The following is a 144179-nucleotide window of genomic DNA, read 5'->3' as shown; positions in this document are numbered from 1 at the left end:
AATACTGGGATTGAACCCAGTGGGGCTCTACCACTGAGCTATAGCCCCTGTTTTTATTTTCTATTTTAAGACAAGATCTCATTAAGGTGCCAAGGCTGGCCTTGAACTTGTGATCCTCCTACCTCAGCCTACCTAGTAGCTGAGATCATAGGCATGGACCATCACCCTTCCTGGCTTGTAGGGCTTAAATAAGTGACATGATCCCCCCACCTCCCCTCCCCCCACTGCTCCAAAGGACTCAGAAGTAAGCATGGTTCGTCCTTTTAGGCAAAGCCTTAAAAGTCTCAATAGAAAGGAGAAGGCCTTCTACAGGTTCTTCTTCTCACAGAAAGAGCAAATGACACTTAGATGCTCAAACTAATGTTTAGCGTCGATTATCTCATTTTATCCCCACAATGAGCTTATAAAGTATTTCCCATTATTGTTTCTCTCTGTGCCTCAATTTCCTCATCTGTAAATTGGGGATAATAATACCTACCCCATAATCTTGTAGGAACCAACAAATAAATAGTAACTACTACAGAGTGAACTCTCAGAAAATGTTAGTATTTGTTATGGTGGAAACTCTGGGCAGAGAGGTCAAGTAATTTGGCCAAGACTACATAGCCATAAAATGAGGCTAAGGGTCCAGCCCAGGGACTGACTCCAGGCACGCCCCGTAGTGCCTCAGCTGCCCAGCTGCTCTACTCCAAAAAGAATTGCAGAGGAACAGGGAGCAGTGGCTGAGTTTCTAGAGAGAAGGCAGGGGTCTATGGTTTGTGTGGACGGGGGGTTCTCACAGTGTGTTCCTAGCACAACATCCGTGGCATTTCCCAGGAACTTGTTGGACATACATGTCTGTGGACCCCATCCTGGATCTCCTGAAGTGGCAACTCTGCAGTGAAATCAGGTGACTCTGAGGCACACTGGTCACTGGAAGCCGTGGTGTGGACTTTCAGCTCTCCTTTCCTCTGGTCCCCTGAGGCTCCACATGAACACGGCTCCCACGTTCTTCCACCATGACATTCTTCATCCACCCCTCACTCACGTTGGTGACAGATGTTTCAAAGGACTTGGCACAAGGCCGACTGCAGAGGTGGAGAGGCAGCCAGGGCCTAGCCAACCCTTTGAGGCCAGGGAAGCTGTGCAGGAAGTAGGTGCCCTCTGAGCTGTGGTCTCCGTCAGGGTTGGCGTAACACCCTGCTGGAGGCCTGGACTTTGGTACCTGGGTCAGGATGCTGGCTGGCAAAGGCCTGAGTGTATCACTGTCACCTGATAAGTGAGCAAGCAGGAGGTGCCAAACTCCAGTCCAGAAGACTGAGGTGGCAGTGCCTGGCTGAGGCAGGGCTGGGGAGTCAGTCCAGCCCTGGGGTCAACTGAAGCCCTTGTGTTTCTGATCATTTTCTTCTGGACACTCTTTTCCTGGGACACAGACTGCTGAAGAGGCAGAAAGGCATCGTGCAGACTGCTCCCTAGAAACAATGTCTGGGTTCTGACCAGCTCCACCCCTTGGTGGTATTTTGTCCTTTAGCAAATTACTTAACTTCTTTGCTTCAGTTTCCTTCAATCATCTGTAATAGGAGGATGAAAATAAGATGGCTACCCTGAGATCTGTGAGAATTTAAAGAACCAATACAGGCAAATGAGTGGTGCCGGTTCGGGGACTGTGTTGGATCAATGGTGGTACTGCTTACAATCATGCTCCTCACAGCTCTCTGAAGTTGCAGGCTGAGTCGGGTAGAAACATCACGGAATGTTAAGTTGCTAAAGAAAGTTGTTTAGTCGTTTCCATTAACATCCATGGGCCACAGCTTCCCCTTCCTTTTTCTTGAGGAAATTCTATTATTTTTAAACTATCTTTATGAAACCACAGGGTTGTTTGCTCACATTGTTGCTACCTGCCCCCTCCCCCTGTTTCTAAAGCTAGAGTGGCCTTGGCCCACCTCAGCCCACCCACCCCCATGGGTGTCCTCCCAAAGGGCAGATTCACTTGATTACTTTCTCATTATTCTCTCTGGCCCTTAAACTCCACTTTTGGCAGAGAAGGGAGAAGGAGGAGGAGAGGCAGTAACCACCCCCCAAATCCAGGAGCCAAATCTATGCTTTCCATCTCAGAAAACCATGGACTCTGTAGAATGCAGCCATAAGGCCCAAACTTGGTTCCCATGTCCTGATGCTGTCTTTTCAGAGGACTGCTTCCTAGGAGGGAATGTCAGTGGAGACAGGCCCCAGAAGGACCCACTGACCTCCTGATGCTCCCCAACACAACAGCACTTGTATCTGTCCTTGATACAAAGTGGGCTCAAGTGATCTCTTCTCAGCACTTCTAGGTAAGGGCTCGAGGTTTCCTCTGAATGGGACAGACACACGTGAGGCACCTTTCAGGACAATGTTTGGACATAAACGTAAAAGCTCACCTTCTCTCGAAGGTGACTGAAACAGCCATACCGCCTACCTCCAAATACAATCTGAGACCAGATCACCAGCCATGTTGGTCCCCCAAGGCTGGGGAAGAAGGGCGAAGGCAGGGGGACAGGCTGCAGAAGCTTCACTGACAGGTGGGCAAAGCCAAAGAGAGTTCCCCCATCTGGAGCCTGAACCAAGGAACAAATCCCCAGAGGACGGTGTGACGACAGGGAGCGCAAGCTCAGGGGCCCTGGGGAGTGCTGCTGGGAAGCAGAGAAGGGTCTCCTAGAAATCTGGGGATTTTTTTTTAGGAAGTCAATGACTATTAACTGGAAAGCTAACTTTAAGGAAAGAACAAATAGAATAGAGACTTTTATCCCAGAAATGTTAAATCCTTTTATTTCCCATGAATCCAAGTTGATGTTTAGTCATATTGAACTACAACAGATCCTTGCAGACTTTTTGAGTTACTGTGAACCAGAGTATTGGCCAAAAAGAAGGTGTTTTAGGCAACCTCTCCACTGAAGCAGTTTTTACCCATATCCAAAAGATTAACCATTCTTCTGATGTCCCCAAAGCCACCCATTATGACTAAAATGATGCACATGTTACATGCAATTTCAATTCTGACTCATGTACAGAGATAGAAAGTCAGAGGAAGTAATCCTTTATCAAAAGCAAGTTGAAGGATGTATGGGTTATATTTCAGTTTGATGATCTTGGAAAATACCCAAGGCAAAGTCTAGCAGTTGCCAGCCAGACTGAGCCAGAGTGGATGCACTCCAAGCCCCTACCTCTGCTTTCTCAGGTGCTACATGAAACTAGCAATGAATCACCATGTGATGGAGTGATTGAGTCTTGTTTGCAGGAGTCATCTTTCTCCAAACTAGCCAGAGGAGAAGAGTTTGTGTCCAAACATATGTCAACTCTTTTCAAGGACTGTAGTGAGAGTTACTGGTAGTATGCTTGTTCAGGGCTCAAAAGTTTCCGCTAAGTGGAACACTGAGTGTCATTATTACATAACCTGACAACTCAACAGCTACTCACAATGAGCAATGTCGTGAGAACCAGGCTTGAATGGGGAAGAGCTGTGAGCCAACCAGTCACAGAAGGCAAAGGTCTCCTTTGCCCTACAAGAACAGTCATAGGTGGAGATCCTGCCAGTCTGCTTTGACCTTCAGGAATCAGCTATGCCATGTGCCCTCTTGCAATTTTTGTTGGTGCATATTAATTATGCAGAAGAGTGGGTTTCACTGTGGCATAGTCACACATGCGTATGACATAATTTGATCCATTTTACTTCCCAGTACTTCCCTTGCCTTCCCATGCCCCCTCCCACTGGTCCCCTTCCTTTAGTGGCCTCCCTTTGACTTTTAAGGCAAACACCCCCTTTTTTTGTTTGTTTGTTTGTTTGTTTAGATTCCACACATGAGAGAAAACACACAGTACATTCCTTTCTGAGTCTGGCTTATCAGCCTAACACGATGCTCTTCAGTTCCATCCATTTTCCTGCAAAAGACAGATTTCATTGTTTATGACTGAATAAGACTCCATTGTATATGTGCCACATTTTCTTTATCCATTCACCTCTTGACAGGCACCAGGGCTGGTTCAGAACTTGGCTGTTGTGAATGATGCTGTGATAAACATGGGTACACATATATCTCTAAAGTATGCCAGCTTTAATTCTTTTGGATACATACTGAGGAAGAGTATATAAACTATGCCATATTTAAGTTCAGATCATTAAGAGGTCTTATTACTGGTGGGCTGGGACTTCAGTAGACGTAAAAGAGGGGGAAGGGAGGAGAAGGAAGAAAACTGAGTCACTAACAGAAAATAATGCATTTTACATCTCTGGGTATGGGTTGTCTAACTTCTTTGTATTAGTCAGCTCTCTATGACTATAATAAATACTTAAGACAATCAACTTAAAACTTGACAATCAATTTGAGCTCATAGAGGTTCCAGTTTCTGATTGATTGGTTCCACAGCACATCAGGGTGGGAGAACATGGTAGAGCCAAACTGCTCATCTAATTGCCAAGAAGCAAAAGATAGAGAGTGGGAGTGGGGAGCTGGGGTCCCACTCTCTCCTTCAAAAGTACAACCCCAGCAACTTAAAGATCTCTCACTAATCCTCGCCTCTTAAAATTTCCTCCATTTCCCAATACCTCACTTTCTGGGGGATGTCAAATGAGAGCACTTTGTGTAGGACTCCCTGATCCTACACATAGAGTCGTTCTTCACCTACTTTCTTGAGCATGAACCTCTTCCCCTGGAATAATGATACCAAAGGAACTCCCAAAGCTCCTCCCATGGCAGGACAGCTAGAGAGAGGACCTGATCCCTACAGCCTCAGAGGCCACCAGGGAAGAACCCACCATGGTACCACAGGAAAATGACTTACACATCTAGAATTTTATTATATTTTAATACTTGTTTCTAGTTGAAAGGAAAACCGAGCCTACAACAGCACTATTACTTAGTTTGGGTGGTGGCCTTGAACTTGAACCACCAGACCTCTTCAGGGAGCTGTTTTGATGGACAGTCCAGCTGCTGCCCTTCTGAATCCCCATCATGTTCATGCTGAGGCCACACTTCCTATAGGCTGCTCCAGGTGCTGATGAACTGTGGAGGGATTATTAAGGCAGGGACATTCCTGTAAGTTTGTCCCCCCCCTTCCAATAGGTGACTTTGGTTTGAGGACATCCTATCAGGTTGGCAACGGTGCTGCAGCCCAAGGTTCTTCCTAACCTCTCTCTCCTCCCTGGCTCTTCAGGCCTGCATCATGGTCTGGAGTCCTCCCCACCTCCTAGTGTTCCAGCCCCCTTTGTCCTTCACAGGCCTTGACCCCAGTAAATCTCTCACACATCTAATCCTTCCACAGATCTCGGAGCACCTGACGTACGTAGCACAATCATTGACAGTTACATGTTGCTATCATCAACAATAACACATTTATTTAATTCTCTGTGGAGGGTTCTGTATCAAGGATGAGGGTCAGAGAAAGGTTTGAAGACATACAGGTCAGGGAGCCTTTCACTGGCTGGGTACCCGAGACCCACAGATACAGTGGGGACACACAAATGTATGTGTGTAGTGGATGGTGACATAGAGTGCATTTCTTACTTTATCACCACCAAGGAATTATGAAAGCTGCTGAACTAGACCATGTTCTTCTCAAAACTGGGACAGTGTCCTTTTCCAGGTCTGTATCCACAGTGCCTGCCTATACATAGGATCTCGACAGACATAGTTGATGTGGTGGGTGCCAGGTAAGAAAGAGAGCCGGTCACCTCACAGGTGAGGGGAAGCCCGAGTTAGGCCTTACAAAAGGGTCAGACTTGGAGAAGTGGGGAAGAAGGGAAAGAGCCAAGGCCCACAGGGCATAATATGAGCAGAATCAAATGTCAGATAGCTCAGGCCGCACGAGGGAGAGCGAGCGCATGGCTAGATGGGCTTAACACCTGTCCACATTGGAAGAAACAAAGGAACGAGAGCTTGACCAGAGGTGAATGTCAAAACGACCAGAAAACTTCTCTAAGCACAATTTTCCTGTAAAGACAAGGTGGTAAGCCAATAATAATGATAAAACTGTACCCTGCACTTGCAGGCATCCTTCAAAGGTCTTGAAGCATGTTAAAAGGCTGTAGTTTGCATCGTCTCAGAAATTCTGTGAAGCAGGTACAGGGAAGTAGCAGCATCTCCATTTCATGGCAGGGGTGGTTAACCCAAGTCCATTTTGGCTTCCTCTTCTGGGTGAATGCTCCTTGTTTATGTATACAGAGCGTCCAGTTCTCAGTCTGTGGAACTCTGTAGATGCCTGTCTTTTCCAAGCAGCTAACGTGACTGGGTTTAAACCACTCTTCCACCTCATGTCTTGGTAAGGTGGACTGGTAATGTCTTCTTTCAGTGTTATAGATTTTTCTCACTGGCGTCTAAAATGAAATCTTTGTCTAAAGGTAACAGAGCCAAATGAGACATGGATCTTCAAGTGAATTTTTAGGTTATCAATCTACTGAAATCTTCTGGCTTGGAATTCCACTGATTTTTCTCTGTGCCAATATGGCATGACACATAATCGCAGATGCTGACTGGTAAATCTCGCGAAAGAAAAACAGAGGACCTGCAAACACCCCCAGTCCTAGCTATTGCCTTTGGCTCTTCACAGTCTGTGTGGCAGACAGTGTCTCCTTCCCAAGAGCTTCGAGAAGACCATTTTACCTACTCAGAGGGAAGATCAGGGTTTTCCTGATATGCCCAGAACTAGGTTGAATGGCTGCCTAAACTTTGACCCCTTCAGCATTAGCTGAGCTTGCCACACAATACCTGGTCATACTATACCTCTCTAAGCTTTCAAGGCCAATCAATATTCCTCCCATTGATAAGACTCATGTGAATTAAGTTCACAAGTGGAATGACATCATGCTCACCCGTGACATGGACTTTTCTGACCCACATTGGCCAGGCCTAATATGTAAAAAGGATATGTACCAGAAAAAGCATGCACCCTGTGGTCCATGGTTTTTAGTTGTTAACACAAATACATGTTCAAAAAGTACCTACCAACTTTAATTTTTTTTTGGTACTGGGGATTGAACCCAGGAACACTCTACCACTCTACCACTATGCCCAGCCCTTTTTATTTTTTATTAATTTTGAGACAGATTCTTGCTAAGTTTCTGAGGTTGGCTTCAAACTTGTGATCCTCCTGCCTCAGCCTCCCACGTCACTGGAATTCCAGGTGTGTGACACTGTACCTGGAAGCATTTACCAACTTGGATTTAATTGAAACTGCTTATAGGACACAGCAGCAAGCTTAAAGCTTCTCCTTCCAAAATAGGTCAAAGTCATTACAGAGAGAGACAGACAGACAGACAGACAGAAGACACTGGCCTACAGGGATGGTCCTGCAATAGTTGGACACTAAAGGCTGCTTCCTTTCCTCTTCTAGCTCACCCTTGGCTGTGAACCTCCTTCTACCCATGGTAACACTCTCTGGAATTGAATCAGCTTACACACTAGCCTTCTGGTGGAGGTGGGTCACATTCTCAGGGAGACTCCTGAAGATGACCTCAGAGTCACGCTCTCTCTTTGCACATCTACAGTGGCTGGCAGGAGAAGAAGCAGAAAAACCAGCTAATATCTCTAAAATCTAAGGCTGATCTTAGAGATAGTCCCAAAGACCATGGGACCCTCGGATACTTAGATGGGGAGGGCAATGGTCAGGTGCAGCAGGACAGGGCCTGTGGCCACGCATGGATGATAGCACAGTGCCTCCCTTCCTCTAGCTCTCTCATCGCCTCCCCACAAGTGTCCCAAGACCCAGACATACTGAACTACCTGCATCTTCTTCAGTGTCTGTTGGTTCTCACCCTTGACTTTCGCACCTGCGATTTTTCTCTTTCTACAATGCTCATCCCAATTCTGACTTCTAGCTGCTTTTCTTGGACCAGCTTGGTATCCATCCTTCCTGTAAATCCTGCTCCTCCTCGCCAGACTGTGCTCTTGTAGTTCCTCCTCTACCCTCACATGTCACATCTAGTACTGTCACACTGACTCACTTGGCTGTCCCCAGGACAATGATGACAACAGAAACAGATGCCCTCTATTAAGCACTCACCACGTCCCAGGTACTATACCCTATTAATTCTCATGTCATCTTTGGGAAGTAGGACTCTCATTTCCATTTGTAGATATGGAAAATGAAACTTGGCGTTTGCACATGTTTGTGCAGAGAAGGGGCAGAGGGAAAGTCTAGTCTGTGGTTCTTACCACTGCCTCCTGCAGCCTCCCACAAGCTATACACCCCAAAGGCGGCAGCCACACCTTCAACTGAATCCCTTGTCTACTATAGTGCCTAGCATGTGGGGGCTGCTAGTAGGTACACAACAATGTGTTTGATAAATCAATAAGTGGATGGCCATGAAGCCATCCCAACCAGATTTAACCTAGTCACAATAATCTCTGTATCTCTTTCTTGGTCCTAAATGTCCATCTGAGAAGATTAGTTTAGCCTGAAGTAAAAAGACAATTCAAGGCAACTGCAAGAGAATATTCCATACCTTGGCTGTAACTATAGTAGGCATGATTAGACCAGACTGAATTACTGGGTGAAATAGCTACATAAACAGGTCAAACATCCATTGAAAAAATGGACGTAGATAAATTGCATTTTTCCCAAGTAACAACCCCCCACCCAAGGGCTTAACAGAGTTGCCCATTCCACTAGGTTTGTTTGGACAAATAGCTTGGCCTTGTTTGTACCATAAACAAGCGGTCCCAGTCTGAGCTAAGCAGGGATCGCAGCAAAGCAGGTCTGGACTTAGGACAAGTAGGAAGCAGTCTCTCTGCTGAGGTAAGAGGAAAGAACAGGATGCTTTTGATGAAAATGTTAAACCTGAGAAGAGGCTATTAACCCGTCCCTGGCCACAAGCTTTTGGAGTAGAATCTGGACTACATGCTGCCAATTCGGAGTTCTCCTTGCCTCCCAAGCAGTGGTTCTCACGTTAGAGGACAGACTCCAAGGAACCAGAATCTTCTCTAAGCTTTCTTCCTATTTCCTTTTGGGAAGAAAATACATAGCAATCTCAGAGGCTGCCAGTTGCCAAAGGCCTGTCTTTTCTTTCATACTTCCCTATCAGCAGGCACTTCCCTAGATTATTGTGGCGTTAGATGTATTTCATGTTGTCTAGTCAGAGTTGGGCCTAAGGTATCTGTGGCCATGATCTTTGCTAGACATTAAACTTTTCTTGATGTTCTACTCTAATGCCCCCAAATTTGTCACTGAATCTCTCTTGGGTTCTTCTGTGTTAAATTATGATTATCTTATATTTGGGCTCCAGGATTATAGGCAACAATAAAACTCCAAGCTTAGAGTTGCTTAGGTAGTTGGCAGATGGGTCTCTAGAGAACAGATCTTAGCAAAAGACTGAAATCATCATTGAAATATAGCATGTGCCAGGCAGAGTGCAAGGGAGCTAAGGATATAGACTCAGAAGACATTTCTCTACCCACAAGGGGCTATGTATAGTCTACTAGAGAGGTCTATGTTTTTCAGGTAGGAATTCCAAACCAGAATACATCCAACCATGAGGTTACCTATTTGGGGGATTGAATTGCTGCTGTGGGGTTTGGATGCACATACTTTATTAAAACAGGTTAACCTAAAATTTTTAGGAAAATCATAAGGCAATTATTACTATTATTATTTGTGGCTCATAAGGCAATTATTGAGATGTAGAATAAATACACCAGGTAAGCCCGTCTACTTACTAGAAAGTTTTCTCCTTAGAAGTAGAGTTGGTGGCCTGGAATCTATGGATACACCTAATGTAGAGTAACACCCTAAAAATCTATGATAGTGGCAATTTCACATGATTGGATATGAATCTGGAGACCCAGTTTTCAACTACTACCAAAAAGTAATCTTGCGGAATTTTGGTGACCTGTTTACATTTTTAATATTTTTTGTTTTGAAATGGGGTTATATCTAATTTAGCTGTCTCACTCGGTGGTATAAATGTTCAAATGAGATAATGAAAATTGAAAATGTAGACACTGTCTCTTTCTCGTATTCAACGCACAGAGCCCCTGGGCCGGGAGAGGGAAGTGATGAGAAGAAGATGTTTTGCTCTGCTGAACTGCTGTAAAGAAGAGGAAGAAGAGATTACTCAGGGGTTTTTTACTCACAATCCCCCTACATCTGACTCTCAGTAGACCACTAGTCTTGGTTACAATAGGAGCAGGCTTTTGTTTTATTTTTTCCCTTCCAGAATCCCATAGCATGTTTCCCTGCTTCTGCCTGGAACATCCAACCCTTATTAAGAATCTACCTCAAGAAAGACATTGGGCTTCAAAGATGAAAAAGGCATATCTCAAGGGAAATTGCAGAAAGCAGACCACCAACCCCTTAGAAGATGTTTCAGGAAGAAAAAGTTCACGCCAAAGACCAAGGAGGCAAGGGGAATCTTTATTAGTTAACTATATCAGGATGGACATTAATTCAGAAACACGAGAAGGCAAGTTTGAACAAAGGCTGAATAATTATTCTAATCACCTGACAAGATGCTTCAGGCCTCCTTCCTCAGAGTCAAACAACAGACCACCCACAAGAATGGAGCTCCTTGCCTGCTCTGGATATGCTCTCACAGATGTGGGGTTTTATATGTTCTGATTTTCAAGGGATTTTAGGGAGATAATAATCAAGATTGTGATAAAATATACAGGAAAATGAAATTACAGAGAGAACTCTGGAAAATAACAGAAACAATAGGCAACAGAAGGGCAATTTGTAATGCCAGAAGGATGGCAGATCATGGCACAGACTCAAGAAATAAGGTGTGTATTCACTTTGCAGCAATTATGTTACTAAACACTATGGTGTCAAAGTAACCTAAAGAAAAGATTTTACAAGTCTAACGCTTGGGTGCATCTGAGATTTTAGTGGACAGATGATGAAACTCAAATCTTTATAACATTTCATTGTAATTTGACCCAAGAGTAAGTCTGATAATATTGGCTATTGAATGGGGGAAGACTTATCCTTGTCCTTCTTCTGCAACCTCTTTTAGCTCTTGACGCCATGGCATCCTCGAGCACCAAGCAGGAGCTGGCTTCTTTGGTGAGAACTGTGGCCCAAACCTAACCCTGCCTAATATACACCATCCACATTTGGGTTCTGGATTCCATTGCTTCATGCCCCTGCTTTCCACTGAGGAAGAAAATTGAGCCAACTGCACTAAAGCCTCCCATGGAAGAAGAAAAAGAGCTAGTCACTAGGCAGGGAAGGACCCAGGGAGCTGAAAAAAGACCCAGGAAAGCCAAAGGAAGAGGGAGATTCAAAATGGAGATGGTGAACTACTTAGCCAGATGCTGAAGGCAGGCCTCGGAGAACTAAGAAGGATGAGGTTTGCTGTTAGAATTGGTGAGTTGCACAGTGAGATGAGAAGAGACAGAGCCCAGTATATGGAGGAAAAAGATAGACAAGAAGTGGAGAGGGTGGTAGTAAGGTCAGCTGGGTATCTGAAGTTCTGCTAAACACAGGCACGTATAATCTCCTCACAAGGGTCATTTTAAGTAGGAGTGTTATTTTCCCATTTTACAGAGGAGCAAGTTACAGCACAAACTGGACAATAAATTACATAAATTACTTCACAGCATTGTATCACTGGAACTGATAAAGCTCTATCAGCTCTGTTCTTGACGGCTGTTATTAAGCCTCTCTTTCTTTTCAGAGGTTCATTTCAGAGGATGAATATAGTTTATCTTTGTTTCATGAGGAGAACGAGGTGTGAGGGAGCCTTCCACCCACTCTTTTTCCTATTATACAAGGAAGAAAAAGGGATATTGTGTGAGCAGATGGAAGACAGCTGAGGAGATGGAGGTTGAAGATACAAAAGATGAGTTCTAATTGATGGGATAAAATCTCCCAAGGAACAGAAAGGACTCTCATTACAAACAAGGCAGGGGAAATTAACTTGCAACCCAAGAAAAGGAAGAAAATGGTCACTGGGTTTGATGACTAGGAAATAATTATGTCTATAATAACTTTAAAACTTAGATTTCACACGGGAAGTCAGTTGCTAACAAAGAGTCAGTTATTCCTTTCATGAGCTTATGCAGCCTGTCAAGTTGAGTCAACAACTGCATTGCTGTCATTTCTAATTTTCTAGAAGCTGATTAAATAAATAAAACAATTTATCCAACTCTATTATGTAAAATATCCATGGTGCGCCATTCACAAGAGGGATTAGTCATCTGTTATAAACCAGGGTTCTTTAATTTCAAGGGTCAGAATCTTAACTTGAACTAGTTTAGGTAAAAACTAAAAGCACAGACACAACCCAGGAAGGATGCAGGGTCACCAGTCCTGGGAGAACTGGTGATGGACAGAAACAAATAATAAAAGCCTACTTCGTAAGCATTGCCACTCTTTTGCATATGGGGAAGTGAAGTACACAAGTATTAGAAAACTGACTCATGTATCTGGAATCAGAGCTGATAATAGACATAGACCCTTTCCTCAGTTTCAGTGCCAAATTGTTATGGCTTCTGTGTTAAAAATTGGATTTGACTTTAGGTGTGATTATTGCCGTTCTCCAGTTTCCTTCTTTGTAGACAGAAAGAACTATGTCACAAGAAGCTCATACTTCTGAGCACATCCTCAAGAGAACCTGTGGGCATATCTTCAAGATTCAGCTTCCCCTTTCTTTACATACAGCAGTAGGAAGATACTCAGGCCAGGAAGCCTCTGCTCGCCGCGGGTGTATCTTCACCTGGGTGATTCATGGTGACCTCAGTGAGAACCCCACCTGCAGAGTCATAGTGAGTGGGCTGAGCAGGAGGAAACGTCCGCTCCACCTGAGCCCTAACCTGCTTCTGCACTTTCAGCTCATCTTTCATGGTCAACATGAAGTGAGTGCTGGCTTCCTCTAATGCCCCAAGGAGAATTTAGACACTTCGACATTCTAAAACATAAGCATCATAGGTTCAATTGTTCTCTCTCATCTTGAAGTATTTTAAAGGTATGGCCGTAGTTCATACAACTGAAGCACATTTCTCTCCTCATTAATGAAATCTGAAAAAGTAATTACTGAATGCTTAGGAGTAAATCAGAAGGTATATTATAGGAAGAGGTCTTGGAAATGTGTACATGAAAGGAAGGAAATGTGGACTTAAACAATAATATTCATATCTAATGTTGTGTGCAGATTTCAGTCAGGAATATCGAAAATGTTCATTGTTGAGAAAAACGTACAAGGGAACTTACTATCAATCTTCAGAATAAGAAGTACAACACCAAACATGTTCTTCAATGAGCAGAACTGCTTTAAGGACTAAAAATAGTCCTCGTGGATATTTTTCAAGTGTTCCCTTGCTCTCTTCTTGCCCACTGGTTTAACTCCGGCTCACTAGAAGCCTACTTTGTGTCCAGGCCTCTGCTAGATGCCGCTTTTACCTCATCTGGGCCTCACTTCATCTCCAGAGAACTGTCACCATTCTCATTTTGCAGACTTGAGGGATTAAAAGCCTTACTAAGATCACATCAGAGGAGACTGGAGCTGGCTTCTGGCATTCCAGGCCAGCTCTTTCCTGACACCATGGGCTGTGTTCCTTCCACTGCATCCATCTATGATCAGCATCGACATTTAGAGATGGGGTTGGGTCTGGGAAGAAAAATGTTATTTCTCTGTTAATTCTAATTTCATGAACTAAAAATTAAGTACTTTGCACAGAAGGAATAGAGAATAAAGCAAACCTCCTGCTCCTTCCATATTGGTGTGTCTGTGCACGTGTGTATGTTTGACTTTTGCAGTGTAAGCAAGATCACTGCATTCTGAAAGGTAAGACGCAGCAGGTTTCAATTGCAGGGTCTGTAGCTGTGGGTTGGCTCCCTGCCCTAGGAATTTTATTTGCTCACTGAAAGCCCTAAATAGCATGTTTGAAGGCAGCTGTGTTTTGGAGAAGCTCTGTGTGCTGGTGATCCCAGAGGGTCATGTAGCCATGTGCAACCTAAAGATAAAGGTCTCTTCTGCACAGCCTGCCCTGATCAGCAGGCTACTTGCCAGCTCTCTCTGAAATATCCTTTTCCCCAGTGGAGTGTTCTTTCAAGGTTTATTATGGTAGGATAGAAACCCATTGGTATTTTTAATCAAGTAGAAGTATCAAGTAAATTATTAAAGAGCAAAATAAAAATCGATCATCTCTAAACACATTGCCCAAAATAATAGAGCTAAGTTCATTTTTGTGTGTTCCCTTCCTGGGGACATCAGTGTCTTTAGAGTCCATCACTCAGGTCTCTTCTGGCCAGTGAGGTTTCTAAGAGTTGGAGTGCAGACCTGGCCCTTTCTCTTGCTGACTGTAGCCCTCCATGGTGTCATTGCTTGGTGCATTTGTCCTTTTATGCTCTCCTGAATGATGTTGGGATGTTGAGAGAAACACGTGAAGAACAAAGCACTTGTGCTAAGGAAGAAGCATTTCTCTCTAGCCTCAGCTCTCCCCAGTCATTTCTGGTACAAAAGGAAGAGCCCAGGGTCTGCTTCCTGATGGTGCATTTTCTGTTTCATCCCTTGTTCATGTTCTCCCTCCTTCCCTCTCCACCCGGATCCTTTCACCTGGACAGGATTCCTAATGTCGTGAGGATATTAAGACGGAAAGCATGACATCTGAGTGCTCTGACCACCTCAGAGGAAGGCTCCTGGGGGTTTTCTGGTTCTCTGACGACTAATTTCTTCTTTAAGAGTCGACTGTTCGTCTGTCAGGCAAATCAGCACCTCTGCAGCGCACTCACCACCCGTGAGTCTTTGGGAGGTGGGAGATGAATTAGGTGTTTTTCTCAAGATTCAAGCTGAGAATTTGGACTGATTCCTTGTTGGAACCAGTCCAGGGAGTGTTGTCCCAGCACAAGGAGGAGAGGGGTCCTAGTGGGGGTGGGGACGGGGCAGAGCAGGAGAGCCTAGCAGGGCTTTCAAGGCCTTCTGTGAACCTGCCCCAATTATTTTCTCCAGCCTTGCCCCCTACCACCCCCTGACACATGTGTAACCTCTTCTAAGGTAAATTGATTTTCTTTCTATTCCCAGTCAACGGGGCTCACTTCACAATGGTCTGGGAGCCTGCCGCGAGCACCATGTGTCCCCTCTGGTAGGGAGAACATGCTATCCTTTAAGATCCAGTCCTAGGCCCACCTTTATGCAGCTCAACTTTTCCCATTCCTCCCCCTGTCCTCTGAACACCCGTAGCACTTGCCTCTCGTCAGGCAAGAGTTCATTTCCACCCTGAAAACACATCAGCACTGAAATCAGATATGATGTTCTTGATAAAAATTAGCAGACTTTGAAAAAGTATCATGTGCGCGTGCAGGTCTCGGTGAAAAGGCCGAACAGAGTTGGCATGTCTGAGCAGGCTGGAGAAGAGGTGGCATATACGGAGAGAGTAACTGGAGAGAAGAGATGAGAATGAAATGTCACCTTCCAGTCCTGATCACATATCTTAGAGAAGCCCATTTTCACTGATTTTCTTAAATTCTGATTGGCTCTCACTCTATTTGGCATTTATCCTGCAGCTGTTAGTGTTGTTGAAACTTGCCAAGACCTCACAAGCTCTAATTCAATATTTTAAAGACATTTTTTTTTTTCAATTTAGAGAAACTTACACCCAAGATGCTGGAATGGCCACTGCTGTCAGTCAGCTTTCCATTACTATAACAAACTGCCTCAGACACTCAACTTAAAAATTAAAGGGTTTCTTTTGGCTCATGGTTTCCAACATCTCCATCCACAGTTTGTAGGCCTTATATCTTTGGGGCCTGTGGAGAGGCAGAATGGAGTGCATGATGGAGGCAAGCTGCTCACCTCCTGACAGCTGCGAAGCAAAGAGAAAGGCAGAAGAGGGCCCAGGGTTCCAATATCCACTGGAAGGTCACCCCCCACACACCATGACCTAAGATCTCTCACAAGACTCTTCAAGATTTCCACTGCCTTTCAATAGTGCTAAGCTGAGGACCAAGCCCTGAAATATAAATGGAGCTATGGAAGAGTGTTGTAGAATAGTTTCCAAATGTATCCAATAATAAAAGCCACTGCTAGTTCTGGGGTTGTAGCTCAGTGGTAGAGCACTCACCTAGCGCATATGAGGTACTAGGTTTGATCCATAGCACCACATAAAAATGAAAATAAATAAAACAAGGCACTGTGTCCATCTACAGCTAAAAAAATGTGTTTTTTAAAAAGCTACTGTTAATTACAGATTTCAGAGTCATTCTCCTGAAGAAACTGATTCTGTGGTTCTAGGGGGTCTTAGAAAATTGTTTTATAGGGGATTCTATTTTAAGGCAAATTTGGGGAAATTTAGGAAAATTTGCAATTAACAAAGGAGGAATGAAAATACTCAAGATTACTTGTACCATAAAAGGAAAAAACAGCACAGCTGATTAGATAAATCAACACATTAAATCTACTTTGGCAACATTGCAGATAAATACAATAAAAATAAATTAATTCAAAATATTCTGCCCATTTATCAAGATGTTTCCAGCAAATGGGAGCCTATGAGTGAAAAGTGGACATAGTTAATTGCAATTATACAGAAAAATGCATTGTATTACTTTTTCAGCCCATAATTAGGCTCTGGAAAAAGGTAAAATTAAAAACATGCAATGTTTAAAATTAATCAAAATTATTTTAAAGATAATCTGGAATTCAAATATTAAATTCTGCCTAGAGATATTACAAATTACTTTCTTTCCCTTCCCTATTCTTGAAAAATAAGTATTTTATTTTTCTTCCAAACTAGAGTGCAATTTTGCTTTTCAATTTTATCTTGAAAAATGGAACTATAACTATTGATGGTCTTAAGGCCAAAATGTTTCAAAACTTGCATTTTAATGCTCTATCTCACAAATAACATCATGAAGATTGTATTGCTTACTTGTGATATCTTTTTTTAAAGTTTAAACTGAAAGAATGCACATAAAAGCCCTAACTCCACCTACAGAAGATGCTCAAGAAATTGAAACATGCCACTTCATAAATCACCATCATCATTATCAACATCCTCCTCACGGTTAGGCTTGATTGAATGCCCCCTTCCCACCAGGAACAATGCTAAGTGCTGTGTGGGATGTGGAGATGAAATAAGGCACATTTCTCACCCTATCAGGACACACTAACTATAATGCTAGAATGTGATAAACCATATTATAGAAGTTCACAAAGTGAAGAGCTTCTTGGGGAGGCTCTGCTAGGAGGAAAGACTCAGTGGAGGAAGTGCCTTTTGAGCTGGTCTGCAAAAACTTTCTATAAAATTGCTTTATTTTCCACAGCTACTGACCCACCTCCCAGGGGCATCGTTGTTACTCCTTTTAATTATTTGGTGATGTGAGATAATTAATGCTTAATGTTTTCCTGTGGAACAGCTTTCCCGATGAGTTCAATTCCACTGACTGAGTCATTTAAGTGTAACTAAATGAAAGTTGTATAATGGAAGAAAACTGCAATGGCCCGTCATACCAGTTGACCTTGAATATCCACTCACACGGATTCTTTAAAAATTTATAAATTGACAGCCTTTAATATCACATTATCTCCCATGCGAAATGAAGAGAAGAAATTACTTGATCCATATAGTAATCTTCACAGCTCACGCCTCAAGCCAGGATAATGACTGAATAACTAAGGCAAAGTAAATTTTCCTCAATTATCCAGGTAAATGCTTAACTTTGTAGAACCATTATATGGTTCTGACACAGACATATAAATAACAGAGGGAAGGAGAAATTTTTAGGCAATTTTACATTTTAAATGTTAAATAAATGGTTCTGAATGTAGGTACTGCAGGGAGTATCCTAATAACACTTTGATATTCTAAAATAGAAAATAATCTTTAGCAAAATGTTCTCCATTTCCTTCACATCTCTACTTCTTTTTCAAAAGGCTGTATATTATTACATTCTCTTCAGATTTTGAAGTCTAGGGACTGAATGGAAGAATTGCAAAATCCATACATCATCGCAGATAGTTTTCTTGCTCCACATATTCTCTATCAAAGTACAGAATGAATTGGGAAAAACTATGAAAAGTATGAATTATTATGCCACGGATCAAAAGCATCTTGATAAATGTACCATTTTAAATGAAAAATTCAAGTTCAAAGTTCTATGCACATGTAAGAACCAAATGATTCTAACAAGGTTATGAAAAAGCTCCCTACCGTTGTCCTTAAAAATGACTGCTTCCACCTCTTAGTCAATTATTTTGATATTTACTTCTGTTCTAAAAGCATGCATTATTGTTCCTTGTTTTAACTTTTCACATTTTAGGCATTACTGACTTCCTGCAACGGAAGCTAAGGAATTGTTCTTTTTCCTTTCTCCTGACCGATGACCTCCAATAGACACCTAAAATCCTTTCTATATTATATGAGGATTTATAAGATTATATAAATGCTTTTCACAGATGAACCTTTCCTGCAGAGCTGTTTCCAAAATTTTTTTTTCTCTAAGTGTTTCTGTTATGGAATTTGTATCTTTCCCAAATTTACAGTTAAATTTAATATAAATTATATATTAAACTCCTACTCTTCAAGAGGATAATATTTGGAGTTGGGTCATTGGGAGGTAATTAGGTCAAGAGGCAGAGCCCCCACACCTGGGATTTGTGCACTTATAAGAGGCCCAAGAGAGACCATTTCCTCTGCCATATGAAGACACAGCAAGAAGATGCCGAAGAATTTTCACTATTCATTAGCCACCAGGCTTACGGTATTTTGTTTTAGCAGCCCAACTAAGACAGTGCTTTTCAGTAGTTCTACTAACTCTTCCCAATTCTCTAAATGACTCCTCAAGCTGGCTGGGACTCCGCTGAACACTAGGTACTTCCTTCACCTCTTTCCTGTGTTGGACTTCCTATTTCCTGTATCCCACGGCTTCCTCTTTTTTGATTTTCTCCCTTGCTTTGATAGAGCAAAATGTCCTTTCATGAGATATGGTCCACATCAGGTAAAATTCTTGAGGTCTTACCTGTTTGACAATGTCACTGTCCCTGACATTTGATGATAGTTTGGTTGAACACAGAGTTCTTGGTTAGACATAATCTTCCTTCAGAGTTTGGGAGAGGTTGCTCCACTGTCTTTCAATTTCCTGTGTGAATGTTGAGAAGTCTGAAACTGTTCTGATTCCTGACATTTCGGTATATTTTAATATTTTTCCTGACTCCAAAATTAGTCTGTGATCTTGTCTTTGATTCCAGTGTTCTCAAATTTTACAGTCATGTACCTACCACAGGGTCAGTCATTCTTTATCCACTGTGCTGGCATTTAGGCAAGGACACTTTTAATTTAGGAACTTATGTCCAACTCTAGAAAGATGTTTTGAAAGACACCCATTCCCTCACCCGTTTTCTCTTTCTAGTTTAAGTACAGTGGGCCTCCTGGATTGGTCCTTTATGGATAATTTCTTCTACTTTATCTTCTAATTCTTCTATTGAGATTTTAAATTTCTGCTTTCATAGCTCAAGAAATCTTTTTTTTGTCATTGTTATTGTTCTTGACAGATTCCTTTATTATAGTTCCACATCTGATCTTCCATCCTTAAAAAAAATACCCACAACACTTTCCTGTTGTTTTATGGGTTTCTGAGTAAAAGCAATTGCACATGTCAAATGAATGTATTATCATCATCCAAATTTAATTATTTTTAACTTGCTGTGATTGCTTTGTGCTTGCACATATGTTATTTTAAGGTCCTTGAGTGCCTTGCTTCATAGAAGATGGAATCTCTAAGACTTTCAAATCTTCCCATGACCTAAGGTAAAGTATTTTATGTAAGTACTCAAAAATACCTGTCTATTTGATTACAGTACAACATCATTGTTTATTTCAAACACAGAATACCAGAAAGTATCAGGTAAACTAAAATTAGAAGTCATGTGGTATGGATTGTTAAAACAAGTCTGAATTAGACCTAGAGTGTATGTTCCCTGTACCTAAGGAAGCTTTTCCTCCTGTCTCTGAAAATCATGTTCATCTTTGAAAGTCCACCTGAAATATATTTCCACCTTTAGAAATCTTTCCTGATAATTTTCTAAAACAAAAAATAATTTCCTTTTCCTTTAAAATTAATTTCCTTTAAAATTTTGACGTCCACTATTTATATCTTTGATACATTTATTTCGTATGTCTGATGTATCTCATTTCTCCTAGTGCAATGGCTTTCAAATTACTTTGAGTCCAACTCACATGGTGACAGATATTATACACTGCAACCCAGTTGCTTGTACATATATAATATTCTCCCCCCAACACCCTTTCCCTCTGAAATAAGAGTACCAGGAAAAAAATACTTCCCCTTCCTGACACATAATTTAATGTTTTTAAAATGATGGGTTTTACCTTTTATTAATTTTTGGTATTGGGGATTTAACCCCAGGATCACTTTACCACTGAACTACACCCCAGTCCTTTTTATGTTTTAAGAGAGGGCCTCACTAAGTTGTTGAGGTTGCCCTGGAACTTGGGATCCTCCTGCCTCAATCTCCTGAGTGGCTATATGACAGGCATGTGCCACTGTGTCCAGAGTCCTTTTCATTTTAAAAAGTGCTGCTAGACTCCCTTTAAACTAATCTCTTGACCCTCAGGTTAAAAACAATTGCTCTAGTGCAGAGCTTCTTAATCTGGGATCAATGGAGCCCATGAACTTGAACTTGGCTGAAAAAACAGTTACATCTTTATCTTCATTAACCTCTACTGAAATTTAGGGTTTCACTTTATTATGAATGTAGATAACAAACTGTGGTAGTACTAGCAGTACTACTATAATTTGTTTCCAATAGAAATAGCAGATATTTTCATTTCACTTTAAGCATATTGTAGATATCCTGAAATATATTTTATATGCATCACTACTTTGAAATAATTGAAGTTATCAGACTTGATACTGGACTCTGTTATTTATGCATTCATAAAAAAAGCACAATTACTATATTACAGATTTGCTTTGAAAAATTTTAATAACTATATTTCAATATAATTGGTTTTCTACTTTTATAAACATTCTGGGAAGAAATCCTCAGGCTTTGCTAAACCACTAAAAGGGTACAGTCTGGAAGATCGAAACATTGAAAATTTCTTGGAGGGAAATATTTGACTTAGTACCTCACATACAAGAAAGTCTCAATAAATATCCATTGAACACTTTTATTTCTCCAAGTTATATAAGAGCAACTGGAACCCAGAAAAATCCAGTCAGACACAAATCAAACAGTGTTGTGCTAAAAAGTGAAATTGGCAATTTGTGAGGAAGTGACACCTGACTAGTGGGTTGAAACTAGTCAGTAGCATATACTTGCCCCAACTTAAGGGCTTGCTGTTCCTAGGAATTTAAGTTATAAAGCAGATTCTAGTTCAGTATGATTAGACAAATCAAACGAATAGTTAAGTTAAAAAATAATTTCTTGGGGGCCCTGTAATGAAAAAAAATCACTATGTTACATATAAAACACATGACCTTTCTCATAAGGAATTTATACCCTGCTCGGGGAAACAGAACATAAACAAATTAAGTGAAAATAGTATCAGAAGGGCATAGATATTTCAGGACATGGCAAGCAATGTGTTCTGATGAGAAGGTTGAGTCGTGAAAGGAAAAAATGGTGGCTAATGCTTGAACCATCAGCTGGGTTGAAGGATGGAAGGCTTTGGGTGCCAGGCCAAGGGGGCAGGACTTTATTCCACCGATGTTTAAGATACACAGGAGATTTCTGCATCAAAGCAAGGACAAGATAAAGGTAATATGTGAGGAAGCTTTATCTGAAACCACTGTACAGAGGGCCCAAGGTTAAAAGGATATAACAATTAGAGCCCCCATATGTTTTCTTCAATTGCTACCCTTCTCTCCCTATTTGGAATTTTATATTTGTAAATTCTTGAGAGGAATGTCCACCAGAAACTTAATACTGTGTTTCTAAAATCAAACTAATCTTCTTTCCTGCAAACCAAGTGCTATATGGTTTAAGGTTCATGTGTTGGAAATTAATCCCTGGTGAAACAATATTGAAGTATGGGACCTTTGAATGGGTGATTGCAAAAGTGGGTTCCTGATAAGAGTATGAGTTTGGCCTCCCTCTTTTCCCCTCCCTCCCTCCATGTAATTTCTTCTACCATGTTATGACACAGCAAGGGAATGTACCCCTCAACCTCAGGCTTCAGAGCCTCTAGAACCATAAAAAATAAATTAATTTATAAAAATACCCAGTCTTAGGTATTGTCACAGTAACACAAAATGAACCAAGATACCTGGAATTCTGGACTTTGTTATTCATGTAAGGATATATGTCTCAAAATTGGACCATCTTTGATTTTTCCTTTGCCATCACTCATAGGCGATCATTCCTTTTGTCTAGTTGATTCCAACTAAATTTGGGCATCTTCAAAACACTTGCATGCTAACCCCATGAGAGAAGATTAGATTTTGGATTACTAAATACAATGTAAACAGAAATGTACAATGTAAATAGAAATGTACAAGACTTCTGTGAAGTCTCTGACCTTAAGGGACTATGTTCACAGCCTGGCAAGGTAATTTAGACTGCTTTAAGAAAGGGAGTATCTATTCTATAGACATACTTACATAGCATAGAGAAAAAATGAGGTGGGGAAAAATAGAAAAGTTCTATTTATACTATATTTATGTGTAGTCAAAAATTTTAGTGCTGTCATATTTCCCCTTTTTGTCTATTAATCTATTCTCAATTCCATGACATTCCCACCACCCCTACTGATTTCCAGGATATTTCTGTTCTAACTGGCTTTTGCTTTGGAAACATCTCGTGTCACTGGGCAACAGCTATTTCTAAGATCCTTCTTATATTCATACTATCTCAGTACTTTGTAATTTTGAACAGAACAGATAATTTTTCAACTACACCAAAATATGCCAAACCTTGCTTAATAAATACCACCACCTTACCCATGAAAGGGTTCTTTCTGGGGGGTTTCTTAACTGTGATTTGTATATGAGATGAAGGATAAAGGAGATGGCCAGAAGGTATTGGCTCCTTCTGTGAGATCTGCTTGTTCTTTTTCACCATCAGAAAACGAGTTTCTGATCTTTATCAGGAAGAGATTTGAGCTGCCCAGAGTTTCTGTGTAGTTAACCTTTTAAGGAATGGGAGGACTCATGTTCATTATGCAGGTGAGTTCTTTGTGAACACCAGAATAGTCCAAGGATCTGCAGGAACATGAATTATCATGTGTGTGGTCAGTGGTTGAAGATTTTATTGATTTGAGAGATTCCATTATGGCAGAGTCTCTCTACCTTGGCACTTTTGGCTTTGGGGATCAAATGTTTTTTTTGTCATTGTGGATAATTGCCTAATTGTCTCCACCCACTAGATGCCAGAGACACTGCCCAGGTGAGACAATCAAAACTTTTCAGACACTACTAGTGTCTGAAGCCTGGAGGACACACTGCCCCAAGTTGAGGATCATTGTAGAACAGTTAAGAGGTGGTAGATTGTGGTTACTTAGCCTCAGTCTGGAAGATTATGCACGTTTTGATTTTTCTACATTCTTTCTTGCCATTCTTTGGCATGTGTTTTACTTGTATGGTGGTATTTCTCTATATCTATTGAAATATAACACAATTTTTCTCTTTATTTTTTCCTACACATTTACCATCCATGTAGAAAAAATATATTTTTCTACCAGTTTTGAAATGGAACTTCTCTTATTCTCACTATGTGAGGTCTTAGAACAAGGAAAAATGAAAACAATAGAAAGCTAGGTGAAGAAACTAATTTACAGGGGAGTTTTATTTTATGCAGGTAAAGTTGCAAGTGAAGGTAGAATAAGTGATATGTTCAGGAATTACTTGAAAAGAAGTGGAATATAGACCTGGGAACCAACAGCAGAGTTGAGAACTGACATTATAAAGTACCAAAGAGAAAAATGAAAAAGTTTATAGGACTGAAGGATTAAGCCTTAACATGAAACCATGAACATGAAACTAGCAAAAAGGAAAAAAAAGGTTATTTACTGATTGAAATAGAGCTAAAATTGAAAGGCAACCTTAACACAAGGGTGTTAATAAAGCTCCATTTGCAAACAGCAACAAATTCCTCTAATTACAGAAAAAAATGAAGAAAGGAGGAAATAAATAAATGAAAATTTATCTATTAGTTGTATGATCCAAAAGATCATTGCAGGGACTTGGTGGAAGAGAAGGGAGTAGGCTATTCAAAATGGGTCAAACACCTGAAAGTACTGGGGAAAATATAGGGTAAATGCTTCAGGTCATTGGTCTGGGCAAAGATTTTTTTCTTTAAAGATATAACCCTAAAAGCACTAGCAACAAAAGCAAAAATTGACAAATAGAATTACATCAAGCTAAATAGCTTCTGTACAGCAAAAGAAACAATCAACAGAGTTGATTAAGAGACAACCTACAGAATGGGAAAAAATATTTGCAAACTATTTATCTGTCAAGGGATTAATTTCTAGAACATATAAAGAGCTCAAACGATGCAACAGCAAAAACAAAATCCCCAAGTAATTCAATTAAAAATGTGCAAAAGACCTGGATAGACATTTCTCAAAAAAGGATATACAACTGTACAACAAGTATATGAAAAAAATGCTCAATATAATGAATCATCAGGGAAATGCAAACCAAAACTACAATAATTCACACTCTAACTCCGGTTAAAATGACTATTATCAAAAAAATGAAAAATACGGGTGAGGATCTAGAGAAAGGGAACCTCTAATACACTGTTGGTAGGAAAATAGTGTGTGGCTTCCTTAAAAACTTGAAATAAACTACTATATGATTCAGCAATCCCCTACTGATCATATATCCAAAGGAATTGAAATCAGTATGTTGAAGAAACATTCGAATTTGCAGGATTATTGCAGCTCTATTCATGATGGCCAAGACAGAGAATCAATGTAGGTGTCTATCAGCAGATAAGTGGATAAAGAAAATGTAATACACACACACACACACACACACACAATGGAGTGTCACTCAGCCACACAAAAGAATGAAATTCTATCATCTACAGCAACATCAGTGGACCTGGAGGACATTATGTTAAGTGAAATAAGTCAGGCACAGACAGACAAATACCCCATGTTCTTCTCATTTATATGTGATGAATAGCGGTTACTAGAGCCTTCGAAGGGTATGATGGAAGGAGGGATGGAGGAGGAGAATATAATCGGATTCGAGGAATTACTTGTTTTCCACAATAGGATAATCATGGTTGACAATAATTAATTGAACATTAGCTAGTAGAGAGGATTTTGAATGTTCCCAACACCAAGAAATGATAAAGTTCCAAGATGATAGATATGCTAGTTACCCCAATCTGATCATTACATGTTGTATGCATGTATTGAAATGCCATAATGTATCACGTAAATATGTACAATTACCATGTGTCAATTAAAAGTAAAAATATATATTTTTAAAAGTTGATGGGCTGAGTTTGGGATGAGGATAGGAGATGGGAGAGGAATTTTCCAGGCCTGAGATGCACATGAATTCTAATAAAACTTCTTTGGTTGTGAATTATTAAAGATTGACTGGGACTCACCTGTTCCCTATTTTGAACAGCACAGTTTCTAGAGTTGGAAGAAAAGTGTGCCCAACATGATAGCGAATGTCTAATAATTCTCATCCTTCTATTATTTCTACCTTAATGCATGTTAATGCATGTTAATCATTTGATACTGCTCTTTAGGTTAATACTTGCTTCCTACAGTGGGGACTAGAGATGGAAGGTTTTTACTGTCATATAGTAAGAATGACATCAAAGATGATTGGAACTGTTATCTAATCATTGACAGAAAAAATAGGTTAGGGTGAACTTCTCTAAAACCCAAATTACCATACTTGGTAGAATTGCTCTAGTAACCAATTGAGTTATTTCCAAGAATTACAGAGTAGGTCCAACCCTTAAGTTCCCTGGGCTACACATAAGGTTCACGAAGAAATTCCATGGCTCAAAACTATATGTTAATCTGGCATTTTAAGGAAGTTTTTTTCACGAACAAGGAACACCTCGTTAGAAATTTTTCACACTAAACATTATGGCATGTTTCAAGGCACAAATAACTGTAGCCTCTGCCTCACACCTCCAGTTTGTATCCTTCCCCCCAACTTGTCTGGAAATGACCCAGGGAGGGTAGTTCTAAGTCTTCCAACAACAAAGACGAAAAGGGAAACACACAGAGTTCTACTTGTATAAACCTAATGAAAGAAATATGTCTCAGTAACGACCAACTTTCTCCTAGTGAGAGTTTGTAAAGAGTGCCGTCGCTTCCAAAGCAGAGGCCAAGTGGTTTCTCCCTAGAGTGGAAGGTCGTGCCCCCGACTCTACGTTAGCGACCTTCCAGGAAAAGAAAGCTATGTAAGAGGCGCTGGGGAAGAGAAGCGGTCCAGATCTTGGAGTTTCGGACTCAAGGTCTAGCTTCTGAGAGCCAGGGTGGACACGCTGCAGGTTACTTACTGTGGAGCGGCGCTCACTATTTTGCCCCCGACTACAGCAGTCGGTAGGTAGACCTGACGGCCTTGGGTGAACCCCAGAATCTGGAGCGTGTGAGGGAGACTCACTCCCTTGACAGGGACAGTAGCTGCCCTTGACCCTACAGCAGCGAGCCCACAGCTCGAAACCAACGAAACGAAGACCACCCCTGCAGCCCTATCTGCCGCATCTGGCGGGAGGTAAATTTTCACCCAGGCTTGGAGGAAAAGCCAGATTCTCCACCCCGGCCAATCAGATGAGAGAAGATCTCGGCACGCCCCTTTCCATTTGCCAATCAGCATCTGACTTGGGGGCCGGCCCCTTGACTTCGGAAAACTGCCTTTTAAATTTCATTAGTGACGCTTTCTTCTGCCCCTCCCCGAGTCGTTCTAGGCTGATCACAAAAATGTGTCCCAAAGAGGAAAACCGAGTGTAACAATTCCAAAGCTGTGAGAAGCTAAACTATCGATTCCTATATTGAAATCGTCGATTCCAGGAGCGACAGGGACAGAGGGTTCTGGAAGGCCGACTACAACTCCCAGGAGGCCTTGCGCGGACTAGGGGAGAGAGTGCGAGGGGGCGGGAGCCGCGCGGCGGAAGGCCCGGCGTCACGGGACTTCCTGAACGCGCGCCAGCGAGTGGGCGAGACCTGGTGGGGGGGCGGCGACTCAGCTTTGTGTCCTGTTCCTCGGGCAGCGGGGCCGGGCCGGCTAGGAGGCGTGGCCCGCGCGGAGGCTGGTGGGGGTGCGGGCTCCGCGGGACGCGGGTGACGCGTCTCCTTCCAGCTCAGCGGAGTGTGAGGTGTCGCGGCCCCGCCAGCGATTGGCTGTTGAGCAGCGACTACGCGGCGGCCGTTGGTCGCCGGCAGCACGGAGCGCAGGCCGGGGCGGGCAGGGGGGCTATGGGGCGGCAGTGGCGGCGGCGGCGGCTGGAGAGGGCGGGCGCGGGCGAACCGTCGGCCGCAGCAGCAGCAGCGGCAGTCCCCGGAGTCCGCCTGTGAAGCGCGCCTGTTGGCGCCGCCGTGGGCCCAGCGGAGGGGACTCGAGCCGCCGCGCAGCGGCTCCCCCGGCGCCGCGGCCCTTCGCGCTCTCGCGCCCGTGCTCGCGCTGCTGCTCCGGTTCCTCCATCTTGGCCTCGGCAGTGGCGGCTGCCGGGAGGATGTGCCGCCTTCTGGCAGGGGGAAGAAGGAGGAGAAGATGAAGAAGTACCAGCGGGCCCTGGCCCTGGCCTCCTGCCTCTCCCTGTGCTCCCTGGTCTGGTGAGGAGCCGCGGCCGCGCGGAGCTCTGGTGGGGAGGGGGCGGCTCAGTCACACCCCCGGGTCACGCAGGCTCTCGGGGTGCGGGTCTCCGGAGCCCGCGGCTGGGGAGAGACCGAGGTCCGCGCCCGCCCGGCGCGGCGGGCAGCGCTGGCCGCGGAGTCTCGGAGGAGCGGAGCGGGGAGGCCCGGTGGGCGGAGCGGGCGCCTCAGGTGTGCGGAGTGGCGGATGTGCGGGGTCCCCAGGCCCGCGCGACGCGCACCGGCGTCCGCACCTGCCTTCTCCTGGCCGGTCGCACGTGGGACCGCCGCTCGGAAACTTGGGGTGCTCGCTCAGTTGGCTCGGGGCAGGCTGCGCGGACGGAGTGCGTGCGGTGGCTTTCGGCCACGGGAGGGCGAGGGCCGTGTTGCCAGCGGGAGGACGGCTTTGTCCCCGCAGCTCCGCGGCGCTCGGTACGTCTCCTACAACGAGGGGCATTCTGAGGGGCAGCCCCGGGAGCTGTGGGTCCAAGGGTGCTGCCATCAGTAGGCTTGGAAAAGTCATTCTTCTCTGAAGAAATTCTTCCAGGGACTTTTCTTTCCTTTAAAAGGGAAGTGTGACATTTATTTTGTGAGCGAAAAGGTGTTTTCTCGGTCATAGGAATTTGCTCTTTCTTATTAAAATCCCCGTAAACCAGGGTTCCTGTTTGGCTGACGGCTGCAGAGCACCAGCAGTGTTTTCACGTCTGTGGGTGCCTGGCGGAGCCCAGAGCTCGGAGGGGTAGTTGTTGCTCTCCTGAGAACAACTGCCCGAGTTTGGGTTAGAAGGATGATAGAAGTTTTAGAGAACAAAAAGGTTGACCTCATCTTTCATTTTGAACCTCTTTAATAAAGCCAGTGCCATTTTCCCTTTTTTCTATTTTTAGTATTATGTTGGATACCAAGAAGTGTCTCTAAAAGATGAATCCACTTACAAATTTTAAATTAGTGGGTGAGATACTGAAACCTTGTGCATTTCCACTTCTTTCTGGGGATTGCTTAGTTGTTTCTGCAAACGACTTTCTCCTTGATCATGCCCATCTTTAGACCAGGTTTTACTTCACCAGCACTTCCTGAAATAACTGATAAAAGTAGAGGGTACACTTTTCATTTGACTTTAATAGGCACCAGTATCACTGTTTTTTTTTTTTTTTTCCAATTCAGTGGTGGAAATGAAATCAAACATTAGAATGTGGTTCTTGAAATCATTTGTAAATTTGAAATTAGACATGTTTCTATTGTTGGGAACTGTGCTATTTAGTTTAATTTCATGCATTTTTTCCTCTTTTTTTTCATCAGGAGTAGTGAGGAGGTCATGACCTACTTGTCAGGGGAAAAGATCAGGTAGCCTAATAGTCAGATCTATTAAGTTTGTTGACTCAAAAAATGAAAAGCGTATGTTGAGGGTTCAAGTAAAGAGTGAAAAGTTTAGCTGAAGAAACACTTGGGTTAATATTTTGGGATTTGTTTGAACTGCCAATCTAAGTACATTTTAATTTTTTCTTTAGTAAAACTGTTAAAAGGCATTGAAATAGAATATTTAGGCTTGAGTTATTTGGAATGGTGATGATGAATGAATGATATTGAGTAAGAGGAGTGGTGTATGTCTGTTTCATTCTTTTCAAATCCTTTTTCCTTGGAAAATCGAAATGATATCACTGACTTAAACAGAGGTCTAACAGTCTTGCTCTGGTTTGTCATTTCCCTACATCCATATCCTCCCTAACAGAAATAGGTACCTAAATAAAACCTTTGTAAGATTAGATAAAAGTTGGTGAGCTCTTCTTAGTAGCCATTTTTATCATTCAGAAATTGTCCTCAAATTTTGTGAATAATTTCTCTTTTATAGATTGAGTGTAGTGTTGCAAGTTTATACTATAATACTCTAGTTTCTAAGGTTTCTTCTTTATCTATCACTTTTGCTGTATCTTGTTATTTTTATTTATGTCCTAATTGTATAGATCTTGTTTATGTGTCCCTTCTGCTTTTGTCTATTCATCTTAAATTGCCTCCATAGAAACATCATACTTCGGTTTCATTATTCATTCCAGTTGCTATTTTTTTTTTTTTGTATACTTGGTGTGATTCCTAATTATTAGTAGAGTATTCTAGATATAAATGCACTGAAGCTGCAGCACAGAGGAATGATAGTCAGCTGTCTCTGTGTCCAGCATGTAATGTATACTTTATACATTTTAGCATCTTTAATCTTAGTAACCCTATAAGGTAGGTATTATTAACTTCATTTTGCATTTTACAGATGAGTAAGTAGAGAGGTTAAGTAACTTGCTTAGGGTTAAGCAGCTATTACATTTTGTAGTTTAGATTTGAATCTAAGCAGCCTGACTCATAATACAGGCTCCTGATTACTGTGATCTTTTGACCATAAATCAGAAGGCCTGTGTTGAAGATATGGTGCCATCACTTACTAGATACGTGTTCTTGGACACATTACAATAACTCCTTTAAACCTTAGTTCTTATATTCTCAGAATGCCATTCATACTACACAGGGAAGGAAATGAAATAACACATATGACAGATTTTTTTGTAAAACAGAATATCTTATCTATATATTTCATTATAAAATCATTCAACAAAGACATTTTTTTCATGCTTATTGTGTGCCAAATGTTTATGAGCATTGAAAAACCTAAAGATAGATGACCAGTTGTTGTTTTTTTTTTTTTTTTTAAGTACAGAAAGTCCCATATTCCAAGATTCCTCCATTAGTTTTCTATTACTGCTGTAAGAAATTACTATAAATTTAGAGACTCAAAACAACACATACATATTATTTTACAGTTCTGGGGTCAGAAGTCCAAATTCAGTTTCACCAGGTTAAAGTTAAGTTGTTGGCAGGGCTGGCTCATTCTGGAAACTCTGAGAAGAGAATTTCTTTGACTTTTTCAGCCTCTGGAGCTGGCTGCATTCTTGTCTCTTTCCTTACACGACTTCAACCTATTGGTTCAGTCCTCATGTTTAATGACAGATGATCCACCTCTCCTTCCCTCTTATTATAATGACTCTTATGATAACATTGGATCCACCCAGACAATCCAGATTGAACTCCCCATTTCAAAAATCCTTAATTTAATGACATTTGCAAAGTCTCTTTTACTGTATTATGTATTTACTGTAAATGTATTTTATTATATGTTTAGGGATTGGGATGCAAACATCTTTGGGGGCCATTATTCATCATACCCTCTCATTCTTGGAAAGACTAGAAAGGTTTATCATGACCATGAAGAAGATAAGGATGTGATCTGTACTTTAATCAGTGGATACTCTGAGTGTGTTCCCTAGTTAGTAAAACCTTGTACACATAACTTTAATGTGCTTAATTGTTTATAAATTACATACATGTGTTAATATGACATTAGTATGTTAGCATACATGATAAACTACACAAGTTAGGTGTTTTAAGAAAGATGAGAGAGAAAATAATTTGTACCTTCTGTTAATAGTACCTTTTGTTTTCATTAAAGTTGTAACTTGTGTGTGTGGCTGGGGATTACACCTAGGGACTCACAGGTGTCAGGCAAGTGCTGTACCACTGAGCTACATCCCTAAACCCAAAGTAGAAATAATTTTTAGTGAGTGCTATGTTATTGATCTACATTCATAATGTAGATGAGGAATAACTTATATAGGCTAGGCATCTAGCCTTGTCATTTCTTGTTGGCTTATACTTGTATTATTTTATCTTTGTAACCATTGCAGAGAATTTATGAGGGTCAGTTTGGTTAAAACTAAATGATCCCTATGTCTACTTAACATGAGCGCACACAAATCATAGTATATTTTGGCATGCTACAAGTAAACCCATTAGCTTGTGAAGCTTCTACTCTTTCCTGGTGTTCCTGATGTGTGTGCAGCTGACCGTCAGACCAAGTATGAATCTTTATACTCATCTCAGTAAAGTTTAATTTTTTTTAGACTAAATGAATCTTTTCTTGCACCCTAAAGGATCATCTTGGAGAAATTCATACTTATACTAATGGCAAGAGCTTGACATTTAAACAGTTCACATTTGAAAAATATAATAGAAGTGCTTTTACAAGGACTTTAGAGATAACAAAGGAAGAATTTGTACTCTAGCTATGGTTTTATCACTATTTGTATGCCTTTGTGCAAGGGACTTCTATGAACCTTAATTCTCATCCATAAATGGTTATCAGGATGGATAGTTCAAAATGGGAGAATTTTGTTTCATGAAGAGAGAATATTCCTATTGGTATGTTATCTGGAGTGTAGCTCTGAAGAGAGATGGAAAGGAGGCCACAATTAGGTTTTGGGTTTTTTAAAAAAAATTTTTTTTAGTTGTCAATGGATCTTTATTTTATTTATTTATAATATTCGGTTCTGAGAATCGAACCCAGTGCCTCACACATGCCAGGCTAGTGCTGTACCACTGAGCTACAACCCCCGCCCTACAGTTTGGTATTGAAGGGATTTGTTTATCTTATAGATGAACTCTTGATTTTAACCTGGCAGCTGAAGTAGTTAAAATAGGAGAGGAAGAGATGAGGGACACACTGATTGTTTAATTGGATTGCTATGGAGGGTAGAATGGATTGGAAGGGACAGATTTTTGAAGGCAGGTAACTCTAACTCTAGGAAGTGGTCATACCAGGAGAGGGTTGATAGATGTTTAGATCAAGGTGTTGACCTTTCTGACCTTAGAAGTATGTTTTCTTCTGACTGCTGACTAAAGAGGTTTATTTCTTAGTTTTGATTATAGTTTGGTACCCCTTTATTCCTCAGATAATTTTGCTGGTTTCTTGTTCTTTTGTTAATATGCATACTTAGCAGAAAAATAAGAAACTAGTAGTTTTTTTTCTTGAGAGGATGAATACAAAATTTTAAAATTCTTATTCTGTCTTTAATCTGGAGAAATATTTTGCTTTTAAAAGAACCTATTTTCTTAATAAAATAATAACTGTTAAAAAGAATAAAATAACCCTTTCAAATCATTTGATGACTTTTTTATGTAGTTGGTCTCTTTCTCTTTCTTTTTTTTGAAAACTTAAATGTTGAAAGACCTTGGGGAAAGTTTATCTTTGCTCCAAGATATACATTCCAAAGAAAGCATTTGGTACTTACAAGAGATGTTGGGTCACAGATAAGGGTGTCAGATCCCTTCAGATAAGTTAGATGAAGCCAGACTGCCTTCATAGGAAACAGTCTCTGAAACACAGAACATCTTCCTGTAAAGCTTTTGCACTCTTATCCAAAAAAAAGAGTGACAGTTCTTTATAATAATCTTTGAATTATTTTTAAAAGAGCTGGATGCAGTCCACATTGCTCCTTTAGGTTATTAAACATTTGAAGATATGTTGGAATAAAAGCAGGTATAGGATTGTCAGATAATGGAAAAGAAAAAAGATTCAGTTCTTTACTTACTTTTTTTTTTTTAAATAGAGAGAATTTTTTAATATTTGTTTTTTAGTTTTTGGTAGACACAACATCTTTATTTTATTTTTATGTGGTGCTGAGGATCAAACCCAGCGCCCCACGCATGCCAGGCGAGCGCACTACCGCTTGAGCCACATCCCCAGCCCTTAACTTACTTTTGAGAATTGGTTATTTAATCTGTTGGCAGTTCATGATGCATAAATTGTTCTTTCACTTTTCTCAATTTGGGTAGAAAAATTAGTTGATGTGTATAACTAATATTTTTGTACTTATGATGCAAAGAGGAGAAACTTGTCTTCAGGTAGAAACATGTATATCCTAAACTCTTTTTAGTGGTTTATATACAACTGGAAAGAAACAAAATGATGTGTATTGAAATTTAATTATTTATATCTTTTTTTAGATTGCTCTTTAGAGCCTGTCGTATGTTGCTTGTTTTGTTCTTCAAGATAATATTTTAAAGTAATTTCAGAAAGTAAAATTGCACGTGTCACAGGGGAATTGGAAGTTGTTTTGAGTATTTGCTGTGTAAGAATGTTAATCCCATGGGATATGCTTCATAAAGACATGATTTTTTTTTTTTTTTTGAAAGAAGGTTTTGTTTTCTTTTAGGACTTTCCTCCTCTTTCTTTCCTTCCTTCGTTTTTCCTTCCTTCTTCCCTTCCCTTCTCTCTCTTTCCTGGCATTTGACCCCAGGGCCTCCCACATTTGAGCCAAGTGCTCTATCACTGAACTACATACACCTCCAGTCCCAGGACTTTATTTGCTAATTAAAACAATTTCACATTTTATGTAAAACTGATACCTAGCTTTGTTACAAAATGTTTTAGAGCATTAATATTGCTCATTGGTCCAAAGCTAATTTTGTATTGTTATATAGTGTTTGAAATATACTGAGAGGAAATATATAAAGTGCTTAGAATGATGCCTTGCTTATAGCAAGTACTGTTATATAAGGTCTTATTATTCGTTCACTCTGGGTACTTTGGCAGTTTGTTGTAGAAGTAGGATGGCTTAGGCATCAGAATTGAGAAATATGAATCCATAAATTCATATGTTATTAAATGAACTTAGACCTTTTTATACATCATTCTAAAAGATCTAATTAGGATGTTTGGGAACAATACAAAAAGCTGAATTGTATGATAGGTATTTAAAGAAAGGAAAAATTAGAGCTGGACTTGGTTTTTAAGGAAAATTATGTATGTGATTCATAAACTCTGCTTCTTTGGGAGCAGGTGTTTTGTGAGCTAAAATAAGATGTACTGGTGCTGCTAATATAAATAACAGGTATTTCTGTATGTGTGCACCTGCCTGCAGTGGGTAGATGGCACTTAATTGTCAATGAGAAAGTAAGTTCTGAATAAGAAATAATGTACTTGATGTGGGTGGGAGGAGTAGTAAGCAGACAAGCCTGAGGAAAAATGTATTTTGGATGTTATGATGGATTCTTAAGGTAAGTCATAGAACTGGGTGATCAAGATCCAGCAAGAGAAGCAGTGTTTTAACATCATTGTGCCAGAGGTATTTCAGAGAAAATTGCAGGAATGATATTTATTTATTTATTTTTTGAAATTACTTTACATTTATTGTTCTTGTATCCTGAAAACATGATGCAGTATTTTTATTGTAAAAGTTCTATAGATTTCTACACAGAAAGCGATATTTTCTACTAATATAGTTTCACTTCTTAACTTCTCGACTAGATGTCATTTATTAGTTATTGACTTTTTGATTACTTGTTCACTCTTATTATAGATATCTTCAGATTTTCAATTCCTTTTTATGTTAGTTTAAGTCAGTTTGTTTTTAGGAATTGTTATCTTCTTATTTTTTCTTTTTTTAAAAATTTATTTCTTACATACATGACAATAGTGGAGTGCATTACATTCATGATTATCCATTCACAGCACAGTTTTTTGTATGTCTGTATATAAAGTATGTTCATGCCAAATTATTATACATGAGCTCTCATTTTTTTGCATATAATTCTTAATACACCTTTATACCACCATTTATCATATCTCTGTATATAAGGCATGTTGATTTAAAAGCAGTAATTGAGATTTGTTGTAACAGGGACTTGGCAGTAGGAATGAAGAGGGTGCATCAAACAGATTTTAAGGAAGTAAATAATATTGGTTTGGTGATAGATTGGCAAGCTGGGAATGTGGTTCAATAGATATGGCATTGGGCTAGAATTCAAAAGAACTAGGTTTTAGTTTGCCTCTAACTAGCCCTTGTTCAGCACCTACTGTCATTCAACTCAGTGTCAATGGATTTTTACCGAAATTCTGTGTGTTGCATCCTATGCAGGATTCTGGTTGACAATAGAAAAAGTACTTGCTTTCTTGGAGTGTACTATAGTTGAAATACTCAATTCTAGAATCTAAAATTAGCAATTTATGAAATAAGTTTAAGAATAAAAGTCTGTTTCTTACTCGTACAACTAGAAGAATTGATAGTATTCAAAAAAGAATTGGAAGAGTTGGCAAAGGATTTGAGATGGGAAGATCTGTTAGTGGGAGGTGAGTGGAATATCCGACTGGAGACATCATAAAGACATTTACAAATGCAGGCCTGTGTGCAGGTACGATTTGGGTTGGAGTTGTCTTTATAGAGCGTATCATTTTTGAAATAGAATGTTTTACCTCTGAGATAGAACATTGAGCTTTTTCTGCAGATAATTGAAATAAAGTGCCAAGCAAAGTAAAACCCTGAAAGGAAGGAGGAAGTTGAAAAACAAAGATGGACAGAGGTTGAAGGAGGTCATTTGAATGTCATCAGTATAAAAAGGTCTTAGCTAAGGCTGAAGAGCTTGAAAACCGTGTCAAATAATCTTGTGTTCAACAAAGGGAAGTTGTTGATTGAGAGTGGAAATAAAAGGTATTTGGAGAGCTGGTAGGCATGAGTTCTCACACATTTGTATGGAAAGAAAAAGAATACTTGAATTTAAAAATGGTAAGTGGCCTCATACTTGCATATTTCAAGCTTCATACTTGTATACAGTGCTACAAGATTTGTCTTATTAACAGTCAACTTTGATTATGTCAGTCCCAGATAAGCATTTTTCAAATGCTCCCTTTTGCCTAAAGGATGAAAATTTAAACCCTGATGTTAAAGGCCTGCAGTGTGGTTCATACCTAGTTTTATAGCTGTATGTTCCACTTTTCCTTATGCAGACTTCCTGCTTTAGCCTGGCTAACCTGTTAGCCTGGTACTAATTTATTTGGAGACTGTCTTTGCAGTTTTGAATCAGAAATTAACATAGCAAAAGTGACTTAAGTTTTATAGAATAAATACACCTTACACAATTTATTGACATACACTATTTCAAGAAAATTTAGTATGTGATTATTTCTAGTAGCTTTGGTTCAAGTTGTATTTACCAGATTTTAATCGTAGGGTAAGTTATTAAAAACTGAGCATACTTCAGTGTTCAGCAAGTTCTTCCCCCAGTTTGGGTCATTGAAATTATAGGCCAATTTAGTAATCAGTCCTCTAATACAATTTGGTACATAGGGTATTTAAACTGAGAGAATCCAAGACCAAACTGGGCACAGTGGTGCACACCTGCAATCACAGTGGCTCAGGAGACTGAGACAGGAGGATCACAAGTTCAAAGCCAGCCTCAGCAACTCAGCAAGGCCATATCTCTAAATAAAATACAAAAAAGGGCTGGGAACGTGGCTCGGCGGTTGAGCACTCTCGCGTTCAATCCCTGGTACCCCCCGCCCCCCCCAAAAAAAATCCAAGACCAGTCCCACATCAGAATGAATATTAAGGATCCCTTAGAAACAAATATTAAAGAGCTTTTTTCAGCTTAACTGTATAGTTCCATGTGATTTAACTCTAGATTGCTGAGGCAGTATAATAGAATAAAAACTGAAAGGAGAAGGGGATCCTTAGTCCTCTTTCCTAGTAGCAGGTAGATAAGCAGAAGAGAAATAATTTTAAAAGAGCCCCCCAAACTGCCAGGCATGATGGCCCATACCTGTAATCCCAGTGACTTGGGAGTCTGAGGCAAGAGAATCGTAAGATCAAGTGGCCTTGGCAACTTAGCAAGAGCCTGTCTCAGATAAAAATTAAAAAGGGACAGAAATATAGCTGAGTAGAAGAGCATCCCTAGGTTTAATCCTCAGTGCAACTGTTACTAGATTAAGAATATATTCTTTAAAAAAACCAAAACATTGTAATTGAAAGAAAAAAACGTGGTTATTAAGCAAAGGCGCTGGAGGCCCAATCATCTCTTGGTCTTGCTTTATTACACATGTTTGATCAAAGTGACTTTCTGTTTTTCACCTATTTATCATAAGTCTCTTCCTATCTCTGTAGAATTACTGTAAGTTTTTTTCAAATTTCTAATCAATAATGTTCAAAAAACTATAATTTCTTTAGCTACACTTCCCTAAATTGAATGGTTGACACTGTTTCTGTATCAGGACTTAGATCTGAATTTAGACTTAAGAAGCAATACTTCATTGCCCAGTTTTGTTCCTTGACCACAAATTCTCTGATTACTAGACTCTTCTCTAAGCTGTTACAGAAGTTTTTCCAGTCCATAATCAGTAAGAGCCATGGATCACTGCTGAGAAGAGGACAGAAAATCCCTGCCTTAAAGGTGCTCAATCTTGTGTGAGAGAGAAAAACAAAGTGTATGTAGTAAGTGCTCAGATAGAGAAAGCCCAAGAGCTATGACACTTTGGAGGTGGGGCCACCAAACCACAGCTTGTTGAAATCAGGAAAGTTTGTCCCTAACCTAGTACTTGCCTTCAAAGAAAAGAATGATAAGAATTTAACCAGGTTTTGAATGGTGGGGAACTGGACTAGGGGCAGAACGTTCTTGGAAGAAGGAACAGCACGAGCCAAAGATTTGGAAGCAAAGATGTTGTGCTTTGTGTTCAAGATGCAGGTACTGATGGTTCTGCATCATTGATACATACAGTAAGGACACGGAGGGGCAGGAAATACAAACCTTAACATGGTTGCAGAAGTTTAAAGAGTTTTAAATATCATGGGGAGAGAAGCTTCAATTTTGTCAAGTATAGATGTATAAAAGTGTCTAAAAGTTCTTAAGCAGGGGAATGACAGTCTGATAATTCAGTGTTAGATTTTTGGCAGTGGTGTGAAGGATTGATTTGAAGAGATATAAGATAGGAATTAGGGAGATCTATTAGAAGGTTGCTGTAGATAAAAAGTGAGGGTTTGAGTTAAGGTGGCCATAATGAAGTTTGAGAAAAGAAATTTGAAGTAAATGAGTTGAAGAAAAAGGAGAAGTCACAGATGTTTTTCAGATTTCTAATTTGAGAACTGAATGGGTAGCAGTACCACATGGTGGGTTCAAGAATATTGGAGGAGGAGAATTGGAAAAAACAAGATTATGTGTTCAACTTTGGATTTGGTTGTCTGAGATTTTTGAAATGTCTTGGAACATGAAGAAAGAGAAATCCAACCTTTATATGAGATTTATTCATTCTCAACATGGATATAGGCTTTCAACAAAGGGTTTGAAGAAATGGATCACTCTGGAGAAGATAATAAGGGCTATCTTTAATAGCCATCAGCTAAGAACTGTGAGAGCTGCATCTCTCAAGTCGATTATAAAGGCAAGACTCAGAACAGAACCCAGGAACGTCAGAGTTTAAATAGTGAGTAGAAAGCAGCAGAGTCAGAGAGATGAAAGCAGAGGTATATTATTTGACATGCCAAAGAAGGAGGTGATTTCAAGTGGGAGCAGTAGTCAAAGGCACATTTTGCCCCACCATATACCTTTCTTCATAATCATGAGGGCATAAGTGAGATTTCATCAGGTTGAGCACTAAGTAGAAAAAGAAGAAGTCGAGCCTGTAAGTATATACTGCTCTGAAATTTGGTAAGTGAAAGTAAATAGAAGGGGTTATGGATGAAAACAACTAACATTTGAGTGCATATTCTATGTCAGGCTAAGCAGAGCACATGCATTTATTTTATTTCCTCAGAGTAACTCCATTTTACAGTGTTAGTATTGTGGCATATAGACCTTATAACTTTTCCAAGATCATACAACTAGATCAAGATCATATAAATAATAAGAGGGGGACCTGAAAATAAACCTTGAGTCTTTTGACTCTGAAGTCTATTCCTCTAGCTACTACACTATACAGCCATTATATTTATCACTTTGACTACCATAATCGTAAAGCACTACTTTGATTTTTGTACATCACTGCTCTTCCTTTGTGAGAATAGTTTTTGTAATTTTGTCTTACACTGTAAATGGCCTTCACTAATACCACCAATTCTCTAGTGAATGGATTAGTGTTGTTTTCTTAGCTTTTATCTGTTGAAAAATTATTAAGCATGAAATATAGCAATACAGAAAGATCATAGGCTTTGGAAAGAGAAAAATCTAAGTGTACAGTCAAAAACAGTGATTTGGAGCAAGTTAGTAGTTGGATACAATACCTTTATTTTGTTTATTAATTCAGAAGTTAAGTAACTTCTGAGCTTTAGTTTCCTTATTTGTAAAAGTAGACTATGCTACCTTCTGTGTGGATTCCTTCTTTTGCTGTTTTCTGTTAACCACTCTTATCTTCCTATCATCAGTACTCACTCTTCTACCCTTATCTTTGGCATTTAGTTATAACTTGGTTATATACAGTGAATGTTCTTCCAGTCAGCCTTCTGTGCGTTTATTTAGATGCGTGTTTTCTTTGGAAATAGTAATGTTTTGTTTATATGTTTTCAGTTTTACATAAATTTACAGTAGTCCTCCCTTGTCTGTGGTGATAAGTTCTAAGACTGGTAGAAGCCTGAAAAACTTCTGATAGTGCTGAACCATATAATTGAGTGACTTTTACATCTTAACTAAGAACTTATACTACTATATGGCTGCAATATTTGCAGTTTGAGATGCAACAGCATAATTAGCAAACAATTCTTTTTGCTTCACAGTTTCATAGTTAGAAGATTTTATTCTTACTGTAGATCTTAGCAAGTTAGTTTTTTTCTTTCCTTTTAAGAACTTTCACTTATTCACTTAAAAGTAGCACTTCACAGCTTCCCTTTGGCATATCCAAAATAGCACTTGGGGCCATTGTTAAGTAAACCCAAAGTTATTTGAACAGGAGCACTGAGATCCTACCACATTGGATCTGATAACTCTTAGAGCTAGTAGGGCTGGAGGAATATATATTGTGCATACTCTGCACATGGAGTGATTCTTGTCTATTCAGAACAGAGAAGAGACAGTGGTTGATTTCATCATGCTAATTCAGAATGATGAACAACAATTTATGAATTGTTTATTTCTGGAATTTTTCATTTAGTATATTCAGACCTTGGGTAACAAACCGTGGAAAGCAAATTGTTCTTAAGAAGAGATGACTGCTATGAACTGTTAATTTCATTCTTTCTCCTTTCTTCCACTTCATACATTTTTTACTTAGTTTCTAAAATAATTGTCAAACTGAATTCTAAACAGTTAATAAGGTGTCGGATGCCTTCAGAAAGGCTTGATAATTATTCATCCATCCATTCATCCATCCATTCATTCAGTAAGTTTTGCTGAGGCTGGTAGGGTACCTCTAAGGAAAGTCTTTTTGCCAATTTTCAGTTGGAAGTACTGTGTTTCAGCTGCCTATCTTTTGCGATCCTGTTATGATAGTCTAATTACAATGGTTTTTTAATCTTGATTATCTAGCAAGGTGGATCACATGCCTTTATTGTTGTTTTTCATTTAGGTATTCTTGGACCATTTTTTTTCCATATAATATACCAGTAGGCTGCTGCATGTGTTTTGACAGTGATATTTGAGATGATGAAGTACTTTGGGGAGAATTGATGGTCTCACATTTTTGTTACATCAACCCACCCATGAACATAATATATCTTTCATTTATTTGTCTTCTTTTAATAATCTTACAAGTATTAAAATTTTTGTTCATGGTTATGTATTTTCTTAGGTTAATTTCTAAATTATTTTATAGCCTTCATTGTTACTTTTTTAAAAAATATTTATTTTTTAGTTGTAGTTGGATACAATACCTTTATTTTGTTTATTATTTTTATGTGGTGCTGAGGATTGAACCCAGGGCTTCGAATGTGCCAGGCAAGCGCTCTACTGCTGAGCCACAATCCCAGCCCCATTGTTGCTAATAGTCTATTTTCTATTTGAAAATTACTGGTGAATATTGACTTTTGTTTCCTGTATCATTAAACTTAGATAATTTGCATACAGTGTAATGCCCACATGTTCATCAGAAGGTTGATCCATTTTGAAAATGCAGAGGAATGTAACCTACATGCCATCAAGATATAGAACATTTTTATCACCCAAGTATGTTCTTTTATGTCCCTTTTCCAACAATCTCCTAAAGACAGCCATTGATCTGATTTTTATCACCATGGATTAGTTTTGCCAGTTTTGGAATTGGCAAAACTACATCTAAATTAAATATGGTCTTTATTCATGCATCTGACTTCTTCTATTCATTGTAATGTTTCTGAGATTTATTCTCATTTCCTTTGCAATTAGATTTAGTTAGTTTCTTTTTATTATCAAGCAGTGATAGATTCTATGAATATACTTCAGTTTGTTTATATACTGCCTTCTCTAGTTTTTGGCTATTAGAATACGAACTGCTGGGAATATTCTTACACAAACATTTTATGGGCAGTTTTCATTTTTCTTGAGAAGTACCTAAAAGTAAATTGGAACTGCTGAGATGGATATCATATGATTTTGGGTGTAATGACCTGAGAAAAACACATTACTTATGGAAGGACTCTGGCCCAGAGTAGATAACTTTATTCTGGTCCTGGTGAAACATCAGACAATCTGCATGTTAGGACCATTACTATTTAATAAGAAAAGGGACTGTATCTTTGAAAAATGTGAGGATCACATAAAATAAGCCATGTACTATTCCAACCTAAAGGATGCTGAAGAGACACACTGGAGGAAAGAGGATTCTATTTTGTCAAATAATCCAACACAATTGGATTATTTGACAAAATCGCCATAGAAAAGGTATAATAAAATATTGTGTCAATGTAACATTTACTGAAGTTGATAACTAAAATATCATAAGTGGTATGTTTGGTTTGTTAGCTTTTTGTCACTGACCAAAATACCTGACAAGTACAGCTTAAAGGAAGTTTATTTAGGATGCATGATTTTAAGACATGGTTTTAGAAGTTCAGTCCATAGTTGGCTAGTTTCGTTGCTCTGGGTCTGAGATGAGGCAGAAAATCATGGTGGAGGAGCATGAGGAAGGAAAGCTGTTTATTCCTGGTAGCCCAGAAAGCAGGGGAGGGAGGAGAGAAACAGCCAATTCCATGTTTGGGGTACTATCCTAACTACCTAACTGACTTAAATTCCTTAGTGTATTTCTGTTCATGTCAAAGCAAAAAGCCAGTTTTGAACAAAGATAATCAACTGATGTAGTAGTCATGTACAAATAGATAGAAATCTTCTAAAAGGGGTTTTTAAATGAACCATTTATTCAGTGTTGTAGCTTAGAAGTGAAGCTTCATTTTTAAGTATATCAGACAATGGAATATTATTTAGGGCTAAATAGAAGTGAGCTGTCAAGCCACGAAAAGACATGGAAGAAGTGTAAATGTGTGATACTAAGTGAAAAATAGAATTTGAGAATACTACATGTATTTGATTCTAATCTTTTGACAATCTGGACAGTAAAAAGATTAATGGTTGTAGCACAGAGAATTTTTAGGGCAATTAAACTATTATGTATAATACTGTGATGGTAAATATATATCATTGTACATTCTTCAAATCCATAGGAATGTACACCACTAAGAGAGAACCCTGTGAACTATGGATGCTTGGGGATAATGATGTATCCATGTATGTTCATTACTTGTAATGGATATACTACTCTGGTAGGGAATATTGATCATGGGGAAGGCCACACATATGTAGGGGCAGAGGGAATCTGGGAACTGTCTTTACCTTGTATACAATTTTGCTGTGAGCCTAAAGCTGCTGCAGAAAATAGTGTATTTTAACTCAAAGCAGTCTACTTAAGTTGATTATTCTCACTGTATGTATGTTTGGTTTGTTAGCTTTTTGTCACTGTGTTCTCAGGAAAAAGTATCACCTATTTTCTTCCCTTCTCTTAAAATCCAAAAATGTTTTTCTTTTCAATGAACATTATAATGACTAATGTCTTGTGTTTACAATGTGCTGTCCACAGTTCTAAGCAATTTTAATCTGCTCATCAAATTCTCAAAACAGTTCCATGAAGAAGCCAATATTATTGTGAAGAAATAGACACACAGAAATATTTAAGAAATTGGCTAAGATTGTACAGACTGTAACTCTAGACCTTGTTCTTTTAATTCTCTTGCTAGGCCTATTAGTAAATTGTCATGATTGAATATATTTTCTTGTAATGTCAAACACCTCCTTAGGTCTTTGCCTTATCTCTATAATTATGATCCTGGTGGAAAGTGACTTAATTCAACCCTAAAGTGTGAAATTTTGGTATCCTAAATGGTACTCAAATGTGAGTTTTAAAATAAGATCTTTTGTTACAAATATTCTGTAACACCTTTCTGTATGAATGGTGAGTTCATGCCACGTTTTTGAGGAAGAATTGGTGAAAAGGATAAATATTCTCCTAGCTTCCAGATTCTTTTTCTTTTTTTAAATTTATGTGCTTGTGGCAGGGGCATGGTGTGGGGGGAGAGTAGTAATGGTAGTGGTAGTGATAGTGATGGGAGAGGAAAAAAGATGGCTGTATTTCCTCTCTGCTGTGTGCTACAGGTCAGTTCCCCACAGAAAACTCTTTATTTATTTCATATTTATTAAGCACGTTATCTTTGCAAGTATTGATTTACTTAGGGAGTGATACAGTTATTATGAATTGGTTCTTGAGGAATTTACTTTTTAAGTACAAGAAAAAATATATATGAGCAAATCACCTTAAGAATAGTAAGTTATATAGGAGTGGCCACTTATTTTGAGTCAAAGGAAGATGTCAGGGCTCACAGATTGCCATGATCTTGATGTAGTTTCTGGTGCTACTGAGCCCGACCAAGGTGTTATTTTTTTAAAAAAGATTCTTCCAGAGAAACTTGTACACATGGTAGCATTTCACTATATTAATATGTAGCTTGCTCTTTCCTTTTGTTATTTTTAGTTTTAAGGTATTCATAGTTTAAAAAATCATGGTTCTACTTATTCCATCTACCTAACTTTTTACCTATTGAGCAATCTATCCCAAGCCCATTTCCCTCCTGTCTCTGGTAACACCAGTTTTACTCTATAATTCTATAAAAACATTCTTTAGCATCCGCATGTGAGTAAGAACATATGCCATTTGTCTTTCTGTCCCTGGCTTATTTCTCTTGACGTGATGTCCTCCAGTTCCATCCATGTGCCACAAATGACAGGATTTCACCCTTTTATGGCTAAATAATATTCCACCATGTGTATGATTGTTCTTCTCTTTTTACTTTCCTCTTGCCACTGGAATTTGCAGGCATATGGTTAGTCAGTCAAGTCAGTTTTTACTATTCGTTTTCTTCAGTCTATAGTTTGGAGTCTCTTGCCAGTTGATCCAAAACAGACATGACAAAAAGAGCACAGGCATTGAGGCCTCTTTACTGGATTGTGAGCTTCTTTGGTGAAAACTTTGAAGTACAACTCCAGAGCTCCCCTTTGATTTGTAGATTGGAGTTTTATGAAGCTTGGAAGGATATGGTAGATTATTGGAGCAGGAGAGAGGGTGAAACTTTGTTTCAGATGACAGCCTGTCCTGATCATACCACAGAACCAGTGTACACATCTGGGTCTCCTTCCTCCAGTCCACAAGGGATGTCCTTTATACCATTTTGGGGCCAACCAGCTCGAGGCTAAAAAAGCAAACAGTGAACCCTCATCAGTAGATAAGTTCATTTGGGATAATTATGGAGTTTAAAACATTGCATTTGATTTATTTTTGGATTTACACCTAAAGTTTTTTTTTTTCATATTTTTAAGGCGTCATTACTGTTTTCCTGTTAAAGGATGTGTGTGTGTGTGTGTGTGTGTGTGTGTGTGTGTGTGTGTCTGCCTGCCTGTCTGACCTGTTAGGAAGCATTATAAAATTGTTAATTGTATAGCCAAAGTTCAAATGTCCTGACTAGTGTTCATTTCATTAAAAATCAGTATTAAAATGATCCACAAATTAAAAAAAAAAAAGTCAACAGTTCTAAAAGTAAAAGGTCTGGTTCTAAGCCCCCCCTACCTTTTCCCTATACAACCATGAAGCGAGGTTCCCCTTTTCCTCATTTTGTCTTTTCAACGAAACTGCTTTCATTTCCTAGCTGATTTTTTTGGTATTTACCTAAGTGCTACAGGTGATTCTATTAACTATATGCTACTATAGAGTTCTATCCTAATTTGATTTAGATAAGTACTTGCTGTTTACAGTTGAGCCAGGTAGTAGAATCTATAATCAATCATTTTTCCTTTTCTACACTTTTTTTTTTTTTTTTTACTTTTCCTGGAACTAATATTTGACTTGTTTTATTGTTTGTTTTCTATTTAATTAAAACATATAATAAAGAGTATCATCCAGTGTATATTCTAGACTTTGAAAGATCTCTCAGTAGTGCTGTCATTTACATCTTTTTAAAGCAGCAAGGCTCTTAAAGAGCTTCTGGTAGCTCCCATCTAGACTGGTTGCCTTGCATTCCTTGTTTATAGCTGTCACTCTGGGATTTCTCTTTCTAGAGCCCCCTGGGCTTTCCCTTTCTTTCTCTCTCATCTCAGTACCATATTGCTGTTATTATTGTTTCATGTAGGTCTAGTTCCCTCATATCAGAATCTTTTTGACAGTTTCTGGCTTGCTTTTTACATAAAAAGTTGCCCTTTTTATATCTTCAGTATATGGTTTTCCAAATGTTCCTTACATATAGTACCATTTTGAATTGTGTGAAATTGACATTCTTTTCAAGTAAAACAACTATCAAATACCAGCAATTTCATACAGTTCTTTGTAGTAGAAGATTTCTTGCTATTTGTTTCTTGGTATTTTATTTTTCTATTGTAAATGGAGACTCTTCTAATATCACATTTATAACTGTTGGTGATGTTTCTACTGAGAGTCTGTTAATGTATTAATTCTATATCTAGGACTTAAATTTTACATTTAGAACTTCCTTATGTAGGCAATTCTTTGGAATTTTCCACTTCTATTAACTTGTCATCTGCAATTAATGCAGGTAAACTCATTATTTGTAACTCAATAATTTTACTTTGTAACTTTTCCATTTGACATCTTCTTTATCCTTATACTATGTAATATTATATGAATATTTTTGTCTTGTTTCAGACCTATATAGGTGTGTTTTTAGGTTTCGTCACTAAATATTATATTGACTTTTAGGATTGTGTATTATGTATGTTTCCCATATTAAATGTACACATACTTTATTATTGATTTAGAGACGCTTGATGGATATATAATCAGATGTCTTTTAGTGGACTAATCATAAGACATTTTTCTTGATATGCATAGCAAACTAAGGAAATAGATTTTATTATATCAAACCAGTTTTGAATATCAGAGGTAAACTACTTAATCCAGCAGTGGTATATTTCTCCTTGGTATATTCCCAGAGACTTTTTAATTGTTTTCTGTAGAAGTTTTGCATTTTATTTCATAGGTAATGTTAACTTGCGCTATTTGTTAAATTTTTATACACTGTTCTCTATGTAAGAATAATTTGTCAGCTTTGCTTCTATGCTTTGAAACATGTTAGATAACTTTTGGAGTTATTTGTTCTTAAATATCTGGCAAAATTTAGAATAATATTGGCATCTTGAACTTTCTGAGTAGGTTAACTCTTTGACTTTCCTTCCTTGATAGGATGATAATTACCATGTACTGTTTCTGCGAAGTCTTTTTTTTAATATTTATTTTTTAGTTGTAGTTGGCACAATACCTTTATTTTATTCATTTATTTTTATGTGGTGCTGAGAATCAAACCCAGGGCTTCGCATGTGCTAGGCGAGCGCTCTACTGAGCTACAACCCCAGCCCGGAGTCTTTTCTTTTGTTCCTGTATAGGATTCAGTGGCATCTTACTTGGAATGTTGATAATGGCATCTTACAAAGAAACCAATATGATCTCATGTTTATACTTTTCTTAGGGCATTCTTCATCTTTAAATTGTTAAGTTTTTAAGGGTGTTGGAATGGGAGCCTGTTTATTACCTCAAATTTAGCCGATATAGGGACTATGTTGACTTAATTTCTTTCTCTCTCTCTCTCTCTCTCTCTCTCTCTCTCTCTCTCTTTGTTGTTGTTTTCCATGGATGTTTTCCAGGCTTCCCAGCTGGCGTGTATGTTGTAAAGAGAGTTCTTCAGCTTCATCATATTACTCTCAAGATGACAACTGTGCACTAGAAAATGAAGACATACAATTTCAGAAAAAGGTACTTTAAGTAAAGTTGACATTATAATTTGTGTACTCAGCTTTCTAAGACTGTTTCCAAACATTTAGAATAAAAGTCACTTCAAAAATACTTTGCCACAATTTTTGGTGGAAATTTATATTTTTCTTGCTTTAATATAGGGAAGTTGCTCAGGTTTTTGGATTAAGGTAGCTATGAGATTTATAGATACTTGTTGCTTGTATTTGGAATTTCATGATCATTCTTGGTCCTATAGTAAGGAGGGAAAAAAAGTGTATGTTCAGAGAACTAAAAATTAGTGCTATCTTTTTAAAAAAAATTTTTTTTAGTTGTAGGTGGACAAAATATCTTTGTTTATTAGTTTATTTTTATGTGGTACTGAGGGTTGAACCTAGTGCTTCCCACTTGTGAGGCAAGTGCTCTACCACTGAGCTACAGCCCCAGCCCTAGTGCTCTCTTTTTATTGCCCAAATACTTAAAGGGTTTCTAAAGGTACCCCAATCTTATAAATGAAAAACTGTCAGAAATGAGTATAACAAGGATAATTTGTAGTTGGCAACTGTAGTTTCTTTTCTGTAGATATGTACAGTGAATAGATAGAATCCAAAGAAACCAATATGATCTCATGTTTCACCATTTTATATGATAAAAGATGAATATTGACTATTTGCTTTTGCCTCCAACTTCAGTGTATTGTCTACAGAATATTCGTGTTTATATATCATTCTTCTCCCCAAAGGAACTGCAGTTTACTGTTTCTCATGAACATGTTCAGATTTTTTTTCTGTTTGTATAGATATACCTTTATATGTGCATACAACTAATATTTTATTTCCATTAAGTGTCACATAAATATTCTGCAAATTGACTAATATCCTCCTTCACATGTCACCTTTTCACGTTGACTTGTTCTTCTAAATGACTGCATTTTCATTCCATCACACAGATAAACCATACTCTATTAATCATTTCCTTACTAATGGGCTTCTGCATTGTTTCCCAGCTGTATGTGTGCACGCAATATGCACAGTGCTTGTGTGTGTCAACACACAGATTTACAATTACGTTTACATGCCTAGAGGTTTTTTTTTTTTTTTTTGGCTTGATAGTTGAAACAGATTTAAGTTTTTAAGTTATGTGAAATATATTTCTGGATGGAATATTTAAAATTTTGAAGACTTGCTAAATACTTCTCAAAAGAAACTATAATTTTATCCTTTTCCCCACAGTCTTATAGACTTAAGTCTAATCTCTGATGGGATATATGGAGACAAAATATAAAAATGAATTTAATCAAAGCACTGAGCTGGGCATGGTGTTGCATGCCTATAATCCTAGTGGCCGAGGAAGCTGAGGCAGGAGGATCGTGAGTTCAAAGCCAGCCTCAGAAAAGCAAGGTGCTAAGGAGTTCAGTGAGAACCCTGTCTCTAAATAAAATACATAATAGGGCTTAAGATGTGGCTCAATGGCGAGTGCCTCTGAATTTAATCCCTGGTACCAAAGGAAAGGAAAAAAAAAAAGTATATCTATATACACTGAAAAAGGTACTGAGGAGGGAAACTACTCTTTCAGCAAACATTTAGATATTTGTGCCAGATTGACTCAGGTATTTATACTCTAGAAGGTATATTTATTTATTTATTTATTTATTTTTATTTATTTTTTGACAACCAGGTTAGCATTTTATTTCTCTATTCCTGACACACTCAAATTCATAGGAAGTGAAAAGATAACAGAACAAAATCAAAATAACATACAAACACAATTCAAAAACATTTAACCATCTATTATAGTTGTTCTTTGTAAAATACACAAAGTAAACAGAAACATCTTCATATAAATTATGCTTAACAATCTGTATATACTGTAAAACAATTGTTATAATTCACACTAAGATCCTAGTGCAAGCAGTGTTCTGTGAAAGTGCAAACAAAGTTAGTGATGAACAATTGATCACCGACTTACCACCTCAACATATTTTGCATTCAGCCAAATACTTTTTATGAATTTTAAAGTAACTTGACCACATTCACCTGAGTGCTTATTTAAAGACACAAAGGTATTAGAAGTTCTAACTTGAATGTGAGTAAAAAGACAAAAAAACTATGGGTGCCTTCATTTGTCGGATATTTATCACAGTTTACTGTTTTTTACCACTAGCTGGTAGGTGTAAAGTACTTATTAAGCAATCAAATGAGGTTTTTTGTGTATTGTACATTTTAAGTGTATTGATGAGAAAGGAGATATAGGAAAGTACACAGTAAGTATGCAAACAAATAAAAGTAAGTAGAATCAAATGTATAAAGGTCAGTTTTTTGGTTTTAGCATATAGAAAGCAGTGGTCTTTATTAAGTGTTATATGAAGCAATTTTATCAGTCTTTTTTTCTTTGTTGTACTATAGGATGAAAGAGAGGGACCTACTAATGCAGAATTATTGGGAAAATTGGGTTCAAATTTGCCCATTCCTCCAGAAGAAAATAAATTAAAAGATGACTGTATTGTGGATGTACAAGTAAGCTATGTTGCTTTGATTTTTAATAATTTGCCTTTTTCAACTACTTCAGAAGATAGCATACCTCTGTTCACCATATTTGTATTGTTATTTTTTAATTTTGAAGTACCATGTAATGGAACTTAATGTTAGTTATCTGCTAATAGTACTGCTTTTGATAAAATGAAGTTTACAGATTTAATAAATATGACTAGTCTCTTTGAAGTAAAAGTTTGAATGTAATTCCTTATTTCTTCTTAGGTTCTATATTGGTTCATTATAATGTCTACAATGTCTCTTCAGGTTTTCATATATAAGATTTTTTTTCTTAACTGCTTTATTTACAACAAAAGAAAGTAATTGTGTGAACAGAGTATTTTGACACCCATATTGCCATTTATGTGGAATATGAACTAGCATAATATTCTAGAATGTATTTTTCTTTTTATCTCATTGGGTATTTCATTCCATCAAACTTTATGAAAGATTAAAAAACTGGAATGAACACACTGTAGGCCTATCAGAATTTTGAGGCAACTGGAAATCATTTAATATCAGTAATGGTTGTAGGAACAGAGGCAGAGACACGAAGGAAAAACTGTCTCTTAATTTAAAAAAATATATTTTCAGCTCAGAATTAGGAAAAATTCCTTTTTGTTAATATAGCCAGTACTCTTTAAATTTACCGGGTTATATAAAGGAGATAAAGTGAGTTTCACTTTATTTGATTTTTGAAGACATTTGCCAAAGTTTTGTGAAAAGGAGTAATTACCTGTTACCTGTAACCCTTCCAATTATATGAATGGCTTCAACAGTCTTGCCATTATTTGTTTTCCGGTGTGCTCTTGCTTAGATACTTACCAATGTTTACATCTTCTGTACCTGTGCTATACTATAGTAGAATAGTTGTTACCCACATGTGGCTGTTGAGTGCTTGGAATGTGGCTAGTTCATACTGATTTACTGAAGCATAAAATACACATTGAATTTAGGTTTAAAAAAAAACATGAACTAGCTCATTTTTTAAAAATATTGATGCATGTTGATATGATAATGCAGTGTTTGATATTAATGTAATAGTTCGTTTCTCAACAATAATTATGCAAATCATTTATATTCCTTTGTGAATTTTTCCTTGTAATTATTCAAATGATTATAGTTTATATTCTCCTGATTCTGTGCCTTGTGTTTTGTTTTTGCTCCTGTACTGACCTTCCTTTTCTTTAAGACCTATCTCTTTCAATCCTTAGTAGTTCATAGTTTCTTTTCCTTGAATTGAGTATGAATTTCTCATTTGTTGATCACTTATTGAGCATTTGAATGCAAACTGTATGCTAGATACTTTAATGCTAGATACTAGAATTGTCAGTAATCAAGTGAATATAGTCCTTACACAGGCACAGTATAGTTCAGGAAGGGGGAAAATAAATAATGGCATTTGAGATCTTTTAGATACTATGATAAAGACTCTACAGTAAACAGTGGTGGCATGGAGCAAGCTAATTTTTTTTAGGCTTGGTGGTAGGGCAAGGGGTGCTATAGAAATTTTCAAATATGATCAGGTATATTTCAGATTATGTTTTTGAGAGGTGTGTGACCTAGGGCATTTAGGACTATGAAGGAACAGCAAGAATCATGTGTAGCTTTGTACAGCCATATTGTTGTTGTATTGACAGACACTAGCTCCTAAACTGCTTGGGGACAAGTACTTTTTGTTTTACTGTTTTGTATATTTAAATATATTTCTTAGTTGTTGCTAGCATTCATTAATTATAGTAAGAGGAAATATTTGTAGGTCCTAATACACTTTGGCATTTTTTGTGTGTGAGTGTGTGTGGTGCTGGGGATTGAACCCAGGACCTTGTGCATGCAAGGCAAGCACTCTACCAACTGAGCTATATCCCCAGCCTATTATAGGCCCTAATACAAAATCGGAAGTAGGAAGGGAGAAAGAGATAAGCGCTTTATGTAAATTTATGAAAAATGTGTGTTGTTGTGCCTGTATTTTAATATAAAATATATTCTTTAGGGTTGTAATGTTGGAAGACAGGATTTTTATACAAGTGCTTTAGTGGACGGACATTCTTTTATGGTTATTTTTTAGCTTTCTGATTTGTAAACTCTTGCTCAGCAAAAGAGATAATTTGTTAATCTCAACATTTAATGTAACTGGCTTTTTAAACAGCATACAGAGTCAGGAAAGTTAAATCCACCTGTGGTTGAGACACTCCCTGCAGTTGATTTGCATGAAGATACTTCCAGTGCAGTTGGGAACAGTGAAGATGCTGAAAATATTTCCAGCTCATCTACCTCAGAAATCACTCCAGTCTCAAAGCTTGAGTAAGTCATTATAAAGAAGAAGAAGAAAAAAATCTCCTTAGTTAATTTGGAAAAATCATTTAATATTAAAAGGCAACTTGATACTCCAGTTTGAAATTTCAACTGTTTAGCAGAACTAATTTTTGATACCTGCATTTTGTGTTTGTTTTGAATGTAATTATCTTATAATGAATTTGTTTATTTGGCTGCTTAATACAGTGAAGTGGATTAGATCCCAGCCATGAAGCTCTGCCTAGTGTAGGCCAAGTGAGGTTCTACTTAGGAAACATAGTGCTTATTTGAATAAAATTCCCTATAATTATCCAAAACTTGTATCAGTTATTAGTTTCTATTTAAGAATCCCTGGCATTCCATTTATAGTTTTGTTGGTGTGTGAAGAGCTACCTTTTTGAAATTTAATATTAAATACTCAGAATATTTAAGAATAAGTGATCTTTAATTTAGAACATCAGTTATGTATTCCTTCTGACTCTTTCCAGCAGTATTCCAAAAAACAAAACAATTCTCTTTATACCATATTAAACGTTTTCTTTATTAAATCAGTTGATATTGAGGAATGTCTGATACATAGTAAGAATACATATTTCAGCTAATATCATCATCATCATCATCAGTAGCCTCACTACTAGTTTTCATTGCAGGCACTTTTTAAATACCTGTCTTCTGGCTTGGCACGGTGATGCACACCTGTAATCCCAGCAGCTAAGGCAAGAGGATTGCAAGTTCAAAGCCAGTAACTTAGCAAGGCCCTAAGCAACTTAGCAATGCCCTAAGCAACTCAGCAAGACTGTGTCACTAAATAAACTACAAAAATGGCTGGAGATATGGCTGAGTGGTTGAGTGCCCCTGGGTTTAATCCCTGGTATTTAAAAAAAAAAAAAAGTCTGTCTGCCTCAGGAATGCAAGGGACAGGCCCAGGGAGTTGTACACAGAGATGTTACAATTATTGTTTAGGGATTTTCCCCAGTAAGGCACAAGGGAACAGAAAACGAATTGAGAAATAATGACATTATTTACATAAATTATAAAATAAAGAAATTTAAATTCTTATTTCAGAAACAACTTTAGGCTAGATATTGTATTCCTGAACAGTACATTCTATTTTCCAATATATTAGCCATGACTTCAGTGAAATAGGTGAGGCAAGGGAAATATTAGGGTGTATATTTTTAAAGGGAAATTCTAAAAATGCCTCAGAACTTCAGTGATATATCTTGAGATAACAGATGATTTTGATGGTATAGATAACTAATGTTAGTAGTATTAATATACTAACAGGAAATGTTAGTAGAATTAGTATATATAACAGGCAAATTTAACTTTAAAGAGGATACATTTAGAATAAATAATTAAAAAAATTTTTTTTTGAGGTGGGTACAGGGGATTAAATTCAGGGGCACTAGGCCACTGAGCCACATCCCCAGCCCTGTTTTGTATATTTAGAGACAGGGTCTCACTGAGTTCCTTACCACCTCGCTTTTGCTGAGACTGGCTTTGAACTCTTAGGATCTTCCTGACTCAGCCTCCTGAGCTGCTGGGATTATAGGCATGTGCCACTACGCCCAGCTTAAAAATCTTATTTTTTTATAACACCAAATACTAACCTATAATGTTTTGCTAGGAACATTTATTAGTAGTTGACATTACGTGACTTAAGTGAATTCTTGAAAACACATTCTGGAGAATTGTAAAGTTATTTTTTAATTATGTTTTGGAGTTCACTGATAGGTTTTTTTCTTTTTAACTTAGCTTCATTAGGTCCACTAAATTACTAAATTGTCTTTGTTGTTTCTTATAGTGAAATAGATAAAGCTGGTACTATCCCGATAGCCAAGGCAAGTGAAACTGAGCAATCTGAAACTGACTGTGAAGTTGGTGAGGCCCTGGATGCAGATGCAACAGTGGAACAGCCTTCCTTTGTCAGTCCACCTGAAAGGTAGGTGGAAACAGTTGTTTGTCCTTGGAATGACCATAATGATGACAGTGCGGTGTCTGAATGGACTTTGGTGTATATTTAATTTGACTTTATGATTGAGAGAGAGGTGATATCTTTGTTCTTTTCTTGGTTTGAATGCAATAATTATGGCATTTCGATTGTTTAAAACTTTGTTATCCAGCTGTAATTTGTTTTATTTATTTATTTATTTTTTGGTTTCAAATAGCCTTGTTGGCCAACATATAGAAAATGTGTCATCTTCACATGGCAAAGGAAAGATAACAAAATCAGAATTTGAATCAAAAGTTTCACCAAATGAACAAGGTAGCAACGATCCAAAATCTCCATTGAGTGCTTCAGATCATTTAAAAAATGAGGTTGGTATACAACTTTCACTATCTCTTACTTTATTATAAAGTGCATTCTTGTTATTAGCTACTCTTATAATAATTTGCTAACCATATTTGTCTCAAAATTAGGGCGATAAAGTAGTTAATGACAATTGTGGAACTGACATGAACTGTGCTTCCTGAGAGCAGGTGGTTATTTCATGGTATTACTTCCAATATAATTGTGTTTTGTTTTGTTTTGCAGTTCTGGGGATTGAACTCGGGGGCATGCTACCATTGAGCCATGTCCCTGGCCCTTTTTTTTTTTTAAGCTAAGTTGCTCATGCTAGCCTCAAACTTGAAATCATCAACTCCCAGCTTCCTGATTAGCTCCGATTATAGGCTTGTGCCACCATTCCTGGTTCCAGTACAGTATTTGTATGTACATTGTTCTGTGTGTGGACTCTTTGGTTATATATAATTTAATGAGTTTTCTGCCACCATCAACTATTTGTTGCCACATACGGAAAGACTTTATTTAAGCAGTTTCTCAACTATGTAGAAGTTATGACTATTAAATTTAAGAATCTTCAGCCAGGTGTACTGGAATACGCCTGTAATCCCAACAATTTGGGAGGCTGAGGAAAGAGGACTGTAAGATTGAGACTAGCAAGATCGAGACCAGCCTCATCAACTTAGAAACTTGCCCTAAGCCCAATTTAGTAAGATCCTGTCTCAAAAATAAAAAGGGATTGGGGATGATAAACAAGTGCAGTTAAAGAACAATTCAAACTGTAGCACACCCCCCATCTGCATTCATTCCCTTTTAATTTCAGATGTTCTTTTTTCTCTTTATCTTTTCATAAATTTTCAGTGAATTTGCATTTACACCTAACTATACTTCAGGCTGAAGAGTTTCAGTTTTAGGACCACTGATAAACACTTTAAGCATAGTCTTAGGAATATAAAAACGATTTAATAACAAACAGCTATATACACATTATTCAATTTAAAAAAAAAAGTCACAAATTGTATACCCTTCTCTCCTCATCAGATAGAACCATTATCTTCAATTTGTTGGATTTTTGAAATTTTATTTTAGAGCTTTCTAGTTAGCCATAAACAGTACATACTATTAATTTGGCATATTTTGAAATATGAATTCTTGCCTTAAGTAGCATTTTATTCAACATTATTCTTGATATTCATTGCTTTCAGTACTTTTTTACAGCTATTCTACTACTATAATTTGTCCATTCTTCATTTAATGCATATTTGAATTGTTTCTAATCACTTCAGCATTCTGATAGATTTCCCATGATTCGACAGACAAGCCATGACTTCCCACACAATAACTCACTTTTTTTCTCCATCAGATGGGTATAATTTATGTATTTCTGGTTTTCATTTGCATTCAGTTATTATTGCTCTGATTATATTTTTCTTGCTGAATTTATTGCTTTTATTGTGTTCCCTCGTATTGATTTGTAAGCATTCTTAGGAGTTGGCAGTAATCCTTTGTTGGCTAAATGTGTTGCACATACTTCTCTCAGTCTTTGGCTTATTATTTTCATATAATTTATGGTCTTAAGATGTTTTAAATTCTTAAATTTTTAATCTAGTCAAATGTGTCAGCTTTTTAAAACTGCATTCTGTATTTGTTAATCTTTTTACCACCCTGAGTCATAAAGATATTTTTTCTACTTTTAAATTGTGAAATAGTTTTTTAAATATTTAGATTTTTAAATCTAAGTGTAAATTTTTGAATAGAAAGTGCTTGTTATGAATTTTGTAGAAACTATATATAATCCATCTAAAATTAGTTTCCTTTAATAAATGTTTTTTAATTTAGATTTTAACATATATGCACTATAGGTAGAAATTTATTAATTTCTACACTTTGTGTATGGGTAATGTTTGCTCAGGATATATTACAGTTTTTATAAAACAACCTATGCTTATATCACTAACATGTGAAGGAAAATCTCTTGTGGTGTTGTGGTACATAGATAGAAAAGATTACAGTTCTTTTAAGAGAAATTCAACTTTTAAATAAATTGAAACTTTTCTATTAATGTTATTCATTACAAAGTTAGACTTTTGACAGAAACATTTGTTTTTACTTTTATTATTTATTAATCTAGTCTTTGAAGGTTGAAGTCTGTTTATTTTTTGGTATTTCTTACAGAGTGCTGATATTATAAAACCAGGAGAAACTGACCCTACATCTGTAGCAAATCCCAAAGATCCAGAAGATATACCAACATTTGATGAATGGAAGAAGAAAGTTATGGAAGTAGAAAAAGAAAAAAGTAAGGAAGCACTGATATTCTTTTATTAATTTTTTTAAATTTAATTGAGTGGTTTACATAGCTTTTCTCTTTTTTAATTGACAAAACAAAACTGATTTTAGAAAACATTGTAAAAGAGAAATTTACAAAATTGCTGCTACCATGCCATTTACTATTATAAACAGTTTTAGTCTTAATTAAAAGCCATTTGTGTAAATTATTGCCTGAGGATCAATAAGGAAAACAGCAGTGATTTTCATCTCAGTTTTCAAGAGGAAAATTGAGGCATAGAAAGTTCAGAGTCAGAAAACTTTAAACCATGTATGCAAAGTATTACTTTTACTTTTTTCCTCCTCACTTTTGTAGATTGAATCTCAGTTAAAAATTGTTACAGAAAGATAACATTCATCCTTAGGTAGAATAATATATATGCCAAAAGCTTTTATTGTAATGGACATACTTCATTTTCTGACTTACAGTATTTAGGTATAAATCAAGTAACACTTGCATTTTTGTAGTTACTTTGTTTACTGGTATTGTTTTAAAGCTATTGGGGTATTTTAAAGCTATTTTGAATTTCTTACAGATTTTTAAAATATTATTTTAAGCATTAAAACCCTGTCCTTCTCTAGAAGACAGTCTGTTGCTTTTGAGATCATTGTATTGCTGGGGGTGTTTTCAATTATAATCATCATATATTTCTAATAAGGTTTGTCTGTAGGTCAGTCATTGCATCCATCTTCCAATGGAGGGCCACATGCCACCAAAAAAGTCCAGAAAAATCGAAATAATTATGCCTCAGTAGAATGTGGTGCCAAAATTTTGGCAGCTAATCCAGAAGCCAAGGTACTTAAGAATAAATTTTCTTTTTTATAAGTATAAAAGACTACTCACTTTATTAATAAAATATAGGCATTAGTATGCTGGGGACTATTTGGGAGACTGAAGCAGGAGGATTGTGAGTTCAAAGCCAGCCTCAGCAATTTAGTGAGGCACTTAGCAACTCAGCAAGACCCTAACTCTAAATAAAATATAAAAAAGGACTGGGGTTGTGGCTCAGTGGTTAAGCACCCCTGAGTTCAATCCTGAGTATGAAAAAGAAATTTTAAAAGAAAATAGCTAATAGAAATTTATTTTCTTTACAGTAATAGACATTGAATTTTAAAATGGGTTGTTTCAAAGATAATTTAACTGTAGTCTTAACTAGTAGATTTTAGCCCCTTTTATGTTTTTCCTTCTCAAGTGTATGTTTCAGTCTTACGTATATTGTAAGATCTAAAAATACAGAAGCACTTAGACCACTTCAGAATTGAAATACTTTTTAAAAATTATTTTTCCATAAGTAATAGATTCCATTTCCTTGTTTTGAAATAGAGTACATCTGCTATTCTCATAGAAAACATGGACCTTTATATGTTGAATCCTTGCAGCACTAAAATTTGGTAAGGAATACAAAATTTTTAAAAGTACATTCTATATATGTTAATCTTTTATATCAAAGTTTAGATTGACTTATAATCATTTAATAAGTATTTATGATTAATGTTGGTACCATGCAAAATTGAGGACAAAATGCCTTTCCTTTTAAGGAGGTAAAAGAAAACCAGTGACAGATTTTGTTAAACAGTTATGAAATGATATAAAATGTATTGCTGAAAGGGTATTAGAAGATGTATAACTGCAAGGGAGCTTCTTAGAAAAGGAAGGATTCATAGGAAATGGCAGGTGAAGGAGTCACAGTGCTTTAAAAGTAGCATATTTTTTCTTAGTATTCTCTGTCTATGTAGTCACAATCTTCAGGGTTTGAGAAGTGTCTCCTTAAGTTAAATATATACACACACACAATTAATTAGTTCATTCATTCTAGTAGATCAGAATTATGGTGGCGATTTTCCTCAAGTAGGAAAATGAGCCTTACTCAGAAAGTCAAGGGTTGTTTTTGTTTCACATGGAAAATAAAGATAAAAAAGCTAGAAAAAAACAGGGTGGGGGACAGCTCTCATTAAAATAGAAGGAAGATCAGTAGAGGAAGGGGACAGGGGAAGAGGAGAGAAAGCTGGGAGGTACTAGAGAACAAAATTGACCAAATTTTTATATATATATATTGTGTGTGCGAATATGTAACATTGACTCCCACTATTATATAAAATTATAATACATCAATAGTCTTTTTTATGGTTTGAGTGGTATTTAACTGGGCCTCACTTATTGGATATTTGTGATGTTTATGATCTTTTTGCAAGTATTAGTAAGCTCGTGCATGCACTATCTTAATAATTGTTTGAAAATTTGGGAAGATTTTTAAACTGATTTAAAAGAAATAAGACTTTATTTTCTTTCCTTTTGTGCTATTTTTGGTAAATTATATTTTTTGTATAAATTTGTTTTCTATTTTCAAAGTTTTGAAAGTTGTTTTCAGAATTCTCTTATTATTTAAAATCGCTTCTGTATTAGAGATTTTTTGTGTTTAAAAAAATTCCTAATTTTTTTTAATGCCACCTCCTTTAATCTCCATAGAAATGTATCTGTTTTGGCTTTATCAATTCACTTCATTATATCTTTGTTCTCTCTTTCATGAATTTCTGCATAAAACTTTCATTTCTCTACATTGTTTAAGTTTAGTCTGTTGAACTTCAATTTTTTAAAAAAATTTCTAATGTACATATTTAAAGTTATAAATTTTCTTAATTTTATCCTAAATTTTGATTCATGGTGTTTTATGAAGCTACTTGTTAATATTCAGCTCTGTAAATTTAATGTAATCTTTTAAAACTGAGTCATAAATAGTTAAGTATAATTGAAATTAAGTTTAGCTTATTGATTTTATACAAAGTTCTACTAATTTATACTGTATTCTCTGTTTCTAAGAAAACATGAAAGATGAGGCAGAAAGATATTGAAAGGCATTTTAAAATCAATTTTAATGCAGAGTAATTAGTTTTATATTAGTATTTTACATACTTTGAAGCAGTTACATACAAATTTTAGAATTCTTATGTGTTCCAAGTGAATCAGCATTGTATACTTGGTGATGTGTTTATCTGAAAGCTTATTTTATCTGATATTAATGTAAGTTATGTCTTCTTAGAGATGAGGAACATTGTATATTAAAAAAAAAAACAAAAGGAGTAAAGGGCAATTAGCTTTTTGTTTTCTTCTCAATACTCATAGATTTATTTTTCCAAAGTAAATAATAAAACCTTTAGTTCTTCCCTTCATCATGTGATTGGTGCTGTAGAAAATGTTCAGGTTTTGGAACCAAAATATATAGTTTGTTAAAGCAAATTAGAATACTAAGTGTCACAAGCATTTCTCTTCCCCAAGCACCATGCTACATACAGTTGTATTCTATGCACGTAGAGTCATACTTGTACTTTTTTCCTAAGTGGCAATACTTATGGCATCTTTCCATGTCAAACAATCAATCTCTAGCATCATTCTTTTTTATAATTTCTCCCTCTCAAACCATCTTTCCCTATAACAGTTATAGGCCAGGCTTCTGTTAGTGTAATTTATAGCTGGTCTTATTGGATACTGGCTATTTCTTTGTCTGGGTGGACCATCATTTATGTTAATTTATGTTATCAATGAAGCCATCCTGTGATATTGTGGTGCTGTGGGAAAGTCAGGTTTGGGAGTCAGATAGATTAACTGACACCCCCACCCCCACCACCATTGCTTTTATACACTGCATTTTGATGAAGCAAAATGTAAATATAAGGGCAGACATCCTTCTTAACCTATTAGGTTTCATCTTCCCAGATCTGGAACACATAAAAATTCAAGTTGAGCAACAAATATGCCACCTATGATAACTTAGGTAAATAATTAGAGCACTTGGAAATATATGTATTGTACTACATATGTATACAAGAAAATATATAAGAGTATGTAAGCTCTAGGTTATGATTTCCAACCTATTTTAAAGTACCTGTGTCAATTTCATTGACATATTCACAGAATTGAAAATTAATGCATTAAGATTTTAAGAGGGTATTGCTTTGATACTTTTAAGACAATATATGTCAAATTATCCTCTAAACTAGTCAGTTTATACAATCACTCACAATTCTTAGTGAAGTCATTCTTTCTCTGGCAATGTGCTTTGTCATTAAAAAAATATCTTTTCTTAAAAAATATGATGGGACAGAGTCAATATTTTATTTTTATAGTTTTTTTTTTTCCTCACTACTGATATTCTTTGTGAAAGAGGCATTCCCTTACAGATAACTTGAATTATAAATCCTCCTCCTCCGTTAAGGTATAGTAATTTTTAATGGATATCTAGTTTATACAAAATGTTATGCCATGTTTAATATGAACTAATATTTTAACCATTTAAATAATTGTCTTGTTCTTTTTGAAGGTTTGTTATTGAACTTTGTGAGCCAATTCAAGTAAAACAGCTTGATATCGCAAATTATGAATTATTTTCTTCTACTCCTAAAGACTTTTTGGTTTCTATCAGCGACAGGTAAGTTCTAGAGCTGGTTTCTATAGGGTCTGTGTTGGATCTTTGGAGTAAGAATTTTAAAATGGGTCACTTTTGACTTCAGTCATTTTGGTTTTAATGTCAGTTTGTAATAATAGTTGTAGACTTTTCTTAATCACTTTCCTTTTATTAGCTCATATATAGTTACATCACAGCCAAATTATTCCCTTATAAAGTTAGGAAACAGAATTAGGGGAGTTTTGAATAGCTTGCCCAGGCCACATGACTTGTTAATTGGAAAACCAAGATGAAAACCTAGGATTATGTGACTTTTTAAAGTCTTTACTTTTAATCATTATGCTCCATTGCTTTCAAACATTTCTTTAAAAGTTTTTAGAAAGTATGTTTCATTTCATATCATGAGGTATATTTTTTGTGAAGAATATTTTTAAACCTTTTATATGTGGGGTTGGGGGTGAATACTGGGGATCGAACCCAGGTCCTTGTACGTTCTAGGCCAATGCCTCATTGTGTTTCCCAGGCTGGCCTTGGACTTTTTGGTCCTCTTGCCTCAACTTCCCAGGTAGCTGAGATTACAGGTATGTTACATTGTACCCAGCTGAAACCTTTTTTATACTTGTATGATTGAAAGAAGGAGCATAATATAAAGAATTTGGAAAAGAATGGCATTCCCTCATAAGCAGAGATAACCATTGTTAGCATTTTTTACATTCTTTTCAGTCTTTCCTATGCATTTATTTATTCTACTAGAAAATATATTTACTTATTACTTCTTATATCCTGAGAATACCTTTTCTTTTAAACATACCATTTTTAATGAACACTAGTATTTCCCCCTCAGTGGAGGTAGTATTCCATAAATACATTTGAGTGCCCATGATATGTCAGGTAAGATGCTATCATTTATTCTTCTGTCATTGATCATTAAAGATTTTTCATGGCATTTCTTCTCTTACCTTACAGTCAGCATTGCGTGTGTACAGTTTTTGAAATCAGTCCTCAAAACTTTTTGAGAATTCCATGTGTTTTTCTGTTCTTAACCTTGCTCACATCACTTCCTTTTCTCTAAGCTGCAGTTTTATTATATGTCAGATGGATATATCTAGCTCTTACAAAGTATGTTCTTTCTAAAGGTGAGAAAAGAGAAATCATTATTTTGAGGGGGGGTAGAGCACTTGCTTCACACCATGAGCTTCCATCCTCAGCACCACATAAAAAATAAATAAAGGTATTATGTCCATCTACACAATAAAAAATAAAAATAAATAAAAAATAAAAATAAAAATAAATGCTTTTATACTTTTTATGTTAGATTTCCTTTAAAAGGTTAAGCTATGTGGAGCTGGGTCTGTAGCTCAGTGGCAGAGCACTTGCAGAGCATGTGTGAGGCACTGGGTTCGATTCTCAGCACCACACAAAAATAAGCAAATAAAATAAAGACATTCTATCTACAACTACAAAAAAATTTTTTTTAAAAAAGGTTCAGCTATGTATGATATTAAAAGATTTTTTTTTTCCTTCCTGATTTGCTTTCTGTCATCAGTGTTTCATCACACAATTGTCAATATGTAAAGAGAATGCTTGTGCGGGAATGCTGTTCTTTTCCCAATTCTTTATATTATGCTACTTCTTTTAATCACCAGTATAAAAAATGTTTCAGCTGGGTGCAATGTAACATGCCTGTAATCCCAGTTACTTGGGAAGTTGAGGCAACCTCCTCCTTCCAAGACAAACTCTTGGCTCCTTTCTGTTTTAAAACCTCAACAGCCCTTCTGAACCCTAAGAAGCAGTGATTGTCCTGCTTTTGTCTTTTCCTTGTCTTCCTTTCTATTTGTTAGTAGGATTATTTATTTATTTATTATTAAACTCTATTAAGTTTGTATATATCACCTAGGACATTTATTTTTGTGTTTTCTAGATATCCCACAAATAAATGGATTAAGCTGGGTACTTTCCATGGTAGAGATGAGCGGAATGTCCAGAGTTTCCCTTTAGATGAACAGATGTATGCAAAATATGTGAAGGTAATATTTATGTATATAAGGCCGTGTTCCATAATGAAAATATTAGTCATATTTTATTCACTTTACCCATTTAGAAATCAGAAAACTCTTAAGAGGACATTTACTGCAGCATACCCTTTAATAAAATAGTTTTTACTTGGATGTTTTGTTTTATGAGACAAATGCTGCTATTTTCCTTTTGTATTACTGGAAACCCAGATCAACTTTTTATTTGTGATTCTGAAAAAAAATTCTAAATTGTAGCTCTTAATTTCTTTTGACTTTATATAAAAATGTCATCTTCAGAGTATTCTATTTAGAAGCTCATATCGATTACTGTCACTAAAGTCTTTTTTTTGGTACTATAGATTGAGCTCAGGGACCCTTAACCACTGAGCCACCTTTCCAGCCCTAATATGTATTTTATTTAGAGACAGGGTCTCACTGAGTTGCTTAGCACCTCCCTTTTGCTGAGGTTGGTTTTGAACTCTCAGTCCTACTGCCTCAGCCTCCGGAATTATATGCATGTGCCACCATGCCTGGCAATTATTGCTGTCACTAAAGTCTTTAAAGCAAATCTTAAATCTTTTTGAAATATGATTCTTGTTTCAATTTTAATAACCAATTATTTGACACTATTTTGGCTTTTGCATTTTTTGTGTATTCATGTGAAACAGTCTGTGTGCAGATACCAGTTTCAAATAAAGATAACTTGATATTCAGTGTTCCCTCTGCTTCCTTCACCAAATGATCAAGTAGAATTATCACTCTTAAACTGGATTTGGATGAAATAGGGGATATTTCTACTCCTTTCCTTCCTGCCCCGCTTTCCTTTAAAAATGGCACACCTAAAATACCATTGTGTTAATAATATGATCTTTAAATGGCAGAAGTTCTAATTGCTGTCCTTTCTTCTTTAAATTTGAGAACTTATAGTTAATTTTGTCTTCCGGGATTTTACTGTCTCTTTTTAAAGCATGTATTAAGTTGAATTCTATAAAATGGGTAAACTTGTAGTATTCCTAGTTTTAGTATAAAAGTTGCTAAATTCTGTTTTGAAAATAATTGGCATTTCTAGTTAATAATCAAGAGTTCAGGAAAATGAACACCTTCAGTTCCTTTTAAAATGAGTACTGAAATGATTATTTAAAGATCTTCTTATATAACATGCTTTCTATGCTGTGAAAAATCATTTGCCAGGTGATAGAATTATATTTAATTTTGGAAGTAGAAATGTTATCAAATTGTCTGAGGATCATTCTGTATAATATCTACTTATTAATAATAGAAGAATTTATTGGCAGCATTAAAAGTTGTACAATAAATCCCTGCCTTATCCTTTGTATGGTAAGAGACTATAGAGCATTTTGATGATTCATTTTATTAAAAAAATGTTGATAGAAAGGTTCAGGCAATCAGAATTGACTCTGATTTTCATTATGTAGTTATATATGTTTATCTAATTTTCCCCTTATCCTAAAAGAGTTAAATCCAAATTTACAAATTATTTTTAATAACTTATATTTTAAAAGTGAATTGATACATATCTTCTGCTTCTGTAAGTTATACTTGAAATAACAGACTATCTAATGCTTTTGCCCTGAAACATATTGCATACACTATCAGACAAGTGTAAATAATATTTTATAATATACAAAAAAATCTGTGTATTGATATGCATATTTATCCGTAGCTATATACAGGATACATAGCTATAATATTTAAAGTGATATAAGATGATATTTGAAGTAATATAAGACTTTTTAGAGTATTAATTGATTTCAGAATGCTTTTAACAAAATAGCAGCAATGGATTTAGGTTATTCAACTTATTAAGCTAAAATTAATTTTATTGCTACATAGATTATACTTTCTAGTTGTAATGGTAAAATTTTAAATCATTGCTTTGATTTCTGCAAAGAATTAAGAGTACTACAATGTTATCCATCACGATACATTGCTTTCTGTACTTTAATTATACAGTATGATTTACAAATACTTGCAATTGCTTATAGCATGTTATCTAGACTTTGGAACTGATTTCTTTTTCTTTTCCTTTCTCTTGCTTCAGATGTTCATCAAGTACATAAAGGTTAGCAACCTTCTCTTTTGCGATATTGAATAACAGGGCATGACATGTTAATGCATTATTAAAAAATACTTTGAAAGTATTGATTTTGGGGAAATGAGGACTTTATTTTTAGAAATTTTATAATGAAAAAACTGAGTATATTGTTACTCTTACAAGCACTTTGCTGGCTTCCCATTTCATGTGCTTTTATTTTTTAGGTTGAATTGGTATCACATTTTGGGTCAGAGCACTTTTGTCCATTAAGCCTTATAAGGTAAGGCAGAACAAAATACATTTACTTAGTGGTTTTTTTTTTGTTTTTTGTTTTTGTTTTGTTGTTGTTTAGTAATACATAAAAATCTTAATATATTTAAAAGTGAAGAAATAATTTTCTCTCACGTGAAAGTTATCATAGAAATAGATGCAGTTAACCTTTATCTTGAATGTGTTTTGGAAAAATGTAAAAAATATTCTGTTAAAGAATAAACTTTATTTACAGGTTTGATTTAACTTACTTGAAATTTTACCACAATGAAAAGCTTTGTCATTGTGTTTCTAAGTACCTAAAATATATCAGATTTATATTTTTTAAAAAATATTTATTTGTAGATGAACATACAGTATCTTTTTTTTTTTTTTTTAATGTGGTGCTGAGGATCGAACCCAGTGCCTTGTACATGCTAGGCAAGCACTTGACCACTGAGCTACAGCCCCATCCCTTCAGATTTACCTTCTTTTTTTTTCTTTTTAGAAGAGAGAATTTTTTTTTTTTTAAAAGAGAGAGGGGGAGAGAGAGAATTTTTTAATATTTACTTTTTAGTTTTCGGCGGACCCAACATCTTTGTTTGTATGTGGCGCTGAGGATTGAACCCGGGCCGCACACATGCTAGGCCAGCATGCTACCGCCTGAGCCACATCCCCAGCCCTCAGGTTTACATTTTAATGAAAGTAGTTGATAACTGAAATGCAAGAAATAGCCAATATTTTGAAGTCCAGAAGTAAAACATTACTAGAGTTGCTATTTATCATAGATTTTGAAGAGATGAGTCTTAATAACTCTTGTTTTAATGAAAATTTTTAACGAAATTGTTATTAGAGTATTTGGCACTAGCATGGTGGAAGAATATGAAGAAATTGCTGATTCCCAGTATCAGTCAGAACGTCAAGAACTATTTGATGAGGACTATGGTAGGTGATTTTTAAATAGGTAACTATTAGGATTATCTTTTTACTTTTATAATCTAATAGTAATAGGTGATGTTACTTAAATCAATGACTGGTGTCACTAGTTTCTTTTATTGTTTTTATCCCTAGTAATTTTTTCATAAACTTATCTTCTAATATGATTGCCTTATAAATCATGTTGTTTTCCAAGTTTCAGTCAGTTGTTACTGGAATTCCCTTGCAGCATATCAGTGCTATAAATTATGATTATATCATTATGCCAGGCCCAAAAGATGCTAAACACACCAGGTGATTGAAACAGTTCAGATGAGCGTTAATTTCTTTGATTTGCCCTGAGCCTAGAAGGAAGACACATAGCTTGAATAATCTAAATCTTGTCTTCTATCATTTTCTCATAAAAGAAATTAAGGTATTGGCTAAGGGTTAGTAAAGTATATTGAAAACGCAAATGAAGTCTTATAAAGCTACTGTTTTCCATGGCTGACATTGTTAAATGGCTTCTGAATCTCATCTTTGTTTTGTAAATATGTTTTAGATATATAATCAGCATATCACGGGATGTTTTAAATGTCTGTTTATTTTAACAGGATATGAGTTTTTAAACATATTGTAACTAGTTCTTAGCATAATTACTTTCGTTTTCTCCTTAACAGATTACCCATTGGATTATAATACTGTGGAAGATAAATCTTCAAAAAATCTTCTTGGTTCTGCTACAAGTGAGTATTTTTGGGTATTCATTCTATTAAAGTGTTTTTTTGTTTTTTTTTTCATTCTGACATAGATTTTTCTGGTATACTTTAGGGTTATTCTATTCTGAATTTTGAACTTTTGAGTTGAAATCAAAGGTACTAGCTTTTGAAAAGTAGTTTTAAGGAAAATGAAATAGGAATGGGTGAAAAAATGGGAGATTTTAAAATGCAAGCAAAATAAAGGTGTTTCTTCTACTCAAGCACTCATTTTGGGGAAGATTTTTTCAGTGGAGAAAGGGCTATGAATTTACTGGGGGAAAGAATTATTAAAGTGGAGTAGCAAATCAGTGAGGTTCTAGTGAATGAGGAGGACTTGTTATGGGTATGGTTAGTTTCCTATTTATTTACAAAATATAAAGTCTATTCCTATTCATATTAATAATGAGCTATGGTATAATGATAATTTTATACACACACACACACACACACACACACACACCAACCAAGTGCAGTAATTATTCTTTGTAAATCAAAGAAATGACTAAAATACCTAGTGGTTTAGACTGTTTTCATTCCAAAGTGGTATGTGGACCTAGTGATAGGCCACCTAAGGAGATTACTGGAAAGGCCTTTGTCCAGCTGGCAAATAATAATATTGTATTATTGTTAGGATGTGGGTAGGTATATTCTAATATTAGTTTTGATTATTCTTGAAGGATATAAAACTAACTGGAAGGAGTTTTCTATTGGATATTAATAACCAAATTTAATAAAAGTAAGTTTTAGTAAGATACAGGACTAGCTCCTTTTTACTCATTAGTGAACTGAATGGCTTGAATACTCATCTTGGTGTCAATACTGACTTTAAAGCTTTTTTGGATATTCCGTCACCAGTGCATATATGTGGGTAGACATTTTACACAGCTGTGTGTATCTAGTTAGAGTCCCTTTTCTTTCTTTTCATCTTCTTTCGTTTTCTTCCCATCTCTTCTTCTCTTCTCCATAGAGGGTTGTGGACTTCATTAGAATTTGTTTAGGCATGGAGATAGCAGTGTTAAAAATACTTACAGGAGGTGAAGGCTTTCATGTAATATTTAACTTTATTTCAAATCTATCAGTATATTTTCACTTTATTTTTAGTATTCTGACTTTTTAGATCTTAGTAATTACTTAAATTTAAGTGTCTTGTTTATTGCTATATAGTGTTTTTAGGAGTGAAAAACTATATTATCTGTCTGGACATTCATTTTTTTTTGCATTCTTAAATTTGTCATATTTGTCATAATAGTCATTTTTCTGTCACTTGAGTAAATTACTGATGCTAAAGTAGTCACCTAAGTAATTATCATTTTTTAAATGAGTTAGAAAATAGCTCCAATCTAAAAGATCTTTAGCTTCTGGTGGTTACCAGACAGGTGAGAGTACCTTAGAATTACTTAACCTCCCTAAGGTAGATGTGGGTCACATTCCAAAAATATGTTGATATTCTGGGTTTTAAATTTTCTTTTTTTCCTATGAGAGATTGAATCCTGTATGTTATTAACGCCTAACTGTATGTCAGTAGAAGACATTGCCCTATTTGTAATTATTTCTCTGACCAATGTATTATTTTAATTATTAAACAGAATCTTACTGAGATTCTACTTTTTAGATCTTTCTCTTTACTAGTGTGTTTCTTGATAACCCTTTTTTTTTAATGGATCTCTGAAAAGTCAGTTCATTTATCTCCCAGTGTGCTATGGTTGAGAGCTTTTGTGTAGTGAGACAGATGGGTGGAAGGTGGTTAGCTGAGCATAAGCATGAAAAATGGGATTTAAAATGATCTCTATCTCTTAAAGGTTCAGAGCAAGAGAGGCAGCAGGAATTTGAGAATTAAGACTATGTTTTCATGAAACTGTCACACCTAATCCAGCACTGCTGCCTTCTACACTTGTGTCTTTGTAGTATTCTCTGAAGAACTTGAGACTGTTCTGAGCGACTTAACTACATACAGCCTCCTAGGTGATGTCACTTGGGAAGTAAATAATGAGCATGGACTTATGCTAGTGGGCTTGTCTCTGGCACTAAGATGTCCAAGTTCAATATTGCTGTGTTAGCTTTAAATGGGACTGTTTTGAAACTAATTTATTTCTTCTTGTTTTTAACATGTACTTGATTTCCATACAAGATAGAATTCTATGATTTTAATCTTAATAGAAACTCCTTTTTTCTTTTCTTTTTTTTAAATTTTTTTTAAGTTATACATGACAGTAGAACATAATTTGACATATTACCTAACTTCCCATTCTTGTGGTTGTACAAAATGTGGAGTTACACTGGTTGTGTATTCATATATGAACATAGGAAAGTTATGTCCAATTCATTCTATTGTCCATCCTATTCCCACCCCCTTCCTTTCATTTCCTTGTCTAATCCAGTTAACTTCTATTTCCTCCCCCCATTGTATTAGCATCTGCCTATCAGAACATTCCACCTTTGGTTTTTTTCCAGATTGGCTTATTTCACTTAGCATAATAGTCTCCAGTTCTATCTATTTACTGGCAAATGCCATAATTTCATTCTTCTTGATGGCTGAGTAATATTCAATTGTGTAATATACCACATTTAGAAACTCCTTTTTCCTTCTGTTGTAAGTTTAGGAGCTTAAGTATCCCTGCATGGTGCTAGAAGTATTTCAGATTTAGATTTTGGAATATTTACATATGTATAATGAGATGTCTTGGAGATGGGATCCAAATTTAAACCCAAAATACATTTGTTTCGTGAAGGTAATTGTATAGAGTATCTGTAGGGTGCCCATGTTTTGACTGAGACCCAGCACTTGAGGTCATGTGAAGTTTTCTGTTTGTGGTATCCTGTCAGCACTCAAAAATTTTGGATTATTTTGGATTTTGGGTTTCAGATTTTTGAATTAGGGATGCTTAATCTGTAGTTAGAACTTTTGATTCTGATGAGACATGGTTATAAAAAAGCATACATACTGCATATTTAGATAGTGTGGATATCATGTGTTTTATTTAACTGCTAAAAATGGAGTAACTACTGTCTTAGAGCAAGCATTCTTGGCTTGTATATATGCAATTCTGTCACCTTCTCTGTCTGATTCTTTTGTTTGCATTCTTGAACTAAAATATTTAAATCTTTTATGTCAATAAGAATTCTACATATTACTCTGCTTTCTTTGTGCTTTGTCATGTGGTTTGCCAGATGGCTTCTACTTTGATGAAAGTCTGCCTTTTCTATAGATATGTGGTCTGCATTTTGTTAAAATTCCCAATTCTACTAAAAATAGAAATTTCCAGGTATAAGATTAAAATGTAGTTTTTGCTTCAAGTCAAGGAATTTTTAAGTATTTTTTATGAATGCATATATATGGGTTCCCCCCGCCCCCAGGAATTCACATATATTCTAGAACTACATATAGAGAATTCTAGAAGAAAAAGAAGAAATGGAACTAGGCTTTAGGGAAGATGAGTACAAATAATAACTACACATAGGGCTGGGGCTGGGGCTCAGTGGTAGAGCACTCACCTAGCACATGCAAGGTTCTGGGTTCCATCCTTAGCACCACATAAAAAAAGGTATTGTGTCCAATTACAACTAAAAAATAAATATAAACAAATAAATATAAAAAAAACCCAAATAACTATACATATTAGATTTTTTTGTTGTTGTTGTTGGTTTGACTTGTGCTGTAGCAAATAAACTCTTCAGCATCTTGGACAGGAATTTGTTTTCTCTATCAAAAAGAGTCTGTATGCTGGAGACTGAGTAATAGTTTCCAGGAGTATTTTATTCCTGTAGGAAAGAGATGGGATGAATAAGTTGGGATGAGTAAATCAGTGGAGTTGACCGTTCCAAGAGAAATTAGGGGTAGTTATCCAATTTAACAGTCTACTACTGTAATCTACTCTAAAGACTTTGATGACAAGCTGTTGTGCATTTGGCTCCAAGTTGATAATGATCAGAATAGAATATTCACAATGCTGCTTCTTTCAAAAAAGACAAACCAACAAAAAGACTGTTAGGCAGTATTCTGTGAACACAGGTAAATTATTTCTTTAGGTTAAGTGGACTGAGAAAGTAGAAATTTGCCAAATTTTTGTTTTGTTTCTGATACCCTGAAATGATGGTGATAAATAATATTCTAAAGGGTGGATAGTGTAAATATTTTTATTACAGAACGAGTATTAAAATTTATATTAAAAATAATACTCCAAAGCTAATTTCTTTATACAGATTAAAACCTGTGTTCTTTTATTGAATTTTTAAATAATACGAGCCCCAAAATTTGAAATCTTAGGGACGCACAAGAGAGTGAGCACAGACTGATTTCAAAATTTGGTGTTATGAAACATTCAGCTTTGACAGAACTTCACGCCTCAGTATGAGTAGGGGATCATATCTAGTAGTACAGTATTGATTGGCATTAAAAGTGGGTTTATACCAAAAGCAGAAGTTCTGATAGGCTAGATGCTAACATACAATGCGGGGGTGGGGTGGAGAAGAGAAGTTCATTGGATCAGACAAAGGGAATGAAGGGAAGGGAGGGAATGGGAAAGACCATAAAACGAATCAGAATGCTTATCCACAACATTGGGAAGTTATACTCCATGTATGTGTAATATGTCAAAATACACTCTACTGTCATGTAAATCTAAAAAGAAAAATAAAAAATATGGGGAAAAAGTGGGTTTACAAGGGAGTAAGCTCCCACTCTTTACTATCTTGCTCTGTGAGGAGATATGGAGTTTTCATTCCTATCATTATCTTACGCTAAGGCATCTCCTCAGCCCAAGTAAGGACTAGGGCTGCTTTTCTGTTTACCAGTTTGCCAGCTTGAAGGGCAAAGACATAAAAATGCTGTTAAGGGCTGGGGTTGTAGCTCATACAGGTGGAGCGCCTGCCTAGCATGTGTGAGGCACTGGTTCAATTCTCAGCACCACATACTATAAATAAACAAAGTAAAGGTCCATCAACAACTAAAAAAAATATTTTAAAAAAATGCCATTTAAGCATTTAAAAATGGCAAATGTCAAGCTTTTGTGTTATACTAATAATTGGAAACAAGTATCACTACTTTGTTGACTGTAGAATTCCAGTTATGTTAAGATCAAAACTAATAAATAGTAATCATCTTTTATTAAAGTCTTTAAGATCTCTTCTCCTTTTCTCTTTTAGCATAAATGTATTTACAGAATCGTCAGATCATGTGACAGTGAGGAGATTGCTCCCAGCCTTTTTTTATATTTATATATAATTTTTTTCTTTTTTTTTAGTTGTAGATGGACACAGTACATTTATTTATTTATTTCTATGTGGTGCTGAGGATTGAACCCAGTGCCTCACACATGCCAGTTGAGCACTATATCACTGAGCCACACCCAGCCTGCTCCCAGCCTTCTTAATGTGCTAGATTTCTTCCTTTATATCCTTTCCTACTTTTCACATCTTTGGGGTTTTTGTTATTGCGGATATACTGGGGATTGAACCCAGGTGTGCTCTACTACTGAGCCACATCCCCAACCCTCTTTATTTTCTATTTTGAGACGAAGTCTTCTCAGTAGCTAGGATTACAGGAGAGTGACATCTCTGGTTTTCTTTGAAAGTGTTGAAAACCTTATGAATCTCATCTAGGAAAGAAGATGGAAATAACTACGAGGCTTGATAAATAGCCCCTGCCAAATCTTAGTATTTTAATAGGAGAGAAGTACCTGATACTGAAGAATTAACTTCTAAAAGAACTTCAAGGATTGGGGTAGAAGTTAATTTTCCTTGAAGTTAGATCACATTACTACAAGGAAGCCTCCTGTTTACAGTATCAGCTTGTTATGGAGTTCTGCCATTTTGTGGTCTTCATGTTTAAATATATTTAAATATAATAAAATGGAAGTTTGTTCCACATATAGAATATTTATTGAAAATGTAATCGCATTGGGCTAATATAGCAGTAACTTTATGTTACAGAGTTTTCTAAATGTCATTATCTTAATATCCCCCTGGAAAAAAACGGAATTACCAACTATGCAAATTGATTCACCTGCTATACTCAGTTTTATGACTTTGATTTTAATTAATTTGCCCCATCCTAATTACAAAAAAACCTGGTGTGCTTTAAAATTATACATGAAACATTGTTATTTTGGCCAATGAATTTTAAAATCATGAAAGAAATTTGAATTTTATAAAGTGTCAATTTGGAATTTAACCATATTACAAATAGCTACTGTATGCATAGTTAAAAATACTAAAACTTTTTCCACTTTGCTTTGGATAATTATCTCCCCATTTCATTTTTACCTATGTAGCCACCCATTCAGGAAAAGCTTTAGTTTCTTTTTTTTGTTTGCTTTTGTTTAAAAGTATAGAACCCACTTAAAGAAAACAAATTTTGAATTTTGAAATATGAATTTGATCACATTTCCTCCCTGTCTCAATATAGACTGTATATTGGATCATACTTGAATTTTGTAATGTGCCAAAGAAGTGTTTTAAGTGTTTTATAAAAAGTTTGAGGTAGCTTTATAACAATTTAAGTTTAAAATTCTTCCTGAATATCAAAATTCAAATTTATGTATATGCTTTTGGCTGAAATTTATTTGGGTCCTACATTGGACTTAAGCAGTAAATAAAAAGGTAACTAGTTAAGAAAGAAAGAAAGCAAAAGACCATTATAATAGTTCTTTAATTATCTGATATTAATTTATATGGGAATACATAGGTGTATTGGTATTTTTTTCTGATTGAATTTTGTTTTAGATGCCATTCTAAATATGGTGAATATTGCTGCTAATATTCTGGGAGCAAAAACTGAAGACATGACAGAAGGTACCTAATCATTTTATGGGTCTTTAAAATAGTTGGCACTTTATGGTTCCTTCTAGTTAGGAAAATCCAGGGATAAGCCAAGAAATCTCGAATAAAATCAAGAAATATAGAAATGACCCTAAGGAACTTAAAAATCTTGTATATTGTTTATTTGAATGTCGTAAATTCTTTTTTTTACAAAAGGATCTCATCTGTACAGAATTCATCAATTGGTGGGGTTTTTTTGTTTGTATTTTTTTAATGTCTGAGCTGTGGTTTTATCCCATCTCTTCACTGAGATTTTGATGCCCTGTTAGCAGTTCAGGTTTGCTTTTCTTGTATATAACATATATAGAAAGACATTTTTTTTCCTTATGGAATAGTAAGTAAGAATATTATTAGCAAGAAGAAGCAATCATGCTTTCATGTTTTTTAAAAAATTGTTAGCTCCAAATACTAAAAATAGCCCATTTCCTTTCATTGCCTTTAATAATTCTTGTAGATGTCAGAAGGCATATTAATCAAGATCATGTAAAATTTATAATAATCAGAGTTGCTTTAATTACCAGAAGTTAAATCATATGCTTTGCTTATAGTTGTGATCTTGTATGATCATTTCTTTCTAAAAGAGATTTTTAAAAAGTCTGCAGTAGCAAGCGTATTTGACTTCTTTTCCTTCTCCCCCCAAAAACTAAAGTTCTTTATTTGTTAAAGTAAAATATTTTCTTGGTACAGCTTTTAAAAATTGAACTCAACATGGGCATCTTTCTTAAAATAGGAAATAAAAGTATATCTGAGAATGCCACTGCCACAGCTGCACCTAAAATGCCTGACTCAGCTCCTGTTTCAGCTCCTGTTCCATCACCTGAGTAAGTTCTCTTGCAACATTAATAGAGTTCTGTTAAAATGGAGAGCTAAGTGAACTGGTACAGCAGCTTGTGATTTGTGTGTGAAGTGGGTCATAGAACAGATGTTCTGCAGCCACTTAGAACTTCGCATGTTACATTTCTTCTTGTCTTAGTGTATGTGTGTACTAGGAATACACTTCATTCCAGACCATATGCTTTTTACTTGGATATATTATTCACAACTTGAGTCTTTATTGAGAAAATAGTACTTCGTTATTGTGAATAATTGTGCAAATGTAAACTTGAGGATAAATTTTGAAGGCCCGTTTTTATTAAAAGCAATGATTATGTATATGTGGTATCCTTAGAAAGTTATAAATTACCCAGAGCAATGGTTCTTGAATTATGTATTTGTTGCACAAATTCAGTTATATAGGTCTTTCCCCAAGTTGTGGTGGAGCACTTTGGTCAGGGATGTATATAGAGGTAACAAAATATACTCAATTTTAATTTTTTTATCAGATATGATAACATTTTTGATAATTATACTTATCTGTAATAGGTAGTGACATTATATTGATTTGGATAATTTGGTGTGGTTATTGTAGATTTAATTTATGTATATTTCTTTATACTCCCTATAAAACTTTGAAAGTTCTTTACTCTTTGGATCTCTACTTAAGAAAAGATTTGAACTTGAAATAGTTCAAGGTAGTAGGTAATGAGAACTGCACGGGGTGTGCTTTGAACTCCTAAGTACTACACTGATTCAGAAATAAGATTTTTGCGCTTTAAAAAGCATAGTGAGAAATTTACTTTCTCCTATGTCAATCCTGTAAACAATTGAAGAGGCTTATTGGGTGATTAGAAAGAAAACATAGCATATGTGTTATTGATTCCTAAAAAAACCTAAGGAATCTACCAGGGAGGGAGACTTTCTTGGTATTTCTAATTATGTTGAGCTATGATTGCAATTCTTTTTATTACTTAAAAAAATTTTTTTTTTTTTAGTTGTCAATGGACCTTTATTTTATTTAATTATATGTGGTGATGAGAATCAAACCCAGTGCCTCATACATGCTAGGCAAGCGCTCCACCACTGAGCCACAACCCCATCCCTGAGATTGCTATTCTTGATTTTGTAACTAGCCTTCTTTAATTAATAAACACATGCATGTCTTATTTTTCAAAACTAAATCTAAGTTTATACACACACATATAGAATGTTTTTTGAAAATGTAATCACATTGGGCTAATGTAGCAGTTTCACTTTATTTTACAGAGTTTTCTAATAGATATCTTTGCCTAATTTTTTAAAAAATATTTCCTCATTTTCTATAACTTAAATTGTTTTTAATGATTATATAGCAATTCTTTGATGAAAATGTAAGAATCCATGATAGGATGTTATTATTGAGTTGTTAGGAAAAACTGACTCACATAATTTCTGAGTTGTTTTTTTTTTAAGTATAGCTCTAAATAAGAGTATATAGTAGTATATAGCAACATATTTTTACCAGATTCACTTCAGTTTTCTTCTTCAGAAATTCCTCCTTCTGTCACAATTTATTTTGTAGATAATAGGCAGTGTCCCACATGAATATGTAAAAAATGTTATTAGTAACTCTGTGCATGTGTGTTTGACCGTAAACATCTTTCTATTTAGAGAAGCCTGGCATATGATGTTTTCACTTTTTCCATTTTCATTTACTGTTTCACTGTCAACAAAATGAACATCCACTTTTTAGGTATTTTAGTACCTTTGCTATTATGATATAAGTCTTTATTTGAAGTTTGGTAATAATTTTTTAAAGTAGGAAAATTTGTGTGTGAAAGTAACTGGGTATTTTTGGCAGTTTTTTTTTTTTTTTTTTTTTTTAATGTGGTGTTCAGGTTACTTTATTTTTTTTTAGAATGTGCCATTTGTGCTGTAAGACTACCTCCAGAAAATACTTGTTTTTATCTTGGAAGGAACCATAGGCATTATAATTTATAACCCTGTTCTCACCAAAATTATCTTTCTGCTCTCCACACCACAGACATATTCCAGAGCTCCATGAAGAGCATAAGTTAGTGGTACTGTATTAGTGTATGATAAGCCAGGATTTTTATTAAGCGATTATTTGCCTTTTGGCTTTTAATAATAAAAAATTGGCCCAGATGGTATTATTATCATTTTGCCCAGAAGTATTTATTCTCCCTAAAGCAGATAATTTTGTATATGAGTTGAAATTCCTTATCTATAGAACATTTATTTGTCTGTGAGAAATTTGTCTTTTGAAGATAAGCCCAAAGTGCATTTGTAAATATTAAGAATTCTGGGTTATAGTTTTAGCTCTTCAGTAGCTTAATTTCTCATCTGTAAAGGGTAGTAAAGCTTATAAAGATTTGGTCAGCTTTTATGGAAAGAAAGGTACACTGTACATTCAGGGAATGGAAGGTGATCATAGACAATTCTTAAACAGATTAAAAAATCCAGTGTAATATGATGGTTTGAGTCACCTGGCTGATCAAGTAGCCTTTCTGCTACCATTTCTAAGATATATGTGTGTGTATGTGTGTGTATGTGTGTGTGTATATGGTGCTGGGGATTGAACCTAGGGCCTTATGCATGCGAGGCAGGCACTCTACCAACTGAGCTATATCCCCAACCCCCGAGCAATATTTTTTATAATGAAATTATTTGATGGAGAAAATGTAATCCAAATGTTTTAATTTCTTCTATACTTCCAGACCTCCCTTTACATTATGTCTGTTACATCTATATTCCTTAAACATATTTTAGCTTTAGATTTCTAATTAAAGTGATTTGTAATTCTTCTATATATATATTTTAGGTATGTAACCACTGAAGTACATGTATATGACACAGAGTCTTCAACACCTGAAACTCCAAAAGAGAGTCCCATTGTACAACTAGTTCAAGAGGAAGAAGAGGAGTCAGGTCCATCCACAGTGACCCTTCTGGGCAGTGGCGAACAAGAAGATGAATCATCACCCTGGTTTGAGTCAGAGACACAAATATTTTGCAGTGAACTGACCACAATTTGTTGTATTTCTAGTTTTTCGGAATATGTATATAAATGGTGTTCAGTTGGAATTGCGCTTTATCGGCAGCGCAGCAGAACTGCAGTGAGCAGAGAAAAAGATTATTTTATGTCAGCTCCACCATCCTTCCTGCTTCCAGAAGAATCAGTAGATGTTTCAGTATTGCAGCCTCCAAGTGGAGAATTGGACATTAAGAGTATGGAAAGGGAAGCTGAATCTGCTGTTCTTGATGACTTAAGTAGTATGCAACAAGGTGATTTGATGAATCACACTGTGGGTGTGATTGAACTTGAACCAAGCCATCCTCAAACTCTTTCTCAGTCTCTTCTCTTAGATATTACTCCAGAAATCAATTCATTATCTAAAATGGAAATGTCTGAATCTGTTAAACATGAGGCAGGGCACACACCATCACAAGTGATTCCCCAAGAGAGTTCTATTGAGGTTGATGATGAATCAGAAAAGAAGTCTGAGAGCTTTAGTAACATAGAAAAGCCATCTCTTAGCTTTGAAACAAATAAAGTTAATGAGGTAATGGATAATATTATAAAAGAAGATATGGTCTCCTTGCCAATTATTACAAAGCTATCTGAAACAGTAGTTCCACCTATAAACACAGCCATTGTGCCTGAGAGTGAAGATGGGGAAACCAAAATGAACACAGCGGACACACCAAAGCAAACTTTGACTCCTGTTGTAGATTCTTCTTCAATGCCTGAAGGAAAAGAGGAAGAACAGTCTCCAGAAGATGCCCTTTTGAAAGGGTTACAGAGGACAGCTACAGATTTCTATGCTGAATTACAAAACTCTACAGATCTAGGATATGCTAATGGAAATCTTGTACATGGATCAAACCAAAAGGAGTCCGTATTTATGAGACTTAATAATCGTATTAAAGCCTTAGAAGTTAACATGTCTCTTAGTGGTCGCTATCTGGAGGAGCTTAGCCAAAGGTAAGTTTATTGTGAATTAACCCATTTCACGTGGTAAATTTAGTAGCAGAGTTTGATCTGTGGGTGCTGATCAGTGGCTTAATTTATTTTATTAAGTTTTAGAAGTACTACTCAGTGACACACACCTTTATTATTAGGCTTGTAACAAGTTTGTGTCGCCTATGTTCAATTTTTCCAATATATATATATATGTACTCTTTTCTTTTTTCTTTCTTTTCCTCTTTTATGAGTCTTACTGTGTTGCTATGCTAATCTGAAACTCCTCAGCTAAAGTGGTTCTTTAGCCTTAACCTCCTGAGTAGCTTGAACTACAGTCACACATCACTATACCTAAGTTCACTTTCTCCTTTCTTCTCCCACTGCTTAACTTCAGCCTCTTTTACTGTTTGACTTCCAGAGAGTACATGGGAAAAAATATATAGACCTTAAACCTCTTAGTGGGACGTGACCAGATATCATTTAAGATGATACATACATAACACAAAAATGGACTGAACTGGATGATTAGGCAACATTTGCAATCTGTACTCTTTTATACAGGTCATAGAATCCCAGTTCTAATTGTAACAATTTATGCCCTTGTACTACTAAGTGTCAGAGGCAGTGCCAATATACTTACACAGTGATTAAGACTTGGGCACAGTTCTCCTTGTTTTCTCTTTCCCTCCCTCCCTCCCTCCTCCCCCCCCCCTCAATATTTCTTAGTTGTTGATGGACCTTTACTTGTATGTGGTGCTGAGAATCAAACCCAGCTGAACTATAACCCAGTCCTGTTTTCTGTTTTTAATTCCTTCATTGTTCAATGTTCTCAGGGCTTCTCCTCTAACATCATGCAATCACCTAGGCACCGGGGGTCCAGAGTTCTTAAAATACCACATTTTCTTGCTCCTATTACATTGAAATGCTACTGTTGATATGTCAGTAAAGTGGTCCTTGTATCCTAAAGGGGGATTCTCCCTAATTTATACATATAATTGATAGACAAATTGTGTGTTGTGTGTGTGCCTACCCACTTAGTTACTTCATGCCTGCTGCACCCCAAGGAAACCACAGAAATCATTAAATGTTAGATAGCAATGAGATGCATATAGACTTGATGTTTAGGGAGCCAGTCAGTACCTCAAAAACCTCTTTGTAAGTTTTCCTGTATTGCATAAGATTGAATAAGAGTTGTTTTACGAAAAATGGATTTATGTCATATATCAAAATTAGAAGCACCCTTCCAGTAATAAATGAAGAAGAAATTAAACTTAAACCAGTTCTTACTCTGTAGGTACCGAAAACAGATGGAAGAAATGCAGAAGGCTTTCAATAAAACAATAGTAAAACTTCAGAATACTTCAAGAATAGCAGAGGAACAGGTTGGTTTTTTTCCTTCATCCTGTACAAATACCCATTGAATTATATAGCCTATAACAGGTGAAAAGCATAAGTAGTGTTGGTTCATTTTTCCCCTTTTAAGCCTGGATGTGATGTAGCATTTGGGGAGGTATCTAGCCATTAGAATCATTATCTCCTATGAAGAAAATGTTTTTAAGCATAACATATTATATTTTGTGTGTCTGGTGAGCTTTTCTGCAACTGTGTTAAACCCTAAAATCTTTCATGGTTTTCTTTTCTTTCTTTTTTTTTCTTTTAAATATTTTTTAGTTGTTGATGGACCTTTATTTATTTATTTATTTATTTATTTTAATTTGTATGTGTACTGAGAATTGAATCCAGTGCCTCACGCATGCTATGCAAGCGCATTACCACTGAGCCACAACCCCAGTCCCCTTTCATGGTTTTCTATGTAGATAATCTTACTGACTACAGATAAGAATAGGTTAATTTCTTGTTTTAATTTTTACACCATTTTATTTTTTTCTTTCTTGGCTAGAGCTATGTAGTAATAGAGTAGGACTGATGATAGTGGTCACTCTCCTATACTGTTGATTTTAAGGGGATACATTGTTGTTGTACCTTCAAGTATGATGTGTGTGTGTGTGTTATCACAATAAAGAAGTGTTGTACTTGGAAAACTTACTTCCAAGGATATTTGGTTTTTTTAAGGGGTGGTGAGGCAAGGAGAATGCAAGCTGCTGTTCAGTCAGTTGCCTCTTGCCCTCTGTTCACAGCACATTGTAATTGTGATTCTTCCCTTATTGTTTTTTTTGAAATTTGAGAGTTTTTTACATCTTAATACAAGTTATTTGTCAGAGATATGCTTTCAAGTATCTTCTCCCAAGTTTATTACTAATTTTCTCATTTTCCACAGCATGGTTTGAGGAGCAGAAGTTTTGATTTGTTGAAGCCTAATTTATCAGTTTTCATGTTGTTCTGTGAAATCTTTGCCCAAGGCAGAGGCACGATAGTTTTCTTTCCATTTAGAAGTTTGATAACTTTTAGTTTTACATTGTGTTTATGATTCATTTTAGTTAAATTTTATGTAGGTATAGATCAAAGTTCTTTTGGGAAAAGGGATGGAATGGAATATCCATTTGTTCTAGCAGCATTTGCTGAAAAGTCTATCCTTTCTATACTGAATATTCTCTGCACTTTTGATAAAAATCAATTCACCATATATATTTGGGTCACTTTCTGGTTTTTATTCCTATTCTATTGATATGTTATCTGTCTTTAAGCTTATACCACCAAGTTTTTTTCTCTTAGATTGTTTTGACTTTTAAATTTTTTATATTACTATATGGATTTTTAGAATCAGCTTGTCAGTTTCTTAAAAAATCAAAACAAACTCTTTGTATCTTGCCTGAAAATGTGTTGAATTTATAGATTAACTTAGAGAATTGACTTTTTTTTTTTTTTTAAGACATACTGGAAATTTAACCCACTAAGCTGCATTCCCAGCCCTTTTATTTTTTGAGACATCCCCACTAAGTTTCTGAGGGCCTTACTAAGTTGCTGAGGCTTGCCTAGAACTTGTAATCTTCCTTTTCTCAACTTTCCTCTGCATCCAGCTGGTGAATTGACAAACATTAAGTTTTCTGACCCATGAACATAGTATGTCCCTAGGTATTCATTAATTTTAATACAGTGATTTCTCCTCTGCCATTTTCTTTTTGCTTAATTTGTAACAGCTATATCTTGCATCTCGCAAACTTACATAAGTGCTTTTCAGTGATTTTACTGTTTAAAACCATTGGAAGTAAATCTTGCTTTGAACGATTAACTATCTTATTAAATTTAAGAGTTTGGCCTTTACATGTTTATAACTGTCTTGAACTTATCAGTGTCATATGTGAGTCAGAATTCAAAATAAATGATTTAATGAATCACCTTAGCATTAAAAAAAAAAAAAAATAGGATAGAAGTTACCACAGTGGATCACAGCAAAGAATGTGAAACCTGTTATGTATACATTCCTCTCCCCCACATATACAGCTAAGACTTAAAATCAATTTGAAAAACTTAGTCTAGAATAATGTTTGATTATGTAGATGCATTAGGCATAAATTAGAGTTTTAGATTTCCTTGATTTCTTCCTGCCTTCTTTTCCTCCTCCCCATATTCTTAATAGCTTCAAATTTTCTATATAGTCTACCTAGCAAAGATTCATAACTATGTGATACATAATTTCCTAAAATATTGTTGCAAACGTTATTTTATTAATAACATATTGGTTAATGATGAAAGTTTCTGAAATTCAGATCTATCTAAAAAATGGAAAGATAGGTAATTTTGATGAATTTTTTTTCTTTTTCTTTCTTTCTTTTTTTTTTTTTTTTTTAGAGAGAGAGGAGAGAGAATTTAAATATTTTATTTTTCAGTTTTTGGCGTACACAACATCGTTGTTTGTATGTGCTGAGGATCAAACCCGGGCTGCACGCATGCCAGGCAAGCGCGATACCGCTTGAGCCACATCCCCAGCCCCTGATGAGTTTTTTTCATTGGTGTGATATAAGGAAATTTTAAAATTTCTTTGAGTTTACTTTGTATCCAGAAACATTCTTCAAAGATACTTCAGCATATCATTCTGCTACCATTTTTCTTTAAAAATACATTTGACATTGATAGTTTGTATTACATGCTGCTTTATACATATGGAGCCCACATGTGTTGAAAAGTGATTTGTTAATGTCACACAGTAGTTGACATTACAGCAGTGAGTTGACAGAAAGTGTTTTTGAGGGAGATGGTTGAACACAGTCCCAGATTCTTGAAGTGTTCTTTGGTCAAAGTTTATAATATCTATTAAGACCTTATTAGTATGTTTTTTTAGAAGAACTTGGCATTTTTTCCAGATTATAAGTTTTATTTGAATTTATAATTACTTAATTACAAACTAGGAAAAATAATACTTAATATTTTATTATAGGATCAGCGGCAAACTGAAGCCATCCAGTTGCTACAGGCACAGCTGACCAACATGACACAACTTGTTTCAAACTTATCAACAACAGTAGCAGAATTAAAACGGGAGGTAATTATTATTGCTGCTCTTGTAAGACAGGTACACCATGTGGGTATTATAAATACAGGCTTATAAACATGAACATGAGAACTAAAAACTTTAACCAAGCAAAACTGTCATGCAGAACTTTTTCATACATCAAAATAGAGCATTCAAAGTTTTGGGAATACATCAATTATCAAAATTTTTGTAAAATATGGCTTTTGTTATTTAGATACTATCAGTAATAGGACTATTCTGGCAGGCCTTTTATAAAAATGAGAGTAACAGATTGACAAAGTGATCTTGTCATATCTTTGGTTCTCTGTTGTGTTGGGACTGATGCTTTGTGTGCAACGTTGTTGAAACACTTCTCAAACACTTTTCAACATGGTCAAAACGCATACTTCAATTCAAAAAGATTTATAAAGTTGTTCAATAAAGCAGAAACTTGGTTGATTTAACAACTATTTATTGAATGATCAATGTATGTAAACAGCATTAGCTGCACAGTGCTATGTTGGTGCAGTACTTCCTGGCCTCACAGGGTTTACTTTCTGGTGAAGGAGTAGAATACAAATGGTAAATATGTAAACAGATGATAAATCTCTGTGACAGGGGCTGTGAAAAGAATGAAATGTAGGCGTGTAGGGTGGTGATAGTTGTAGAGCATGCTGTTTAGCTAGGCTGTTCTTGGAAGTCTTATCTAAGAAAGTGGCCTTAGAACTGAGACCTCAAAATATTTAGCAGTCTGTACTAGTAGAACTAGGGCAAAGAACCCATAATATGGTATATTATTATAAACCATAATATGGTTTATTACTATAAACAGTGTGATGTATTTGAGGGCAGAAAGAAAGCTGATGGCTGGAGCAGAGTGACTGAGAAAAGTGAGGCTAAGAAATGGATTCAAGATGTTGGCAGGAACCTGCTTGTTGGTTGTGTGAGACTTTGTAGGTAAGTTAGAGTTTGAAATTTATTCTTATCATTGCAATTCATTGGAAAGTGGTAAGTAAAGAAATGGTATGGATTATTGTTTGACATGTGGAAGAAACTCCCCATTTGTTCCAGTATGGAGAATTGCCCATTGAGGAACAGCAAGGGCAGAACAGGAAGGAAACCAGTTAAGAGCTAGTTACAGTAATTTGAGTGAGATGATGTTGTCTTGAAGTAGAGAAGAGTGTGTCGTTATTGAATTCAGGGTATATTTAAGATGTGAAAAAGTAATAAACCTTGCTAAAATATTGGTATGTGGAGACAAGGAACTAAGGATGATCTCCAGGTTTTGGGCTTAAATACCTGGATGACTAGTGATTCTGTTTTATATGATGGGAAAGACTGGATAAAAAAAAACAAAAGAAACACATGTTGGTTGGTTCCCTCCCCCTTCCCTGAGAAAGAGATAGTGCAAATGAAAGGATAAACCAATTGTAACAAAATGTTAATGATAGTTGAACACAGATGAAAGACATAATACTTTCATTGTACTGTTTTTAAAACTATTCCATAAGTTTACGGTTTTCAGACAAAGAATTGGATGGGGAGAAAGCAGAAAACAAACAACCATTATTTTAATAGTTCATTTTCAGAGAACACCCTTGCATTCATAGTTTGGAAGCACATTGAAAAACAAATGATTTCTTCTTTGAGTTTTACACTATATTTTTCATAATATGATTTATTATTATAATTATTATTCTTTAACCCTCTTCTCATCTCAGGTTTCAGATCGACAAAGCTATCTTGTCATATCTTTGGTTCTCTGTGTTGTATTGGGACTGATGCTTTGTATGCAACGTTGTCGAAACACTTCTCAATTTGATGGAGATTATATGTCAAAACTTCCTAAAAGTAATCAATATCCAAGCCCTAAAAGGTAATACCAGCATTATATTTCACAATTTTCATTGTATTTTTTATATTTTTGAAAAATTTTCAGCAAATGAAGGGACCCTAAGGTAATTTCTTTCTCCATATGATTATGTTAAAACCAAAATGTTGAAAACCTCATTGAGGGCATTGAGATAGTCCTGTGCCTGGATAGCTTTATAGACTTATAATGGAGAAAAACACTAATGGTAAATGCATAAAACCCTTGAAATATTTTGGTTGAGAAGGGTGCTCAGATATGGAATTCAAAGGAGGAGGAGAATAGATATTTCAATATAATAACTTTTAAAACTTTTTAAACTTTACTATTTTTTAATATAATAACTTTTAGACAAGAATTTTTTTAACCTAAACAATTTTTTAACCTAAGCAATAATTGGTATATTAATTTAGACTTAGTCCCATGTAGTATGTGCAGTTCTCAGTAGCTTCTGTTTAACCTCAAATTATGTCTGTAGTGTACTCATTCTGCCCAATGTTAATTTTTCTTAATGTGTTAGGTGTTTCTCTTCCTACGATGATATGAATTTGAAAAGAAGAACTTCATTTCCACTCATCAGATCCAAGTCTTTACAGTTAACTGGCAAAGAAGGTAGATTGTTGTGACTATGTAATATGTATATGTAAATATGAGACTAGCTGCTTTTGGCATATATAATGTCAATGTGTTCATGACCACCTGCAACCAAAAATGAATACAAGTAACCTTTGTGTTTGTGCTGTGTCAAAACCACTTTATCACTTTCACAAATCTCTTTGTTCTTTAAAAACCCAAAGGGTGGGGAGGGGTGGCCTGGTTTATTTAATTAGCAACTGGTAGTTTTGTTTGCACATGCTCCTGTTTAGAAGTATTTCTTTTTAGAAAGGGATGTTTGAGAAAGTTCAACAGATATGGAAACCAGAATGTGCTCCCATAGCATCCTGTGCTTATCTGCCTCTCTTCCTGTACAGGTAGGACCCCTTTTGTCTCTAGTTTAGGACTACGAGGCACTTTCTAAAAGAAAAGCTGATCTCTTGTCTTTATAGCCTGAGTCTATAATTGGGTTCTATCTAACATTCAGTAAATACTTATATTTAAGTGAATGGATGTATATTGAGTGGCTGTTTTCCTGTTTTATTACTTCATAATTAGTGCTTATTAAGAAACTTAGAAACTTGTCTTCATACCAATATTAAAATAACCAATTAATTATATATTACAGTTAGGAGTGCTTTCTTAATCATTGGCTGTTCTGCCTTTCGTTAGGATTTTAGTAACTGAGCAGCATGTTTTAGTTGATTGACTTGTTCAAGTACTCATTCATGAGCTTTATTACTTTATGATTATGATAAAGCTTTCCAGGCTTAACCATTATGTGTGTATTTACTTAGGGCCAGTAAATCTCTTTTTTCTTCATGCTTGCTTCCCTCTCCTCCCCACCTTTTTTTCTTTTGGTTAATATGTCTTTTTTATTTTTTTTTAAGTATATAAGGTATAATCATGTGTAAAGCTTAATCTATTTTCACAAACTCAACACACTTGTGTTGTGTAAACCATATGAGATTAAGAGGCAGAGCATTATTCAGCACCTCAAAACCTTCTTTGTGTTTTTCCTCCGTAGGTAGCTAGTATTTGACTTCTGTTATGAGCTTCACTGTGCCATTGAGTATAATTGTTTATTCTCTCATTGCTGTGAGGTTTTCAATTACTCAAATTGACCACACATTTTTCATTTACATTTTGAGCTATCTTTTGGCAAATGCACACATTTGTGTGCATTTCTGCTATATATATGCATGGAAATGGAGTGGTGGGAAGCAGGGTATGCATGTCTTCAGCTTTAGTAAATACTTCCACGGTCTTCCAGAGTGCTTTGTGAATTTTCCCTTCCGTCTGCCAGTCCCCTTGTTCCACATTCCAGTAAATGTTTAGTATTTTGTGTCTTGTAGCCATTCTGGTGGGAACTTATGCGAATTTTAGGTGTATTCATGCAGTTAGGAAATATATTGTGCTATTTTCCTTTTTTTGTAAAGTCTTAAGTGAAACTCTGGCTTTTTTTTTTTTTTTTTTTCCTGTGTGTGTCTAATTCTTAAAGCCAAATAGAGGAGCCTTTGCTTCTGATAATAGAATTACTTCTATTTTAAGCAATGATGTTATCTTGGCTTAAAAAAAGTTGAATCCAGTAGGTAGGAGATTGACTTTAATCCTGAATCTGCTATTGACTAGTTAATTCACATATTACTTCACCTGTTTGAATGAAATCTCTTCGTGTCCTTCTTTTGTTTTCCTCAAATTTACATTTTTGATTTTTAAAAAATATATTTTTTATAACTTTATTTTATTTATTTATTTTTTATGTGGTGCTGAGGATTGAGCCCAGTGCCTCACCTGTGCTAGGCAAGTGCTCTACCACTGAGCCATAGCCCCAGCCCCGACACTTTGATATTTAACTATTTCTTTTGTTGACCTAGCTATAACAACCAAAGTTATTTTTATTTCGAACCACATTTTTATTGGGAAGTATGAGAAATACATAAAAATTTGTAAAACTAACTTGTACAACGCATTGAATGATTATAAAGTGAACATTATAAAGTGTGACTATTACCCTGATCAAGAAATAGCACATGGCTAGCTAGCATCCTTGAGATTCCTTCTCCCAGAGGTAACTAGTTTCTTGACTTTTGAAATAATCATATTTTTCATTTTCTTAATAGCTTTACCATCAGCATTTGGATTCCTCAACAATTAATCTGATCTTTGCCTGGCTTTGAGGTTTTTGCTTTTTTTTCTTCCACTACTGGGGATCAAGTCCAAGGCCTCAAATTGTCTAAGAAAGCACTCTGCCACTGAGCTATGTCCCCAGCCCCAGCACTTTTGATAAATGGAGTTATATCAAGTATACTTTTTTTGGGGGGGGGGGCGGGGTCCCCTTCATTCTACATTGTATTTCTACAGTTCATATATGATTGCATTCCACTTCCGGTATTATTTAGTATTTCAGTAACTGATTAAATCACAGGGTATCCATTCTACTATTTTGTATGGTTTGGGCTATTATAGATAATGCTGCTTTAAACCTTTCTATGTTTGCATATTAGAATGAAGTTGCTTTACAATTCTTAATACATCTTTATCTAAAGTCTGCTCTAGGCGCTGGGACTGTGGCTTAGTGATAGAGCGCTTGCCTAGCATTGTGAGGCACTGGGTCAAAATAATAAGAGAGCTCGTAGGAAAAATAAAATAAAAAGAGGAGGAGAAAGGGTATCAGGCAGACACAAATGTTAACCTATATTAAGCCTGAGAATGTGTTCTGACCCAGGGCAAAAAAAAAAAAATGCAGTTGCTTGAGTTTCCCTAGGAATACTACATAGATTCTAGGCGCTGGGACTGTGGTTTAGTGATAGAGCGCTTGCCTAGCATTGTGAGGCACTGGGTTAAAAAATAATAATAATAAATAAATAATAATAATAATAAGAGAGCTCATGTAAAAAAAGAAGAGGAGGAGGAGAAAGGGTATCAGGCAGACACATATGTTAACAACTATATTAAATAAAGCTTGAGTGTGTTTTCTGACCCAGGGGGAAAAAAAATGCAGTTGCTTGAGTTTCCCTAGGAATACTACTTAGATATAAAATTGTGGGTTGTACTGTATGTTTCTTGGCAAATTATGAGATAATGGCAAATTTTTCCAAAGTGATCCTATTAGCTTATGCTTTTACCAGTACTGAGAATTTTTGTTGTTTTACATTCTTACTAACACTTGAAATTGTTAAGTTTTAAAGTGTTTGTTAACTTCATTGCAGTTGTAATTTGTATTTACCTGATCACTGAAGAAATTGAGCATCTTAAGCCTTTTGATTATTTGGTTTTCTTGGGCCTTTTAAAATTTTTACCAATTCTTTTACCGGATTGTTTGCCTTTTTCTGACTGGCTTTTATTTATTTTTAGGATTTGGATTCTCTGTGTTGGTCAGTCAGATATGTAGTAGGTATCATATTTTACTCTGAGACTTAACTTGTTCCTGCCCCACCTTGGTTTGGATTTTTGTGACAGGGCCTAAATTGCCGGCCTCAAACTTGTGATACTTTTGCCTCATCCACCCAAGTAGCTGGGATTACAAGCATGTGCCACTTTTTTTTTTTTTAAACTCTTGTTATATTAAATGAGACAGGGAAGCTCTTAAAGTTTATTATAATCAAATCTGAATTTTTTTACCTTATGGTACTAACTTCTTTATCTCAAACTTTTTTTTTTAACTTCACGTTTATGGATGGTAGTCTTAAGGTTCTAAATATTTATCTTTGATTTTTAGATCTTTAATTTGCCTGAAATTGATATTTTGTGTTTGGTGTAAGTGGTACCAATTTTACATGGAATTCAGTTAGCTCAGGTTTCTTGGCCATTAATGGCTCTCTGAATTTCCATGAAATTTAGAATCACCATTTAAGCCGGGCACAGTGGCGCATGCCTGTCATCCTAGCAGCTCCAGATTCTGAGGCAGGAGGATCATGAGTTCAAAGCCAGCCTCAGCAACTTATCGAGAACCTGTCTCTAAATAAAAAACAAAAAAGGGCTGGGGTTGTAGCTCAGTGTTTGAAGGCCCCTAAGTTCAATCCCCAGGGTGGGGGGAAAAATCACCGATTGTTTTCATTAAAAAGACAGTGTTAAGCTTTTGGTTAAGGTTACTTTGACTCTACAGATTACTTTGGGAAGGAACAGTACATCTCTGTTGGTATCTGTAGCTGTATGTGCTTTGCAGGTAGGTAGAAATAAAAAATTTTGGTGCAATTGAGTTCCATTAGGTCCTTACTAAATTTATGTCTGCCAGATCTATTTCTGATAAAGGTGTGGTGTAAAGTCTCTCTGTCTCTCTATAATAGTGGATTTCTTCATTTCTCTTTGCATTTCTACCAGTTTTGCCTCACGTCTTTTTATACTGTCATTAAGTACATACACACAAAGGATCTTTCTTAGAATTTTGACCCCTTTATCATTATGTAATGCTCTTCTTTATTCCTGAGAAAGAATGCATTACTTTTATCTAAAGTCTGCTCTAGGCGCTGGGACTGTAGCTTAGTGATAGAGCACTTGCCTAGCATTGTGAGGCACTGGGTTCAATCTTCAGCACCACATACAATATGTAAGTAAATTAATTAAATAAAGGTCTATTGACAACTAAAAAATTATTTTTTAAAAAGTCTGTGGTCTATCTGAAATTTATTCTTGCTTTCTTTTGATATGTATTTAAAGTGTGTGGTTTTGGTATGTAAAGCTTATAAACATTAGATGGGTAAGACTATTCTCAGAAAGAGTTTAAGATTAAAAGTATTTCTTTTTGAATCAGTAAAGTTATGTGGTTCTAGAATTTTTTGTCTTTTTTTGGAGAAGATAGAATTTTCTTTGTAAGAAGAGTTTTGGACCTTTAGCTCAGTGTATAGGAGTGAGGTTTTTCTCATCATTTTAAATTACAAATTTCAAGAATTTGTTCATTTATTCTAAACATGAGAATGCATTAGTATGGAGGTGCTCCCCTTTTTGTCTGTTTCCTGTTCTTTCCGCTCCCCCTTCTTCCTTCATTATGGTATCGTGTTGAGAAAGAAGCAGACTGTTTCCCTTTTTCTGCCATTAGGTTGGAAATTGTACAGTTTTTGTTCTTTATTGATTACCCTAGAAATGACAGATACCAAAGTCTATAATTAATATCTTTACCTCATTCTGAACAGTACAAAGATTGTAAAACTTACCTCCAGCTTGATTTATGTTTTGTTTTGTGTATTTTAATTCCATTGTTTTGGGTGCGCTTTACATTTAATATTTGTTTAAATTTACATACGTATTTACTAAGTTCATTGGACTTCACTCCTTTTTCCCTAAGGTCTTCCATTTATCATCATTTCCCCCTTAAACCTCTGAAATACTAATCTCCATTTTTCCCCTTTAATCGTATTTGAGACTTAGTGGGCTCTTTGTTTCTCTAAATTGTTCTCCTTTATCAGTACTGGGAAGTTCTCAGTCATCCCCCCACCCCCAAATATTATGTCTATCCCATTCTCTTTTCTCCTCAGATTTTTTAATCAAATGTATTAGCACTTCTCCCCATATCTTGTCTTGTCATGTAAACTTTCCATCTTTTTGCCTTTCTAGCTGTATTTTGTTTTTACTTGTCTTTTGTTTTCTTTTCCTGATCTGTCTTGCAGGCCACACAATCTTTAGTTGTATCTAGTCTGTTATTACATTCATTCATTGAGTTTTTAATTTCTTTTACTACATTTGCATTTTTCTAGGAGTTCTTTTAGTGCTTCATTAAAAATATCTTAGTTTTTTTTCTTCTTTTTATATTTCCTGTGGATGTTTTCAGGCTTTTTAAATTTAAATATAGTAAGCATAAGCTTCTTTACTATCTGTTTGTGCCAATTCTGACATTAAATATTTGAGAATCTGTTCATTAAATTGTCTTTGTAGGCTCTTGATCACATGTGTTCATGTCTTTGGTTGTCTTTGGTGTGCTACTCCAATTTGAAAAATGATTTGTCAGGCTAATTTAAGAGATAACGTGTTTGTATTTGCTTTATATTCATGGCTTAAAGTTTGTTGGGCTACCAGGTATTGAGAACTTCCCATCCAAACTGCAGATTCATTCTTTAACTGAAGATAAGGTCCTTTTTATTCCCACCTTACTACTCAGTAGGAGAGAGTACCTCATGACTACTACTTCCATTTGGCCCAGGGATCTGATTTCTGTTCCATTTGTTTGTGATACCATGAGAACCAAAGTTCATGTATTTGTGTATTGGCAAATGCCCTCAGGACAAAAATGACTTGTATTCTACTTGGCTATCTGGGCTCTTAGTTTTCCTTTACTTTTGGCCCAGAGATAGTACTTACTGTCTTGGCAGCTATTCATTGCTTTTAGTGGTTTTGTTTGTTTGTTTTGCCCGTCATATTTACTTGCATTCAGTGGAGAGTTTGATCTTAGAAATATAATGACCATTATTAGACATCAATCAGTAGAAGATTTACAGTGAATTTGTTTCTTATAAATTAGTTGTCTCTGTCAGGTCCTAAATTGGTTTAACTGATTGAATAGTATTTACCTTATATGTATGCTTATCACTATAGAGGTGGATTAGGAGTAACTTGAATGTGCTTTGAATAATGAAATTTTAGAAACTTCAATCTAAAAGTTAGATCTAATTGATTTACTGTAAACTTAGAACTGTTTATCCATTGCTTGGAGATACACACACACACACACACATATTCATATATATATGTGTGTGTGTGTGTGTGTGATGCATGTTCAAGCTGTTAGATTTTAGAGTTAATAGTTTTAATCATAATGATAATTAGAACAATATTTCTTGAATCTCTTTTTGGATATAGGTTCCTCTAACTAGCTTCTATGCATGATCACAACGCTTGTTGCACATTTTTAACCCACCTTTGTGACATAGTGTAGTTTAGTCTTTTCAGGAAAATTTAAAACGCTCTGTTGGTTTGGTATTAGCTTACCACTTATGTTATATTTTTTTATCAGGTAAGAGGGGCTGGCCCCAGAGAAGTATCCTTTCTTTGCTGATTGATAGCCAGTTACTAATTAAAAACTTAATTTGAAGGCTGTTACCTTCAAATAACTCTGACCACATCCATAATAAGAATGATACCTTCTCCTACCTTGCTTCTTTTGACTTTTTAAATGCATAAATATATAGTTAGCCAGGTTTAAATATAAATCCACTGGTTCTTTTTAATAAAGTAATCACTAAGGAATGATATATTTTTTAGGGTGTAATCATAGCATGACCCACTTTTAATTTCATAACTGCTTTTCTTTTCTTACTTGTAGTGGACCCAAATGATTTGTACATTGTAGAGCCCCTCAAGTTCTCTCCAGAAAAAAAGGTAATATTGAAGTTTATTGGTGACTTTTGTGATAGTAAATGAAGAAATAGATTGAAAGGTTTAACATCCTTTAGGTGGTCCCTAACTTACTGTTTATTTTCATTTATGGTAATAGTGTAAATAAATGTTTACAGAGGTCAGCAAACTATCTATGGTTTGAATGTGCTTCAGGCCATTGTGGCCTGAAGTGGGGAGCCAAGAAGCATTTTCTTATTTTTAAAGGACTGTAAAATTTAAAAAAAAAAATATGCAAGAGTGATGGTATGAGTCTTGCAAAGCTTAAAACTTTACAGGAAAAGTTGGCTACTCCCTGTGTGGTCATTGTTTCCTGAGCATTGGAGGCTTGTCAGGCACATTGTGTCACTGTGCCTTCATCCTCACATCAGCTTAAAGTTGACGATGGTAATACCACTGGGTTGAACCTGGTTGAACTCAGGGCCTTGAGCATGTAAGCAATACCCTGGAGCTATGTGCCCAGACCAATATCCCCATCTTCTGAGAAAACAAAACTGAAGTGGTTTTGATTTCTCAATGACCCTTTAGATAGGTGGCAAAACTCAGAATGCATTTAGAATTTTTTGGTTAGAAAATCTATTCATTTTGATTGGCAGTATTGGCTCTGGGTGAAAGAACTTGGGTTTTAGAATCAAATAGCTTAAGATTCAAATCCAACTTAGGCATCACTGTGTAACTTAGGCATCGCTGTGTAACTTGGGCAGGAGCCAAATCTCTGAACCTGGGTTTTCTCATTTAGGAACCAAGGATAAACAAGTAAGTAAGATAAATGTGAAATATCTGGCACATAGTAGATATTCAGATGTTAGTTGTCACTCCCTAAATCTGTATTCACCGGTGGCAGATAAGCAATTAAAATTTTTGATTGAGTAGTATTCATAAAATGGGAAGGTAATGATAGTATCTATACACAACGTGTGTGTGTATGCATTAAAAATACTGTTTTACTTTTCACCAGGTGGTGGCACTTTCCTCCATTAGCTTGCTCTTCTAGTGTTTATTTTTTTATTTTTATTTTTTTTTAATTTAATTTTATTTTTTTATTTTTTTTTTATTGGTTATTCAAAACATTACAAAGATTTCAGAATCACATAAGGTAACTGTTGGCGGTCTAATTCCTATCCTTTCATTTGTGTTATAGAAGAAACGCTGCAAGTATAAAACTGAAAAAATTGAGACCATAAAACCTGCAGATCCATTGCACCCTATAGCCAATGGAGACATAAAAGGAAGAAGGCCTTTTACGAACCAGAGAGATTTTTCTAATATGGGAGAAGTTTATCACTCTTCTTATAAGGGCCCTCCCTCTGAGGGAAGCTCAGAAACTTCATCACAGTCAGAAGAGTCCTATTTTTGTGGCATTTCAGCTTGTACAAGTCTGTGCAATGGACAGTCCCAAAAGACAAAAACTGAGAAGAGGGCTTTAAAACGAAGGCGGTCTAAAGTGCAAGACCAAGGGAAATTGATAAAGACTCTCATACAGACTAAGTCAGGATCATTGCCGAGCCTACACGACATAATCAAAGGAAACAAGGAGCTCGCCGTGGGAACATTTGGGGTTACAGCAGTTTCGGGACATATCTAAATTAATCAAACTTTTCATACTGAAGACTTTTTTTGTTGTTGTTCTTTGAAGAACAGTCTGTGGTATTTGAAGGGTTGGGGGGGAGGAAACATTGGGAAAAGTATTCAGAAATTATGGTTTCTGCCTTTTTAAAAAATAGATGGGATTGTGTCAATCTTCGTTAATGAGCTACAGTTTTACAAGGCTGATCACTTCCTACAAGGACAATGGTAAACATTTTATAAAGATGTTTTTTCACAGATTAATTACTGGGACAAATTAATTTGGAAGCCCAGTTCCTTGGGTGGAATAGGAATGAAAGCCTAAACCTCTTCCTCTAGCTTTGTTCCTATTTCTTGCACCTTCCCCATATTTATGTGCCTTTTGTCTATTTATAATGCCACTGGAAGAGGAGGGAGAACTTTTTCTGTCATTTGATTTCTTTTATAACTTTTTAGGTTTTTGAAGCTGCAAACACTACAAGGTTTTGGGGTGGTCTGTGCCTGAAGCTCAGCAGTGTGGGTCAGACAGTGTGAAGAGCCTAAAGACTTGCCAGCTAGGTCTGTTGTGCAAACTCACTGGAAATAAACACTTGCTGGAACTTTAATTCTGTTCTTTTAGGTAAATAGTGATGCTCTTGACGTTATTTTCACTTATCTTATTTGGACTGGATTACTTTTTCCATAGTTACTAAACTCAATGAGGGGGGAAAAAAAGCAACAAGTTCTTTTCATGCAAACGACTAGTATTTGCAAATGTTTTTATAAATTTGCCTTTAAACACAACTACTTTTGAAAATTTCATTAGATACTACAATAACACTAATCCTCCAAACTTTCACATCACTGTTTTCCATTTGTACAAATATATGAGAAACTGCAGATTTGGCAGCTGAATTCAAGTGCATTAAGGCATGGCCACCGTCTGTGCGCACACCTACACACGCACACAGAGCTGCCAGTGGGTTTGTCCCACGAATCTGGCTGGTCAAGTCTGGGGGATTGTGATTCCTTGATATTTGCTTTGTATTGGCCACAAGGTGCAGAGATATGTTTGTGTTACGTCGATATGTTTGTCTTCATTTGTGTTTTTTTCTTTTAAAAAATAATTGGCAGTGACTGTATTTGAATAAAGTGATTTCATAGTGTGTGCCTGTATAACAAGTGAAAGTGGAACACGTTTCTTTTTGAAAGGGAGAGAATTGACCTTTTGTATTGTGAGATTTAAGTTATAACTTATTGAGCACTTTTAGTAATAACTGTTTTTAAACTTGTTTGATACCTTTCTTGGGGTATTGTTTGTAATGTGACTTATTTAAAGCCTTTTTTGTTTCTTTAAGTTGCTGCTTTAGGTTAACAGTATGTTTTAGGAGATTAAATTGTTTTTGTCCAGTCTGCACAATTAGCCATTCAGAGCAAGAGGGCCAGATTGTAAAGAAGCCCTTGAAGAAAGGTCCAGATGAGAACAGAGGCAGAGAGGGAAGTCACACCATCTGTTGTGGAAAGAGAACTTTCAGTTTGTAACTACAGAGCTGTAGTGCCATTAGAAACTGTGAATTTCCAAATAAATCTGAACACTTGTCTTTATTAATTTTACTGGCTCTTCCATCCTTTGAAAGAAAATGCTCAAATGTATTACTAAGCTCTGAACATAGATTTAAGGTTTCGACACTTTTGAAGCTAATTATAACAGCATCCTTTAACTGTTGCTCATGTGGCAGCCCCTGCAGATTATTCTTCACATAAGCATCTGTTCCCATACAGCCCCAGTCTTACTTTTCAAACCCTAAAATGATAGCTTTGAATCTACAGTAGGATGTATGTGTGTGCTTTTATTAGGTGCAAACTACTAATTTTTAACTTTTCTATATCTAAATAGAGTAGAACATTTTGTAATTTGGGGTTTATTTTTTCATCTCAGAATATAACTACATGAAGGGGAAAAAAGTAACTTGAGTGAAAACTTTTTTATTTATTCTAATTAGTTATACATTGGAAAATTCTTACCATTGGTAGATTTGTGTCTGGCAAGAAGCAAAACTATTCAGGTTGAGTATCACTAAACCAAAATCCAAAACTTTGGAGCCCTATACCATTTTTGGAGCCTTTGGTTTTGGGATTTTCAGGTTAGGGATGTCCACTCAGTAAGCATATAAATATTCCCAGAATCAGAAAATCTCTAAAATCTGAATCATTTCTGGCCCTGAGCTTTTTTAAGGAGTACTCAACCTGGTTGTGTGTGTGTGTGTGTGTGTGTGTGTGTGTGTGTGTGTGTGTGTTTAATGCGTTTTCAGTGTCCCCCAGTAGCCAACTTCATTTTATTTCTAGTTCAATGTTAGGTAAAGCATTAAAACTACATTAAATTTCCCAAACTGAAGGATTAGAAAGGACAAGGATACAAAGTAAAAGTTCTTTTAATGGAGGGTTTTTAGAGGTTCTATGTGCAGACCATTCAAAGAATTAGTTCTACAAGGTGTGTTCTGAGAAACAGCACTTCTTCACTCTGCCGCTGCCCATTGCTCATGCCCCCCCACCAAGCATTCCTGCTCCCTAGCAGCAGCCTCTTTGGATTCTGCATCTCTAATTCTTGTGCTACCTTTTTAATGCTGCTTATCAATTTTCCAGTTTTAGATGTGGGCCTAATTTGAATACATAGGCACAAACTTTAAGTAGATACAAACTTGTATTTGCTAACCTAGCTGAATAAATCTGCTTAAAAATCACAGTATATTAAAGTAATATGGCTTTTTAAACTACATTTTGTAAGAATTGTTATTAAAAACCTCACATACTTTTCTCCAGTTTCATACCTTAAGAAATTTCAGATCCATAGAATGTTTGAACACTCATGTACCTTAACCCAGATTCACTAGTTAACATTTTTGTTTTCCATGAGTATTTTTATATATGTATGTCTAAATGTGTGCGTATGTCTGTATATTACATAAATATGTATTGTATATATAGTGTACATTTAGGGGTGAACCAGTTGAAAGAACATCATGACTTAGTACCCTAAATACTTCAGTGTGTATTTTCTTATAGGAAAAGGACTTTCATCTACATGACCATAATACCAGTATCACACCTAAGAAAATTAATAATTATATAATAACTGATATGCAGTCCATAGTTTCCCCAGTTGCCATCCCTTATAGACTTTTTGTTGTTGTTGTTTGGTCCAGGGTTCAGTAAAAAAGTAGACTGCTTCTTGATTGTCTTCTTTTCCTTGTGTAAGGGCCATACTTGTTTCATCTGAACCATTTCAGTTTCGCTCAGCTTTTCTGAATGAGGTATGATGACATCACCATAGATTTTATCCCAACCCACATCCCGTTGAGGCATGTATTCATAGCCTGCATTATACACCACTTGAAACATTACTTTCAAAATTAGTCTTTAGAATATTTGTTTGCAACACAGTTGATATCACTTCTGGTTTGAAATCACATATTCTAGACTACCAAATCTTCGTTTTTCTTTTTTGACAAGTAGATTAAATAGTAAAATCCAAACAAAAGTTTTAGCCCAAGAATGGTTCAAAGAAGTCATTTACCTAGGATGTGGTTGTTGACACCATTTAAGAGCACATATTTAGAAGTCAGACTGCCTACTTTTTGAGTTTTGCTCTCTACCTCTTGCTGGATGTGGCATTGGACAAATTGAAATCCCATTGAGCTTCTCTAAAAATAATTCACTTTGGATCATAAAGCAACCGATTATCTCACCTATCTCCTTGTTGCAAAGGAACCCCTCTCTTCTCTCACCCTCATTCTTGGGGTCACTCATTCCAATATTGTTTCTGTCATTCTTGATTTCAATGTCTATTTTACATGATTTTTTACTGTAAGTGGCCACTTATGACCAAATTTGGTCATGACCAATATCCACGGTCCTTCCTTCATACCTCCTACTATCTCCTAGCTCGTGCTTTCTTACACTGTAGCTCCAACAATGCACTGTTCCTCATTCCCTTGAAGACCTTACCCCTCTTCTTATCTAGCTTGAATTCTGTGCTCAGCCCTTGCAATTGCTCCCTTTCATACACCTTCAACTTTCTTCCCATCTCTTGTTTTGATGAGCCTCAGCAAAGCAAAACCCTGGTTAAATACAGTTTAGATGTTACCCTAGACCCTCAAACAAGCTCCCATCTCCTAGCCTGTGTCTCTGTGATCTGCTTTTGCTTCTGTTCCTTAAAGCTAATAACTCTACTTAAGGGCTGTATTTCATTCTTAATTTAGGGAGAACTTTCATTTTTTTCTGTCTCTTGCATTATCATTTCCCCTTTCAAATAGAGCTCTCCCAAAAGTATACTAATATGCCATTGCTGCCTCCCATCATACACCTTCTGACCCCATTCTCTCTAGCTGCCTGTTTAAGCGTTCCACTTCAGAGCACCCTGTCCATCTCCAGTTTCTCACCAAGCTTTCTTGAACTCATTCCAATTAGGCAATTGATCTCTCCAATGTTGTCAAAACCAGAAAATAGTTCTCTGTTCTCCTCTTGGCCCATAAGCAGCATTGAACTCAGCTGATTGTTCCCCTGGTGCAATGTAGTTGACCTCTGAGCAACATAAATTGGGGCATTAAACTGCCCACCACCAGCTTTGGACTCCCCCCAAAACTTAACTACTGATAGCCTACTATTTTTTTTTTGATTTTTTTTTTATTGTTGGTTGTTCAAAACATTACATAGTTCTTGATATATCATATTTCACACTTTGATTCAAGTGGGTTATGAACTCCCATTTTCACCCCATATACAAATTGCAGAATCACATCAGTTACACTTCCATTGATTTATATATTGCCATACTAGGGTCTGTTGTATTCTGCTGCCTTTCCTATCCTTTACTATCCCCCTCCCCTCCCCTCCCCTGCCTCTTCTCTCTCTACCCCCTCTACTGCAGTTCATATCTCCCCCTTGTATTATTTTTCCCTTTCCCCTCGCTACCTCTTGTATGTAATTTTGTATAACCCTGAGGGTCTCCTTCCATTTCCATGCAATTTCCCTTCTCCCTCCCTTTCCCTCCCACCTCTCGTCCCTGTTTAATGTTAATCTTCTTCTCATGCTCTTCGTCCCTACTCTGTTCTTAGTTACTCTCCTTATATCAAAGAAGACATTTGGCATTTGTTTTTTAGGGATTGGCTGGCTTCGCTTAGCATAATCTGATGATAGCCTACTATTGACCAAAGGCCTTACTGATAATATATTAGCACATTTATATGTAATATATATAGTGAAATATATGTGAGAACTATTAGAGGTCACTTTTTATTGGTGCATAATAATTACACAGAATAATGAATTTCATTGTAGCATATTCACACATGCACATAACAAAATTTGATCAGTTTCATTCCTGTATCTCTCTACTTCCCTGCTCACAGGAGATGATTTAAGCATCTCAGTGTTTTAATACAACCAGAGGTGGCTACAAAATTATTACAGTAGCACAATATGTTCTACAGTTCATTTTATGCCATTTTGAATGACTTAATGCAGCATCTTTACATCTGTCTACGTTTTTCTCAGCTTATTAGTAGCACATACAGTTTGTGCTTGTGCATGTGTGAAATTTGATAATTTTAACTTTTTATAATACATATTTCTATATTTTATGGCAAATGATTTAAAATAGACTACTATCTGTAATCATGTTATGCATTTCTGACATCCTAAGTTTCCCCCCCCCCCATATTTCCAGACTATGCAATTCATCTGGGAGTTTTTTCAAATTGGGGCAAATCTCAAAAAATAAATCCTCAGTCATGTAAGAGGGCATAATGTGGATGTGTCCAAACTCCATTGTAGGAAGTCTGCTCTCTGTGGCTCACTTCTATGTTGATTGCTCCATTTTTATAGCTCAGCTTCAGGGTTTTCTCTTTTTATTCAATTGATATTTTTTTCTGAGCCAATGCTCACTCATAATGTCTACATTTAATTATCTCCCTTAAAAATGGTGTTACAGAAGTTTTACTTTACTCAAGTTCTGTGCCAGAGGCCTGACTCTGGAGATCCCAACAGACTAGATTTGGTGACTTGCCCTATAAGAAAGCAGGATGGAAAAATTGATGGTAGGAAAGGAATTTTTTCTCACTGCAGCCACATTGGTGTTAATAACCAATACTAACAGACCAAACACATTTGTGTCATTCCACAATGTCAGAATGTATTGAATAGCAATGACTTCACAAGCTACACCATGATCGTTGGTCACTATTCACCAAGTATTCATGGGTCATCTGATAGACGTAAACTGGAAAATCTCAAGTTCTTTTCTTCCATTGCAATCTTAAATTCTATTAACACTCAAGTCACACATGCTTTACACAATGGTATATCTGGGTTAACGTGGCCTCAGGTTTACAAGATGCTGTGCCAAGAACAAGAGGTGGTTAGATAAGAGTTTAAACCAGCCAGCTCTGCAGAGTTGCCATGGTGAAGGTTCAGACATAGAAGTTTCAGAGTATGAGCTTAGGTGTCAGTTTGGAGCAGGCTATGCATGTCGTCATGGACAGAAGGAACAACACTGAGCCGAAGCCAGGAGACAGGTAACTGGGGGTTTTTTGATGTGGTGATTTTCCTGGGCAAGGGTCATGAGGAGTGACCAGATGATGGGATCACAGTGCTACCATGTTCATCTTGCAGGGGTAGTCCTCGTTTTTATGGGTCGTAAATGAGGGGTTTATGTTGGGGAGATTTATAAGTTCCTGTGTCTGGTGTTTCTGATGTGGGACTGCCACGTGTCCAGGTGCTCCTGATTTAGTTTGATAAGTTGGCCCCAAAAAGTTATTTATCAATTTGTGCCTTATGGTTGTACTTGGAAAGATGATGACTGTTTACTTGAATTAACAAAGTATAGAGTCATTGTACCATGGCATTTGTTCTAAAAATGGAGTCACTTTTGGCAAACTACTGCTTTACAAAATACAATAACTTAGACACTGGCATAGCCTGAAACTCTCTTCTCAGATTAGGGCACAGCCTTCTGTCCACAACTGGGAAGACAGAGCTAAGAACTGTCTTGGTGGGCTCCACAGTTTCCTTGAGTTTACTCCTGGAAGGACAAGATGAAAGTTGAATGGGCTTGCATAGCTAGAGATTCTAGTCAGGTGGAAATCTGGGTGGACATTGTCCTGGGCCTGGTTACAGTCTTTTGGACACCAAGGAAGTTGCTACTGCTAAGGGTTGGGTTGCAGGATATTTATCTTTCAGACCTATGGATCCTTGAATTAAACTGAGGGAAAGATCAACTTAGAAAGGGGCAGGCCATGGAGAGACAGAGTGGAGTCAAGTATGTTAATAATTGGATCCTCCTGCAATGGAGTTGCTATCAGAATGAATATATTGAGAAATACTTTGTCTAAATTCCCCAGGATTTCCTTTGGACTTTTGAACATATATTAATCAGTATGTGGAGAATGTTTATGTTTAACAATATTGAATCTTTTTATCCAGGATTATGGTATGTCTCCTCTTACTGGTCTTTTTTTTTTTTTTTTTTTTTTTTGGGAGAGCACTGGGGATTGAACCCAAGAATGCTCCACCTCTGAGTTATACCTCCAGCCCTTTTTTTTTTTTAATTTTGTGACAAGGTGTTACTAAGTTGCTGAGGCTGGCCTTAAACTTGCTATTCTCCTGTCTCAGCATCCCAAGTAGCTAGAATTGCAGGTGTGTTCCATCATTGGCACTTTTTGAAGTTTTAAAAGCCTCTTCTTTGAGGTGCTATAATTTGTGTTGTTTATTTCTCATATTTATTGTTATTATTATCCTCAATAACCCTTGGTTCCATTCACATCTCTTTTTACATTTACCAGGGATTCCACTGCTCATAATAGCAAGTATTAGTGGTATTAGCAGACATCCTTTTCTTGTTAGTAACTATAAATATAGGAAATATCATAATGGTTCATTATTAAGAGTAATCGCTGTTAGTTTAAGATAGATATTTTAATTATTTTACCAAAAGCTTTTTTCCTTAGTCTGGCATCTGTGTTAGATTTTATCAAATGCTTTTTGAGCATCTACTGAGTTAGCAATTTTGCTATTATCTGTCTTGTGTAATGAATTACATAAGAGTTATTGTTGCACCAGATAGATTGTCTAATATTCAACCATCCTCAATCACATTCTTTGAGTAAATCAACTCGGTTTTAAAATCTGCTATTTTGTTTTTGGTTCTGTATTAGTCAGCTTAGGTGGGCTATAAGTAATCAAATCCGAAGCCTTGGTGGAATATCACAATGAAATCTATTTCTCACTTGCGTGAAGTCTAATATCAGCAACTGATCCTTCTCATTAGTCTTAAGATTATGCCATCTGGAACACAAGGACTCACAAACCCACCCCAAAAGGGAGAGGGCAAGGAAAGACTCCTTTGCTGTAATTCCCTCAAGTATGGAATGACACATTATTGACACATTTCAATGCTAAAGTTAGTGACACTGTCCTGACCAAATGCAAGAGAATCTGGAAAACAGCCTTCCGTCATGCCCAGGAGCGTGGTGAGCACGTCATTGTCTCTACAGATTTTTTGGGTCCTTCTTCGATTATCCTTTCTGTCTCGGGGGTGCTTCAGTAGGAAGCCAGTGTGTATTTCACAATTTCCTGAGACATTGTTTGGGGCTTAATTTCTGCAGATGTATTTTGTATCTGCATCTTCATGATACTCTTTCTTACCTTCCTCTGCAGAACATTAAACACTCCTCTTAACTCTTGTTAAGAGAGAAGATACACTCAGAATCAGTTATTTTAACATTTTGAGTGTTTATATTGTTAGGCCTTTCTTTTTGTCTATTAGTATCAAATTCTCTTTTTACAATTACAGTGTGACTAAGTTCCTAGACCTGTACCTTTTCCCAATACTCTTCCACTGATGCTTTTCTCTGAAAAGTACCTTTCCTTATTGGATTGCCTAAGTCAATTGATTATTCTGAATCAATGTAGTATGGGAAAAATTTTGATTCCACTATGCGCTGCTCTCTACCTCCCAGAAGACAGTGTATCATATGCTTCCCTTCCAGATGTTTTCTATGCTCTAACAGATGTGTAAAGGTGGTTGGCAATCTCAAAAAGCAGCCTGCATGACAAAGGTGCCAAATAGCACTGACTCTATGTGAGCCCATAGAAAATGGGTGAGTTACAAGGTATGTTACAATTAATTCCTTTCTTCCATGTAGTCTCTGTTTAAATGATTCCTAGCCATATAGATGGTAGTAAGGGGATACTATATAGATAATATACATCTATTACTGAGAATGGCAGATAAACTGATGCTGGAATCCAGGGAGATACAAATCTATATACATTTTCCTATAACTTTGTAGGTATTTTAGTAAAAAGTCGGGAAGTGCTACATCTGGGACAATCCTCTGGAGGCCACTCACCTTCTTAGCTCTTAAGGAATTAAATCCTGAACTTCACCAAACGACCCCTTTTCTGGGAGTAAAGGTGAACGCTAGTAAGCAACCGAAGGAAATTTTGAAAAGTTCTCAGCTGCCATCTCTTATGAAAGTTGTGAATTCTTATGTTTAAGTAGTATACTTAATAAGCAGGACTAAAAGTGTAATCAAAACAGCAAGTTTGTTTACTAGTTCCTCAGTGGGACTAGTTCTTCCTTGGCTTCTAGATTAAAAGTTAGGCAGGCTTCATTATTGCTCTGCCTTCTTTAAGTTACAGACAGTCCCAAGCTACCATTTAGAATGCTCAGTCCCAGACAATAAGCAAAACTTCCATTTCCTTTGCATTGAGCTACTCTGTTCCCAGGGGAGAACTGAGGAGCCTGGTGACAGGTAGCAGGCCGGCACCTCTCGCTCCTTTTCTAGTCCTGGTCCCCTCACTTTCTAACTAAGCTTCAGACACCTCTAGAATTGGAGTAGGGAGAAGAGAGGCAAAGGACAAAATTCTTCCTTGCCTGGTGCTGTCCTGTGAAGGCTCCAGATTCTCTGAATCTGGCGGACAGTTAAAGATGATTTGTGTTCCTTTTTCTTCATGGATACTGTTGGGGGTTTTTGCAGGAAGCTCACCTGTTTTCCCTAAACAAAGACCTGGCTAATCCTTTGTTCCTTTCCCAACTCCCAGGGTCCAGCTGCTTTTGCAAGAGTCCTGACTGCTCCTTGGAGTGTTCTGGGTCCAACCCTGCAGAAGGTTCTCCTGTGTGGTCCATATTTCATCTCCAGAGACCATCCATCTTTGGCCCACAATCCCTGAGAATGCATCCCAGGCCTGACTGATGTGGTAAGCGCTCTGCTCACACTCTCAGAGTGATTAGTAGCCTTTCTGTGGACTTAAAGTGTTTTGGGTGGTATTGAGAGTCCAGCAGACTGCATTCTTGAATTCCTCAGGTGGACCATTCACAGCATCTTTCTGGCATTGGGTCAGAGGAACTTGTCCCATAAAGTCCTTAATTTGTATTCAAAAATAAGACCCCAGTGAGAGCTAGAATCAGAAATGTACTAACTTTATACTCCATACTTTCTTGGGGCAGAGAGTTACACTGAGTATTATTTTTTAAAAAATTCATTATCAGAAAAGTTCCAAAATTATATTTCCTAGTAGTGCTTTTGGGGAAAAAAAAATGCTCTCTGAACAGATTATGGGAACCAAATTTCTTTTTTTTTCCACATTTTTTATTAGTGCATTATAGTTGTACATAAGGATGGAAATTGTTTCACATAGTCCTACAGGCACACAATAGAGAAAAAAGATTCTTAATGCAAAATTCTAAAAGAAGATAAATGTCTAGTGTGGGGTATTGGGAGTCTGAAGAAAGTGTTTAAGGAGAAAACATCCAATTTAGAAAAAAGTGCGTAGAGCAGGGAATCTAATCCTTCAGCGAGAATGTGGGTCCTCTTTTCAAAGGGGTGTTTTTCCAGTGAAGTGAGTGGGTGTTTATTTCATGGGCAGGATTGGTGGGTCAGGGCTGCCACCTCTCCTAACCTTAAGGCTTGGGAATTCTGCACCATCAGATTCTAGGAACCAGGCAGCAGCCAGAGTGAGCAATTTTTATACTAGCAGTGAAGTTTGCTCTCCCCAGGAGCAGGCAATCAGAATTCTTATTTATTGGGGTTTATGGAACTTTAGAAGAGGAAGTACAAAAATGACTCAGAATCCCCACATGAAAAAGAATATTGATTTGAGGGAGCATGAAATGCTAATATGCATCAGATCAAAGAGGCTGTACCTTAAAAAAACAACTGGCAGTACCAGCAGAGAATGGAAGCTGTGGCTCTTCTCCTCTGCCGAGAGTCTCTGATCTCCCCCCAGAGCCCCAGAACACCATTCACGAGGGTCCCATGAGCCCACCTGGGCTCCGTTAAATCTGGCCTGTCTCTGTGCTCAGAGCAACTGAACTTATCAAATTGCTCAGAAATAACTGAAAAATTAGCCACACCATCATATTGCCTACCCTGGACTGGGTCTAGCACATTGTTGACTCCCTAATTTATGTATGAAATAAAACTGGGCATTTTACAGAATTTATTTTCTTTACTTTGTACAGATTCATTTGCAGCCATTTCTGCTGGCTATTTTTGAAAATTTAGCCTTTTCCTATGATTCCAGAAGTGAACCCAGTGCTAACTCAACCACTTTTAGTGGATCCTCTGGTGACTCTACACAGTGATTCACAGATTGTTATTTCTGATGAAGAAATCACCCATTGTTTCATGTTTGAAAAGTGGCTGTGCATTTTTTATTTCCATTCTGCAATATTTATGGAAAGGAGACGTATAATTAAAAGAGAATCCATCAAATGGAAGTTAATGAAATGATTTATCGTCTCCAGGATGGTCACTGAGGAACATCGATGGCTCCCGCATTTCATAACATGTTGCACGACATGTGCTTAAAGAGACATCTGGAAGACAGAACTTTTATCTGACTGTTCTCAACCTTGCCTCAACCTCTCTGGCAATAAATCACCGATTGTCTGAGGAGGAAATGAAGAGACAGCACCTATGGAGGCCCACACTTCTACACCAGCTCAAATGCAAACAGAACCCGCGCAGAGGCAGGAGCTTTTACGTCCACATACAGGAGAGTGTTATAGGCCAGCGGGCGAGAGGAGAGAGGAGGCAGTGCTTGCCAGGTGACTAAGAAGGTCTCTTTCTCTCTAGAGGAAGATAAACAAGTGACAGAGAAAGACATTTGGGAAAAGTGAAGCTTCACTGACAGAGAGGAGGAAGAATAACCACACCCCATCTCAGACTGGCAGGGGTGGGGGTGGGGTGGCTCTCCAGCGCTCAATGTCTGAACAATTTTATCAGCAGGAAAGATGATAAAAATCTAGGTCAACAACGCCTGCTTCAAGCCTCTGGGGCCGAATGTGTTTCAGAATTTTAAAACGTTTTCATCACAGACTGGATGTGAAAATGAAAGGAAAAATCATGATAAAAGCAGGCTTAAAGAGCTTCTGAAAATGGAGGGTGTGGAGGAAGCAGTCACCAGCTGCTGCCTGGAAGGGTGCTTTGGTCACCTCCAATCTTTTACTGGTGCTGTCTGGAAAGATCAAACTAACCAAATTGTGTGTGCCCAGAGGTCAAGAGGCTATCAGACTCTCAGGTGGCTCATGGACATTTCCATTTTGTTTATACATTCTTTGTCTTCTTTCAGTCATTAGACACCATTTTGTTTGTTTTTGTTTTTTGGTACCGGGGATTGAACCCAGCAGCATTTAACCACTGAGCCACATCTCCAGCAAGCACAGATACACACACACACACACACACACACACACACACACTTTTTAAAAAAATTTTATTTACTTAGAAACAGGGTCTCTTTGAGTTTCTTAGGGCCTTGCTTAGTTGCTGAGGCTGGCTTTGAATTTGTGATCCTCTTGCCTCAACCTCTCAAGCAGCTGGGACTATAGGTGTATGCCACAGCACCCAGCTAGACAGTGTTCTTCCTCAACATTGCAATGGAAGTTTCCTACAAAGGGATTTTTACCATAAATCACTTTTCTACTTAAGCTTCCACTTTCTCTGTCTTCTTTGGAAAACCAATTCAGAACTCGCTGCATAGATCTGTGTATTTATATATAATTCAGATCTCTACAACACACAAAGTAAAACCATGCACACACCACCTATTAAAAAATCATTCAGGGCTTGGGTTGTAAGTCAGTAGTAGTGTTTATTCAGTGTGCACAAGGCCCTGGGTTTAATTCTCAACTCTATGAAACAAAGAAGCAAACTTTATAAAAATCATTCAGATATTGATGTCCAGAATCAATTCAATTGAACAACTTTTAAAACATTGAGGACATATGTTTCTTTCAGATGTCTCATATTCCCTTTAGTGTCCAGTTCTTGAAATTTAATCATTGTTTCCACATTGAGCTAAAAGTTTTGGATACTCTGGAATAAAAGTAGCCTGAGAAAAGTGAGTGTGATATAATAAAATAAATATTTGATTTTTTTCCTGGTTTGTGGCACACAACTCCTGAAACCCATGGCATCTCCAGAGTGATGAGTGTCCCTTGGGAGCTGATGAGATGACTGGTCCCTGAGCCCTAGATGACTTCAGGGTGGGGGCTGTTTGCCAGGAGCACCAAGGCCTGACCAGCAGGTGGAAACTTTCAGCCCTTCCCCGGATCTCTGGGGAGGAAGGGGAGCTGGAGGTGGAGTTCATGGCCAAGGATGTGGTCAATCATGCCTAAGTAATGTAGCACCCATTAAACCCCCAAATGACAGAGTGCCAACAGCTTCTACATGCCCCAGGGTGATGCCTTCCTACCTCTTGGGACAGGAGCTTCTGCACTGGGAACTCTTTCTGGCCTCAGCTTTGAACCACTTCATCTGACTGTTCACCAGTAATGTTATAATGCATCCTTTAGAATATTTTAGTACATTAATTGATAAATAAAAGTGCAGTCATTCCTCAGAATCTGTGGATGATTGATTCTAGGATCCCCCAAATCTGCAGATGTTCACACAATTTTTCTTTTCAAATCATTTTGATATGTGTTTGGCTAAATGGAAAATTATACACTATTTCTAAGCCTCAATTCATGTATCTAGCACCTATCGCCAACCCATTATCTGTCTTTCTACAGCCCATTTTCTATCATTTATTGTTAAGTATCATTTCTGTTTGTCCGCCTGCCTCCTCATGGTGGACATGAACTTACTCAACGTCTACTTCCTCTTTCTTCCAGACATGAGGAGGGTCATACACACCTGTTCAGCCCGTGAAATACTAGGAGAGATGATGACTTGTGCCCCTTCCAACAGAAACATTTAAGAGCTGGTACCGACTTTCCCCCTTCCTCTTCCCTGCTTCAGTGACTGGCACCAGGGACGGGGAGGTCACAGGCAGCCAGGATCCCTGAGTGAAGGCCACCTACCATGAACCCCATGTCAACAACAGGTACACCATCGCTAGGTTAAACCGATGAGGTTTTGCAACTGTTCCCTAACATGGTTTAACCTGATTAATACGTTGTCTTGCCTTGTTCCAAAAATAATGTAAAGGAGTTTTAAAAGAGAAATAGAGCACAATAGGATAAAAAAGGAACTAAGCAAACAGAAAATATACAACAGAATGATAGATAGTATGTGCCCCTAACGATGCACCAACTTCCTTTTTGTTTAGATTCTCCTATGTGCATTATTGTGTCCTTCCTACTCAGGTACCTCTTCCTTTCTGCTGGGTCAGAGAGGAATTCCTAGATCTACTTATAATCGCAACCCCATTTCCTCCACCCCACAATCACCATCAGCCTTGCTTATTTTTTCCATCGTACTTATCACCATCCACCAGACTATATATTTTAATTATTTGTTTTTTCTTCCCTGGCGTAGAATGGCGGCTGCTTTGAGGGCAGGGATCTTCATTTGCTGCTTTGTCTCTGGCACTCAGAACAATGCCTGCCATATGCAATCTGTGCTCCATACGTATTTTGAGTGACTTATGAAATAAGAAATTGTGTATTGGGAGGAGCGTCCAAAATTCTTAGTGCAGAACACTAAGATGGAGTAAACAGCCAGTTGCCTGGCCCCCCAAACTTGGGAGATTGAGATGTTCACACCCCATTGAGAAGCTAATTCTCCATGTACACTCCCCTTAAGCCTGTTCTGCTCCTCCATGCCTCTCTGGAATTTTCTCTCCTCTTCTCCCTTTTATGCATCTTAGTTTTGGGAGATAACACCCAATGGGCCAGCTTCAACCACAATCTTAATGAGAACCACCAAGAAATGGAGATTAGCAATTATTGAGCACTTGGGATTTATCTATAGTACTTGTTCCACTTTCAAGGCGGTGTATATTTCCAGTCGGGATCTAATATGAATTTCAATAATCTCTGTGATCAGTCCTATTGTTTTCCTTATTTGAAAGGTGAGGAAATTGAAGCTTAAAGACTCTACATAATGTATCTAATTTATACGTGTTTTGGTTATCAGCTGCTGTATAACAAGCCACCCAAAATGCAGTGCTTTAAAACAATTTATTACTATTTATCATAGTTCTGTGGGTTGAATGGCTCAGCTGAATAGGTCTCTCTTGGAATCTCTCCTCCCACAACTGCATATGGCAGCAGTTAGGTGGAGTCTGGCCTGGGTGTCCAAGATGGGCTTCACATGTGGGACATCAGACGAGATGGCCAGACACTTGGGAACTGACCGGCATCATGTTCTTTCTCTATGTGGTTCTCCACATGGTTGGCTTGGGCCTCCCCACAGCATGGAGGTCCCAGGGCAGTCAGACTTCTTATGTGATGGTTGGCTTCTTGTGAGTTATCATTGTCCCTTCCCTTGCAGGTGGGGACCACAAAGGGCTCAGCTTCACATGAGAGGATATAAATATATTCTGGAAGGCCTGACTCATTAGGAGGGTGTTTTGGAGGCTCACTATCACTTTCAAGCCAGACATTCTGAATGCAGGCTTCAGGTCACAAACTCATATACATGCTTGAAACAGGCAGGTGATAAGGTATGAGTAGGAAAGTCTAAAGCAGGACCCACAGGCTGCCAGTTTGTGAGCACTGCTCTGGATCTCCAAGATGAAGCCCTCGCTCATCAGCAGAGCACACAGGGACCAGCAGGGGCTATCCTGCCTGACCACCCAGCCTCAGTTCTCAGGCCTGTTCACCAGGCCTACATCTGGAAAGTATTTATTGATCGTTCCTCTGTGCCAAGAATGTTCTAGGTACTGGAGATATAGTAGAGAACAAAACGAAGTCTCTACCTCTGGGGATTTATATTCTAGTTGGGGGAAACAATCTATAATCGAATAACTGTAGAAAATGTCAACGCCGGCTGAGCTCCAGCGTGGCAGGTGGCAGGGCGTTCCCTGCTCTGCCATGCTCTTCTGTCTGCCTTGAATGACCCTCTCCTTTCAGGGTAGCCTCCTACCTGTCACTTGGGGCTTGACTTGAGTGTCACAACCTCTGAAGTATCCTCATGCCCCACCCCCTCCCCCCAGGGTGGAAGCTGTGCCCCTCCTTCTTGCTTTCCAGATGTTTGTGCCTACTCTTTCCACGTGGACATACCATGCTCTAAGTTCGTGTCACGAGATAGCGAGTAATTTAAGGTCTTCGGCTTTTCCTTGTTTCCTGGGAATCATTGTTTATCAAAGGAAAATCCTTGTTGTGAAGGGCTTCAGGGAGGGGCCTGCTTGGTGAGAGAAAGATTCTCCTGGGCAGTTTTCTTCTTTCTTTTCTGCAGTAAGAAAGATCCTCTCCCCTCCTGTCAAAATGCAGAACTGTGCATGAGGTTATTTGGAAAACCAAACTGAGGGACATTGTGAGTGTCCTTCAGGTTGGGGGCAGGTTCTTTTTTTTTTTTAATATTTATTTATTTATTTTTAGTTTTCGGTGGACACAACATCTTTGTAGGTGGTGCTGAGGATCGAACCCGGGCCACACGCATGCCAGGCAAGCGTGCTACTGCTTGAGCCACATCCCCAGCCCAAGGGGGCAGGTTCTTAATGAGTGTGAAATATTGTCTTATATCAGACAGGCCACTTTCACCTGGTTGTGAGACAGTGAGTGGTATACTCCTTCTAGACACATGCTCATGTGAACCCCGTGTCCCTGTGTCTGCAGGCAGTAAGCAGGATGCAGATTTATAACCGACAGCAGCAAACAGGAAAGCTGCTCTGGGGCGGCTCTGTCTTGGCTCAGCATCTGACTTCCAGCTCCGTGGTTCTGTCTGGCTCCTGCTGCTGAGTTTCCAGTGGCTAAAACCTTGTCTGCCGTGCTGAGGACCCCAGTGGGTATGCCTAGCGCCTGGCAGGGTTTTCTAGAAGGCCCGGGGCTGGGCTCCATGGCCCTGTGTGTCGCTGGTCTGTGGAACAAGATGAGGCTGACTTTCTGTTGCTTGTGGAGTGCACACGTTTCCGCTGCGCATGGAACGCCCGAGCTCTTGAGCCAACCACAGGGTGCTGTGGGCAGATCAGCCTCTGATCTGTCTCATCTCTGGAAACCCTGACTTTCAAGCTGTGTCAGAGCTCCCTGAAAGAAAGTGACCAGGGTTGACCCTGCTTGAGGAGGGGAGCCACTTCAGGCAAGAGGGAAGTGCCCGGGAAGTGCCCTGGAAGGTGGCCCAGGAGAAGTGAGGCCAAGGGGCATGGCGCCTGTGGGCCTTACCTCCTGAGAGGAGGACTGGGGTGGGGGTGACAGTCCCGTGAGCGGGCTAAACCAGGCTGGCGGGAATGCCCAGAGGTTCTGAGCAACCTTAAGAAGGAGGATCCAGGTCACTTTTCAGATTTACAACTTCTATTGAACTGGTTATTTGCTTCATATGACCCCCCCCAATGGAATGGGCCAAAGTCTCTCTTTTTTTTATTCAAATATAAAATTAAAATAAATAGAGATAATGATTCTCTAAGCCCAATCTCAAATTTCACCTCGTCCATGAAACACTTCCTCAGCTCCCAACTCTGTCCATTCCTCTAGCCTCAGTCCAAATATGCTTTCTCTCCTCTTCAACCCAGTACTAATTTGGAGGCTTCCTAAGTGTTTTCCACGGTTGGCCTTGTAGTGTAGTTGCTGTACGTGAGAACTTAGCTTCAGTGGTCAAAGGGAAGGGAGGACTCTGAACCCCATATGTCCATTACAGTTGGAGGAAATTCAGATTTTAGCAATAGAGAAAGGTGGCTGAGGAACTCCAATTTCAGGCATTTTGGGGTGCCTTTAAATTCAGTCTTATTCTGGGGACCTGGAAAGCATTGTGGGAGTCAGAGGGGTGAAACCTCATCAAAAGCAGTTTCACATTCTCACACTGAAACTCAGTGGAATGTTAGGTGGGTGGGGACCAGACGTCAGCCAGGATGAGCTCTCTCCTGCCTCCAGAGCACCCTAGCCCTTTGGGTGGGGTTGACTTTCCTCTTCTCGGGAACCAGCAGAACCACAGCTGCCCAAAGTACTGTTCCTGCTTTTTCATTGAAACCCTTGTTCTCTTTAGGCATCCACTCAGCGTCCCGTTGGGGGTGTACATTGGGTTTCTTTTGGTTGGCAAACAATGGAGACCCAACTCAAATAGGTTTACCCTGAAAAAAATGAAAAAAAAAATTATGTGACTTTCACAATTTATGAAGTGTAGGGATGTACTTTCCAGATTAAGGCCCAGTCAGAATCAGATGCCCAGATGAGATCCATGAGAGCCCGCCTTCGCCTGCTCTTTGCTACCTGCGGACACTCCCACGTAGGTGAAGGGACTGGCAGTCTGGGCTCCTGTTGGTGTTATTAACAAGCCCAGCTGAACAAGAACACTTTGTTCCCCAGTAGCCGCAGCAAAGGTCACAGAGCTGCTCAGTAATGGTGTAGCTCTCATTCACTTACCTGGGCTAGTAAGGTTCATGGCATTAATGGACCACACGGGGCTGGCCCTGTGCCCATGCCTGAGTAGGAGGGAGTCCATGTGGGTCAGTTGTAACCCCACATGGACAGAGAGCAGGGACAGGTGGCTCTTCAAAGAAAATTGAACTATCATTACTCAAAACAATGGACACAGGTTCAGAAACTCCATGAGGGGTCTGAGGGTTCCTCCAGGCACTCACTTCTCTCCACCTAAGCTCTGACACCTGGCTCCTGAGACTGGGTTTCCATGTCCCCACACCACAGAGAAGCAGTTCTATTTTTTAAATATAATATTCTCTTGTGGAGCCCCAGATGTTCATTACAGATGGAGGAAAATCGAATTTTGGCAATAGAGAGATGTGGCTGGTGTAGAAACGCAATTTCAGGCATTTCACATTTAAAGTTTATTCTGGGGACCTGGAAAGCATAGTGGGAGTCAGAGAGGTGAAACCTCATCAAAAGCAGTTTCATAGTCTCACATTGAAGAATCATCAATGGATATCATCAAGAGGACAAATGTGACTTAATTTTTCCCTGCAGTCCAGAAAAATCAAGAAGCCCAATCTCTGCTCCTCAGACATAAATTTCTAGAGCTAATCAGCTAGGGAAAAGACAACATTATAGACTCACCCGAAGGGAAACAAGCTTCCAAGTGGCTTGGGCCCACCTCCGGGGCCATTGGGGTGCTTGGAGCTGCTGTGGGGAGCGCTAGGCCTCTGCCAGTGCTGGGGGACTGGAGGTTTTCACCCCTCCCTGCCATGCCCAACCTGATCATAGTAGTGGTGATGGGGTGGGTTTCTAACGCTGGCAAGGCACAGGCAGGCTGGCTGAGTCTGAGGAATCTACTTTTCTTCTCCAGGTCTCAGTTTTCTCATCTTCAGTATTAAGGTTTTTTTTAATATTTTTTTTTAGTTGTTGTTGGATCTTTATTTTATTTATTTATATGTGGTGCTGAGGTTCGAACCCAGTGCCTCACACATGCCAGGCAAGTATGCTACCGCTGAGCCCCAGCCCCAGTATTAAGTTTTGATCTCAATACTCTCACTTCAGGGTAGTCTGTGATCTTTCTACACAGTTTGATCTTTAGCAGACACTCAAAACTCATAATCATCTGAGTGGCATCTTTGCTCGTCTCTACCATGGCAATAGAGATGAGCCATAGGTGGGGGAAGCTTAGGTGACATAACGATTAAATAAAATTCACAAAGAAAAAAAAAACTTTCCACTTGATTCAGGGAGGAGGTTATGAGTGACAATAATATTTAACCCTTTTTTCAGGACAAGAGATGTCGCTGGGACATTATGATGGCTTCAGATCCAGTGTGGATCTTGCTTAGATTCTGCTGACCCTGTGACATGAAGCTGCCCACCAGCCATGGTCCAGTACCCTCTGAATTCCTGGAGCCCAGAGAACATGAGGTGGGTAGGAAACCTACCTGTGTACAGAAACCTCTACGTTTAGCGTGTTTAATATTAATCTTTTCCTGTTTGCTCTGAGACATTTCATTGTTGGGAGTAACAGGCTGCCAACTATAATGGTCTGGGAACGTCATTGCTGCTCAGATTTCCTGGCCAGGGAGAAAGTTAGAGTGGGTGATGACGCTGTGCTGAGTACGGTCCAGGCCCGGCCCAGGGGAGCATGATAGATACACAGAGAGGAAGTGAATGAGGGTGGACACGTGCCTGAGTCCTGGGACTGCTTCCAGTTCTGAACACAGAGGGAAAAGCGGTTCATAAGTCTACGTAGAAAGGTGAGGAAAAAACAGAGAACACAGAATATAGGTGTCTGTAGACTACGAAACAGACTATGTTGCAGGACGAAGACGTCATGACCCTTAGCTTCTGCCCCAAAGATTTCTGTGAAAGGAAGTGCCTCCTGCCACCCCTCTGACCACTTCCTCAGTGTCCCCCCACCCCACCCCACTCTGCGGAGTTGGAGCTGAAATAGAATTGTGTCGGAATGAGTGTCGGGGAAATGAAACTGGGTCCTTATATAGGCCTTTGCTCTCCGTCTGCTGATCCTCTCCCCCTCCTCTGCCCAGCACACAGTGCTGGTCATTAGGCATGGGGAGATTGAGCAGGAATCTGTATCAGGGACACACACACACACACACACACACGACACAGGCGAGAGAAGTGCTAGCCATGCAGGACAAAGGAAAGCACAGAGCCACCAGAGAGGGTTAATTCAGGGAGAAGGAAACCCTGCACCTGTGCTCTCTTTGGGCATCAGAGGAGTGACTGGGGCCCAGGACTGAGGCCTCCCTGTCTTTACCGTCAATTACTTTTGATGTGTGCAAGGCAGAGGGACAGGAGAGAGGACCAGATGCTGACAGCAAGAGGCAAAGGCTCACTTTGTAGAGGTGGTGGGGTGGGTCTCTCAAGCTGGCAAAACAGAGGGAGGCTGCCTCCACAGGCAAGGCCGGGTGACGGAGGACAGCAGGAAGTGTATGGGAGGTGGACAGCGTATCCACCAGGGAACTGCCTCAGGGAACTCAAGTAGCATAAAAAGGAATTTCTAGGGCAGAACAGGACTCGGGAAGACTGCAGGAGAAGGCAGGTCCTGGCTCAGAGGGATGGACAGGGACGGGGGATAGCAAACCCAGATGGATGGAAAATAGGAGTCCATTCCAGGATGGCGGCATGTTTGGGGTCCTGAGGTTGGACAGCCTGGGTTCAAATCCGAGCTCCGTCACTTAAAAGTTGTATATGTAATTTTGAACAAATAGCTTCACCTATCTGAGCTGGTCTTCTCTTCTGCTAAGAAGGCTGTTTACAGCACATGCCTCGCTGGATTGTTTTAACAACTAATGTGATGATCCATACGAAGGGTGTGATTCTGTATCTAGACATAATGGATGCATTGGAAAGCACTCCTGTGACCGTGTGAACATTCCAGGGCACCAGATGATTGCCATTGATGAGAACCTGGGTGTGAAGTTGGGCCAGGACCAGTGGTAAAGGTGGCCTGGCTCCTGCCTGGGAGATTAATGGTCCTAGGGCCTGGGCTCTGGGTGTGCAGTGGTACCTCCTGTAGTGTGTGGTGGGTTTTGGGGAAAGACAGTTGGCTCTGCAGAGATGGGTCGCCACAGAGAGGTCGGCTTCCCTTGCAGGTTTTGCTGTCTGAAGCCTGATGCTCTGGTGTGTTGACTCCAGGGCTAAGGAGTCTGCGGCACAGGGGGCGGGCCCAGGTGGGCAGGCCAGGGAGGGCGTTTCACGGATTTTCTGTGAGGAGTTGGTTTTGTCAGTTGGATTTGATTCCAGGTCGGATGGGATGGCATTAAGTCTCTTTCTGGATCAGGGGTGCTGAACCTTTACTGTTGGGTTCTAGTTCTACAGAAGGTCTACCTGGTCAAGAATCCTCAGGAAATTCCTACTGAGCACTTACTGTATGCAGGCCTTTGGGCTGGAGATTGCAAATTCCAGAATTAACAAGAAATCGTCCACGTGAAGGAGGTTGAGTTTAGGAAGCAGATGAGAGTCTGGAGACTTGGTGTTAGGGGCTGCAGTCAGCACTCTGAGGGGGCAGGGAGTCCCTGTGCCTGAATGGCTGTGCAGGGAAGGTAACGTCGAAGCTGACTCAGAAAGAAAGAGTCTGCCAGGAAGAGGAAGGGACTCTTCCGTTTGAGGAGCCATGGGGTCCAAACCAGGAAGCTAGAAAAAAATAAAATAGGGATCACTGTGAGCAGACGGGAGGAACCAAGGACTGGGCTTGTACAGGGGCAGGACCCCATGGAAATGGAAAGGACTAGGAAGGAGGCGTTCAGTGTGGTGCAGTGACATCTGAGAGCATGACCCTGAGGGTGGCCCTCAGTCTCTTCCTGAGTTTCCTGTTGGGGACAGAGATTCCTGAGGAATCAACAACACGGGGCTGTCTTGTTGCCGGGGAGGGGAGCTTGGTTCTTGGAATGCAGTAAGTTTAGCGCAGTAAATATGGCCAGCGGTTGAGAGTGTGGTTTTGGATTTTCTTTTTTAATATCAGCAGGAGATGTGGAAGAGTGGTGGGTGGGAATGCGAGGGGCAGGGAGGGCAAAGGTTGGAAAGACACTGTGATTTGGAATTCATATTCTCTGGAAGGGTAAGTAGGGATTTTGATGTTATGTGTTGGGGGGAATCTTACTTGTCAAAGACGTCCCAAGGACACATGAGAATCTGCAGGAGGAAAGGACAGCTGTGAGAAGAGGGAAGGATTCCAAGAGTGGCCTTGTGGCCTGATGGAAAGATCCAGGTTCCTATCCAAGCTCAGCTTCTTCATGGCTTCCTCAGCTTCTCTGGATCACTTATAAAAAGGGAACAATAATGGGGCTGGGGCTGGGGCTCAGTGGCAGGGTGCTTGCCTAGCATGTGTGAGGCCCTGGGTTTGATCCTCAGCGCTGCATAAAAATAAATTTTAAAAAAAGGGAACAATCATGAAGGCTGCTCGAGAGCCAGATAAGGTAAGGTAGACAACGTCCATGCACAGTGCCTGGCATCCAGCAGGTGCTCAACAGACGCATCATTCTGTCCCCCTTTCCTTCCCACCATCCCAAAGGAAAACTGAATCAGTGTTTGATTATGAGGGACAGAAAGTGCAAGTGGACTTTAAAGACCATGAAGGCAACAAGGCGACAGGACCCGCCGAGGCTCCTTTGGGAGCCATGCCTGACCCGGTCACCTCCTCGCATCCTCCGGTGCCTTGCGCACATCAGGTGCCAGAGATGCGTGGGATGGACCTGAACAAAGATCAAACCCATGGGTTTCAATTCCACACACTTAGGATGTGGTGGGCAGCACTGGGAGCCAGACCAGGCCTTCCTCCTCGCTCTTCTACTGGTGATCCTGGAGGGCCCGCTCATCCCTCTGAAGCCCAGTGCCCACAACTGTGAAAGAAGGGAGAGGGCTGGATGTCCGTGGTGCTGTGATCTCCATGTTGCTCTAGGGTCAAGATCCTAGAGCCCTGTCAGCTTTCAGAAGGCTGGTGGACGGCGGCTGTGGGCTGAACTGTCTCCCTCCCGGGTTCATGTGTGGAAGCCCTGACTTTCAAGGTGTATCTGGAAAAAGAACTTTTAGGAGGTGATTAAATTAAGGAGAGGTGAGATCCCGAGGGTGGGGTCTGAATCTTACAGGCCTACTTTCCTTAGAGAGAGAGAGAGAGAGACCCCCCACATGAGCATGCAGAGAGAAGTCCTCAGGAGAACCCACCACACGGACGCCTGATCTCAGACTTGGGGCTTCCGTGAGTGCAAGGAACAGTCTGCTGTTAAGCCCGCAGTCTGTCGTGGCAGCAGAACACAGCAGAGCTCAGCTGGTTGGCAAATAAGGCTCCGGGGAGAGATCTTCTTGTGAAATAACAGCGGAGCACAAGAGCTATGGCTCTCTTGAGTCACTAACTGAGGTCCCAAGGTCTGTGACAGACAGCAAGCCACACCTCAGACTCAGAGGGTGCCTTCTTATGGGACCCCTGGAATGGAAGTCTCTCAAGGCATCCAGCCGCATGCCCCAACATATGCTAGGCACCAAAGGAAACAGTGGGTGACAAAAGCAACGACTTTGACATTTAAGTCAGCCCGGGTGGATCTGCTTTCCCACATACTCACCATGACATGTGTTTTTGCAGTGAAGCATTTCAAGCATCAAAAAGGGCCGCCCACAAGAGCCAAGCATTTCCAGCCTTCTGATGTTGTCTGAGCTGTGCCCCACAACCCGTTGCCCTGCAGGCCGGCCCCTCAGCTCTCACCAGGGATGCGGCTCTCAGGCTGGTCTTGAGCATCCTGATTTTGTGATCACACTCACATTGTGCACATAGGTGTGCCCAAGAGTGAATCTCAAAACAGGTAAATGATCGAATGCTAAATACAGGGAGCAATAACTGCACTTGGAAGCTTGAACACACTCATCGTAGAAACCGAGGCCACGCTGCTCCCAGCACAGAGGCTTGCCTCCCCTCGCGTGGATGGGGGAGAGGCGCAGGCTATAACTCTACCTGGATCTCAGTCTCAGGAGCACATCCCAACACTGGTGCTGTTTTCTTTTAGTTAGAAGCTAGTCAGTAGGTTCAGCCCCCAGGCAAGACCAGGTGGGGGATTGTGGGAGTCATCTTGGAGGTACCTGCCACAGAAATAATTTTGTTATAATCACAACAGAATTATAGGATATGAAGCAGTGACTCTAAGAAAAAATGTATGAGATCACTTTGAAGAAAAAAAATTAAAGATCACACACATAAAAAAAGATGTGATATAGACAGGGCCAAACATTATAAGGACAACGCTTCCCTCAAATGACTGTAGGTACTTAATAGTCCAGTAGAATATTTTAGGAGTAGGTTAGCTTTTTGTTCTAACATATTGGAGATTAAATATACTCACATAGCTAAGTCAATTTAAAAAAGAAGAAGAGCAAAGATGGAAGATTTTGTGAAACCAGCTCTGAAGACATTCTTTAAATTCATAATCATGAGAACTGTGTGCTCCTGGTACCAGAAGAAACAAGGGTCTGTAAAGTGGTTCAACTACAAGAGGAATCTTTGTGTGTGATAAATGCTCCACTGGAATCCAGCAGAGAAAAGATGGGCTGTGCTGGGAAAACCGGTTCATACGTGGAAAATCATACACAAGGACTCCTGCTCATCTCCCGAACAAGAGCAAACTCCAGAGGGACCTAAAGAGGAATGGGCAATGGCACGGACAAGATGTTTTCAGTATCTGAAGGTCACTGTGGATTTATATCTAAAATACAAAGTATGAGAGATCCCACAAATCAGCAGGAAGGAGAAAAGAACCCCAATTTAAAAACGGGCATGACCTATGAACTGGAAGCAGCCACAAAAAAAGGGAAACTTGAATGTCCAACAGATATATGGCCAGGTTTTCAAACTCACAAGGAGCCACAGAGAAGAAGTTTAGGAGACATTGAGATAGGACTTTGTAGCCATGACACTTGGCAAAAACTAGAAAGGTGGACAGTAGGAAGCCAAGGAAGACTGGACAGGATAGTCCTCACGCAACTGCTGGTGCCAAGGGGTCGACCATGCAGATGAGTGTCTGGAAGGACCTAGTGAAATTAAATATGTGGGTTCACATTTGCGAGTGAATGAACTCCGGCTCAGAACACACCGTGGTCACTTCTGAGACGATTGCAGGGCCTGGCCTCTCTACTGACTCGGCAGCTGCTCTTGGGAGTCTTCTCTAGGTCCGGGAGGGTTTGCAGCGGCTCTCTGAGGATGGACCACTCTGCTACAGCCCAGTCACCTCTGGAGCCCTGGTCTGCTTCTGCAGGACTGGACAGACAGACAGAGCAGCCCTTTCTCTTCACTGCTCTGGCCTTCCAGCCTCCCTGTGACTCACATAAAGCTTTGGGAGCATGTTTCAACCCTGTTTCTAGAGGGTTAGGACAATTTCTGAAGGAAAAGGTACAATGTTAGAGGGACCACAGTGAAAAACAATTTGAGGGCTGGGGATGTGGCTCAAGCGGTAGCGCGCTCGCCTGGCATGCATGGGGCCCGGGTTTGATCCTCAGCACTACATACAAAGATGTTGTGTCCGCCAAAAAACTAAAAAAAAAAAAAAAAAAATGAATATTAAAAAACTCTCTCTCTCTCTCTGTCTCTCTCAAAAAAAAAGAAAGAAAGAAAAACAATTTGAATTTTCATCTAGTGAAAGGTACTTAGGAAGTCATCACAACCCGTACAAGGAGGGCTATCTGATTTGGTCCTACACTAAAATTTGTTCCCTGTGACTGTCTGCAACTGGTCAGCCTACTCCTCCTCCTTCTCCTGAAACAGATGGGCAGCTCTGAATCCTTCTCCTACCTTCCTCAAGGAACTCTGGTTCTGCAATGAGAGATGCAGGTGCAAATAAGAGTGGGGAAAGGGCTGGGAGAAGAACCCAGTTTGAGTTTCCCAGGTGTAGGACGTGGTGGGCAGAGCCAGCCTGTTGGTGCCTTGGTTGATTTATTACTTGGTTTATTTATTAAGTCCAGCTCTTGAGGACAAATCTTATAAATTCAGCAATCACAGAGCTAAAGATATACTTTAATTATTTCTCCTAATAAGGTTTAGGTATCCCCAAAAGCTGATGGGGCCCTGTTATTGTTTGTACAGGTGTTGATTCTATGATTTTACCAACACGTGACGTTCGCTGGCATTACCAAGCCTGATGCCAGTGTTTAAAGTTGCCCTCTTTGACTTTACTTGTTCTTCACTTTGTTCAGCTCCTGCTTGGGAGCTATGGGCTTATGCTTCCTCTGTCACAGAATGAATCAGGAGGAGGCACAGGGCAGAGGAAGATGAGAAATATAGCATTGTTCTTAGAGTCCTGGAAGTTTTTGCAGAAGTTGCACCTAGAAAACCAGAGACGCCCCAGCCTGAAGTAGAGGCAACAGCGGTTGGCAAGATGGGAGTGGGTGGGTGACGGGAACTGCCTCAGCAGTCCTGGGACACCAGTCAAAGGCTGGGGCAGAGGCAGAGAGGGGAGCTGGGGTTGTCACCAGAGGGAGTGACCTCGAGAGAAGGGAGTTGTGTTGGGAGTGGGGTGGGATGGGCAGAACGTAGCAGGGAAATAATATGTCCTGTGTTGGTTTGCTGCAGGTGGAAAAAGCCAGAATGAGCACATAGAAATCCCAGATCATATAAAAACTGATAAAATTTGAAAAGTAGAGCACTCCAATAAAATAGAAAATAAGAATTTGTAGGAGGTTTGTGGTTTCTATGGGAGAATGGTTGGAACTAAAGCTGAGTTCTTAGAAGTTATTGGCATATAAAGGTTATGTGAGGCCAGAGGAAAGGGCGAGGTTTACCCAAGTAGGGTTGCCAGCTTCAGTCAAAAGCAAGAAATTGGAGGACACACAGTTGAATTTGAATTTATGATAAACAATGAATATTTTTTACTATTTCCATGCAATGTTCAGGATATTCTTGTCCTAAAAATCATTTATCTGAAATTCAATTAACTGGGCACCATGAATTTCATCTGGGAGTTGTAATAGGGACTATGAGCAGAAACGCCTGCAGGGACCAGAACAGCTACTGCATGGGGAAGGCAGTGTAGTGGTGTGGCCCTGGGTGACCTGGAGCACCTGTGTCTCATTCCTAGGGTAGCTTACTGGGTTTGCAGAGAGAGCCTCGAGAGTGTCCAATATTCTAATATTTCAAAACAGAAGGGAAACATATATTTTTAATGTGTACAGTATCAATTTTAAAAGTGGGTGACTAATGAAAGAAAAAGATTGTGTAGTGTAAGCAAAGCAGTTCTGAGGCTTCTCAAAGCCAATGGGCAGCTGGTTTGCAACCTCTGACCACCTCTGAGCTGGTCTGTGGGGTGGACAGGGCAGGTGTCAACCTGTCAGTTAGGATGATGTGCAATGTCAGGGTAAATCACTTGGGTGTGGGAAACCAAAGGCGTGTGTGGGGAGTGTGGGGGGGATTTCCTCATGCTAAAGGTAGGATGTGCAGGTGGCTTCTCTGGCCATGACTCCAGGGTCTCGCCCCTCAGGGTCTGCACACGCCCCACTGGTCCGTCTCTCTGCAGCTGGGTCCGATTTAATGCCCACAGGGCTGCACCCAGTGCCGACTGCTCTGTTGGACCGGAGCACGTTGAGCCCTGCCTCCCAGCTCTTGGGGTGCTGACAGCAAGCAGAGCTTTGAAGGCTTTCATCAGAAACTTGTGGGCGGAAGCTTCCAGGGGTTGACTCTGAGCTTCTTGAGGCTTTTTAGATTCAGATACAAAGCAAGTGGGTGTCTTTCAAGAGAAACAGAAAGAGAATGAGAGAGAGAGAGAGAGAGAGAGAGGTGTGTTTCCCTCAGTTATGGAAACACTATAAAGACAGCTGCGTTCCCTTCTCGTGAGCAGTCAGCAACAGGAGTCCCGACCTCGACACCTCAGCCTCCCGCAGGATTGAGAGAAACAAAACCCTTCCCTGCGGCTGGCTGCCATGCAGCAGCCCTTGAACTACCCGTATCCCCAGATCTACTGGGTGGACAGTAGTGCCAGCTCTTCCTGGGTCCCTCCAGAGTCAGTTTTCGCCTGTCCATCCTCTGTGCCCAGAAGGCCAGGTCAACGGAGGCCCCCGCCCCCACCTCCACCGCCACCTCCACCACTGCCTCCTCTGCCCCCATTGCCACCACCGCCTCTGAAGAAGAGCAGGGGCCACAACACAGGCTTGTGGCTCCTTGTGATATTTTTTATGGTGCTGGTGGCCCTGGTTGGACTGGGCCTGGGGATGTATCAGCTCTTCCACCTGCAAAAGGAACTGGCAGAACTCCGCGAGGTAAGGCTGGTATGGGGGCTTCCATGCCCAGGAGTCGCTGGGCAAGACGGCTCTGCTGCAGTGCGGGTGGCCCGCAGCTGTGAGCCACATGGATGGAGCCCTGCCCTGCTTGTGAGGTACTCCTCAGACCTTCTTGTCCTGTCTTCCGGACCAACGGCTGTCGTCACCCTCCTGTTGGCGAGCGAATGTTGGCTCACCCAAGGGAAGGGAATATTTTCTTGTAAAGAATCAAAGGCAAACAGTCCTTCCTTTCTCAGTTATCAAGCCAGTCGGTTGAGCCATTTACCACCTCATAACTAGTGATTGGGGAATTGAAATAATTTGGAGTCTTGTTTAGAAGGAATTGACTCATAGACCAAATTAAATTTCCTTGAAAAGATTTTTAGAATGTCTGTACTGTTCCAAAACACAAAACTGAGGGACAGTGAGGCACAATTGCTTGGGTAAAGTCTAAGTCAGGCAAGGATTTGAGGTGTCTGAATTATCTTTCTAGGACTTGCTTTAGTTGACAATTCTGCCTCTTCTGCTTTGATAACTAATTATACTACTTTTCTCCTTCTCTTTTGCTAGTCAATCAATCAAAGAAATACAGAACCATCTTTGGAGAAGCAAATAGGTGAGTCCTTTTATACAAGAGCCCTGAGTTCCCAAAGATGATCCTCAGAACTGAACAAAGTTGGTGGAATGTCTTGAATTTTGTCCCCTTCTTAGGTTTATGAATACTATGGGAGGAATCCTGGCTAATTTTGAATCTCTGGTCAATATGGTTCCTTGAACTATTTTAAAATATTAAGTGAATTTAATGGCTCAAAATCAGGTAGCTGAGCACTGTTCATAATTCAAACTAACTTCCACTTCGCTTTGAAAAGAGAAATAGACCTGGGCCTTTGCCCCCAGCTCCAGACCACTGACCCAGGCCTGGCCCTTTCCCACGTGTCCTGGTTCTGGGATGGGTGGTAGTGGCTGTGACTCCATGGGAGAAAAAGGGAGATGTTTGGGGGGACTGTCCTCCACTCTTTTAATCTCTCTAGAAATGATTAGAGCTAAGCTTTATTTTAAAGTATTTTATAGGACATGACAAAGATTTCAAAAAGTGGACAATCGATTGCCCACAGTAGGGGTTCTTTTGAAGTCACTGGGGACCCAAGGGTACACTGCAGCTGTTCTTCAAAGGAAGTTCAGCTTCACCCACAGAAGACTCATGAACGGCCTTTGACAATAAAGGAGAACCCTTTGCCTGAGATCTGGGACAGGAAGAAGAAGACATGTGAAACACTGACCTCATGAGATTTCAGGGCAGAGTGTAGGAAGCTGTAGACAGATAAAGTTTAGGATATTCTTCATTTGTCAAAAACACAGATTCACTGAAGTTTCAGATTTGGTTTGAATTAGAAGGGAGCTTCCCTGGTCCAGATGTCTTATTTTTTAGAAGAGAAACAACAGATGAATTAGATAATAGGCCCAAGACTATCAGCATGGAACTGGGGCTAGATGAAAGTCTCCTGATGGCTTGTCACCTATAGGTCCTTCCAGGACATGGTCTGGTGCCTCATGAAATAGAGAAACTCCTGTCTCTGTAATAGCCATGGAACGGGGAAAAGATGCCAAGCAGGATACCTCCATAAAGATGATAGGCAAATCTTATCCTTAGAAACTTAGTAGAGAGTTTCCTGGCAACAGCAAACCCTGGCCATCTTCAGTGCAGCTGGTGGAGACTCAGAATGTGCCTACTGCAGCTGACCCAGGGCAGCTCCGCATCTTTGGGATGTCTGGGCCTAAGTTCTGGGTCCAAGTTCCTAAATGTTAGAGAGCCCAGATGTACACAAGCTGGGGGTACTAATAGAACACTGAGGCTCTTGGAGGATTTCTAAAGTACAATCACTTTGAAAATCAGTGGAATGTGGCTTGTGAGATGGGCACCTAATTATTCATTTTTCACCCACTTCATGGAGTTATTTTAGTGTTTTGAAGTCAAATGAAAAGATGAGTCAGGTCTACCAACCTCAGTAAAGAATTATCTTCTCTACATCTACCCAGATGGACCAGAAATTGGTGAATGATCATATGGAAATCAAATTAGTAACTTTACTAATGGGAGATATAAAACATGCAAAGAAAGACATAAGAGGAAAAGACCTGCTTAAATTTTAGTTTCAGCCAGTATGCATGGAAGTTACCAGAACTTTGCTGAAGAGCAGTTTGGAATATATGTATCCTTGACTTGAAGCTGTTAGTTTACCTTGCAGTCCCATCACTGAAAATTTATCTTAGGAAAATAATCAAACTTAGGCTCAAAGATTTATTTACAAGGATATTTATCACCTTTTCATAAGTCTGTTTATAAGAAACATTCAGAAGAAACCTAAATGCCTCTTAAGAGATTAGTTAAAAACATATGGTGTATTCTGGTGAGCACATAATCCATACCAACTGATGACCTTGTGTCAGAAGAACACTTAATGTCACGGGGATCTCAGATGGAGATAGAGGGCATTTCTCTATATTGTTAGAAGAAGAGATGTGTGCTAAGGGGTGTGTTTAGTTTACTACTGACTATTAAAGTACATGTGAATATTTTACATTCTCAGAAAAGAACTAAGCTGTTTCACACCCAGCGTGTTAACAGAGACTTTCCCTGGAGATACTATCATGGATTATTTACGCTTCATTTCCTTTTATCGTTTTCCATCTTTCCCTCAGCTAGCTCACCCACAGGCGGCCTTGTAGTGCCTCCTGTGAGTCAGGATGGGCTCTGGGGTGATCAAGGATGGGAGAGGCAAGCAGGTCTGTCCGCATGGCACTTTCAACTAGTGGGAAGGTAGACAAGAGCAAGCCAGTAGGTACTTCCAGTGGCATGCAGAAAGCCCTGGTGTAGGAAGGGTCCCCACCACTGTCTAGGATGCCTTTCTAATATTTATCCAGCAGATATTTAGAGTGAGTACCTTTTATGAGGAGAGTGTTATACTGGCCTCTGAAGGCTATCATGATGCGAACATGTGGTTTTCGGTTCCACTTCCTGTTAGTTTGTGGCCACGTGCCAGCAGAGCTGCTCGGATGGCTGTGGTATGGGAATGTAGAGGAAACTCAGTTTTGCCTTTCCTGCTCACTCACACCTCCTTGGAGGTGGTTTGTCTTGGGTGCTAAGAGATCACGACTGCTCAGGTAATGTTCACAGGGGACAGGGCCGTTTTCACACCTGGGGGACTTTCATAGGCCAATCACTAGCCTGAGATGGACAGGCATCTTTCCTGTGAGTTGTTCCTGAATATCTTAGTTAGCTGAGTTAATTAGCTAAGTGACAGCTTTCTACCTTGGCTAACGTATTAAAGGTCGGAGAAACGGTGTCTGGTTAGGAAAATATTATCAGTTTCAACTCCTTTGATTTAATATGCTGAGCATTTGCTGAAGGCACGCTTCGTGTTAGGAACCAGGCTGAACTCACTCTGATGAAGTCAGCATATCGTAAGGAACTTGCTATTTATTTGAGGCGGGGAGAAATAAGACAATTTTTACATTAAGCAAGGATCCCTAAGGTCCTATCCAACTTTAGAATTTCTTGGATTTGGCTTTTCCTTTCAGGGAGGGACAACAAAGTTTAAACCTTTCAAGTTTTAAAGATCTTAAGATCTTTGTTTCAGAGAGCTAAATTTATCTCAAAATTTTTCAATGCAATTGATTGGGGACATCTCCTTAGAAAAGGGGAGTCAGAACTGACAGGGGAAGTAAAAACAGAGAGGTCTTAGGTTTCAAAGGAGAGAAAGAACATAGTCGACTTTAAATCTGGGAAGGTTTCCCAAAGAAGGAGACGTTTTCGATAGAGTTTAGAGAATGGATTGAAGTTTGGCACAGAAATCCCTCTGGGACAGCATCCAGGCAGACAGCACTGAGTGAGTGCAGGCCCAGGCGGAGGACCAGGGGCAGTGTCCAGTGGGAGTGAGCAGAGGAAGTGAGGCTGAAATCACGTGGGGCCACAGAGGTGTCTGAGGTCTTGGTGACAGGGGTGGCTGAGGACTTAGAATGATCGAGTGGGTGCAGACTGTACAATGGCAGTGGGAAGAGACCTGGTAGCCAGGGGTCACATTAGCAGTCTTCTCTGTGTCCCTGGGGCAGCACAGCCAGAGTGGACAGAGCCCTGGATTAGAGCGGGAGACTGGGCATCGGTCCCATCTGTGACTCTGAATGCTGAGTCTTCTTGGACGAGTCATCCATTTTCCAAGCTGACTTTGTCAACTATAAGTCAGGACAATAATCCCTACCTCCAATACTATGGGAAGTTCTAAACGAAGTAACTGATACAACAGTTTTATGCACAGTGTAACATTACAATGAATATATATGTCGATTTCAGTTTGGTTTACTTTGTTCAACCTGTTTCTGAAACACAGACTGTTGTTGAGAATCTCTCAGAATATCGCCACCTATGCTTTTAAAATCTTTTATTCAAATGGGATTGAGTTCCACCATGGTAGTAGCTGGCATCTCATTTTTACGTACGTCTTTTGTCTCTCTGTGATACAGGCCACCCCAGTTCACCCTCTGATAAAAAGGCACTGAGGAGAGCGGCCCATTTAACAGGTCTGTGTCTGCAAGCCCCGGGTGGGGGCTGGGAAAGCCTTTGGCAAAGCGCAGAATGGTTTCCGTGACCAGTTCTGGGGACAAGCGCTTTCCAGCAACAGTATTTGGAACCCAAGCAACAGCTTTCTAGGGGGTCAGTCGCATGCCCCTGCTCTGGGCGAGTGCTAGACTGGAGCTATGGAGTGAATGAGACCCCAGGGAGCCCACTCTTTTCAAATATTTCAAAGACCCTGAGGGGTTCCTGCCACACAGAAGAGTGGGGAGTGAGTGGTGAATTATTTTAGTGCTTCTCTGATTTTCTGGAAGTTTCATTCTGCTTCCAGAGGAGAAATAGGAGTGAGAGGCAGCCTCAGCCCTGGCCCTGGGGCTTCAGCGTGGGATTACAATGGGAGGTGAAATGGTGGCTGTTGGGATGGGATGGGTACTCCAACTGGAAACCACAAATACAGGAGAAGTAGACAAAGGTCACACAAGGTTGTGTGCTGTGCCACTGCTTCTGCAGTTTCTCAGGCAGAGGCTGTAGATTGATTCAGGTAGACCAACAAATACTTAAGGAGTACCTGCTGTGTGCCAAGCTTTGAGGGCATGGAGACAGAGAGCTCATGGTTCCTGCCTCCAAAGGAGCTTGCATCTAATAGGGAAATACAGGCACACAGCCATAAGTTCAGTACTGGAGCGAGTTCTTTGATTAAGGTTTGGACATAGGGGGGAGGTGTGAGGGATAGAGAATTTCAGCCCAAATAGAGGGGTGGAAGAATCCTGGCTGTGGTGAGAAGATGGAGCCAGGATCCCTTAGGTCCTACCCATGTCTTCTTTAAATTCCCTGGATTTGGCTTTTCCTTTCAGGGAGGGACCACAAAGCTTAGCAGTGTTGCTTCTAGTTCTGAAGATCATAAAATCTTTGTTTTAGATAGCTAAAATTATCTCAGTAATTTTTACTGCAGTCGACTGGGGGCATTTGTTATTATCCCTATTGTGGAGATGATAAGATTGATATAGACAATTTGACAAAGAGAATTCAGTGATGGGCCAAGTTCTGACCCCTCTGCCCGATCGGTGGGAGCTACCTCACTCTGGATAGAACATTTGTTGAAGGAAAGGCCTGTAGTTTTGCCTGGGAAGTTAGCTTGTTGGCTGCATGAGCTTTCCTTGCTGACGGCTCCTCTCTGATTGACTTCAGGTAAGCCCAGCTCAAGGCCCAGCCCGCTGGAGTGGGAAGACACCTACGGAATTTCCCTGATCTCTGGAGTGAAGTATCAGAAGGGTGGCCTTGTGATCAATGACACTGGGCTGTACTTTGTGTATTCCAAAATATACTTCCGGGGTCAGTCCTGCAACAACCAGCCCCTGAGCCACAAGGTCTACATGAAGAACTCTAAGTATCCCCAGGACCTGGTGCTGATGGAGGGCAAGATGATGAACTACTGCACTACTGGCCAGATGTGGGCCCGCAGCAGCTATCTGGGGGCTGTGTTCAACTTCACCAGTAACGACCATTTATATGTCAACGTATCTGAGCTCTCTCTGGTCAATTTTGAGGAATCTAAGACATTTTTTGGCTTATATAAGCTCTAAGAGAAGCACTTGAGGATTCTCTCCCTATGGTTCCTTGTTATAGGCACTGGGGACATTGGCCTGAATGAAGGTCTTCTTAAGCCTATTGAGTTCAAGTGCAAAGACATAACCACAAAGACCTTGAGACCACAGAGTCCAGCAGGTCTGCAATTCCTCATCTCACCCAAGGTCCATGAGCCAGAGAGGAAGAGGAATATGGCTGAAGAACACAAGAGCTTTGGGCTGCCACGCAAAGGTGCAGGACATAGAGACGCCGCTTCCTGGTGTTCTAGACCCATGTGAAGTGGCCAAGAACAACTTACGTGGAAAAGAAGGACACCTTCGAACCCAACTCCCAGGGTGGGTCTAATTGCTACCTCAGGGAAAGCTGTCTTCAGATCCATGGTTATAACATGGATGGACAGGGATGGGGAAGGAGAACCAGGCACGCATGATAAGCTAAAGAGACCTAAGGAGGTCAGCACCCCATTGGTGGCACCTTTACTTCTAAATGCATATCCTGGGCTACCAGGCCATGCTATCAGAGAAGTGAAAGGAGTGTTTGGGGGACTTGGTCCACTCCTACACCATATGCATCTCTAGTGCAATTATAAGGGAGAGAGAGAGAGAGAGAGAGTGTGTGTGTGTGTGTGTGAGAGAGAGAGAGAGAGAGAGAGAGGGAGTGAATCAGTCTAAAGAGTCACATACATAGAGCAAATGTGAGATCATGAAGTATGTATTTAGGAAAAACTGTTTTGAATGCTTCTTGGCAACCAAGTGTAATAGTCTTCAAAAATTTTTGTCACCCACCGACATTCAGCTCTTGATGCTGTTTTCCTTTAATATAACCAGTATTTATTTTTTTGCATTTTTAATGAATGGTTGACATGTAATAAAAGCTCCACTTTAGCATCTACAAAAGTATTGTGAGTGTAAGTTTTGGAAATCACCAAGATTTGGGTTTTTTGCTTGTTAGTTTTGTTTTTTTATCTATGGTTTCTTCATTGTGACTTCAGATCACATTAAGAAGAATTTTTTAAGTTGAGAAGAACTGTGCTGAAAATCCTTTCATCTGTGCCAGGCTCTTCTCTCTTTTTCTGTCTCTGTCCTCTGTGAACCAGAGTTTCCATTATCAACGTAATTGCTGGTGCTAAGCTTGCCCAGCTTTCTAGATACTTGATGACGAGGTGTCTTCCTGGGGCAGAGCCATGGTCTGGTGGAAAGGGCACAGACTTTGAACTAAAAAAACAGAATTTGAATCTTTGTTCTTCCACCTACTGACTTCACAGGCTCTAGACAGATCACTAGAACTTTCTTGGGCCAAAAAGAGCTAAAATATGCCCAAAGTATCTGACATGCTGTAGGACATCAAGAAATGGTACCCAAGATTGCTCATAAACTCTCTTTCAGAAGTGCTTTCTTCTCGGGAAGAAGCTCTTTTGGGGCGGAGCCTCCAGACACCTGGTCACTTGTGCCTCCCACTCCTCACAAGGACCTTTTGCTGTTTTCTTCAGCTACTCACAATCATGGCCTTTCCCTTGACTTTGTTATCATTGAAAATTCCTCCTCTGGATTTTGGTTTTTGGTGTCTTCTGTTCACAACATTATCACGTATTGTTCTAGTTCAATTACTCCAACATTTTCTTTTCTAAAATATTCTTAAAATACTGAGATCTCTGATTAATAAAATGTACCTTTTTCCTAATGTGTTCATCAGGTCCTTCCCCTGCTTCACTTCCCTCCCTGCCCAGTTCCATCATCCTTCCATTAGAATCAGTGCCTTGGAAAGACTCTTAATTCCAGAACGATTCCTTCTTCCCTTGGGTTCTGCTCGTAAGGATCCATCTCTTTCGGTTGACGTATCAGCAGCCACAGGTTGCTGGAGAAAACTGCCCAAACAGGATGGCTGATCTTATTTTTATTTATTGTGTATTTAAGTCAGCCCATCCATGATTGACTTCTTACTGACTTATTTCTATCTTTTGATTGACTTGAATAGGCAACGTGTACATGTGCAAATTTTAAAAGAAAACGCAAGGATATAGGATGAAAGTCTTCTTCTCATTCTGTCCTGCGGGGCCCATTTCTGCTTTCATAGAAGATCACCGTCTCCTTGTGCAGCCTTCCAGAGATGGTGTGTACATAACCCTGACACCACTTTATGTCGGAGTTTCTCAGTTTGGGCTCTGCTGATATCCCATGGCGGGCAGTCCTTTGTGCTGAGGGCCATCCTGGGAGTTGTGCCGTGCTTAGCCGCATACCGGCCCGACGCTCGATAGAAGCAAGGAGCATCCCCCATCTGCCCACCCAACATGTGACAACCCAAAACTACCTCCAGACATTGTCCCTGGGGGTGAGAGGAGGACAGTTACCCTTGGTTGAAAGCCACTGCTTTACACTCATGGTCACAGGTCTCCGGTGCCCCTTCAACACTGCCAGCACCGTTTCTTCGGTTCCCTAGTGAGATGGGCTTTTGTTCTTTGAGTCATTTCTGTCATATTTTCCCTCTTGCATCATCAGCCACATCCCCACCTCCCACCACGTAACCTTCCTTCCACACAAAACTCAATTCCATCTGCACCGACACCCCCTCTTCCTTTGGTCTGGTTGCAGGAAGAGAACGATCCATTTGCCACTAGGCTCACATTGCCTCTTTCCTTCTTTGCCACTTACAATATCTTTCTCGGTCCCCTAACCCCCAGACCAGCCCCAGCTAGGAAATCATTTCTAACAGCAAGTACTCGTGTTAAAGCAGCCCTTTCAGAACAGACAACCCAACCCAGACCAAACAGAATGAATCTGCACCCGAACCTTTCTTTCTCCTCCGTCTCCCTCCAGTTCTGGCTGTTTCCCATTTCCCAGGGTAGGTACGGACAGCTGAGCAGGTGGGACACCACAAGACCTCCACTGCCTTCTCCAGGATGCTCTGCTTGGGTTTTTCACATGGAATTCAAATGTCATCTTCTCTCAGATCATCCTAACTGGGCCTATTCTCTTGCCAATATTCCATTGTTGGAATAGAAATTCCCAAAGCAGAGCCTTTTCTTCCTTGTTATTCCTCTATCCAAAACCCAGTACCTGGTACATATTAAGCATTCAATAAACATTTGTTGACTAAATAACCTTAATTATAAGGCAAGGGTCTCTCAGCTTTGGATGTGTATGATTTAGGAGTTGGGGAATCCATGTTTATGCAATCTCCTGAGCATGTGAATAATCCACCTTTGAGTAGATTATCCAATGGGAGTTTGAGGTCACAGATACTAAATCATACTAATTCACAGCATTGGAAAATAGGAAAGAAATAGCTGGTTTCTGGGCAGTGCCAGGAGTTTAGTTAGGAGAGGGCTGAAGGAAATTACCATTGCTTCAGTAAAACTATCATTTAGAAGATAGTCAATAAGTATTTGTTGAATAAATTAAAGAACAAAACCAAAGTTCCAGGTTGGAAGGTGTCATCTAATCTTCCTAAAACTTCACTCATCTACTCTGGAGGATGAGGTTCCTGACTGGACATCTCATGAAGACAGAGAGGTTTTGCCCTTACCTTGGCTGCTGATCCGAATTTCCAGCCACCATGATGAAATCCTCCTTGTCTTTTCCCTCCTGTTTTGACTTCAGCCATCAAGTGTGCCAGTTGCAGGGGTCATGGGAAGTTTTCTGGTATATGTATGATTTTTTTGGTCAATGATACCTTCTAGATAATAGTACCTTGTATCACAGCAAAGAGGCAGTGGGGATGGAGCTGGGCATCCTGAGATGACTCGGTGCCATCAGCTAATGGTGACACCCCTGGCCCATGATCTCTCCAAGCCTCAGCTGCACTAGGATACCTTTGGGATCCTCTGAAGATAGGATTATAGCTTACTGTGCTTTCAGTTCTGGTTCCAGGGAAGAGGTATTAACAGTTCGTTTGAAACACTGAGCTATTTTTCTCTAACACAGAACGTAGGGAATGTCAGAAACCCAGGACCTTTGTTCCTTGAAGGTGGGACCTGCCATTGCTCCTCTGTGAAAAGCTAACCCCAAAGTAGAGCACAGGTTTCACACAAAAAAGGCTTCTGCTGGTTCAGTCGTTCGAGGTTTCTTCTTTCTTTCTTTGTTTTTTCAAACAACTAAAGACACACAAAACCCGTGTCTTTTCTTAGCCCCTCAGAGTGGTGACTTTGTGTTCTCTGAAGTAGGTTTTGACTTACCACAGCTGAACAGGAAAGAGCTCTGCTGTGGGCATCATGGTGAGGGTGACAAATTCGAAATGATAACTTATCGGAAGAGGGAAGTGGAAGGGAGAAGCCAGGCCCCTCAAAGCCAGACCGTGGGCTCTCTGTGGTGGGTTGAGTCCTAGACATTCTCTGGCCCCCACCCCCCACCCCTTTTTTTTAAAAGATAAACATATTATATCTATCTGTATTTTATTTATTTTTATGTGGTGCTGAGGATGGAACCCAGTGCCTCACACTGTGAGGCAAGCGCTCTACCCCTGAGCCACAACCCCAAGCTCTCTGGTCCCTTTTTGAAGCAGCATGTTAACTTGCATTCTTTAGGGACCTGAGTAAAACCTGGTGTTAGTAGAGATGGATTTTACTTTTTTCTTTTTTTGACTTTCCAAGGTTTTGGATCATCCTGAATCAGATTAAGGAGATTCTATTAATGATTCCTATTAGGACTAATAGGATTAATAGAGCTCAGAAATGAGTCCTGTTCAGAAACAATAGACCCACTGACAGTGCCGGGGACCTTTGCGATTCGCTTGGAAGGCAGCCAGCCTGAGGACCTGGTGGGTGCTGGGCCCCAGCGTCTACCCAGTGGGTGGAACGCACCTCCTCAATGGAGGGCTGCCCACGTGGGTCCAGTCTTCCCCCTCCTGCTAGACCCCTCTCCACATTTCTAGAAAAAGGGCAGAAAGGGCAGTGTAGATGTCTGTCTCCCCCACCCACCCAGTCTGTCTCAGGCTTTGGGGCCATCCTTCCTTCTGATTCTCAATGGGATGATGTGACCTTTGACCCCGCCTTCTGTGGGAAGTGCAGTCTTCTCTCCAGGCCCCTGGACACTCAGGAGAGACCCTCATTCTCTTGGGCAGTCCACATGGCAGCCGGTTTCCTGGTTCTGCTTTGGACTCTAGCAATGGCCACTCGCTCAGGGCTCCTACCACTGCTTCTGGGGGACACTTCTCTTGTCTTCAAGGCCTTCTTACCACGAGCTGCTGTGTGTGGACGGAGTTCACCGGAGGTTTGGGGTAATGGAGAAAGATCACCTTATGGCACATGTATGTGAGCTGCACATCTCTCTCCACCACTCCCCCATCTTCCACAAGTATCTCCTTGAAGACGCCACCCCAAATTCCAGCACTTGAAGTGAGGGTGGGCACTTTATTTATTTGTTCATTCCTCAACAAGTGCTTTTCCAGTGTCCTCTGGGTCCTAGAAACCATGCTTGATACTGTGCAACATGGAAAAACAAAAGCTCTGTGGAGTTAGTTTTAATGGAGGAAAGGTGACAATTTAAAAAAAAAAAAAAAGCAAATCAATATTCAGGTGACGTGGTAGGAAGTGCTAAGAAGAGAAAGTAAGCAGGTCAGGCAGCTGAGCACCAGGGAGAAAGGGTGCCTGACGGGAAGGAGACGAGCCTGGGCAGAGCCCACCAAGCAGAGACAGCGCCACACCCAGCCTTGGGTCCCAGAGCTGTTTGGGGGCTGGTTAAGGTGAGCTAGGGGGAAACCGGTAGGAAATAAAATTGGAGGAGTAACCAGGAACGAGACGATGTGGGGCCCGGAAAATGTGGAAAGGTCTGTGGGCTTTATTCTAATTATGATGGAGAGTCATGAGATAACTGGGAGGTGATAACACGTGATGTAAAAGGAACATCCAGTTGTTCATGGAGAACAGGCTGTGGCCAGTCCAGCTCTGACCTGGGAGATGGTAATGGGGACAGCAGCAGTGTGAGCAAGGGGGTTGCTGACTGTGCTGTTGACAGCCCTCGAGGACATTAGAGTTAACTAATATATTCTCTGGCTCAGGAGTGACAGAAGGGTCATTCTCTGACTTTTGATCTGAGTAGCTGGCAGAGGTGGGTGCTGACCTTGGTAGGAGGCACAGTCTGGAATGGAGGCAGAAGACTGTTTCCTCCTCTGTGTTGCTGAGTTGGTGCCACGGGGCTGTCTCAGCTGGTGGAAGGCCAGCCTCTGGGTTTTGCATGAGTCTGCTCATAGACAGGACTTCGTAACAGCCTCCAGAAGGAAGGGAAACGTTGTATGTTGAGATTACCACAGGAAAACCAAAAGCTGTTCCAGTTGCTGAATGCCACTCAATGCAGACCTTGGGTTCAGATGTGATCTCAGAAATAGTAACGGGGACTTTCCCCTCTAAGCCAGGAGTGCTTCCGCCATATTTCCAGGTGGCCACATACTCTCATCTCCAAGCTTCCTGCAGAAGTGCCTTACTGAGCATCTGTTTCTGCACTGGACGATATTGCATTTTATAAAGTTCTTTCTTAGGTTTTAAATCCTCTGTTTTTAAGTTCCACACACTGGCCATGGCGTTCTGCTGCTGGATGCCCCCGTACTATGCATGGCTCCCAAAGCTCTCTCGTGCCTTATCTTGTTCAGGTTTCACAACAGCCCTGTCATGCAGATTGTTACCCTTGTTTCATACATGAAAGCAACTGAAACGGAAAAGTTATGGGCCTTGCTCAAGGGGACAGAGTGTCTAGATGGTGAAGCTGGGACTTGATCCTAGCCATCTCACCCTAAACTTAACACTTAGGGTTTCCATATGCAAAGAGACTTCTAGAACTTACACGACAGTGCTCTCTCCATGAGCCTCATTCCATTAATTTCCAGCGACACTTCTTATGAGAGGTGAATGTTATAATTGCATTTTGATTTCAGTCTCTCTTTGCCCAATATCCATGCTCTGTATTATATAGAAATATATGTGAAGTTCATTGCATAAGTATGTATTATATACATAAATAAAGATATATATGGCCTCATGACTGCTGTGGTCTGAGTGTGTCCCCCAAATTCTCATGTTGGAAACCTGATCCTCGATGTGCTGCTTTTGGGAGATGGAGCCTAACAAGAGATGGTTGGTTCATGAGGACAGGGCCCTTGTGAAGGGACTAGTGTCATTGTCCCAGGATTGGGGGAATTTCCACCAGAGCAGCTGGGTACAAAAGCAGATTCATGTGTGCTTTCTTTTCTCCATGTCACTTGCCCTTTCACCTTCTGCCAAGTTACAAGGGAGCATGAAGGCCCCCGTCAGACATTACCGCCATGCCCTGGGACTCCCCAGTTCCAGAACTGGGAGCTACACAAGTTCCTTTTACAGCCCCCACACGCCAAGTCTGGTGTACTGTTGTAGGAACTGAAAATTGACCAAGAGGGTGACGCTGTAGATAGAGATCTAGTGTCTTGGCAGTGACAGCGGCTTTTAGATTTTCTTCTCCTGTTTCTTCCTGAGTTACTGGTCTCTCGTCTGTCTCTTGCTCACTGTCCCTCTGAATCTCCCTGTTTTCCCTTTGCCACGATGGCCTCCTGCTTCTAGTAAAGTGAGAAGGGAAGAGGTTGATCTTGGGGTCAGGAGGCCTGGGCCCGAGTCCAGCCTCCATAATTCCGCAAGCTCCGCGGTGGCCTTGGCAGCACGTGTACACCTTGAGGCAGTGTAAAGCGAGGAGGCCAACTCCTGTCCTCACGGCTGGGCAGGCACGTTGTTAATGCCAAGTACACGGACAGCACTCTGGTGCAGGAAGTCACGGGGAGGCCAGCAGGACCGTGGGCTCCTCACACTGCTCCTGGTAGTCATTGATGAAAAAATCCTAATGTTTAGTTTTCCATGAAATTGACTATCCATAATCCTGCCACACATAAGGTCCCACCAGCCATTAAAATAGTAGGAAGAACAGATAAATTCCATCCTCTGTGGTATAAAAACAAATGAATACTACTTTATATTAACATAGCCTTTTAACATTTCTCTTGTGCCTCTTGCCCTCAATGTTTTTCTAAATACAAAATCATACACATAACCTCAGCTGGCTTGCATCAGATTCTGTATAAATGTTAGTTGAACATATTGAATATATTCTGTCCTAGTCACAGCCTGGTATGATTCACCATTTTGATAGCTATTCTAATTCCTGAAATACTATTAAGCATTTGACTTTAAGCATTTGATATTTAAGCATTTGACTAGGGAAACAACACTTAAACTCAATGCCATCCTTATTTACAGCCAATGCAGGGTCATCCTGCAAGATGGGAAGGGGTGAGGGATTCCCCTCCTCCAGCCTGGCTTGCCACAGGGGGACAGGACCTCTTGGTTCTCATGCGGCAGCCCAGCTATCGGTAGGTAAACCACTTCAAAGACATTGTGACTTTTATTGTCAACTCTTAAGTGTGCACCCACATGAGACCCTCTGTGCAAGACCAGAGCCATTGCACATGAGCCCAGAGAATTGGATAGGTGTCTGCTGGCACCTTGGTTGCATCTCTAGGCAAGATTCCGGTAGGTTCCTTTGTTTCGGAGCTAACACGGCATCCTGACACCATTCCCTCACCACCTCAGGCTGCAGAAGGGAACTTGATGATACATTTCCTGGAAGAAAGAGTTTTACAAGTTGTTCTTGATTGGAGGAAAAGGTTGATGGATGATTCTGAAAGCTACACAGAGGCTTGTCTCTGTCCTTCAATAAATGACCCAAAATTCTAGACCCTCACAACAGAAACTAGTCTAGAGATGGGGGTTCACGGGCCATGAAAAGTGTTTGCTCTCCTCGCCCCAACTTCATGGAGGAGACACCGCCCTGACGAGGTGGTGAGAAAGAGAGTGAGGTGTTAAACAGAACTCTCAAGTGTCAGCTACAGGGCACCAACCTCAACCTCAGCATCCTCTGTGCATCACTGGGGTGGGCCGTGTTCCAGCTTCTAAGAAATTCTGGAGGCCCAGGCACGGCTCAGGAGGGGGTGATGAGGAGACCAGAACTGCAGGGGCTGAGACGCACGTGCTTCCTTTGCACTCTGTTCTCAGCCCCCTGACGGGGTTGATGGATGGCCAGCTAGCTTTTCCTACCTTCCCAAATAACATGAAAGACTGCTTCCACTTTGGAAGAGAGAGTAGCCGATGGAGAAGATGGCCAAGCAGCAGACTCACTTTTTTTTAGTACCAGGGATTGAACCCCAGGGGTGCTGTGCCACCGAGCCACATTCTCAGACCTTCTTATTTTGAAACAGGGTCTCATTAAATTGCTGAGGCCAGTCTTGAACTTGTGATTCTCCTGCTTCAGCCTCCCAAGTCACTGGGATTGGAAACGTGTGCCCCCAAGCCTGGCTGGGATTCACTTTTGAAAGGAATGTGAGTAGGGTACACTTTTTCTGCCTTACAGCCAAGTTTACATTACGGCATGCTAGATGGTCATTGTTTTATTTAACAATAATGGAACACAAGACTTATTCTTGCCCGGAGTCTACTTACGAAGTATCTGAGCAGCAATGATACTTGTCCTTTATCGACTTCCTATTTGTAAGAGTTACATCAAGCACCCAACCTTTGTGCTTACTAATCCTATAACAATCCCCTAAGTCAACTTTTAGTAACTCCATTCTGTAAGTGAAAAAAACAAAACACAAACAAACAAAAAAAAAAAGATGGAGGTCAGATAGGTTAAGTGACTTTCCCAAGGTCAGAGCAACAGAGTAGGATTCAAGACCAGGTGTGTTTGATCATATTGCCTCATTTTAAAAAAATGCTTATTCTTCATCTATTCAGCAGTGTTTATTAAGTCCCTGTGAGGAACCGAGCATCACTTAGAGAATAGAATGAAGAATAAAATAGATAATAGTCATTACTATCCTTAAATTTACGTCCTAGTTGGGGGGTGAGGAGATAAGTGGAAAAAACAGACAAACAAGCACGTAAGTACATAAATTAGGAAGTTATCAGATGATGATAAAGCTACATAGATAATAAGATGGGAGAAAAGATGAACAGAGAGACTAGAGAACATGTTAGAGGGAGGCCCCTCTGAGGAAGGGTCATTTGAAGTAACAGTGCAGGCTGCCGTGCAGCTCAGTGGTGGGGCTCTCCCTAGCATGCCCAAGGCCCTGGGCTTGATCCCCAGCAGCACAGTAAGAAACAGGTAAATAAGAAAAGCCACACTGCCATTACTAGGGAAGGAGCAGTTAGTCAGAGGGAAGGGTTTGGTGGGCTGCTCTTGTGTCTTGGATGAAGCAAAGCACCACTGGGGGACAGTCATGCCCGTGGAAAGTGCTTGTCATTCCTAGGATCCAGATGACAGTGGGTCTCCCCGCACTGCAACAGCAGAACACGTCCCCTGCTCATTTCCAGACTCCCTCTGGGGCCAGCGACCTCCTCCCTTCTTGTTGAAAACCACTGGACGACGGTTCTAAAACAGGAATGAGCTTGGTGTGGAGCAGGAACAGCGGCCAGGGCCAGGCGGGGGTGACCGAGGTGGAGAAGCGGGCGGCAGGGCTTGGTAAGCCGCTGAGCAGGTCTCGGTGTTCATACCAGGGGAGGCTACTGAAAAGCATCACAGAGGAACTGAGGGGTGGTGGAAATGTTTGATATATATTTTGACAGTAGAGTTTCCAGGTCTGCTGTCGGGTGTTAGGTGCATGGAAAAGAGATGAATCAAGGATTACACCTACTGTGTTTCTCGGTTTCCTTCACAGCACGAGCTGCAATTGTTTCCTAGGTTGCTCTTTCCTATTTGCCTGTTTCTCCTGTTGGATCCACATCTACCTTTATTCTGGTACGAAATGAAATGTGCTGAGTGACACTTGCCTGGGACCCCATGGTCACCTCTCACCCCACACACAGAACTACCCTGTTCTTCTTCAGGGGCGTGTGCAGAGAGCATCACGTTTTCTGTCACTTTTCTTACTGGGAGATATTTAGGTGGTTCTCAATTTTGAGTCTTTCAGAAAAGTGTTGCAATAATTATGTTTATGTACATGGCTATACTTTCCTGCTAATATTTCTTAGGATAGAAGGTTGAATTGGAAGGACTAGGTATAAACTCTGCACTATAACTTCTGAGGTACATTATCAAATTGCTTTCTCAAAAGTTGTACAAAGGTATACTCTCACCTGCACCACGTGAGAGTGTCTTCTCTTTAGTGTAAGTACTATTCCATATATTGTCACTTATACAAAAATTTTGTAACAGCAGCAGGCAAAAATGATCTCTGATTTCAACTTGAATTTTAAAAAAATATTTGGGAAGTTAGATTTGCATTTTTATTTGTTGCCATTCGCAATTCTTCTTCTGTGAATTACGTAATATAATTTGTTCTTTAAAACTCAGCTCTTGTCCTCTGGAGTGGTTACAACAGTTCTTTACGTGACATTGATCTGACTCTGTTACATGCTTCACACACGTTTCCTCCCAGGTGTCATCTGTCCACTTTTCCGTGTAAAAGTGCTATGTTTTCTAAAAGAAGTGTATAGTTTCCTTCAGAGCCTCTTGTCCCTCAACCACTGGCCTCATCCATGATCACAAACATTTTCTTCCAGCACAAAGTTTTCATTGTGCTCCACGATGTCCTTACAAACCCGTTTTTATGCAGTGTGAGGTGAGTGGTAAGCTTGAGTTTTTGAAAACAGGTAACTGGTAAGAGCAGCACCACTTTTTAGTTTTTTATTCATTGAAATAAAAGCACTGTGGACTAAACCTGGGTTTGGTTCTTCGTTATTTTCATCTTTTAATTTATTATTGGACTAATGTCTCCTTTAAATAATTGTCTTTAAGGATTTTTTTTTCTTCAAAGTATCATTGGCAATTTTTGCGTAGTCGCTCTTCCTGTAGACTTTATAACAAACTTGTCAATCATCCCTCTCTCCCCTCTGCTTCTCCGCTAAAGCCCATTGAACTGTGGAGTAGAAGTACATGGAAGTTATTAAAATTCAATTTGTAAAAAATCTTGACTGCTTTACAACTATGGCGTCCACCTTTCAGGGAAAACATGGTGTGGCTCAGCTTTTATTTAGGTTGCCTTCACTCCTGATTCGGTCAGCTTTTGCATTGCTGTGGCCAAAAGAGCTGCCAAGAACAACTTAAAGGAGAAAGGCTTATTTTGGCTCAGGGTTCCAGGTTGGTCCACTCCATTGCTCTGGGCCCGAGATAAGGCAGCACATCATGGCGAAAGGGCCTGGCAGAGCAGAGGTCAGCAGCTCAGAACACAGTGACCAGGAAGCAAAGTGAAAACTCTGCTCACTAAGGACAAAATATACCCTTCAAAGGTAGGTCCGCCCCCCTCCCCCCCCTCCGCCCCCCATGACCACTTCCTCCAGCCACACCCCACCTGCCTACAGTTACCACCCCATTAATCCACCGATGAGGTTAAAACTCTCATAATCTGGTCACTCTGCTTCTGAATGTTCTTATGTTGTCTCATACATGAGCTTTGGGGGACACATATATCCAAACTATAACAATTCCTCTAGAAAACCAATAGTTTTCTTTACATAGGTTTTGCATATTTCTTAATATATACTTTATAGTTTTATATTTGGCCACTTTATTGAAACCTCTTATAAATACACCACATTTAAAATGCCTGGATTTTTCTTCTCCTACGCATTGCTGCTTCCCATCTCTTTTTTTTAAACCAGCCAACACTACTCCTCGGAGGGCCTTGCTTTTTCTCCATGTGTGTGCAATAAACTATCAGCTGTGAGGTAAGGTGTTGGCTGGCAACTGGCAGATCCGTTAACAGCAATTCACTCCTTACTCCCTGCCCTCAGATGGTACCCTTGCCTTTCCCCGCTCTGCCCTCAGCCCACAGGCTGTGCTCCCCAGGTTTCTGGAGGCATGGTGGGTGGTGGGAGGGCAGAGGAAAGGAGTCCAGGTGTGTCCCTCCTTGGCTCTGTGGCTCACACAGCAGCCCGCGGGCAGCTGCATCTTCTCCATGACCCACTACTGCCTGAGAGGCGGCCAGGGTTTCCGCTCTACCAGAGGCCACTGGGCCTCAGCAAGAGACCCTCCTTCCTTTGTCAACCCGGCTACTGGGGCTGTGCCTCACCATCACCTTGCCTTCTCTGCTCTGGTCACTTGTGCACATGTTTGCTGTTTTAAGCACTTGGAATGATGTCCTTTCTCCTGGTTGGACCTGATTGACGCACATCTCTTCAAAAGTTTGTTGAATTCAGAAATCAGATGAATTTTACAAAAGTCTTCAAAGCATGTGGCACAGGTAGGTCTACTGGGAGACTTCCAGTCAAGAGAGACGTGGTGGGATGAGACTGCTCAGGTGGCCATGGGGAGGGAGGAAGGGGTGGTAAGGAGGGAGGAGAGGAGAAACATTTATAATAGTGGCCATGCTAGGGACTTTGTGACGACAGCCATGCATGGTAGACACTATTTCCATATTACAGTTGAGGAAACAGGAAGCATCCTCACAAAGTATGTGGCCACACCATGACCTACCTGGTCTCACAGCAGATCTCCAAAGAAGTGAACAGCCTTTGATGGTGTAATTACAGTGGTGAACTTCATGTCACGGGGATGGCTTGTCCCAATCCTGGCTGCTTCCCTCCCACCCCTCTGCAGGGCCCAAGGTGGCTCTCTGTGCTGCTTGGGACTTTGTCTGCTAGTGGCTTGTAAAACCTTGGCCATGCCTGTGAAGTCTTGTTCCATGTATTATTGGATTCCAGTGACGGATGGTTTAGTGTTTTTAAGGAAGTTCATTCCTAATAATTGTTTTAACTTTCTTTTTAAAGCTGATCTTACTCTCTATCAACTCAAAATGTAAGTGGGTAAGAGAGGGCCTTGGATTTTAAGACCCGTTTAATCAAATAGGCAGTGTTTGTCTCCCCTGACTTCTTTCCTCTTTGACCCATCTTCCCCTCCATTTTTGACATTCCCTCCCTCAGTAAGCCAGAAGCCCCGTTTCCTTTTATTTATTTATTTTTTATATTCAGAAGACCCATTTCTTTGGGGTTTGTCTTCTGTCTTTCCTTAAAACTTACATTCTTGAGTTTCATTTTCTTACTGGATGATGGGAAACAGTTAAATGAGCTAGCAATTAACTCAGGAAAAATTGTTATTGCAAAGTGTAACTTTTCTCAGGCAATTTAATGCCTTTCGCACAGTTAAAACTCATTATTAGGCTCATAATGTGCAACCGTGTGAGTGTCTGTTTATTATCCCACCTTACAGGTGACTGAGGCTTAATTTAATTGCCCAAATTCACATAGCTGGAGAGTGGATCAAATTAGCCCAAGTCAACACACCAAGAGGTCTCCCAAACTGAGGTTCTTCCTACTCTGGAGTTTCTTCCAGGGT

The 144179-nt window shown here is 39.0% G+C and overlaps 2 protein-coding genes across 6 annotated transcripts; both read left to right on the top strand.

Annotated features, from left to right (window-relative positions):
* Positions 1-27514: 27514 nt before the first annotated feature.
* Suco (SUN domain containing ossification factor) lies at positions 27515-96290 on the top strand. 5 transcript variants are annotated; one of them, XR_013088410.1, is made up of 25 exons: positions 27515-27665; positions 47421-47529; positions 49911-50021; positions 52186-52340; positions 54139-54276; positions 54503-54653; positions 56794-56917; positions 57606-57742; positions 58271-58338; positions 61263-61370; positions 63268-63373; positions 65424-65444; positions 65642-65697; positions 66520-66611; positions 67262-67327; positions 74060-74128; positions 74886-74976; positions 77793-78956; positions 80230-80317; positions 83272-83376; positions 85068-85222; positions 85737-85828; positions 86099-86187; positions 93066-93121; positions 94278-94303. XR_013088410.1 is itself a non-coding variant. In XM_076831402.1 (24 exons), exons 1-24 carry the CDS (start codon positions 27604-27606, stop codon positions 94719-94721), a joined length of 3756 nt encoding a protein of 1251 aa, XP_076687517.1. In that variant the 5' UTR covers positions 27515-27603; the 3' UTR covers positions 94722-96290. The 5 variants fall into 5 exon arrangements, 4 of the variants coding, with proteins under 4 accessions (XP_076687517.1, XP_076687516.1, XP_076687519.1 ...); XM_076831402.1 differs by lacking the exon at positions 86099-86187 and having other exon boundaries at positions 57618-57742; positions 94278-96290; XM_076831401.1 differs by lacking the exon at positions 86099-86187 and having other exon boundaries at positions 94278-96290.
* Positions 96291-123413: 27123 nt separating this feature from the next.
* Faslg (Fas ligand) lies at positions 123414-129899 on the top strand. Its single transcript, XM_076832009.1, has 4 exons — positions 123414-123749; positions 124320-124365; positions 128268-128324; positions 129505-129899. The coding sequence occupies exons 1-4, from the start codon at positions 123414-123416 to the stop codon at positions 129897-129899; spliced, it is 834 nt and encodes a 277-aa protein (XP_076688124.1).
* The last annotated feature ends 14280 nt before the right edge of the window (positions 129900-144179 follow it).

Source organism: Callospermophilus lateralis, chromosome 13, assembly GCF_048772815.1.
Source record: "Callospermophilus lateralis isolate mCalLat2 chromosome 13, mCalLat2.hap1, whole genome shotgun sequence".
Taxonomy (NCBI): Eukaryota; Metazoa; Chordata; class Mammalia; order Rodentia; family Sciuridae; genus Callospermophilus; species Callospermophilus lateralis.
This window is presented reverse-complemented; position numbering and strand designations above follow the sequence as displayed.

Bases quoted from the DNA above. Each gene is read 5' to 3' on its own strand.
- Suco (XM_076831401.1), top strand. From the start codon at position 27,604: ATGAAGAAGTACCAGCGGGCCCTGGCCCTGGCCTCCTGCCTCTCCCTG. The intron at 57,743-58,270 runs GTACTTAAGAAT...GTTTTGAAATAG, and splicing joins CAGCTAATCCAGAAGCCAAG to AGTACATCTGCTATTCTCAT. The intron at 80,318-83,271 runs GTTGGTTTTTTT...ATTTTATTATAG, and splicing joins CAAGAATAGCAGAGGAACAG to GATCAGCGGCAAACTGAAGC.
- Faslg (XM_076832009.1), top strand. From the start codon at position 123,414: ATGCAGCAGCCCTTGAACTACCCGTATCCCCAGATCTACTGGGTGGAC. The intron at 123,750-124,319 runs GTAAGGCTGGTA...CTCTTTTGCTAG, and splicing joins AACTGGCAGAACTCCGCGAG to TCAATCAATCAAAGAAATAC. The intron at 124,366-128,267 runs GTGAGTCCTTTT...TCTGTGATACAG, and splicing joins ATCTTTGGAGAAGCAAATAG to GCCACCCCAGTTCACCCTCT.